The 144,179-nt window shown below is 36.6% G+C and overlaps 1 protein-coding gene across 4 annotated transcripts; it reads right to left on the minus strand.

The window, feature by feature from the left end:
- Nucleotides 1-19,209: 19,209 nt before the first annotated feature.
- On the minus strand, nucleotides 19,210-87,824 carry LOC129136829 (MAM and LDL-receptor class A domain-containing protein 1-like). Of its 4 annotated transcripts, none has more exons than XM_063792153.1 (10): nucleotides 87,567-87,816; nucleotides 86,491-86,637; nucleotides 82,767-82,933; nucleotides 77,178-77,270; nucleotides 74,345-74,552; nucleotides 68,257-68,403; nucleotides 59,448-59,545; nucleotides 50,202-50,375; nucleotides 40,907-41,027; nucleotides 19,210-19,287 (listed from the first exon to the last, which is right to left on the minus strand). In XM_063792153.1, exons 6-10 carry the CDS (start codon nucleotides 68,321-68,323, stop codon nucleotides 19,223-19,225), a joined length of 525 nt encoding a protein of 174 aa, XP_063648223.1. In that variant the 5' UTR covers nucleotides 68,324-68,403; nucleotides 74,345-74,552; nucleotides 77,178-77,270; nucleotides 82,767-82,933; nucleotides 86,491-86,637; nucleotides 87,567-87,816; the 3' UTR covers nucleotides 19,210-19,222. The 4 variants fall into 4 exon arrangements, 2 of the variants coding, with proteins under 2 accessions (XP_063648223.1, XP_063648222.1); XM_063792152.1 differs by lacking the exon at nucleotides 19,210-19,287 and adding an exon at nucleotides 29,946-30,206; XR_010150493.1 differs by lacking the exons at nucleotides 19,210-19,287; nucleotides 40,907-41,027; nucleotides 50,202-50,375; nucleotides 59,448-59,545 and adding an exon at nucleotides 66,718-67,017 and having other exon boundaries at nucleotides 87,567-87,824.
- Between the last annotated feature and the right edge of the window lie 56,355 nt (nucleotides 87,825-144,179).

Here is a 144,179-nt window from a genome sequence, read left to right on the forward strand (position 1 = left end):
ATGAGTGTGGGTCTGGTTGCATGAATAATGATAAAATTACTTTTTTAGACGATGTTTCCCACATATCATTCAGAGACCCATGAAGTTTGGTATCCCTCTTGTAGATGTCCTTGAGATGCTGCTGGACCTGGGAAAGAGGAAACTGGGATACGAGTCTATGCCAAAAGGTGCTTCTAGTTATAGGACAGAGAGGAAAGGGGCAGAGGGAGAAAAACCCGAAGTCTGAGAATCTGGATTGCAGAAGACTACCGAGGTCGTGGGAGAAGGGAGAGAAAACAAGGATGAAAAGCGAAAGGGGAAGAGGCATGAAATGTTGTCAAATGTCAAAAGGCATTTGGAGAGAAGTTGGGAATTGCATTAAGAAAACCACTGCAAATCTCGTTTCAGACCATTTAGAGATATGCCCCCTGGGAACTGCGAGCTCAGGCTGTTTAGCATCAAACAAATGGATCCACTCCATCCCTACCCTAATTAAATAAATCATTCAGTAATTCCACTGGGTTAAAGAACCAAAATATTAAAAACCTTCAGGGCCTACTCTTGCCAAATATGTCAGGGATCGTGTGTGTGTGTGTGTGTGTGTGTGTGTGTGTGTGTGTGTGTGTGTGTGTGTGTGTGTGTGTGTTCTGAGACACCACTACTGTTAAATAGGCAGAGCTAAGACTTAGGGGACTGGCAGATTATTGTAAAAAGGGCACGGGGCAGAGGGACTATGTTGTGATCCTGGGAAAGAAGTTTGTGTGGGGACTGTTGGCAGTGAAAGCGTTGGGAACAATATGGAAAACTGGGAGCTGCCTTGGAATCTACAGGGCCGGGTAAGAGAATGTCCGAAAGAAAAATGAGCAGGTGCGGGATGTGTGCAGAGTCGGAGAAGAGTCCAGGGCGCCCGGAGTGGCTCCAGGAACGACGGACACCCCTCAAGGCTTTTGGGGGCGGTGGGTACTAATAGAACCCAGTGTCTGGGGAGCGCCGGGGAGGCTGCGAGCAAGGCGGGAGTGGGGCGCTGGAGGGTGAGGACGCGGGAGTGAGGAAGCAAAGCCGGGGCCGGGCAGGGGCCTCCCAGCTGGGCCCGGAGGCAGCAGGGGGACAAGGGCTAGGAGAGGTCATGGCGGCGGCGCAGCGGGAAGCGAGGGGCATCCGGACACTCACCCCGTTGGCCGCGGCCATCTGCACCACGATCTCGATGGCCGTCCTGCTAAAGTACCTGCCGTCGCTGCCCACCACCGTGGTGCAGCCCCGACGGTCGCGCAGGTCGATGGACGACAGCACGCTCTGGATGAAGTTGGGCAGGTAGTTGCGCTGGCCCTCGAAGAGGCCGGTAGGTCGCCACAGACCCCCGCCGCCGGCCGGCCGCCGGTCCTCATAGGGCGCGGTGGGCACTGTCAGCACCAGGATGGGGCTCCCCTCCGTGGCGCCTCCTGGCCGGTCCTGCTGCGGCTCCCGGGGCCGGAGGGAATCTGCAGCCTGCCGGGGGCCTCCGCCAGTCTGGCCGCGCGCCGGGACTCCGCCTCGCGCCCGGGCCCCCTCTCCGGCAGGTCGGCGCCCTGCGCCCGCCCGCCCCTCCTCTCCGTGCGGCCGCTCGCTGACTCCCTCGGCGGAGATTGCTTCTGCCTTCCTGTAAAGTTTTCTCCCGCCCACCTTCTCCGCTGCCAGACCGCCCGAGGTGCCCTCAGTTTCTCCCCAAGTTGGACTCACTTTCGGGGTGTCCCAAAAGCCTGATTCCAGGGCCTGCTAGCCCGACCCCGGTGACGCCTGCACCCGCGCCTGGCCCCAGCCTTCAGGCGCGATCGCCGCCCTCCGGGGCACACCCTCCGCCAGAAAACAGCCGGCGGGCAGCGAGACTTTGGGCAGAGTCCGGGTTCCTCTCCGGCGCCAGGCCCGTCTCCCTGTCTCCCTGGGAGTGCGCAGCCTACACGCACCAGTTTCTCTTTAGAACAAGCACGGGGAGGGATTTGGGAGGGGGCTGAAACCTTTTGCCATCAGCGAACAGCCTCAGCCAAAAATAACCCTGGAAAGGCGAGCTAAGAATGGTTATCTCCTGCCAGCGCTGAAATCGGAGGCTGGGCGCTGCGTGTGGGGTGTGTGTGTGTGTGTGTGTGTGTGTGTGTGTGTGTGTGTGTGTACCCTCCCACCCCGACCATTTGTTGAAGGGAATCACCACTGTCAGACTTCAATCCAACAGGACCCACTCGAGCCATCCACACTTTCCCCAGCCTCCTCCAAAACAGCACACTTTCCGGTATGGACAATTCTTTTTTTTTTTTTTCACTTGTTTGTTTGTTGTGGTGGTTGCAACAGCAGCAACACAGACGACACATATTTCCCTATTCTTCTCGCCCTTCTCACCCTCCCTACCCAGCTCCTGCCTTAGAAACAGGCTTGGCCTACACTGTATCTGTCCACACTGCCTGAACTCTTCCCTGAATTAATCGTTTTCAATAGGAGGGGGCTAAATCCCTTATTAATGCCCTACCAGGAGTGAATGAATAAAGCCAAGTTAAAGGGGAACTGGGTACCACATACTGTGCTAGGTTCCTTTGCATGTATCCTTTCATTCTGCTGGAGCTAAAGATGTTCTGCTTCCTCTCCATAAAACGCACCCAAACTCCAAAACCAGGAAATTCTCCATAGAAAATAGGAGTGAAGAGAGAAAAGACTAACAGGATAAACCCCAAAGCAGGAAGAAAGTTTTGTCTCCCATTTCGCTCAAGGAATTTTTGGACCCACCAAGGCTACTGTCCTGAAAGATCCTGCTGCTTCTCCTTCCCCAAATATTGTCCACTTCCTGAGAGTAAGGCTGACTTGCCACAGGCTTATAAAGTGTTTGGTCACAGTAAGACAACTGTGAGTAATAACACACATTGTATACTGTTTTGCAATTGATAAAAGGCTTTGCATCTGTTTTTTCTTTGGAGGCTGAAGAAAAGAAGAATGGTATTCACGCAGTTCCCATTTTACAGATGAAAACAAGAGGACTTTTTCTGTGAAGTCAGGAAAGTGGTTACAATGGTACTTTCCACCTGTCCGAATTATGTATTGCCCCTCCCCTTTCTATTAATAACATTGAAGTGTGATGGGACAACCACTGAAGCCGTCAGTTGAAACCTGCTGGGACTTTTTAGCCATTCTCTTCAACATAAAGAATGGGTGTTTTTGGAGGGGGTGAGAGGAATGGGGAAATGTTGTCAAAGAGTACAATGTTTTAGTTGAGACAGGAAGAATACATTTTGTTGAGATCTACAGCACAGCATGGTGACTGTAGTTAACAATGAAGTATTGTGTATTTCAAAATTGCTAAGACAATAAATTTCAAATGTTCTCACCACAAAAAAGATAGGTTTTGAGGTGATGAATCTATTAATTCTCTGGATTTAATTATTCCACAATGTACACATATATCATAACATCACATTATACCTCCGTAAATACATACAATTTTAATTTGTCAATTAACATTTTTTAAAAGAATAGTGTGGCCAGTTGGGGAGGTAGTTTTTTTTTTTTTTTTCCACGAGTCTCTACTCAGTCTCCAAGATCCCATTCCCCATAAAGTTCCTGTCACCCAGGTGGAGTGCAGTGGCACAATCATGGCTCACTTCACCCTCTCCCTCTTGGGCTCAAGCGATCCTCCCGCCTACAGGTACATGCCACCACGCCCAGCTAATTTTTGTAGTTTTTGTAGACATGGGGTTTCACCATCTTGCCTAGGCTGGTCTCGAACTCCTCAGCTCAATCAATCTGCCCACTTTAGCCTCCCACAGTGCTGGGATTACAGGTGGGAGCCACCAAGCCCAACCCATAAAGTTCCTAACTTTTTATCTCCCTGGGAGTGCACAGCCTACACACACCAGTTTCTCTTTAGAACATACTTAAGAGTCTTGGCTTAGCATCCAACAGACAGAACTTTAACACTTCTACGGATCTGTGCACCTGTCTATGGTGTGGGGTTTTTAAGATCTCTTTCTAATGACACTTTATTTTGCAAAGCAGGACAGTTTCATTCCCAGAAGAGCAGGTATGGTAAATCCTTTGTTCCAGTAACGAAGACAATGATCCAAACCCTAAGCCTCAGAGAAGCCCAGAAACCCTCCTGGCCTCCATCTCTCTGCTCCTAGCACCTGCCTCTCTCTTGACATCAACATCATTCTCCCCTCTCACAGCCCAGCTCCTTCCACAGACCCAGGGATTAGGCACCAGCACCTCAGACTAGATTTTAGAGAATTACCATTCAAGAGGCAATCCTCTTCCCTTGGTTCCAATTTCAAGGTTCTCAAAGACTGGAACAGGGCTAGTTTGAGGCAATGTGCCCCATCGCATAGCCAGAAAGAACCTTACAGTGAAAAGGAAAACAATTCTTCCAAAGTAAGGGGGTGCTGATCCCCAGAGGGAGGACAGATGGGCAACCAAACAGTAACCGGGCCACCACATGCTTCACACTCACTGATCAAGGATTTCTAAAACCACTTTTCTTTCCTCTGAATTTATATAGGACTTTGTATCACTCATAAAGGAATGTCTTATAGGCTGATAACACCTTTCTATTCATGCTTATACTTAACATTTAGGCTAGGATAATTTCCTAACCTCAGTGTCCTCACTATAAGATGGGAATTATTAGAATCCCTACCTCATAAATTGTTGGGAGGATTAAAATACTTAGTAAAGTGCCTGACTAATAGAAAGGCATTCAATAAATGTTAGCTATTCATGGTGTCATCATCATTATATTTACCATTATTACTAATCTCCTGTATTGCAAGAATTACAGTTTATATTTTTGTAGACCATCACTGTAGCTAAAGGGTCTTTGGGCCATAGGTGATATTCCATAAAGGTTGGTTAAATTGATCTGTGGTTTTTGACTATGGAAATTCAGAACTCCCTCAAAATGTACAAAACAGATTTACCTGCTAAATAAATCTCTTCAAAGCTGACTCCAGGTTTAATTGAATTAATTCCAATGAATTTGTCACAATGATGGAGAAAGGAAACTTAGAGGGCCCCACAGTTGTTTGCTGGTAAAATGAGAAGTTTGGATTAGATCAATGTTTCCCAAACTATTTTCCTTAGAATGTTAGTGCCCCTCGAATCCTGCACAAAGCAAGAATTTCATGACCAAGTAGCTCTTAAAACTCCTGTACACTCTACTCCCATTCTTCACAATGCACACTTTCATATTAAAAGTTCTGAGATGTCCTCAACAGAAGACATCACTTAACTTTTTTTTTTTTTTTAAGACAGATTCTCACTCTGTCACACAGGCTGGAGTACAGTGGCCACCACTCCTGGCCTAAACATTTTTTAACCTGGTGCTTCCCAATCTAAACTCACAGGGACCAGTTTTCTTAATGAAAGAGAATCAGACTAGCTTGTAACCATAGCTGGTGACACTCCCCTGCCCCATTCCTTGTATGCCCTCAGTGGACTAGGTCAGGAATAAATAAATTTTCCTGATTCTCAAGGGCTGGTCACTCCTTTGCACTGAGCTCAAAGCTTCTCTGTAGCATGGGTCACAATGAATGGTAGCCCTGATAGCCTAGAGTAGCCTTTCAGCCTTCTCTGAGCCTCTAAAGACTGAGGATCCTTGGCATGAAATGGAGCAACTGATATACCCTTGCTTCCCCTGGGGACTCTCTTGCCCTCAAAAAGGCATCAGCCATCATCTCCATCTAGAGAATATACTAGCTGACTCAGCTTGACCAGCCTGTCCCAAAATGAGAATCTGGGTAAAATAAGCATTGAAACACTTCATTCCTTGTAGATTCACAAAACATATTAGCATATTAAAGACTATGAAGTTCTGCAGGAAAAAAAAAACCTATTTAACTTTAATCCAACATTGCCAAGTTTTATTTGACCATGGAAGATTTTTCCAAAACACTTACAAACAGATCAAGGACATTAATCTTTCATGAAACACTAGATCCCCAGGGTCCTCTCCAGCTACATCATTCTGTGATTTTCTTTTTTATTTATGATGCATTAAAAGATTAATCTCCATCAGACTTCCATTTAGAAATTCACCAGAATGTGCAAAGGCAGCAGGTAAAATTGCTGAAGGGTATTATAAAAATACCCTCCAGTGATTTTTGAAACTTAAACTGAAATATTTATATAACTATATATTTCAGTTTGTATATTATATATATATATATGTATATACACACATATATATGTGTGTATATATATTGGTGTATTTATATCTCTATCTATGTATATATGGCATTATATCCATTTTACAGATGCAGAAACTGAGCTTTAGAGGGGGTGAGCAATTGGTCCAAAGCCACACAGCACACAGGTAGTCATTGATAAAGGTAAAAACAAGAGTTGAAGCCTGAGGTGTAAGGACACAGAGACAAGTACACAAATGTTTACAAGTTACACATATGACACGTGCCTTTAACATGAATTTCTTGAACATTCATTTAGAGGCCTTACAATGAAGACATCAGAGTGGCAGCAAGTTCTGTTGGAATCAGGGGAGCGTGTTCTTCTATAATCCCCTGGCTAACAGGAAAGCACACTGATTTGGCCCATGGTAGTTATACACTCCCATTGAGTCAGGGGCCACTTCTATGCACACAGGAGGTGCTAAAAATATGCTGTTGACTCATTGCCTCTAAGAGCAGAAGAAATGCCAAAAGTATAGGACAAGAGGCAGAAAAGCACACGGAAAAGTGTCGTAGGGCAGTCCTCTGAGGAAGTGTTAGATCCCTTTGAAATCTGTCCAAACACTTTCTTGTGCTGGGGAAAGTCAATTACATATTTCAAGCAACCCCACATGTCATACGAGTATCTTGTACGTGTTTGTGTACTCGTGTCTGTGAACTTACATCTCAGACTTCAACTTCTCGCTCCCCACCCTTATCAATGACTGCCTGCATGGCCTTGGGCAAGTTGCTTTCCCTCTTCAAAGCTCAGTTTCTGCATCTATTAAATGGACATAATGCTACCTACCTCATGGGGTTAGTGATCACATTTAAGGAGCTAATATGTGGAAATTGCTTACACAGTACCTATCACATAATAAGGGTTTAATAAGTGTTTGATGTAATTGTTTTGATTATTACTACTATTACTAAAATAATAACTACTACAATAAAAATGATTCTTATTCTCTATATTAGTATTATCTTTGAAAATGGGCATGGATTATGTCTATGTAACACTTTTGGCACAATATCTAGCATTATATCACACACAAATTAGAGAATTCATGTTATTAAGGATGAAAAAATATTTTTACTGACCCTTAAATTCTTCGTCAGTAACTGCAAAAGAAGCCATTATCCCAACACATGAAATAAAAAAAAAATTCAGTTCCTCTGGAGTTTGTTTTTGGAGGTAGCCACAGGATACCTAAATTTTTTTTCTTTTCAGAGAGACCGAGGGGCTCACTAGGTTGACCAGGCTGGTCTTGAACTCCTGGTCTCAAGCCATCCTCCCACCTCAGCCTCCCAAAGTGCTGGGATTACATGCATGAGCCACCACATCCAGCCTACCTAAAATATTGAATGCTGTTAATAAATCTCCTGAGGCCAGCATAAGAAGGTGATGGGCAAAACTAATGCAGGTATGTTTTTCTGGCTTTTTCATGTATTGGGCCAAACTTTGAAAAGCACTTACTATTAATGGCTAACTTGCAAAATTTGTGATTTATTAAAAGCAGATTTTAATTGTTTTACCTAAAAATAATAGGCCTCTGATCTGCCAAAGATGAAGATTTAATTTCTAGGTGTTCCCCACAATACCTAGAAACATCAGTGTAATCGATTATTAAACACTTTAGAACTATTCTCATCAAAGTTCTTTAATATATAATACGGCAAAAGAAAAGTTTCTTTTCTAAAGGCTTCTCTATACTTTTTTTAATAGTTGAATTTCATTTCTGAAGGCTCCTAAAAAGAAGAGAATTTAGATCTTTATTAAAGAGGAAATATATTTTCCATGTTTAATTTAAATTACATTCCATCAGTCATTTGCAATCTTAGCCTACACGGAATTGTTTTTTTTTTTTTGGTAGTTTTTATGTTTGGGCTTTAGGAGGGGATTCCCAATAATCTCTATATAAATATTTCTAATCTCTATATAAATATTTTAACATTTCAATGTAAATTAGGTTATTAAAGCTATTTTATCCATAAAAATAATGAATTTGCATGGCTGAGGGTGAAATAATGTGTTACCAGGACCCCTCAGTTTTGGGGGTTGTGAGTAGATCCCATCTTCATGTTCCTCCAGCCCAGCCCAAGCCTGGCTCAGGTCCTCCTCCCCCATTTGTCAGGAACCACCATCCCCAGGGATTCTATGTGCCCTGCCTGACCAGTGTTCTCCATCAGAGTTTACCAATCTTTTGTTCATTCCCTCAGAGCACAGCTAAGCAAGAGTACACTAATTTGAAAATTAACTCAAGCAAATAGAGGAACAATATCCCCAACACATTGCATTTTAACATAGGGTTTCCTGGACACACTGTTTCAACCCAAGAGTTGGGCTAATAGTAGGAGTTCCATCTGCTAAAATACGGCTGTCAGCTTCAGAGGGAAATTCATGAACGTCTTTGTAGTTTGTTTTTACGTTTCACTTGGCACTGTTTCTAAAATTTCCTCTGAAGCCAAAAAATAAGTTATTTCCCAGCACACTGGCCACTTTTCATTTATCATAGGATTGATTTTTGTAACTTGCAGTAGGAGCTGAAATCGACCAGGGGGTTCTTATCCAACAGACAGCAGCAAAACTCTTTGTGTATCTGTGTTCCTTTCAACAAGCGTGACTTCCTCAATGGCATCATTCGTGAGCGTAACACAGAGCTCAGCAATAACGTTTCTTCACTAACCCTACCAGGTATCCAACATAGGATGTTACTTCCTTTCACTGTTTTCTGACTCCTGGCAGATATTAATCATTGGGATTTGGGAACAAGGAAATAGAATTTCTGAGAATGCTTGGGAATTCCCAAATTCATATGATTTTCATAACACTTCACTTACAAGTTTTTGAAAAATAATAAGTGACTATAATAACAAGCAAATAGTCGTTTTTTTTTTTTCTGTAACAGGATTATATGAAAAGTTTTAGTAGTCTTCTCTTTTAAAAAGATATGATAACAAATGATGATTTATTATTATGAGCCAACATATTGTAACAAGATTATAAAATCCAATAGCATTAATAGAGAAAACATTAAAAAGAAATGAATATTATCACAAAATAAATGCTGAAGAAAAGTCCTTTAAAGATTGAAAGGTAACACCACAAATACTTAATGCTTTAATCACTGTTTACATGACATTGTTAAACAAGGCATCAATCATCCCCTCCAATACCATTTAAATAACATAACATTCTGATCTCCTGGCAAGATGAATAGCACTAGAAAGAAGCAACTGTCAAAGTTGCCGATTTAAGGGCATATTTTGTTTCTAAAACTTGGCATTTCTTAGAAAACCTCTCATAGGATTTGTAAAACATATACTATGCCTAGGAACACATTAATATTTATTTGCAGAAATGGTTCACTGTTAGCAGTGGACAAGGCCATGAACACACACTTGTAACACAGCAACAGATACAAGAAAGTCTGACTGAGGCTCCTTTACTGCTCCTGTCCTGTTCACCTTAACTTTCATCTCCACATGTCAGTGCTTCCTCATCTTGCTTGACTTGAAGTCAGTGCATTTCTTCAAGCCAGTAAGTTCTCTATACTGACTATTAAGCTGTAATTTTCACAGGAAAATTAGAATGTTCCTTCCCATTTTCCTAATTTCTCAACTGATTTTTCTCAGAATTCAGAATCCATAAATATTGAAATGCCAGGAGAGAATTTCCAAATGGAAATGCTGTTCCCTTCGTCCATTTTCAGAAGAAACCGTAGGATAGTGTTATCCTTCTCTTCTCCAATTTTTTTTTTCCTGCAAACTTATGGTTATCACCTCTTTAAGTGAGTAGCTCACAATTTTGCCTCCCGTGCAAATGGTCCCAAAACAGTGAAGTGGGTCCTCTTTAGCTGTGTCTTTAGTACATAATCCTGCATTTCTGACCATATGCAGGGAGTGCGACCCAGGGAAGGATCCCTGACTCAATGGGATTTCTCTTGCTGTCTCTAGAATTTGAACACCGGAACCCAGACGTACGGAGGCTGGGAGCCATCGTGGTGTGCTATATTGATGACAGCAGCAGTGGGTGGTGTGGGGGCAGTTAATTGACAGCTACCTGTTGCTGACATCCCAGGAACTGCCTGAACCTCCTCTTTCCCAGTCATAAGATATCTAAGATTCTGCAGTATTCTTCATTAAATCCTAGCATGGTTTAAGCTAGCCAGAATTAGGTTCTGTTGCTTTCAATCAACAGAACCTTAGCTAATACATTGTTATTTCCTGGTCTTTGTTCCTTTAATTTTCCAGGAAAAGAAGGGAAAATGGCTTACTGGTTTTAAAAAGAGACAAGGGACAACATACCATTTATGCAAAATTTAGAAGCACTCAAAGGAAACTCTGGAAAGTTCCTGAGACATATATAGGTAGGATCAGCATAAAACTTGAACAGTGTATCTAGATCATGGTTGCCATGGTTGCCTTGACACAATGAACATCTGTATCAAGATCATATTTTCTTGGTGGGACAGAGAGAAGCACAAGGCGGGACTCACATTTACAGTAATCCTTGTTTTCCAGGGACCATACAACCCAGTTTGTCCAGAGCTGTTCATCTTAAGTTTGTTATCCCACCATAATTATAAATAGAACCTCCTTTTTCTCTCAAGAATATCCCACTTTGGATGATAATTTCTGTGACTACCCATTAAGAATATTTAATAACTATAGAAAACTGCTTCTCTATATTTTTTGTATGTTTGAAACATTTTATAACAGAAAGATCTTTAAAGTTATCACCTACACAGAACATAGCTGCCAAATGCTCCTACTCTGCTGTTGTAACCATGAATCCCTCTGGGGCCCCTTCCTCCTACGGCGCTTGTGAGGATGAAATGAAATAAGCTCTATGAAGTGCCCAACAGTGACCAACACTGAATAAAATAGAGCCACCATAGGTGGCCTTCCCTTATGTTCACCAAACTCCTGATAAGTTATTCGGTGATGTTTTAATCTTAATATTTTATGTAGATTATACATTCATCCGATTCAAAATGCAAAAGGTACAAAAGCGTATACCGTTAAAAGTTTCCCAACCCACTACCAATTATCTCCCTTGAGGCAACTGTTTCCAGATTTTTGAATATCCTTAAAGAATATCATATGTATGGAAAAGAAAGATTATATATTTATATGCATCTGTGTAGGCATTTTCCTATGAGAGGCTCACAAAGTCTCCTTGAAGAGATATCATTATTACAAATACCCCTCAATTTACAATGGGGTTATATTCCAATAAACTTATGAAAATATTGTAAGCTGAAAATGCATTTAATACACTTAACCTACTAAACATCATAGCTTAGCTCGGCCTACCTTAAACACTCACATTAACCTACAGTTAGGCAAAATCATCTAACAGAAAGCCCATTTTATAATAAACTGGGCTTTGAATATCTCATGTAATATAATGAATACTGTACTGAAAGTGGAAAACAGAATGGTTGTATGAGTACTCAAAGTACAGCTTCTGCTGAATGTGTATTGCTTTCAAACTATCTTAAAGTTGAAAAATCATAAGTCAAAATATTCTAAGTCAGGGATTGTTTGTACTTCTACTTTACATGATGAAATTGAGCCTTGAAAAGATTAAGTGACTCGCCCAAGGTCACACTGGCAGTTAAATAGTGAAACTTGGATCCAAATTGTTCAGTCACTACATGTATTGTCTTGAAATTTGAAAAAGAGGAAGAGGAATTAAACTACTAAATTGAAGGACTATTTTAGGCATAGAAGAAGCAGATGCCTTCATGTCCAAGTGATTGTGAAAAGCCCACTTGCCCCAAAATATGTCTCCTGGTCATATGAAATTCCACCATTTCAGATTTTTACCTGGGGATTTAGAGTAATCTGCTGTTTTCCTAGAGCTCCCCTAAAATAGAAATAGAAAATTTTGGAAGGCTAAATATATGCTAACATTGGAAAACTCATTTTCTCCCCTTCGTAAGGCAAGGTACTGAAGGAGGGGGCCCTACGGGCTGTGCAGGGACATCCTGGAGGCATGGGGAGAAGAAACTGAAAGGCAAGTTTGTATGGAACAAAGAATACCGATCTCAGGATTCTCCCTTGAACCTGCCCTAACTTTGTTCAAATAGACTTAGCCACTGACCTGCTGTCAAAAGACCACAGCCAATCTGACTTGTTTTCAATATAATGATGAATATTGATTTGGTCCCTTCATCCAACATTCTCAGCTGGATCTTTTTTGACCAAGGATATACATTACTAGGTGAGTACAGGCAGTTAATTCTTCCACACGGGACTTCGGAGTTTCTGAGTTAACCAGAATCACCCACCTTAACATCTGCCAGTTTATACCCCAAGTCCTGACCAGTGCCCCCTACCTGCTATGCCTCGTGTTTTCAATAGAGCATAAAATCAGAAATGAAAGATGAAACATCATAGCCAATATCACAGAAATACAAAGGATCCTAAGAAACTGCTAGGTATAATTACACACTAACTAATTGGATCATCTAGAAGAAATAGATAAATTCCCAGACACATAAAACCTACCAAGATTGACTCATGAAGAAATTTAAAAATCTGAACAGACTAATAGCAAGCAAGGAGGTTGAATCAGTAAGAAAATGTCTCCTATCAATGAAAAACCCAAAACCAGATGGCTTCCCAGGTTAATTCTACCAAATATTTTAAGAAGAACTAATACCAGTCCTTCTCAAACTCTTCCAAAAAGCTGAAGTGGAGAGAATACTTCCAAACTCATCTTACAGGGCCAGCATTACCCTGATTCCAAAGCCAGACAAGAACACTACAAGAAAGGAAAATGACAGGCCAATATCCTTGATCTACATAGATGCAAAAATCCTCAACAAAATCCTAGCAAACCAAATTCAATAGCACATTGAAAGAATCATTCACCATGATCATGTCATGGTTCAACATAAGCAAATCAATACATATAATATACCATATTAGAAAAATAAAGGATAGAAACTATATGGCCATCACAATAGATATAGAAAAAGCTTTTGACAAAATTCGAAACCCTTTCATGGTGAAAAAAAAAAACACCCAACAGATCACGTATTGAGGGACTGTATCCCAACAAAATAAAGGCCATATATGACAAACCCATAGCTAACACCATGATCAATGGTGAAAAGTTGAAACTTTTCCTCTACCATCAGGAACAAGACAAGGATGCCCACAGACACCACTTCTCAGGGTAATTAGGCAAAAAAGAAATAAAAGGCATCCTAATAGGAAAGGAAGAAGTGAAACTGTCTCTACTGACGGCATGATCTTGTTATATATAGAAAACCCTACAAACTTCACTAAAAAAAGGTTAGAACTCAACACAAAGAAGGGAACAATAGACACTGGGGGACTCCAAAGGTGGGAGGGAAGGATGGTGGGAGCAAGGGTTGAAAAACTACCTATCGATTACTATGCTCACTGCTTGGGTGGTGGGATCATTAGAAGCCCAAACCTCAGCACCATGCAATATACCTGTTTAAGAAACCTGTACATCTACCCTCCTGACTCTAAAATGAAACATACAATATTTAGAAAACAAAAACAAATAAATACAATTTGAAAACTGTTAGAACTGAACGGATAGGTGAAATCAGTAACGTTGTAGGATACAAAATCAACATATAGAGCCTTGAACACAGCAACATCCAGCTGTCTGACACGAAAGTCTCAGGGACAAGAAAACCTCTATATGAACTCAGAAACAATGAGCTAAGTTGTGTTTATGTCTGACAGGATGTTAAGAACTTCATTCATGTTACATCAGAGCCAACAGAAAGAACCAACAGGAAACCTGTACCCAACAAACAGAAATGACAAGATGAAGGGAAAGCAGAGGTAAGGGCTTACCTTAGAAAGGGCAAGTGATTAGCTCAATATGCAATACAATGTTTGCTCCTGAGCCAAAAATTTGTACAATAATTTGGATATTACTTGCACAACCAGAAAAATCAGCCACTCGTTAGGAAAATGTGTTTCTGTATAAGTCTTAGGACTCAGCTATCTATAATAACATGAAAAGACAATATTTTCATCCAAAATGAGTATTTTTGTTTGTCTTGGCTTGTTATTCTAACGTCAACAGCCTCTAAATAAACTGTTGAAGTACATGATATAACCACCTCTTTCTCCATCTTTCCCATTGCTCCCATAGGGTTTCAGTTGTGCAATTTCACCATTAGCAAAGCTTTTTGCTGAAATCTGGCTTTTCAAAGGGAGAGTATCCAGAAACAGAAGATGCTGATCTGGGAGGCTCTTCCTAATAGAACTGCTGCTTCAGTTTAACTTGAAAAAGCCCACACCCAGTTCCTAATGACAAACATCTGAACACCGGGTCTTCCCATGAGCAAGACCATGCTATGCCTCCTGCTCGCTCTGTTCTATAAGCAACCCACAGATTGCTCCCTGTGAAGAGGAGCCTGCCAGGGGAGCAGCATTCCACCAGACCCTGATTTAGCAAGACATTTCCGTATCATTCCCCCAACCAGCTGGAAGTCCTCCACTGCTCTTGTGTAAAAATCTAACTCATCTCGCTGAATTTCCTGATTTAAAAGTCTAATTCATTTCACCAAAAGTGTGACAGAAGGAAACCAAGTACACCATCTCTCTCTTACCAAACCAAAGCTATTGCATGTGCATTCTGGGGGAAAAACATGGTCCAAATATGTTATGGAGGGGGTGCCAGCCCAGTGTCATCCTCTTACTATTGCCATAGGATCTTGGCTGATGGCATCAGAGGAAAAACAAGTTTATCGATTACTTTCAACCATTAAGCTCACTCCTCCATGAAAAATACGTCACAAGTCCAATGTCTCTTATTAAAATAAGCACTGCAAAATATAAAGGAGTCACAGTTTTAAAATGGGACACACGTTCTCTAAGCGGTGAACCACGTTAGAGGTGCACTGTTTACATTGTATAAAGTCCCCTGGAGCCAGGGTTAGGAAGCGCATCTGTTCTTTGGTGTTCTGGGATGAAGGAGAAAGGAAAATGTGCTGCCAGAAGTGAGTGGGAAGGAGCCCATGAGATAAAGGAAGTAAATCCATTTGCTGATTGCAATAATAATGGTAATACACGAAGCTATACATACATACATACATACATACATACATACATGCAAACTTTCACATTTTTTTAAAAAAAGAACTTAAGGCTTCCACTCATGTAATCAGCCCTTATGAACTCTCCTGATTAGCTGCAAGGAAAATCTTCCTTTCTCCTCTTTCTTGCACCATCCTGGGCTCCCTTTTGACTTTTTTTTTTTTTTAACTTATAAACGATCAGCTCATATTCTGAAGTTTGTAGTCCCCTCCCGCCCCCTCTCTCTCTATACGGCTCATTTACATTGGCAGCTGTCGTGCTGCTGGGCATCCTCAAACCCACCAGTTTCCCTTTAATGTTTGAGCAGACAAACATGATCATGCACTAGGCATCACTGTGCCACTCAAAATGCTTTTTTGTTTTTTTTATTGCATCTGAGAGAAATCTCAAGGTTGCAAACCTGGAGTCAGAATTTTCTCCATGTGTCTCAGTGGGAAGAGTATCGTGTGAAGAAACAAGTTGATTCTACTAATCAAAAGGAATTTTTTTTGATATCAGGTCATCCTCCGAATGAATTTATATTACCGAGTGGAGGGTCACATGAAGAAAATGGTCAAACAGCACCACCTAGAGCAAGAGCTGAGAAGTGCAGCGGAGCCGGGCTGTGTCAGGAAAGAAAAGCAAGCTGGGGCCTGGCTTAGCGCTCTCCCCTCTGCTCCTGTCTGCACGGAAAGATTAGGATGACAGTGGCAGGAAGCCTGTGCACCTAGTATGCATCACTTGAAGGGAACACACAGATTCCAGTAAACAGTTGGAAGGAAATGTTAATACCAGGCTCTGCTAAACAATATGAAATGACTCCTAGATGAGACAAGGGACTTTCATCAAAGTTTCCTGATACCTGAAAAGACAGCCCAGGGGATCCTGCACTACATGTGGTGTATGTAAATTAAGCGGGTTTTTTTCCCCTTTGTAATCAAGGCTCATACACAAACAAAATCACATTTTAGAAACGGCCTATTTCAACTTGTAACTAGCTTGCTTTCAGGGGCTCCAGGTCAAAAAGAAATAGAGCACAAAGACGCTTTCTCCTTAGGGATCATACACAAATTCACTCTGTCCGTTTCTTTCCCACATGGAGCAACAAAGCCATCAGTCCTCTCCATCCACCCATCGGGTCCTTCCTGATTAAAGTGAGATAAATCACAGCCCTCTCTCTCCAGTTGGCAGGCGACAAGAGGGGGATGCTTGCCTCAAGAAATCCTCCCCATCCCTCTACATTCATGCAAGCCCGAGCGGAGAGATGCAAGAAATTACGGATGCATTTTAATTCCCCAGACCCTGCAATTAAAAATGGAAATTTTTTGGCCACGCCTGTTGGCTCACGCCTGTAATCCCAGCACTTTCAGAGGCCGAGGTCGGCGTATCACCTGGGGTCAGGAGTTCGAGACCAGCCTGGCCAACATGGTGAAACCCTGTCTCTACTAAAAATACAAAAATTAGCTAGGAATGGTGGTGGGCGCCTGCAGTCCCAGCTACTCGGGAGGATGAGGCAGGAGAATCACTTGAACCCGGGAGGCAAAGGTTGCAGTGAGCCAAGATCGCACCACTGCACTCCACTCTGGGTGACAAAGCAAGACTTCATCTCAAAAAATGTTTTTAAAAAATGGAAGTGTTGTTCTTTCATTTGTAAATGTGTTTTGGTAAAAGAGGGGCAGTTTAAGCAACCCTTTCTATTGTCTACATTGTTAAAATTCATCCGACGTGGACTCTTGACTCCGTTTTGCCTGGGCAGACCCAATTCAAGCATTTACAACAGCTAAAACCTCCTCAAATCAAAAAGAGGAATCAGCATTATTGCTAAGTTCAAATAAGGTCTTGTTTTATTTCATGTTTATTTTTGTATGCAGCCATTCCTCCAGGTGCTGTCATCAGGTAAGATTGTCAGTCCTGATTAGGTAAAGGTATTATTACAAAATGCAATTCTTAAAAATTCAGTGTCTAACTACACTTTTAATAAGCCTTTCCCCCTCCCCTATGTATTCTCCCTTAGACACCCCTTCTCAAATTTAAAATCACAGAAACTAAAATATGATGCCTAAAGAGAGCCTAGCGACTGCCCAGTCCTCAAATTTGATGAGTGGGAGTACTGAAGCCCAGAGGAGGTCAAGTAATTTGTTCCCAATGTCTTAGATAAGAAGAAAATGACCAGCTGGGAAATCCCACTCATGTCAAGGCAGAGGCACAGGGCCACAGACTGTGGTTGAATTGTGCCACACTCCTACATCCTTCTTTAGGAATCACAGAACATTCCTGTGTTGAGTCGGAGTCACTGACTTCCTTTTCAGGCTGATTGAGTTCTGTCCTTACGGGCTGCGACAAGAAGTTTTGGTATTATGCTACACCAAGACCATTTATCTAGTTCAAGAAATAAGCACAGTCCTTAGAGCCCAGCAACTTTCCCCATGTCCAGTAAATGTAGCTTCTCCATTAGAAGCTGTCAGAATGGAGCCTTCTGGCTCATCTTGATTTTGATTTGTGCAAGAATGAATGGTTGTGCTAAGACAGCTTTCCTAGCTGATAGAGAGCGAAACTTTTTTCTCATAATCTATAAAAAAATTAAATTAGAACTTTTTTCTCATAATCTGTGAAAAAATATTAAATCTGGCTCGTCTTGATTTTGATTTGTGCAAGAATGAATGGTTGTGCTAAGACAGCTTTCCTAGCTGATAGTGAGCAAAACTTTTTTCTCATAATCTATAAAAAAATATTAAATTAGAAGCATAGAGTTTATTTCATGACTTTTATCTTCCTGCAATTTTCTTGTGGGCATAAATGATTTGTTTTTATCCTGCCTGCCCCCCAATCCCTTCTCCAAGAGACTAAAAGAGTATCTAGTGCAAAGTACAGACTCAAATATTTTTTAATAAACAGTGATCCCAGCCACCCAGTGCATGTTGCCAAATGCCAACCCCATAAATGATCAAACACATCATCTCATTCAGCCAATCAAAATCAAGTGCTACCTATTTTTTTAAGTTTTCATAGCCCTTGGGCATCTGCTTTCTCAGCATTTCCCAAACTTGAGTCATTCTCATCCTGCCTTCCTAATTTTGCTCTGTCAATTATCTCTACTATTATTTATTTCATATATTTTTAAATAGCCCCACTTTTGAAACTTAAATACATGCCTTTTAAAAGGAAGCTTTCTTACTACTATACATCAAAAGCCATTATTACTTGTTCTAAGTACTCATAACAACATGTTCACAACTATTAAAATTTACTAATGTGCATCCACATACTCTCTAAATTCATGGAGCATCTGCACACACTTTAAGAAACAATTCTGCATTACTCACTCAATTTTCTTGACATCCTTCTGAGGCAGGACAAACCTTGGGCCCAAAGAATTGAGGTAGGAGTCCAAGCAAGTTGCCAGCCACATAAAGGCAAACCTTGGCTCGGAAGTCAGGACTACCAGCCCCTAGGTTATGGTTCATGCTCTTTCCTCTGCTCTCCAGAACCTCCTATCTCCAAGTGTAGTTAGCAGCCCAGATGCAGCAGCATCCTCTAGAGACTTGTTAAAAATGCAGAAGCTCAGGCTCCACCCCAGGCCTATGCAGACTGAATCTGCATTTTAACAAGGTCCAGGTAATTCACGTGCACATTAAGTTTGAAAAGGCCTGGTCTAGATCAGCGGTTCTCTAACTTAGCAGCACATTAGAACCATCTGTAGAGACTTTAAAAATACCAGTGCCTGGGCTTCACCTCCCAGAGAATCTGACTTAAGTGTCTGGGGTTTGCCCTGAGTCTAGGTATTTTTAAAAACTCCTCAGCTTATACAAAGCTGGCAGGGCCGGGCACAGTGGCTCATGCCTATAATCCCAGCACTTCGTGAGGCCAAAGTGGGCAGATTGCTTGAGTCCAGGAGTTTGAGACTAGCCTGGGCTAAAACCCCATCCCTACAAAAAAAAAAAATACAAAAAGTAGTTGGGCATGGTGGTGGCACATACCTGTAGTCCCGGCTACTCAGGAGGCTGAGCCCTCGCTTGAACCCAGGAGGTCACGGTCTGGTCAACAGAGCAAGACCCTGTATCAAAACAAACAAACAAACAAACAAAAAATGCTAGCAGCTTACCAGCTAGGGAGGCCTGTTTGGCCAAGTTTTCCAAATGGTGCTACATTAGTTGTTCCAGAACTTTAGCTGCATCAAAACCACCTGGATGGCTTGTTCAGCTACAGAGGGTCTGGCCATGCCCCTAGAGTTTCCAGCTGAGGGTCTGGAATGAGGCCCGATGATTTGCATTTCTAACAATCTCCAGGTGATGCTGATGCTGTGGGTCCAGGGACCACATTTTGAGAATCTATGCTAAATGAATTGGAGAAGACCGAAGCTCAAACTTATTCCAAGAACTTTTCAAGGCCCACCTGAAAGTTGTAGTGGAAGTAAGCATCTAAGGGTGCAAAAAAGTTTCACTGTAGACTAAGGCCTTTTACCTGAGCTCTCAAATGTTCACATTTCTCTTATCAACCTAAATAACAAACAGAGAGAGGCTCTCCACAAGAAAAAGATATTCGTTTGGAAACAGAGCCTTGCAATAGAAATAGGCAAGCCAGAGTAAACTATATGCATATTCACGGAGGTAAAGGAAGACAAAAGAAAAAATGAGGAAGATTATATGATCATTTGGAAATGATTATCCTTGGCTACAAAGATCAATAACAAAGGTGATGCCAGGCCCCGGTTGGACAGGCAGTTGTTGGGCAAATATCCTTCAGAAGCATTGTTGTGTGCAAAGTTGCAATGGGCTTTGTGCAAGATTGTGTTTTTTGCAGTCTTCTGTGATAAGTTTTTGTTATCAGGCATACAAGCCCAAGAATCCTTTTTTGCATGGCCTTCCCTGGCTCTATTTGTCAGGGTTTTGGTTAGGGGAGGGGTATTTTTAACACTCTCAATGTAAAAAATGCCATAAGGTAGGTACCCCAATTGCTTGTTTCGTCTTCATAAAATAACTTTTCCACCCGAACAAAGTCTACACATAAATTGTAAAAATACCCTGGCATGCAGTCCCTGGAAAAGTCTGGAGTCATTCTCGGGGTTCCCACCCAGGTGGGCAAGTGTAGCCACCACAGATAAACACAAAGTAGGGGTGCCTGCTGGGGTTCGGCGGCAGGCAGTGGCCCTGGTTCTGATATTTGGCTGAAAACACAGCTCCTCTTTGTCACCTTCAGGACATTTCAGCTATTTCCTAGGTAATAATCTCACTTCACCCTGCACAAAGCAGGCACATGATCATGTCACTCTGACCTGGTTTGAGTCCAAGGAGACTTTTGTTTTTAAAATAATTTAGGTTAGTAGTTAAAATATGAACTTTGGGCCAGGAGTGGTGGCCCATGCCTATAATCCCAGCACTTCGGGAGGCTGAGGCGGGCGGATGACTTGAAATCAGGAGTTGGAGACTGGCCTGGCCAACATGCTGAAACCTCATCTCTACTAAAAAAAAAAAAAAATACAAAAATTAGCTGGGTGTGGTGGCGGGTACCTATAATCCCAGCTACTTGGGAGACTGAGGCTGGAGAATTGCTTGAGCCTGGGAAGTGGAGGTTGCAGTGAGCAGAGATCTTACCACTACACTCCAAAACAAACAACAAACAAAAAAATTCTAGAGTCACACTGAAAATCTTAACAACCTGCTTCTACTACTCATTTTTTTTTATTTTTATTTTGACCTGATTTTAGACTGATAGTAAAATGCACAAATAACACAAAGTGCCCCCTATGTCCCTCACCCTACTTCCCCTAATACTAACATTTTCAGAGCCATCCTTATTTTCTCTATAAAAGAGGAGAATTCTCCTTTTAGAGATTTGGAAAGATTATTAAAAGATAAATTACAAAATACAGTACCTGACACGTATAAAATATTAAATAAATATTAGCCATGCTTAATTATTTTGTTTTAAGTCTATATGAGTCAAGTTTTAGTAGAAATATGGGCTAGGAAAAAAAAAAACAGAAAGCGGGACTCTGTGATCCGACTTGGGCTTATAGAACAGACTGTACTAGTTTGTTCTCATGCTGCTAATAAAGTCATACCCAAGACCGGGTAATTTATAAAGGAAAGAGGTTTAATGAACTCACAATTCCACATGGCTGGGGAGGCCTCACAGTCACGGCAGAAGGCAAAAAAGAAGCAAAGGCACATCTTAAATGGTAGCAGAGAAGAAAGCTTGTGTAGGGAAACTCCCATTTTAAAACCATCAGATCTCGTGAGACTTATTCGCTACCACGAGAACAGTAGGGGGAAACCGCCCCTATGATTCAATTACCTCCACCTGACTCCATCCTTGACATGTGGGGATAATTACAATCAAGGTGAGATTCGGGCGGAGACACAGCCGAATCATATCAATGACTAATGAGAGTTATGTCCAGAACCTAATGAAAACCTGTCTGAGGCCACATTCCCTGTAAAGCAGATTTGAGATAGAGATTTGTGTAGAGAACATTTAACTGGGTAAAATCCTAGGAACTAACAACTGTGGCGAAAAAGCTGAATTGGATAAAGGGAGTTGAGATGTGAGGCAGTCACAACAAATATCTCAGCTAATCTCAAGGGGGAGCTGAGAAGCTGGGGTGACCCTTCAGAGTTGCCCTAAATTGAGGCAGGAGTATGGAGTTTTAATACCTTTCACTGGCCATTCTTCAGATACTAGTTGTCCCCAAGGATGGACATCAGCTTGACAAGTTATTAATTAGATCTCCTGAGAATAAATTCTAGAGAGAATCAGCTGAGAGGCATGATTTGCCCACACTCCCAATAGCTGGGCAAACTTCAATTTTGAGGGAGGATTTGGGTCACACACAAAAGTCTCCACAACCAATTATTCATGGGAAATTCTATGTAGGCAGAGCTATTTCATGGCCAGTTAATCAAAACTACATAATCTATTTGGTTAAGCAAAAGAAATTAAAAAGATAAAATAAAATCTATTTATTAACACTCAAAAGTTTTTAATGCATTTGCCTTGCATTTCGTATGTTTTGCCTTGCATTTCATATGTTTTGCCTTGCATTTGTTTATTTGCTTTTAAGAACCTTTAGAGAACAATAATTACTAATATAATATGGAGTAGCACAGCACCCACAATTGCGTTTGAAATGTGAAATTGTATTAGTCAGCTCATGTTAATAACAGTACCCACTACTATGCTTACATTTATGAGAAGATTGTTAGTGCTATGGTGATATGAGGTGGGTTGTTATTAGACAAATAGTATAATTTTTTTTAGATAATCACATTAACGGTATACTATAGTAATATAGATGAACAAAATGTATGATTCGTAAAAGACCCTACTATTTTTTCTCTGGGGGTAGGCCGAAATCAGTGATGTATTTTTAAAATAACGTGATTTTTTTCTGTCATGTTAAATGTTTATTTATATTGTCTTTGCATTATATATATGTGTGTGTATATATATATATATTTTTTCCCCAGACTAGGCTAATGATCTCAAATGTTTCATACTTCTTGACAAAAGCTCAATTACCTAAAGAGCCAAAATATGAATATTTTAAGCTAAAACTCAAGTTGCTTGCTTAAAATTCACAGGGATCTCTTATTACCCAAGATAACCTGCTCTCCAGGATATAAGGAATTATTTATATTTACGCTACCCATTTTTACAACCCAAATCAAGTGCAATTGCATTAATATTCCCATGTCTTGTAGCACAATTTAATAATTCCATTTTTCTTTTCTTTGTTTTTTTTGAGATGGGGTCTCGCTGTGTTGCCCAGGCTGGATGCAGTGGCATGATCACGGCTCACTGCAGCCTCAACCTCCCAGGCTCAAGAGATCCTTTCATGTCAGCCTCTGAGTAGCTGGGACTACAGGCATGTGCCACCATGCCCAGCTAATTTTTGTATTTTTTGTAGAGATGAGGTTTTGCCATGTTGCCCAGACTGGTCTGGAACTCCTGGGCTTAAGCGATCCTCCTGCCTCAGCCTCTCAAAGTGCTGAGATTACAGGTGTGAGCCACTGAGCCTGGCTTGATAGTTCCATCTTATTTCATGACTATGTATGCCTGATGTTGTAAGTTATTTTATCACTACTTCCCATTCCCTCTTAACAATTATATTGTTGATCGTTTGTTGAAATAATGTTGGCCTCCTTTCAGAACTCATTGTGGGGCATACAGTATTTCCAGGAACTGAAGAAATATTTGAAAAATCTGTCTAATAAATTTCAAAACTGAAAAGAATATAGAGCCATATTTCAAGGATCCCTGTGAGCACAAAAGAACAAATACAAAGAAAACCCACATAGGCACACCCTAGCCAAACTGCCAAAAATCTGTGCCAGAGAGAAAAATGTTAAAAGCAGCTGGAAAAAAAAGCATAAATCACCTTCAAAGAATAATTATTAGACCTCTTTAATAGATGCAATGGAAACCAGAAGGAAAAGGAATGTTATCTTTAGAGTGTTGAAAGAAAGTAACTGCCAGTGCATTTGTTTTCTATTGATACCCAGGGCATTTGTTTTATTTTAGTTTCTATTAGTTTTCTATTGCTATGTAACAAATAACCACAAACCTAGAGACTTGCAACACTCATTTATTATCTCTTAGTTTCTGTAGGTCGGAGGTCTAGGATGGCATGGCATGGCTGTCTGCTTAGGGTCTCAAAAGGTAGTAATAAAAGTACAAGGTACGATGGCTCTATCTGGAGGCTGGGGGGGGGGAATCTATTTCCTGGCTTATTCTCATTTAGATGGTTGGCAGAATTCAGTTTATTGTGGCTACAAGACTGAGATCCTTGTTTTATTGCTGCCTGTCTGCTGAGGATTTCTTTCATCTCCTTAAGCCCACCTGTCATATCTTTTCATGTGGCTCCTTACATCTTTAAACCAGCAGTGGTATATCAAGCCCTCTTCTTATTTGCTTTTTCCCCTACTTTTTCTTTATTGTGATAAAATACACATAACATAAAATGTATTATTATCTAAACCATTTTAAGTGCACAACTTAAGAGTATTAAGTGCTTTCATATTGTTGCACAACCATCACCAACATCCATGTCCAAAACTCTTTTCGTCTCACAAAACTGACATCTGTACCTATTACACAAGAATTATCCACTCCTTTCTTCCCTCAGGCCCAGGAATCTACCATTCTACTTTCTGTCTCTAAGATTTAGGCTATTCACTATACCTCAGATAAGTCTAATCATATCATTACTTCTTTTTGTGACTGGCTTATTTCACTGAGCAGTATGTCCTCAAGTTTATTTTTTTATTTTATTTATTTTCATTTATTTACTTATCTCTTTGGACAGAGTTTTGCTCTATTGCCCAGGCTGGAGTGCAGTGGCACGAGCGATTTCAGGTCACTACAACCTCCTCTTCCCAGGTTCAAGCAATTCTCCTGCCTCAGCCTCCTGAGTAGCTGGGATTACAGATGCACACCACCACTCCCAGCTAATTTTTGTATTTTTAGTAGAGATGGGATTTCACCATGTTGGCCATGTTGGTCTCAAATTCCTGACCTCAGGTGATCCACCTACCTCAGCCTCCCAAAGTGCTAGGATTACAGGTGTGAGTAACCGCACCTGGCCATGTCCTCAAGTTTTATTCACTTTGTAGTGCATGTCAGAATTTCTTTCCTTGTTATGACTAAATAACATTCCATTGTATGCATTCACCACATTTTTCTGATCCACTCATCAGTCAATGAATAATTGGGTTACTTTCAGGTTTTAGCTATTGTGAATAATGTTTCTATGAACACGAGTGTGCAAATATCTCTTTGAGATCTTGCTTTTAATTATTTTGAGTATATACCCAAAACTGGAATTGCCGAATCATATGGTAATTATATTTTTAATTTTTTTGAAGAATTGCTTTCCTCTTCACAGTAGCTATGCCATTTTACATTCCTTAACAGTGCACAAGAGTTCTGATTTCCACATCCTCACCAACACTTGTTCACTTCTGGATTGGTTTTTTGTTTGGTTTTGTTTTGGGTTTTTATTATTTTTGGGTAGTAATCTAATGGATGCCAGGTGGTATCTCATTGTTTTGATTTGCATTTCCCTAATGTTGGTGATGTTGGACATCTTTTCACATGCTTATTGGAGAAATGTCCATTAAAATATTTTGTCTTCTTTGGAGAAATGTCCATTAAAATATTTTGTCTATTTTTGAATTGAGCTGTTGGTCTATTATTGAGTTTTAGAAGTTCTCTCCTATATTGTGGATATCAATCCCTTATCAGATATATAGTTTGCAAGAAGTTTCTCCCCTTCTTGGGGTTGCCTTTTTACTCTGTTGATAGTGTTTTAGGATGCAAAAAATTTTAAAGCTCTCATAAAGTCCGATTTGTCTATTTTTTATTTTGTTGCCTGTGTCTTTGGTGTCATCCATTAAATCATTGACAGACACAGCATCATAAGGTTTCTGTCCTATATTTTCTTCTGAGAGTTTTATAGTTTTAGGTCTTATATTTAGTTTATGGATTGATTTTGAGTTAGTTTTTGAAGATGAAGTTAGGTAAGGGTCCAACTTCATACTTTTGAAAGTTGATATCTAGTTTTCCCAGCAGCATGTATTGAAAATACTGGATTTTACCAATTGAATGGTGTTGGCACCTTTGCCAAAAAAAAAAAAAAAAAATCACTTTTTCATATATGTGAGGATTTATTTCTGGACTCTGTAATCTATTCCACTGATCTATACATTGGTCTTTTTGGCAGTACCATACTGTTTTGTTTACTGTAGTTTTGTAATAAGTTTTAAAATCAGGGTGTGTGTGTCCTCCAACTTTGTTCCTCTTTTTCAGAATTATTTTGTCTATTTGGGGTTCTTTGAGATTCAATATGAACTTACTTTCTATTTCAGCTAAAAAATGTGACTGGTATTTTAACAGGGATTATATTGAATCTGTAGATCACTTTGAGTGATACTGACATCTTAAGAATATTACATCTTCTGATCTATGAACATGGAATATCTTTTCATTACCTATATTTTTAAAAATTTATTTCAGAAATGTTTTTTATTTTTTATTGTACAAGTCTTTCACCATCTTAATTCCTAAAGACTTTTATTCTTTTTTATGTTATTGCAAGAGAATTGGTTTTTTAATTTCCTTTTTGGATGGTTCATAGCTAATGTAAAGAAATGCAACCAATTTTTGTATTTTAACTTTACATTTTGTTGAATTCATTTTTTAGTTCTAACAGGGTTTTTTGTAGAACTTACAGGGATATTTACATATAAAAATTCTTTGTTTCCAATTTGTATGACTTTTATTTCATTTTCTTTATTCCTATTATTTTCTTTTTTGTTATGTTTTAAACTAATTGCTTTTGCTAGTACTACGAATAGAAGTGGCAAACATGGATATGGATGGACATCCTTTCCTTATTCCTGATCTTAGAAGAAAAGCTTTTAGTCTTTCACCAATGAGTATAATGTAGCTGTGAGTTTTTCATACATGGCTTTTATTATGTTGAGGTGGTTTCCTTATATTCCTGGTTTGTTGAGTATTTTTATCCTGAATTAAATATTGAATTGTATCAAATGTTTTTTTCTGCATCAATTGAGGTGACCACGTGTTTTTTTCTTTCCTTTGTTCTGTTAATGTGGTGCATTACATAGACAGATATTCCTAGGTTGAACCATTCCTGCATTCCAGGAAAAAAAATCCCACTTGGTCATGTGGTATAATCTTTTTAATATGCTTCTGAAATAAGTTTGCTAATATTTTGTTGAGGATTTTGCATAAATGATCATAAAGGATATAGGTTCATAGTTTTTTTTGCAGTCTCTTTGTCTGGCTTGAGTCTCAGGGTAATGCTGGCCTCATTGAATAAGTTAGAAAATATTCCTTGTCTTCAATTTTTTGGAAAAATTTGAGAGGATTGTTGTTAGCTCTTTTTTACATACTTGGCAAACTTCACCACTGACACTAATGGGACAGTTCCGGGGCTTTACTTTGTTGGCAGATCTTTCATTACTCATCAAATCTCTTTGCTAGTTGTAGGTCCATTCAGATTTTCTATTTCTTTGTGCTTTAATCTTGGTAGGTTTTACATTTCTAGGAATCTGTTTATTATACTTAAGTTATCCAATTTTGTGGCATGTACTTGTATATGGTACTCTAATCTTATAATCTTTTTTATTTATGTAGAATTGAAAGTAATGTCCCCACTTTTATTTCTGATTATAGTAATTTGAATCTTCTCTCTCTCTCTTTGTCTATCCCTCTCTCTGTCTCTCTCCCTTTCTCTCTCTCCCTAGGTCCATTTCGTTAAAAGTTTGTCAATTTTACCAATCTTTTTGAAGAATCAATGTTTGATTTCTTTGATTTGCTTTATTATCTTTATATTATTTATTCATTTCTATCAAAGCTTTTCACTTCTACCTGCCTTCAGAATAGATCCAGAATCTGCCCACTTCTGACCATCTCTACTGCTCTCTCCCTACCTAGCTCAAGTCACCATCATTTCCTTATTCAGTCCTTGGAATACTCCCCAACTGCTCTTTCTGCTTCCATTTCTGACACTGGCCAACAGTTGGCAGTTTGCTGGTGATGTCGTCTAGACTTTGGTGTTGCTAGTACCTGAACTTACAATAACAGCTGAGCTGTAGTGATCTTCCGTTGAACATAAAGATTTGCACATATCAACAACATTAAACAAGGTCACTCCGTAGACTGAGAAATAAAACCACACAAAAAGAAGGCCACTCTATTCATTTCTGAACACAGACAAAAAAAGATCACAGCGTAAACTCGAAACTCCTCAAATATTCATTCCCCTTTCCTGACTGACATGAGTATTGTATTTTAACTAATTATAACTTTAGTTCAATTTCTCTCACCTCCTAAATAAAATTTGTTCAGATATACAATTACAGAATTATCCTATTTCTTGAAAACATCCAATCAAAAGAAAATTCTTGCTTCCTTGAGCCCTTCTCTAAATGACCCAACACAAGTCCAAATCCTAGAACAAGTTCCTCTTGTTAAGCCAAGTCCCAGTTTCTCCTAGTAGGCTATTTTCCTTGCTTAGCAACTATCAATAAACCCAATCTTGTTACAGGTGGTCATTGACGATGGGCATCAATAACCCCCTTCTATCTCTTCTCAATGTAGCAAACACAGTGATTGTGGCAAGTCAGATCTTGCAAGTCTTCTGTTCAAAATGATCCCAGTCTCATTTAAAAGCTAGTGTCCTTACAATCACCCATAAGGCCTCGGCTGAAATGGTCCTCAACCTTGGCTGCACATAATTTAAAAACTGTGAATGCCAGGATTCTACCCTAGAGATTGTGATTTAATTAGCCCTGCCTCAAGACTTTTTATTTCGACTTTTATTTTAGATATAGTGAATACATGTGCAAATTTGTTACATGGCAATGTTGCACGATGCTGAGGTTTGGAGTACAGATCCCATAACCCAGGTAGTGAGCACAGTACCCAATAGGTAGTTTTGAAACCCACCTCTCCACCCTCCAGTAGTCCATTGTCTATTGTGTCCATATTTATGTCCATGTGAACTCAATGTTTTAGTTCCCACTTACGAGTGAGAACATGTGGTATTTGGTTTCCGTTTCTGTTAATTTGCTTAGGATTCCGGCCTCCAACTCAATCCATGTTGCTGCAAAGAACTCTGAGTGTCTCTCACACACAGCCAATGCTGGGAACCATTGCTCTAGGTGGGCTGCTCTTCCTCAGCCTTATTATCCTATAATTGTTCTCTATAATCAACCTCGTCCAGCCACATTGGTCCCCTTGCTATTGTTCAAATTCACCAGATGTATTCCTGTCCCAATCCCTTAGTTCCTTCTTTCTGCTTAGAACACTCTTTCTTTTCTTTTGAGATATCTCAAAGCTTGTTTCCTCACCTTCTCAAGTCTTTGTTACAATGCCACCTTGTAACTGAGAGGTACTATGACCACTCTCTTGGAAATTGCAAAGTTCCCTTGCCTTCCCCCATTGCCCTTTCCTTGCCTCATTTTTTTTTCTACAGCATACATCCCTTCTAAAAATAGTACATAATTTATTCACTCATTATAAGGGTCAGTCTCTCCCAAGCTAGGAAGCAGGGCCCTAATATTAATCCTCTTTATGCCTTATTTTACAGAGCTATAAATTAGTTTGTGCATGCAAATTTACTTCAAACACTGTCAGCTATAAAGTAAGTGCTTAAAAGTAAGCATGTGAGTATTTATACTACATAAATTAACTAAATTATTATGTGGTCTTTTAGGTGTCTTTCAACGTATAACCCAAAGAGATAATTATATCACATCAGAAGCAGTGTACATTTCACTCCCTACAGTGGTGTGTTTCTGCAAGGCAGGGAGACTTCGATTGCTTGGATGCTTGGAACACTTAGTGTTAGGTGGGGAAGGCTCTTTACACCCCCTTTTTACCTATCACACACATTGCTAACCTGAAAATGGAAACAAAATGAACAAGAGTAGTGGCATGTGAGAAAAGAGAAGAACTGAATAGTTTCAGCAGATAAGCAACAAAAAGAAAAGGAAAGGCAGTAATACTTCTAACACAATTTTAAGAGTGAAGAAGAACAATGATCTTGTCAAAAAAAATAATATCCCAGCCGAGCTCAAAGTATGACATGGAAAAAAAAAATCCACTCTCTCCACAGTCACCATTAATAATCTAATGTATTGAAACTTAATCTTAAATAATTACAGAAAAAGGCTTTCTTGATAAATGCCTTACTTTTATTCTCAATAGAATTTTCAATGGCGGAAGAAGAATCACTTATTTTCACTACTATCCTGAATTCTCCTAATTTAACAACATGATTATCTGCAGCAAAGATTGATCAAAATAGCATGGGTTATTTATCAGATTTTACCTGACTATAGAAATAGTTTTCACTTTTCTTTATCGGAGATCAGTGACTTCCATAAATGAGGGTGAATGGACGTTTTCTCCACTTCTTGATTTCATGCCACAGAAATGATGAGCCTTCACCAGAAACAACATCCCATTAGGGTCTTTCACAATGACATCTGTCTAGAGGGGTTTGTCTGAATAGAAAATAGTTGTCTAGATTTTAAACTTGAGGACAATGAGAAGAGAATGGAAATCCAGTTTACTAAGGAAAAATAACTAGATAGCCTTTTTGTCCCTACAGAGACTTATTTGCCAATATGCATTTAATAAAAGGGGAAGATACTCAGTAATTAGCAAGTGTAGGTATATTTTCAGACTTTTTTTCCTTGTATTCAGGGCTATGGAAAAAGAATATATGATAGAACATAGAAAACAGCAGCTCATTTTTCTAGACCTTACAAAATTAAAAGTAATTTGTAATTATACAGAGAGACACATCATAGAAATCCTTTAATATTATAATTAAGATGAAGTATCTCCAATCTAGCCAAAAAGGCCTACTCAGAAACATTTTTCAGAAAATACACTGAAAAAAGTAGTCCTAATTCAAAGACTGACACGCGCACACACATACACACACATCTCAAAACATATAGAGCAGAGAGTTGCTATAGGAAATTCAAGCCTTCTCTTAATGCATTTATGTAATAAAAGAAAACATAAGTCTCAGTGCAGAGTAATGCAATTATTCTTGGTCAATACTGAGTACATAAGATACATGGCTTGCAAAGTATCAACACACATAAAATGACTTTGTCTCTATTATGCATCTCTGCTGTGGAAATGCCAGTGTCTAATGCACATATTTCTGTATTTAGCAGATATACTAGTTTGAGGAAAATATATAATCAGCATCTAAGATTGAATAAATAAATAAATAATAAATCACTCCTTTTCCTTGTACTATTCAACCTTGGCTAAGGTTTCATTGAATTCAACTACTCAGTAGAGACTTACATGTTTTTTTTTTTCTCATGAGTAGACAGAAAAGTAGAATATAGGAAATTGTTTAGAATTTTTTCATAAAATTAGTACATGCACTTTGCACTAAATAGGTTTTAGACAGAAATAAATTATAGTGCTCACTAAATGTTGTTTGGAAATATTAAAATGTCTTTACAACTTACAGAGCTGCTTAAGTAAATTTTGGCTTTCTTGCCTGCATTACATAGCACAGCCAGAACAAAATAGTTTATATATGTCCTGTTAATACAATGTAGGTGTGAGAAAATGTACCATTTATACTATTTGACACATAATATCTTCATTTTCCAGTATACACATTATCTCTTGGAACGAAAGAAAGCACTACATAAAGTAGCATTATTTATTTTAGTCTTGAGGAAACAAAGTATTTGTTCACAAAAATAGGAACTTATAAATAGTATTTGCATAATCATGAAAAGTGAAAGTAAATTTCAAAATGGACTTCAAACACAGGGACACTGCCACAGTTTTACTTTGTTGATATGATTGTTTATTAGCATAATGTTTTGGGGAAACATTTGGCAAAATGTGTTGAATGTCATTAAATGACAATTTAGGCCAGGCATGGCAGCTCATGCCTGTAATCTCAGCACTTCGGGAGGCCAAGGCGAGTGGATCACCTGAGGTCAGGAGTTCGAGACCAGCCTGGCCAACATGGCAAAACCCCATCTCCACTAAAAATACAAAAATTAGCTGGGCACGGTGGTGCTCACCTGTAGTCTAGCCACTAGGGAGGCTGAGGCAGGAGAATCACTTGAATCCGGGAAGCAGAGGTTGCAGTGAGCCAAGATCGCACCACTGCACCCCAGCCTGGGCAACAGAGCAAGACCCTGTTTCAAAAACAAAACAAAACAACAACTGCAAAAAACTCAAACCCCAAATTTCCCTTTTTATGATCTATCCTAAAGAAACAATTCAGAGTAACAATTTTGATCTAAAAAAACATAAAGATAAGCTTTCAAAAATGATGAGGTAGCATTTTGATTGGCCTCAACATCAAATAACCCGTCCAGGAGAAATGGACTTTTCAGAACACTGGAACTATGGGAAGACACCTAGGTACTGGCTCTGCTCTCTGGAGCTCACTCCTCATCTGCCTTCTTTTAGGGTTTGTCCTGATGCCAAGTTTGACTTGAGAGCTAAGATGTGCAGATCATGTTAAACATTCCCTTAAATGAAAACATACAGAGTATTTGTCTAGTTCCTCATAAATGGCAACATGATCCCAGGTCTAAAATCCACTCTGGCATTGAACTTTTCTGATACACTGTAATTTCGCTACGTCCAGGCAAAAATTACATCCAACAGTGATTCACCCTGCAGCCTGTCCCTTAGAGTTTCTGAAGGTCCAGAGAAGTTTTGTTGAGATATGTTGTATTTGTCATGCTATGTAGGTTTTTCAGCCCTTCAGTTATCATAAATAAAAATCAGAGATAATTTAACATCATAGTCAGTGTGTGGTGTTTTAACTGGCAGAGAGAGAGAGACTCCTTGAAAACCTGTACACCTGGGTTACATTTTAAGTAACTGCACTTTTATATCATAATATAAATAAGTATGGAAACATTCGATTAAATTATCCAAGGCTATCAAAATTCTGCAAAACTTCCTAACCTCTATGTATCCCAAACAGTTCTTGAACAAATCCAATAACTTTTTCTCTCATTTACCAAAATTGGTTGCAATTTATGTTTGCTATTTTTTTCTACAAAATCTGAAAATATTTCAAGGCACTGAAGACCTAAATTTTTAGCAAACTTAATAACCCGTTTGAAGTAGGTCATAATCAGTCTCATGTAAAAAAGAAAGTAAATTGTGTTAAAGATGGTTGTGAAAGTGAGAAAAATTAAAATAAATAGCATTAAAATATTAAATGTTTGAAATTCAAGAATAGCAATGGTCCTTTTTAGGAGGATTTAAGTTCATAAATAGAAATCCTGAGGGTGGCATTGCCTTTTCCTCCTTATAAGAAACCCCTGTTTTTTCAAGCAGTTAAGGTCTCTGTAAGAGAAGTGATATGCTCATTTTTTCAACATTAGAATCGCAGCCTAAATTTTGCATGCTTCCTTCAAACCTTTTTGCTGCAAAGAAGACAAGAAAAAAAAAAGACTCCTACTTCTCTGTATTCTTCACTGTGTCTTTACCTCACCTCCACTCATTGCCAGAATCTTTAATGAAAGGATTCACAAAAATGGGATGAAGAATTAGCATTTCTATGAATAAACAGATTCACAGTATAAAAATTAGTTTTTTTCAAAAAAGCAGGCAAAAAAAAAAAAACCCTCAAAATAAGACTTTAGAGAACTGGAGGTCGTTTGCTAATTTTCTAATTCAATTCCCTATGAGGGTGGGTCCCTTATCCAAATAGTGATCTTTTATTTTCCTTTTATGTCTAAAAAATTATCTTTTAGGTCCCCGAAAAGCACTATAAGAATTAAAAGCAATTTAATACATTTCAGATTATAAAAGGTACTGTGATTAAAGAAATAATTACTAAGGAGAAAGTATTAAGTATTATTTTTTAAAGACATTCATTCCTTAAACTTCTCGACAGCATTTACTAAGTGACCATTTGACATATTAGAGACTAAGGGCATCGTTTCTCCTCCAAAAGTGAAGTTTTGATCATTGGCTTCAAACTTCCCATTGCTTAAACTGCTCATGTAGGGAACTTTTCACATTTTCTAAAAACATCATTCTCAATGTAATGATGACCTTAAAAGGATAGAAAGGCTATACGATTTGCAGTTAAGAACGTAGGTTTTGGGCCAGGTGCGGTGGCTCACACCTGTAATCCCAGTACTTTGGGAGGCTGAGGTGGACGGATTACGAGGTCAGGAGATAGAGACCATCCTGGCTAACACGGTGAAACCCCGTCTCTACTAAAAAAATACAAAAAAAAAAAAAATTAGCCAGGCGTGATGGCGGGCGCCTGCTGTCCCAGCTACTCGGGAGGCTGAGGCAGGAGAATGGCGTGAACCCGGGAGGCAGAGCTGGCAGTGAGCCCAGATCGCACCACTGCACTCCAGCCAGGGCAACAGACTCCGTCTCAAAAAAAAAAAAAATGTAGGTTTTGGAGGCAGACTGTGTTTAAAATGGAATTCTAACTGATAAGAAACTAAATGACAAGAAAGTTCGTAAAATGAGGAAAATAGTACCTCTTATATTTATTTTGCTGATTAAAAGACTATATAGGTAAGGTTCTTAAACCATGTACATTTGGTAACAGTCTTAATGTATATCAGAGACAGGCCTAGAACTGTTAATCCCTGGCAGAACTTGCAATAGACACTCTTCTTACACAGCAAGAAAACTAGAAAATATCTTAAGAAATTCCTGAAGTATAATAATAATAAAATAAAATAAAATTGCTGCTGAGGACTTACCTACTTTCTATTGAATATATTCTCCAACTTCCTAGAGTTAAAATAGCTACTTGTTTACATCTCTATTCCAGTTATCATTACAACACTATTAAATCGATACATTTCTTACCTAATAGACTAAGCTTCTTTTCTTAATTTTTAAAACAAATTTTATTATGTATATTAAAGATATACAACATAAGGTTATGTGATACATACAGATAGTAAAATGGTTATTACAGTGAGGCAAATTATCCATTATCTCACATAATTGCCCTTTTTTTTCTTTTTTTGTGGCAAGAGTAGCTAAAACTTACTCATTTATCAAATCTCAAATCTCAAATCTGTTATTAACTGTAGTCCTCAAGTGTTATTAACTGTAGTCCTCACCTTGTACATTACATCTCTAGACACATTTCTCCTCCATACCTGTTACATCATATCCTCCGAGCTACATATCTCCATTTCCTTCCCTTGGCCCCTGCCTCTGGTAACCACTGTTTCATTCTCTATATCTGTATATAATTTTTAGATGCCACACATAATTGAGATCATGCAATATTTTCCTTCTTGTGTTTTGCTTATTTCACATAGCATAATTTCCTCCAGATTCACCTAGGATGTGAAAAATGGCAGAATCTCTTTTTTTAAGGCTGAATAATATTCCACTGTTTTTTAGATACCACAGTTTATCTATCTGTACATCAACAGACACTTAGGTTGTTTTCATATCTTGGCTATCAAGAATAATCCTGCAGTGAACATGGGAGTGCAGACAGCTTTATGAAGTGTTAATTTCATTTTTTCTGGGTATATACCCAAAAGAGAGATTGCTAAATCATAGGGTACTTTTATTGCTAATTTTTTTTAGAAACCTCCATACCATATTCCGTAATGGCTGCACAATTCACATTTGCACCAACAGTATGAGTACTCTTTTCTCCACGCTCTTACTAAAATGTGTTACGCTTTTTTTTTTTTATTATAGCTATCCTAATTGATATAAGGAGGTATCTAAAAGAGTTTTGGATTTGTATTTCCCTGATGATTAATGCCAATGAAATGTGGAATATCTGTTCATATACCAGTTGATTATTTTTATGTCTTCTGTGGAGAAATGTCTATTCAGGGCCTTTGCCCATTTTTTATCTATTTATCTATTTCTGAGTTGTATAAAATCTTCATAAATTTTGAATATTAACCCCTTATCAGATATATGGTTTGCAAATATTTTTCCCGATATGCAGGTTGCTATTTTATTTTGATGAGTGTTTCCTTTACTGTGCAGAAGCTTTTTAGTTTGAGGTAATCCCATTATTTATTTCTGCTTTTGTAGCCAGAGCATTTGGTGTGATATTAAAAAACCATTGCCAACTCTAATGTCAAGGAGTTTTTCCCCATGTTCTCTTCTAGGAGTTTAATGATTTCAGGTCTTAAATTTAGGACTTTCTTACATTTTGAATTTATTTAAGTGTACGGTGTAAGACAAAGGTCCAATTTCATTCTTTCGCATGAGAACGACCAGATTTTCTGGCACCATTTATTGACGAGACTATTTTTTCCCTACTGTGTCCTCTTGGTGCCTTTGTCAAAACTTATTTGGTCTTTTATGCTTAGATTTATTTCTGAGCTCTCTGTAATAGATTATGTTTCTCGAGGGAAATGATCACACTTTCTTCTTACCAAATCTCTTGGTATAGAAAAGATGCTCATAAGGTTTTTTGTGGGTCGCAGCATGGCTGCTTGCCAATGTATTAGCAATCAGCAATGGCCCTGATTTTTCTCGTCATTCTCATGTACGTTTTGAATGCAGAGGAAAGAGTCTCTCCAACTCTTTGTGGCACCACACTTCTGAAAAATGTCTGTGTTCCTCCACTGTCTTGACTCAAAACCACCTTGGTTTTCACCTCGGGTATGAGTAATCAATAAAATGGGATGCTTCTCTTGCCTTTCCTCTTGCCTTTTTTTATTGTGTTCAATAGCACAGTTATTAAAATACTTTTGGAAAAGCTTATCCACCAACAGACAACCTTCTTTTTTTTTCTTCTTCTGTATTACTTTTTCAGGGGTGCTAGGATAGTTTTAGAATCATTTAAGTAGAATGCAGAAAGAATGGAGGCATTGCCCTGGAAAAGGACAAACTGAAAGGAGACTCTTAAAGGTGGAAAAATATATAGATTAGGCAGGATCTATAGTTTTATGACCATAGAACTATTTATTGATACACTATCATTTGAAATAACATTTGTAAGCAGTATAAAGTCTTCTACTGCTAGTTGTACTGAAATAGCAACTGCTTACGATAATAAGAATACTATGATGTTAAAAATAATTTAACAAATAAATGTTTATAATACATATATTGTGGTAAGAAAATATAAGATCTACCCTCTTTTTTAGGGGGGCGTGGCAGACAGGGTCTCTCTCTGTCACCCAGGCTGTAATGCAGTGGTGTGATCTCAGCTCACTGCAACCTGCACCTCCTGAGTAGCTGGGATTACAGGTGTGTGCCACCATGCCCTGATAATTTTTATATTTTTAGTAGAGATGGGGTTTTGTGATGTTGGCCAGGCTGGTCTTGAACTCCTGGCCTCAAGTGATCCACCTGCCTCAGCCTCCCAAAGTGCTGGGATTACAGGCTTGAGCCACTGCATCCAGCCAGATCTACCCCCACAACACATTTTTAAGTGTACAATACATTGTCATTGACTTTAGATACCATGTTATACAGCAGATGTCTAGAGCTTATTCATCTTGTTTGACTGAAAATGTATGCCTGTTGATTAGTAATTTTCCACTTCCTCTCCTCCCAGAACCTGGTTACCACAATTTTACTCTGATTCTACAAATATGACTACATGGATACCTCATATAAGTGGTGTCATGTGTTACTTATTTTTCTACGACTGGCTAGATACATCCTTGCTCTTGTGTTTTGAGCGCTATCCTGCATATATTTCAAATGTTATTCTCCAACAGGGCAAAACTGAAAGTTAGCAGGACGTTTTCATTCATCGCCTCTAGTTTAAAGAGAATCTGGTTTGTTCTCACCGGCAAGTCATTTCCATCATGCAGAGGTCTCTGTTCTGACTGTCTTCATCATACAATGCTCACTTGAGTAGTGTGCACTTTACGTTCAGAGAGTAAATATGTACATATAAATATCTGCTGAAGGAGTCAGTAATGAACTCACAGCAATTAGTTTCATGTGCTCCCTTTGGGCACACAGTTGGAAAATCGCGTATCTTCCTGGATGAAATACAACCTGCATCCTCACCAGGCACAAATCTGGCTTCAAAATTGAGATTAAGAGCGTAAAACAGGCTCTCTCCCTTTAACAAATAAACAGAATGTAAAATTATTTCATCAACAGTAGCTTTTAAATATTCTGAAGGAGAAGAAGCTTGATTAAAGGCCAAATCAAAGTAGCACTTGTGATTTTCATCACGCGGACTGTGAGCAGAAAACTACAGCTCTAAGATTGCTTTGAAGTGGTGCAGCCGTTTGCATGCCTATTAAAGATTTCAAAACTTCAAGTCCTGTACAGGGTCCGGGTAGTCTGGGTAAACCTTTGGCCATTCTGCTCCATACATATAACAATTTACTGTCAATGGAGCATGGCACGTTTTTAAATATTCCTTTCAGTTTCTCTCCATAAACTTCTGCCCATTACTAATACTGAACTCCACAAATGAGATCCTATAATTGTCTACTGGACATATTTGCAAAAACAATAAGAAACGCCTTTTTTTCCCTTTGTGTACATCCATTGATCTTTCAGGAATCATTCATGTAATTGTCCTAATTAGATATATTACCTATCCAACTGATCTGGTGTTCAGATGGATGCACATATCCATGAATCCTGAGTGAATTTAAGAAAAGAATTCTCCGTAAGCAAGATCAAGTGTCTCAAAAACTTTTGCTAAGGTTAACTTTAGTAATGATTTAAAACCTTTAACCACACTTTTGCCTCGGTAAGAGCTCAGGAAAGGCTGCCCCAAAGTACTTTGAACTGAAGGAGATTGGGAGGTACCCCAGGAGCAAGGTCACTCTGATCTTCCCTGACCTTTCTTTGTGAGCGCTGGTCATAAAGAAATTATCTGGCTTATCTTGCCTGAAATTAGGTCACAAGATCCTCATTCTAGAGGGGTCCTTTCCTGTTCCCAGGGGTGAAGAAATTCTACACAAAGGAGTCAAGGAGACTCTGAACACAGAGGCTTTGCTAAGTTTCCCTGCTCAGTCTGTTACCATTGGATCATACCCTTTTGTCCGATCACATTTCAAAATGGCTGTTTGTTCTTCACCAAAACTAAGCAGAAAAATACACAGTTTTCTATATAGGAAAAGGGGCTGAAAAACAAATAAAAACGAAAAAATAAAATAAAGCACATGCTTTTCTCTGGGTCTTTGCATCTTCATTTCTGAAGGCTCCTGTGTCAAGTAAAACTTTGATAAACAAATTTGTTATGCTTTTCTCTCATTAAACTGTCTTTCATTCTCGGAGTGTCAGCTGTGACCCTTATGATGGGTGAGGAAAGGTTTTTGTCACACCTTTCTGCCCCTATACCTCCAAATACTACATTACAAGAGAATGCTCTTCAATGTCAACTTTAATGCTTTTCAGCTATTATGATTCTGGTGATGTGGTATTTAATTAGGAGAAAGAAAATCTTTAATTAAACAACAAAACTAAGGTAATCCTGTTTAACCCTTAAAAACTCGTGAATCTTTTTTTTTTTTTTTTTTTTTTTTTTGAGAGGAATCTTGCTCTGTCACCCAGGCTTGAGTGCAGTGGCGCGATCTCGGCTCACTGCAAGCTCCGCCTCCTGGGTTCACGCCATTCTCCTGCCTCAGCCTCCCGAGTAGCTGGGACTACAGGTGCCCGCCACCATGCCCTGGCTAATTTTTTTGTATTTTTAGTAGAGACAGGGTTTCACCATGTTGGCCAGGCAGGTCTTGAACTCCTGACCTCAAGTGATCCTTCCGGCTTAGCCTCCCAAAGTGCTAGGATTGCAGGTGTGAGCCACCGCGCCTGGCCAAACTCATGAATCTTTAAATGAATCATTAAATCTGCTGCTCTGCACTCCTCGGTGTCTATCAGAATCATACACACATGTGCACAGACAAGCATGCGCACACGCATGCACACGCACACACACATGCACACATGCACGCACACACACGGACACACAGGCATGCACACACACATATGCAGACACACAGGCAGACACGCGCACAGATGCACACAAACACACACTTGCATGAACACATGCGCAGAGCTTAGAATGGTCTATTATGCATGCAGGATACACATTCTGAACAAAGTAAATACTCGTTAACCCAATATAAGTTAGCACCCAGAAATATACACTCTCTCGAATGAAAAATATCTTTAATAAAGGACCTTTAATTAAAAGTTCTTTAATCGTCTCAATCCAGAATCATGTGACCCAAATTTTTCTTGATTAGTCCATTCAGCTCCTGTAAGAATACAACTGTTGCACTCACTAAATATGTTGTTTAAGTAAATATAACTTAGGAATATACAGTATGTCTGATTTTCATATGCAAATCTTTTCCATAGATACAGATTAAGAAAAATAAAGTGTGACACTTTTCAGAAAACATTTTTAATATTGTCAGATTCATTGAGATCTGAGGGTAGGAGTGGTCAGAGAGAAACATCAATTAGTACTAGAAAGAGAAAGTAACTGAAGGTATAGTGTAAATTCTTTCAATGTGTACATGATCCCAGAATCTAAATAATGATTAGGTTTTAAAATACATAGTTGACTATATGAGATCCATTTTTATGGCAACATTTCTGGCCTGTAATTGATATTCTCTCCAAAAAATTTAGTCAAAGAATTAGACAAACTCCATCTGTGATTTGAAAATATTAAATTTTGAATAGAAACACAGAATTTTAAGGTCCAGTTTTAAATTTTGGTTGGCCTTACATCATTTTCCCAAACACAACCTTTTTGCTTTTTTTGAACTCCTGGGTGATCCTGAAATAAGAATATTATTACATGCTCATTTGAAGTTCTGAATAAAATTAATGGAGAAGTGAATATTTATAAAAGTGTATTTAAAATATGCAAAATAATTATAATTTTTTCATAATATTTATAATTAAAATATTTGGATGCAATAATTTCAGCTGCAAGCATAGAATATTTTCCATATTACTGGAAGAGAGGCCTAAGGACTAGACCAGTTGTTTACCTTTTAATATATATATATATATATATATATATATATATATATATATATATATATTTTAGGTTTCAAGAACAGGTGATATAATCCACACCCTGTATTAGGTATTCTTGACTCTAATACATTTTATATTTTGATACTGAGAAGAGCTTAATTCAATGTTTAAAACAGCAACAACGACAAGGGAAAACTTACACTTGCTTTGTGTGCTGCTCCTTGGTAGTGATTTATAGGAAATTTCACATTCCTGGGACACACTGATGTCATCTAGAGCAACGGTAGCACTTGATGACAAAACAGTAGCTTCCAAAATTAACTATAATTACAGAAAGATAAAACTGTTAAAAACACATCACAAAAGTAATGTCTTACAATCATATTTCTTTGTGTAGAGGAACCCTATTTACATCTGTCCCATTCTCCAATCTAATTTTAGAAAACTGTTCTGACCAGAACATCCTAATTTAAATTTATAAAACCATAACTGCTTTGACAGCGTCTTTCGTACCTTAATGCCAAAGGTAACCTTGTTTCAATTAAAGTGGTAACATTCATCACGAGTGAAGGGCTCTCTTCTCATTGGAGCCATTAAGAGTCATATGCATTTATAATGAGCTCTTTGGGGCAATCAACTGTGTGACTTACAACTCAATTTAATTGAGATATGAATTGATTTGTAATCAGTGTGCTGAAGGCAATGATTTATTTCCATATTAAAATATTTAAATATTATATACATTCATACAAACATAATATATATTATATACATACACAGAAACATACTCACTGTAGTAAAGCACACATCAATAACCACATACAGTGGTTGATAATATTCATATGCTGAAGCACTCAGAGACATCTATTTAATTTTAGTTTATTCTAAGGCTGAATAATGACTGATATAATTTGTTTTCTTTCTTGTTAATTACTCATATTATGTTGTTATTCCAAGAAGAAAAAAAGAGAGAGAGAGAGAGAAAGGAGGAAAAGGAAGAAGTAATTTATGCCAGGAATCTTATGAACCTGCATAGTGGACCACCAGTCCAGGACACAGACAGAAGGTACATTTCTATCCTATCAAGGAGGGTCTCCAATCTCAAGGATCATTAAATTTACTTGTGCCAGGGCTCAGAACATGCTATCTCAAAATACAACACCTTGGAGTCAGAACATGCTGTCCCAAAATATAGCACCTTGGAGTCCCTCTCTGCCTTCCCCTCTCTTTCCTTTGTGAGAGCCAGCCATAAAGGAATTATCCGGCTTACTTCTCCTCAAAATAGGTCATAAGAACCTCATTTAACTGGTGTCCTACCCTATCTATACCTGGATGAAAGAAACACTACACAGAGAGGCCCATAAAGATCTTTGCTGAGTTCTCTCCAAGTTTTTACAATGAGATCATATTCTTTCTGTCCATTTGTATTTCTTCATGATTGTCCATTCATTGTTGAACTTAAGCATAAACATAGAGAGTTTTCCCTGGTCTTCAGGCCTTTGTTTTTGAAGGCCCCTATGTCACATAAAATGCTAATAAATTTGTTATTTTTTTTCTTTTTAACCTCTCTTTTGTTATAGGGGTTCCAGCCATATCCCTTGTGATGAGTGAGGAAACGGTATTACTTTTCCTCTCCTACACTTCGTATGATACATTCACTACCCTACATCATAAATGCTGTATAAGAAATAAGTATAAGATACTAGGAGACTCAAAGAAGACACTTCATTATTTCTGCCAATAATGAGAGTTTGGGAAAAGATTTGGTGGAGAAGTAATAGTAAGCCTCCATGATACCAAATTTTGTTGGGCAAAACATTTTACCTCGAGAAACTGAGGCAGCAATCGCAGCAAAAACACAGAGATGAGAAAGTGTATGGTGTGTTTAGAAAATGTTGATGGGTGTTAACGGAGTATAAGATTTTAAGAGAACAACAAATTAATCAGATAATAGATGGAGAGGAAAATTCCATGAGTTGGTACAGCTCAATTGGAGAGAAACTAGATAGCATTTGTTAAAAAGAAAAATTGCATAGACTATAAAAATTGAGTTAATTTCTTGGCATTTATCCTAGTGAGACACTCAAAGGTATACACATGAAGGCTTGTGCAGGAATGTTTATTTCAGTGCTGGTTTTGATGACAAATGACAGGAAAGAACTTACATGTGAATGAATCAATCAACAGTGAGAAATACTATACCAGTTAAAAATAATATCTGTCGCCATGTGTCATTATGGAAAGAAATTCAACATGTGTTTTGGAGTAAAAAAATTAAGTTACAGAAAAATGTTATAGTATAATATTACTTAGGCTGAAAACATACAATGGTTTAGATTTCCAAGTATATGTGGTACATTTATACATATTAAGTAAATAGAAAATGGACTGGACGTAAAAATAAACTGGTATCTAAAGATACTCAAGATAAAATCTATAGTGGGTGATGAGGGTGGCCAGCAGGGACTGTTGCTTTATTTGCAATTTTTGATATTTTAATGTGATGTACATAATACTTTTTTAAGATTCTGATTAGAGATGATTTCTGTAGAATCTTAAACTAAGAAATTTAGCCTTCATTCCAGAGGCAGAAAATAACATAGGTTTTGAAGAAGGATCTTGGTAAAATATACACAAGTATTGTACTTTAGAAATATATTGTGTTTAATACCATTAAGTGACTGTGATTTTTTTGGACAGCTTAACTTTTGAAAGAGTTTTTCTATATTCATTATTATAATACATCTTGCATTGATGTCAATTAAAATAGATGTTTAATTCTTCAGACTCATTAGACAAGCATTTGTTGACCATCATATTTGAAGGTCTGTGCTACTCAGAGAAAACTGGAGAAAAAAAAAAACGACAGTTTGAGGCACTTCTCTATGCTCCTAAAGAGGTACACGCTCACATTATTTGAATGGAATGGGTGGGCCCTGGGATGAGGTGAAGTAAAATCCTGAGGTAGTCTTTAAAATGTGGTTACATTATTTTACCTGAAGGGACCCACCAGGTTCCTTTAGATATTCATATTAAAATGGAAGGATAAATCCAACTTCAAAAGCCAAACAAAAGTAATATTAGGTCATCTATATTTTGCTTGCTTACTTCTACATAGTTAAATTCATAATTATACCATTAGAAATTGTAATTCTACCATTAATTAAAATCATACGAATTTTAAAATACAAGCAATTACTTCCTTCAAAAAATGTCTGTTACACCTGTAAATAATGACCATCTCATGGTTTCAAAATCACCTTGGCTGTTCCTATTTTTTATTGCTGGTTTTAACCAAACTGATATATACATATACATATACATATATATATGTATATATGTGTATATATGTATATGTATGTATGTGTATATATGTGTATATATGTATATACATAACCAAACTGATATATACACATACATGTATATATGATATATATACATATATGTGTAAATATATATGATATATATATCACATATATGTATATATCATATATTATGATATATATCATATATATCCGTATATACGTGTATATATGTATATATGTGTATATATGTGTATATATGTATATATGTAACCAAACTGATATATATATACATATATGTATATATGATATATATATCACACATATGTGTATATATATCATATATTATATGATATATACGTATATACACGTATACATACGTATATACGTGTATATATGTATATATACACACATACACACATATATGTGTGTATATATATACACACATAGACATATATGTGTGTGTATTTATATACACACATAGACACATATATATGTGTGTGTGTGTATATATGTGTGTGTGTGTGTATATATATACATATATATATGTATATATATACATATATATATAAATATAAAATGTTGTGACCAATTCCCTTTCGGAACTACAGTCAGCATCAATTAGTAATCAGTAAGTGAGAAAGAGGTCACTCAGAAGAGCTGTTTCAACCACAGATGGAGGAAGAGTGAAAACCTCATTTGATAAGATTCTCAAGGTAATTGAATAATTTACATTTTAAATTGAATTAGATGACTCACTCTTCTAAAACTATTTTTTGGGATCTTGTTGATTTTTGTTTTATTCAATTATATTATTCCTTCTATGAACAAAATAATTTCTTGCTTTTAGGAACCACAAAAATTCATAAATGTTCATAATCAAGTGATTACTTTTTACAAGTGCAAAACTCAGGTGCTTTTCCAGACAAATACGCAATTAACATAGAAATATTGTTTTCAAAAAAAATAACAGGAGCAAAAAATGAATATGAATCCAAGAGAAAATAGAGATATAGTAAGAAGGAGTAGAGAGTAGTAGGAATATATTAATTTTTGAAGAATGATGATGGTATCAATAATAGGAGCAGCAGCCACCTTTTATTTAGCACTTACTATATGCCAGTCACATTCACTTGTTTTAATCCTGTGAAGATGATGCTATTTTCATCTTATTTTAAGGTGAAAGAAACAGAAGATTAGAGAATAGAAGTAATTGGTTGAATGTCACATGTCAAGTAAGAAAAATATGTAAGCTGAGCCATTAATGATTATACTATCCTGCATCTCTCTAATGAAATAAAGAGATAACTGGGCTTTAGTGGATGCTGCAGAATAGGGCTGTCTGGAGAAACAAGATTTCATGCAGCTCTAGATTAAGCAGGCCAAGGACACAGCAACTTTACGGAGACTCGATCACCTTTTACTTTTGTGTTATGAATCTTACCCTTCACTGAATCGTCAAATAATGTCAGGAAATTGTTATTGATTTATATCATTGACTCCGATAAAGAGCGAACATGGTATCCATCATTGTGTGAAATTTCACAAAAGGTTCATTTCAAAATGAAATCTAAAATATGATACAATTACATTTTAATAGGAAGCTCGAAGAAAGTAGAGCAACTTGAAATCAATGGACTACTCAGAAAAAGTGCCACCTTGAGATACTAAAACAGCACAACAGTTGGGGGGAAAAGAAATATTAAAAGAATCTATTTGTGTGAAAAGCTGAACATAGCAAGTGAGCAGGTCAAGTTAAAACAGATTTGAAAAATACTATTAACTCTTTGACCTAAATTTTTCCAATAAACTCTCACAAGAAATAGAGGGAATATTGAAATGTCATTAATTTGCTGTTCTTACAGAGAAAACAGTAAACCTAATTCTTTGCCAGCAGGAAGAGCAAATGCCCTACCTAACTAGGGGTGCTTATTTGCTATGAAACCCAAAGCAATCTGTATTCTGTTATACTGTCTACAATTGACATCAAAAGAACCACACTGAATCAGAATTTCATGGCTAAAAGGGAACACAGAGGTCACGTGATTTGATGTCTTTCTTCTTTCCAATATTTGGACTGGATTACACTGTACTGTATAAATATGTTCAGAGCTTAGTCACGTAGAACTGAAAGCTAGACAATGACTAAGGTCACCCTTAAATGATTCAGGCTACTAATCTTAAATCCTAACCTATATCCAAGAAGACAAACTTTAAATATTTGAATATTTAAAAAGCTAGATTAACTATTTGTAGGTAGAATATCTTTTTCATTTGTTGTCGATAAAAGAACAAAGTAGAACTGTACCTAGCTAGAATCCTCATGTATATTTTCATATCTTTAAAAATACACTCAGAGAAATCAGGTTAAAGCCAGCATAATATCAGCATCTTTTTTTTTTCTGCAGAGGATAAGAAATGGGATGGAGAGAGATACAAGGAAGACAAAAGTTGCATCTTCATAAGCAAACAAACTTTAACATTATAAGCAAACAAAATGTTAACATTAGTTAATCCTGAGCTGTATTTAGGTATTTGTTTCTCTCTGTTTTAACTACTAGTTAGAAATATTTAATAGTAAATATATGCAATACTCATGGATTTAATATTACCATGTATGTATCTGTGCAAGTGTATCTATTTTTATATATTGTGTATGTATAAAATCCAGACTGATTCACAGCAGAACATCAATGCAAGTCCACAGTTCCTTATCTAAAGTCTTTGGGGCCAGATGAGTTTTGAAATGTGAATAGCTCAGAGCTGAGAATGGTAACATAACACCGAGAGTGTTTATTACATGACACCCTCTGGGAGATTGGGGGCAGCACTGTTTAATCAAACCTATCATGAAATCAGCTGTCTAAAGGCCTCACAGTGGTTCAGGGCAGCTTGGGTTTTGCCTCTAAACTCATTTTTAAAAAGCTTATTGCTTTCCAAACTTAATTTTCTAAATTGCTGATTGGATATTATAGGGCTGTCATGGGCTTCTTGAGAGTGAAATGTGAGGGGATGTTTTTTTCTTATTTTTCTTTTACTCATCTCTAGTTTCCAAAATAAATGTGTGCTATAGCCAACTCATAGGCAGATTAAGTGGGGAGGCACAGAGGAAAAGTCTTAGCTTCTCTGGGGTGAATTCAATGTGACCGAGGCCTCGAAAGAACTCAGCATTGAGGCTGATTGGAGAGAAAAAGCAACACAAGGTGCTGAGCCACCAGCAGGGGGATGAAGGGAGAGGGAGGAGCAGGGCTGAGTTAGAAACCCTCACACATCCATTGCAGCCAAATCACAGAATCTAACCAAACCACTGCCCATCTACAAACTAGTTAATATGCCCCCAGATAATAAGGGATAGTCTCCATTTGCACTGCAAAGCAAAACCATTACTATATCCAAAAAGGAGAACATTAAAGAGAAAACAAAAATTGCATTCACTGAAACTCTTCAGTAATGCTGATGGGTCCATGAGAGCTTCCAGCTGTAGACAGAAATGGCATGTGTTTCAACTCATATTTCTAAATTACTTACTGCTAGAAAGGACATTCTATTTTCTTCTCAATATGTCAATTAATGACAAACTCTGAACGATCTTCTTGGTGAGTTTCATTCTAACTCAAAGCAAACCGAATGAAAACAATTTTCTATAGAATGTAGAATATAAATGCAGGAGGCAAAAGATCAAATTGTTCTGATTTCATTGCCCTGCTACTTGCAATGGAGATTGACACCAAAATGATTCCATGACCAGCCTTTGTGTCAAATGCTTCCCAATTAAGAGCTGCTAGTATTCATGATGTCTTTGTCCATTAAATATGAGAATAGAATAAATTGATCTTTGAGAAGGGACGTTGGGGACCTTCACTGAGTAAAGAAGCCTTTAATGATCAAGCCTAGAGTTCTGATCAAGCGGGAATTCCCTTTATAAAACAGAGAACACTAAGATTTATTGAGTGTCTACTATTTCCAGACAATATCCAAGGAATAACTACAGCAATAAAAACAGCTGAATTCTGTGTTTGTGCCAGATTTGCTTCCATGTGCTTTACAAGTATACACCATATAATCCTCACAATAACTGTATAAAGTAGAGAACAGTAATTGATTACAGTTGATGCTTATGCCCTAGTCTTCCTGCTTTCATGGGGAGGTGGTTCACTGTAGTAACATTGCTGTTACTTACCCCTCACTCCGTGGGAGGAGGAAGATTTACCCGACTGTGAAGTTAGAAGAGTAACCTGGGGGAGCTCGATTCATCCTCTTCTCCCATTCAACACCCACTATTGGGAGCCAGCCTGTCCTCAGGAGGCATGCACACTGATATTATCTCTGGCTAAAGGTAAGAGACTTCGCCTAGAGTATGAGCTCTATATTTCTCCAGCACAGTCAATTGTCCTCTGGGTAATTCTATTTATTCTAAGATCAAGCATTATTTTAAATAAGTGACTCTACATTCTAAAGCCATCTGCTCCAAAATATGTATTCTCTACCTGTTTAACCTCTATATTTATCTCAATTTGTTCAGAAATGAGGATGAGATGACCTTAAATCCCCAACTATTATCCTCACACCCTACTAATGAAAGAGGCATAGAGGGCTTCGGTAACTTCCCTATAATCATACACTTTTTTGTTTTTGTTTTTTAAAGATGGAGTCTCACTCTGTTGCCCAGGCTGCAGTGCAGTGGCGCCATGTCGGCTCACTGCAACTTCCACCTCCCAGGTTCAAGTGCTTCTCCTGCTTCAGCCTCCAGAGTAGCTGGGACTACAAGCACGTGCCACCATGCCCGGCTAATTTTTTGTATTTTTTGTAGAGGTGGGGTTTCACCGTGTTACTCAGGATTGTCTCGATCTCCTGATCTCGTGATCCACCCGCCTCAGCCTCCCAAAGCGATGGGATTACAGGCATGAGCCACCACCCCCAACCCTTTAACTTGAACCCAAGTTTCCAGAGCCCATGTTCATGGCTGCCATTTTAGCTATATTATCTTTAATATTCAGACTCCCCTGGAATATTGTTTTTATCATCACTGGTTTTCACACATTAGGAAATTTGATGCACAAAGACAATATTTACACAGTCACTTAGCAACCAATGAGCAGAGCAGAGACTAAAACTCAGACCACTGACTCCAAAACAGTGTGCTTTCCACCATATTCCACTCCATCCAATCTAGTTTCCAAAATAGCTCTTTTCAAATGTCATCCAGAAGACTTATATACAGGAAGGTAGAAAGTAGAACACCCATTTGACAAGATACAATTGCCTTCTTTTATTATTATATTTTATTAATACATAGTAGTTGTACATATTTATGGGGTAAATGTGATATTTTGATACATGCATATAATGTGTCACTATCAAATAAAGGTAATTGGGATACCATCTCCTCACACACTTCTCATTTCTTTGTGTTGGGAACGCTCCAAATCTTATCCCCTAAATATTTTGAAATACACAATAACTTGTTATAATTGCCCTACTGTGCTATCAAACACTACAGCTTATTTCTTCTATCTAACTAACTACATTTTTTAACCATTAACAAATCTCCCTTCCTAACCTCCTCCTCCCCACCTTTCTCAGCCTCTAGTAACCACCATTCTCCTCTCTACCTCCATGAGATCAACTTTTTAGTTCCCACACATGAGTGAGAACCTGCCATATTTGTCCTTCTGTGCCTGGCTTATTTCACTTTGTATAATGTCCTCCAGTTCCCAAAGGTGGATAACATTCTCAATGTTACCAGGCAGCAGAAAGTGAGGCAATAGGATTAAAATATTACAGCCCACGTCAGACTTTTTTTCACTAGATCATATAATCCAATGTCTTCACTTAGAAATGATTTTAAGTTACTCTTCTCTCTGCCATCTTATTCATTTCTTATCTCCATTTTTGCTACTATTCTACACATGTCTTGAGTGCATAGTCAAAACAACCTCTCTACTCATCACAGATCATGTGTTTGATCTCTGAATGTGTTTGCTTCATTAATATTGAATAAATTCATGAGCTGCGTGTGTTATTTTGTTATCTGAAAGGATTAGCATTAAATAAGTGTCTTCTGTTGCATTGTATTAATTTCATATGTGCTCACCTGAAAAGGTATGAGCTATGTGTGTTATATTGTTATCTGAAAGGATTAGCATTAAATAAGTGTCTTCTGTTGAGTTGTATTAATTTCGTATGTGCTTACCTGAAAAGGTAGAGTAGATTCTCCCGCTTCTGCAATGAGATCAATTTTTGCGTGGCTCCACTGAGATTCGGAGAATCTGATTATTTTGCCTTGCTTTTGCAAGTTTCCATCTAGAGACGTTCTTGTAAAAACTGAGAGATTTGAATGTTGAGACAAATGATACCAAAACTGCACCTGTTGAAAACATGTTTTCAATGATATAAATATTCCATTGACCTGTCTCTGGTAGTTTTTCCTATAATTTGAAATATTCCTGACCTCAGGTGATCTGCCTGCCTCGGCCTCCCAAAGTGCTGGGATTACAGGCATGAAACACCATCTCTACTAATAATACAAAAAAATTAGCCGGGTGTGGTATTGCATGCGTGTAATCCCAGCTATTCGGAAGGCTGAGGTAGAAGAATCGCTTGAACCCAGAAGGCGGGGAGGTTGCAGTGAGCTGAGATCACGCCATTGCACTCCAGCCTGGGCAACAAGAGCGAGACGCCATCTCAAAAAACAAAACAAAACAAAACAACAACAACAACAAACAACAACAACAACAAAACAACAACAACAAAATATATATATATATATATATTCCAAACAACTTCTGTGTTGAATATAATCTTCTCAATTCTCCTTTCCCGCAGATGTGTAACCCAGTCATGGGCAGTACCACTGTTTCCATGGAAGTTTCCAGAATCCTTCTCTCTGGCTTCTTACAAATATGAGAGGTACACGTTGAGACTCAACGTTACAAAATCAAGTATTACTATACAAACTTGATGTTTCAAACAAGAAAAACTTTCCTTAAAAATTATTTTCTTAGGTTAATTTTACAAACTGTAATTAATACTTTATATCAATTTAGTCTCTGTGGTAGCATTAACAAATAATGGGGAAGCTCACAGGATACTCTTCATCAATAATTGAGCCAAGTAAGACAACATTCTTTGAGGGTAGGGAGGCTTAATCATTTCACTTCCTATTCACCATCAATAATGACACCATCTAAAGGTTTGATGGCTTAACTACATAGTGAAGAGAATAGAGAGGATTATGCCAGGTGCTGATAGCAGTAGCCCTAACATGAAATTGCGTACTGTTATTGATTCAACCAAAATTTACTGACCACTTTCTAAGTACCTGGAGCTGTGTGAGGCAAAAATTAATTCCCTCAATGTTGTCTGGATGATTCATTCTGTAAAATATGCCCACAAAACCTCCATTAAAACAAGTTCAGGTACGCTGCAGTCAAATTTTTTTGCTTCTTCTCATTATCATATAACAGGTCCTAAGGCTGTATGTTTTAAAGAAAAACCCAACATTTAAAGATGAGGTCCCACAAAAGTGGAATACTTCTCTTTAGATTCAGTGACATTTTTTCAGGTCCATTATATTTTAAATTCTTTTTTAAAAATGTTTTCCCATTCATCATTGTGCTTTTATACTGATACATGGACAGATACTAGTGTATGTATAGGCAAGCCATGTATTTCACTGTTGGGACCCAATTCCAGTGATGAATGTTGACCAAAAAAATGTTTTAAATGCTTTTTTAAAAAAATTGTTCATTTTAAAACACCAAGCATCTATTTGGTACACATTTTTATCAATGTCTACTTAATTGTGACCACCTGATTTAAAAATTCTGATTGTTTATTTCATTTCAGATTTTATTACTGTGCTTACCTTAATTCACACCTTGACAGGTGAGTTAGAAACAAAAATAATGGAAAGGTTTAATTAAATTCCATGGAAAGAGAGGATTCATGTTTCTCAACTGCGATTACATTTTAGATCCCTGCTGTAAGTTTCACTGTGTCCCAAGCTTGTAAATATTCAAAACAGAACTTTAAACCTAGTTGTACAAGAGATGTGCATGTCCCATCAGAATTTTGAGCTGTCAAACTGTCACTCAGTACATCACCAGTGTGAAGTTATTTTAATAGTGTATTAAGTATAAATGCCAACGGGATCCATAGTCAATGGGATAAGAGCTCAGAACTTATATTTAATTTACTTTTTTTTATAGAATTTGCATTATGCAGACTTAAATTCTTAAGTTATTAAATACCAAGGAATGTTCCATTATATTTTGAATTTTTGAGGGTGAAATCACTGAACAAAATTTATTGATACAGCCCACAAATTTTTTTAATTCATTGTTTTCCCTTTTTACTTTTATTTTAGGTTCGGGGTACATGTGAAGATTTGTTACATAGGCAAACACGTGTCACGGGGACTTGTACAGATTATTTCGTCACCCAGGTACTAAGCATTGTACCCAATAGTTATCTTTTCTGCTCCTCTCCCTCCTCCACCCTCCCCCCTAAAGTAGACCCCCGTGTCTGTTGTTTCCTTCTTTGTGTTCATTGTTTTTATTATTTAGCTCCCAACTTGTAAGTGAGAACATTCGGTATTTGGTTTCCTTTTCCTGTGTTAGTTTGCTAAGGATAATGGCCTCCAGCTCCATCCATGTTCCCACAAAAGACATGATCTTGTTCTTTTTTTATGGCTGCATATTCCGCAGTACATATGTACCACTCTTTCTTTATCCAATCTGTCATTGATGGGCATCTAGGTTGATTCCATATCCTTGCTATTGTAAATAGCGCTGCAATGACCATTCACATACATGTGAATGTATCTTTATGATAGAATGATGTCTTTTTTTTTTTTTTTTTTTTTTTTTTTTTTTTTTTTTTTAGACAGGGTTTCACTCCAGTTGTTCAGGCTGGAGTGCAGTGGCATGATCACGGCTCACTGCAGCCTCAAACTCCTGAGCTCAGGTAATTCTCCCACCTCAGCCTTCTCAGTAATTGGGACTACAGGCTTGCACCACCACACCCAACTAATTTTTTAAAAAATTTTTAGTACAGATGAGGGTTTCACCATGTTACCCAGACTGGTCTTAAACTCCTGGACTCAAGCACTCCACCCACCTCAGCTGCCCAAAGTACTGGGATTACAGGCGTGAGCCACTGCACCTGACCTACAGTAGAAAAATTTCTAGTACTGTAGGTATATGTACCCAGTAATGGGATTGCTGGGTGGAATAGTAGCTCTGCTTTTAGCTCTTTGCGGAGTTGCCATACTGCTTTCTGCAATGGTTGAACTAATCTACACTCCTATCAACAGTGTATAAGCATACTTTTTTCTCCACAACCTTGCCGGCATGTTATTTTTTGACATTTTAATAATGGCCATTCTGACTGGTGTGAGATGATATCTCATTGTGGTTTTGATTTGAATTTCTCTAATGATCAATTTTAAGTTATTGATACAAGCTGTGACTTCACATAAGTAGTACTCAAGTATGGAAACTCTGTGCCTCTCAACCTGGTACATGCCAGTAGCAGAACACTAAACTTTAAACTCCAAATCATGAAACGTGTCATAAATTCCTCACAGAACTTATTATAGTAATTTGTATTTTCTAAGTATTCAGTTAATTGCATTAAAAAAAGAAGAAAGAAATGAGAAGACTGTCAGTAAATGCTTATAAACATTCAGAAATATATATAGAGAAAGTAACAGAGAGAGAGAGAGAGAGGAAAGAGAGAAAGAAAGATAATCTATTCTATGTCAAAAAAAATGTATAAGGCATTACAGGTCCTTAGGGACCTTTGAGTCTTTTGGAGGAAGAGTGGCAAAAGAAAATGAACATTTAATTATAATGAGCATAACTACAAAATTGTGAAAATAGTGTGGCTGTTAAATTTAAATTAATTAAAATTAAACAAAGTGAAAAATTCATTTTCTCAGTTATGGTTTTGTTTTTGTTGTTGTTGTTGTTGTTCTTGAGACAGAGTTTCACTCTGTTGCCCAGGCTGGAGTGCAGTGGTGTGATCACGGCTCACTGCAGCCTCCACTTCCTGGGTTCAAGTGATTCTCCTGCCTCAGCCTCCAGAGTAGCTGGGACTACAGGCACGTGCCACCACACCCAGCTAATTTTTGTATTTTTAGTAGCGATGGGGTTTTACCATGTTGGCCAGGATGATCTCGATCTCCTGACCTTGTGATCCGCCTGCCTCAGCCTCCCAAAGTGCTGGGATTACAGGCCAGAGCCACTGCGCCCGGCCTCTCAGTTGTTTAAAATGCTCAATAGCTCTATGTAGCTAGTAGCTACTATACTTAACATAGGGAACATTGTCCATCATCCCAGAATGTTGCATGAAACAGGTCTGCAAAGCATGTAAGTGAAAATTACACCAAACATTCAAATTTTATTTACTACTTGATCATTTTTAAAGGAAATTTTCTTGATGCATGCCTGCTCCATTCAAAACAAGTTAAGTAAAATGTTAATAAAAAGGGCTTGCTTTTATTTTTATTGGGTCTCCACTAAGGCAGATTTTATATATAGTATGACTATTCAAGACTTTGAATCACTGCATTCAAGAGAATTTCATGTGGTTAAAAAAGTTTCCAACAAACAGTTCTTTCTGAATATTGAAGACAAAAATGGAAGCTCCAATTATTTCATTTTTAATTGTATCCTTATGATTTTAAATTATTTCTATTTTTAAAAAATATATATGTATACATTAAATTATATATTTTACTACCAAAGGAAAGAACATCTGGTGATTTACACCAGTTACTGCATATGGATGAGTACCTAAGCTGGAGAGGGGGTGATAGTCTTAGTTCCATTGGCTCTCGTGTCTGTACAGTGCCTCTGGGACCTTGGGCTCTCTGATACTTCAGTCTGGGACACCCAAGATCATGATTCAGAGGTTCAAAATGAATTCTTCCTTATTATTCTGTTTTCTTTCTTTCTTTTTTTTTTTAATTTTGATCATCTCCTGTTGAAACCCTCCTCTTCAAATTTTCTGCCAATTTTCTCAACTTCCCTATGGACTTTGTTCTAATTCCTTCTCAATCTCAGAGCTCCTTGGTCAGATCTTCATGGCCATTCTCGATTTTACTCCAAACCCTCAGCCACCTCTGCCTTCTCTGCTTCACATCAGACCCTTTATGCCTTCCTCAGTCTGCTTATTGCCACACTTGCTGCACCTTTATCAGATCTAGAATACGAAGATACAGAAGGACAAGAATAGCCAAAAAAGCAAAATAAATAAATGGGAGAAAAGAAAAAAAAACAAGCTAAGATATCTATAGCTCCTCAAAATTCAGCTGGGAATAAGTATATATTGAAAGAGGGGATCATTCACCACATACATAAACACACAGACACACACACACATCCCTCACCATTACCATAGTGATTTTTATGGCTCCTAGTCAGTTATGCTTTTTCCTGGGCATTCTTTTCCTGAACAAGCTTATGTTGAGGTTTAGAATCTTCAATAAAACAGAATCTGTTTTTCCCGTTTAAATGATTAATCTTTATGTGCTTTGATATACAGATTGGAGAGAGCACCTGCTCGCCCTTTCCTCTGTAGACTGTTGCTTCCTCTAGAATCCATCAGCTATTCTAACATTGATCTTTGGATTAAACACAATGACCAGGGAATAGAGCACAACTGCACCATTGCAGGACATGATCCAAAATTACTTTTTTTCTAAATTCTTCTTTGACTCCAGTTCATTGTCCTACTTTGGGGACATTGTAAGACATGGCCTTTTAAAACTCTTTGAGAGAGATTTGTAGAGTGTTATTATTATACTGGACTCACCCTCTTGTAGTTTGCAGCATTTCACACTGAATTGCTGTCAGTATCCCCCACTAAACAACATTTTGTTAGAGCAAGCATGTGTTTAGGTTGTTGTCATTATATTCCCTGCATTGAGGACTGTGATCAACACACAGTAGATAAGCAATATATATGTGTTGAATCGTAGGTATAATGTTTACTTTGTAATATAGCAAGCACTCGGGAGAAGTCTCAGAAGAACTATTTTCAGTTTTGTTTATTTCTCTTTACTTCCTTGAATCTGAACCACATGTGGCCCTCTCTGCATTGGCAGACTCAAATGTGTAGGCTGGCCCTCATAAACTTTACTTTGGGATCCAACCTATCTCTGGTTTCAACTACCTTTGTCCTGACTTTCTCATTCATATTTGTAAAACAATCTATGAATTATTTTTAATTAAGGAATATTAATGTACTTGCAAAACAAGTTGGAGAATTAAAAACAAAAGAAAGATCAATAGATGAACATACAAACTAACTTTGAAAGCAAAAGCTTCATATTATCCATCTTTCTGTATTTAATTGTGAAGTCCTAAAAGTAAGAGATTATGTTACTTACACAGTAACTCAAATATGAAAACTCAGAAAATATTAGTACCCACATTAATCCCCTTCATACTTTACATTTCCTAGTTAATTGTAAACAGTAACAGCATTTCAACAGCAGTAAGATAGAATAGCTTTGGGCTCCCTCGTGTTCTGTTTGTCCTATCTTGTATTTCAAAGAAAAATGCCAATTTTCCACTAGTGGCTGAAAGGACTTTTGAAGCATAAATTAAAGTCCGCATCTTGAACAATGATTAGCTGCAAGAACAATTGTCCATGCTGATGGCATGTGTTGGCCACATATAAAGTACAAGGTAATCCATGCAAAATGGCCCTAAAATCGTGCTGTTAGAAATGGCAACTCACGAGAAAGCTCAAGTTGCTTTAAATTCCTTTCAAAAAAATAAAAGATTCTTAACTGTATTAGTCTGCTAGGATTATGTAGGAAAAACAAAAAACCATATAATTTCAGAAAATGAAGGCTTTAATCATATCAAAGTACCCCACACTGGTTATCTCACTGCTTGACTCTACTACCTTATAATGAAGAACATTGGTTCCATGAAAGCACTATTATTAATACGTTCCAATTCAGAGGATTGGCTAGATTTTCCAGTTACCCAAGAAGGTAAGAATTTGTTTTGTTTGCTTATTCTGTAACTTTTATGTAAGAAAATATCGACCGGGTGCGGTGGCTCACGCCTGTAATCCCAGCACTTTGGGAGGCCAAGGCAGGTGAATCACGAGGTCAGGAGATCGAGACCATCCTGGCTAACATGGTGAAACCCCGACTCTACTAAAAACACAAAAAATTAGCCAGGAGTGGTGGTGGGCACCTGTAGTCCCAGCTACTCAGGAGGCTGAGGCAGGAGCGTGCAGTGAGCCCAGATTGCGCCACTGCACTCCAGCCTGGGCGACAGAGTGAGACTCTGTCTCAGGAAAAAAAAAAAAAGAAGAAAGAAAGAAAAAGAAAATATCACATATTGCCACAAACTTATTTAAAAAATTCATATTATAGTCTTAGAAAAATCCTGAGAACCATAGCTATGTGTATCTCAGACTATCAATAACATTCTCCTACCGTCTACTCCTACTTCCTAAACTGGAAAGCATTACAAAGTAACTCAAATATCCTTCCTGCTAACTCAAAGACTCCTAAAATTCAAGCACATAGAGAAAGGCGTGAAAAACAAATATCTATTCTGGCAGTCTGCAGTGGCGCCTTGAAGCAGTCTCAGTTTTTCAAAAACCAAGGCAAACCATTAAGTCAGTATCCATAGCCTTTAGAGATCGAAGCCTTGGTTTTGAGATAAACTACCAAGCACCCAAAATGTCCATGACAGCATTTTCACTGAGACCCCACCTAAATAACACCCCAACCCCAACTAAGTTACCAACTTAAGCAAAAATTAAGTGTCCTCAAGTGGAAACAATGATAAACTGAAACTCAATCCCAGTGACCACAAATCAATGGCTATCGGGAAGCATACAATGATGGGAAAGGTAGATTACATTTTAATATCATATACATGCATATGATTTCTCAGTGACTCTAGGTGAGTCATAGGAATTTCTAATACACTCTTAGTATCTTCAAATTTCTGTAAAGCAGGCAGAATTAACACATCATATTCCTTTACATTCAATTTTTTCTATATATCTAACATTTGTGATCTCATCACTTTAATGTATGACCTTGAATTAAATCTAAGTTAGCTTGTACTTTCAAAGAAGAAGTGCTTCTGGAGTTTCCCCTCAAAAAAAAAAAACACTCTATATTTATCTTTCTCTTTTTCTGTCTATCTTATAGGGTTTAATTAAAATAAAGAGATGGGAATGGGTAAAAGGCATTTGGATAAAATGGAAATGGAGACCAGGCATTTGCTTTAATTCTTATTCTCACAAAGAAATGGGAAGAAAAAAAAAACAAAAGAAAGGAAAAGAAAGTATCTTTAGGACTTTAAAAGAAAGTATCTATAGACACCACTATTAAGAACTCAGGGCACTCCCACTTAGACTTATACCAAACTGAAAGTATAATTAGGTTTATACCTCGGAATAATATGTCATTTATCACCAGGAATGCCCAAGTAAACTGCTCTAACACTACACTTACAGGCAATGAATTTACTGTGTGGCACTATTGATCTCTTCATTATTTTCTGATAAGTAAAGACGAAAAAATTAGCTGAAATCCTAAGGGCCGAGAGGCATGTTGGAGCTCTCAAAAGGACTGAAAATAAGACAAGCTGAATACAGACCTCTGATTTAGGTGTTACTTTTATGGAAAGCAAAGGAATTATGTTTACTGAATTAACATTATATTTGGTACATATATACCAATGTTTGGTACAAACATTGTTTACCTACTATGTACCAAATATTTTGCCAGGTGCTTTATTTAATCACATTTTAATCCTTGACATTATTCCATATAATCGTGTATGCTTCCAATGTAAACGCTGACATTTAATCCATACAATCATGTATGTTTCTGGTGTAGACACTGAGTCTCAAAAGGAATATACAATTTGTCTGAGCCACAGTTAGAAAGTGGCAAAAGAGACTTGAACCAAATCTAACTAGACCTCTCTAATATGCTGCTGAAATAAAATGGATATTTCACTCCTTAGTTTGTGTTTGCCTGGCACCAGAGGACTCATTTAAAAAACTCAAATTTCAGTAAATATAATCATTTCCATTTGTCTTTCTTTCAACAAACACTTATTTAACTGATTTTACTTTTCTCAATGTACATTGTTGGCCAAAAATTTTGGCAACACGTATCCACAGCTTTAGATTATTGAAATGACTGTGTGAAAAGAATATAAAATAACAGAAAGCTTTAATAGCCCTCAAAAGAATGGTGCCAGTTATGTGTTACAAATGGTCTTCTAGAAGGACATAGCATTTTGTGTTGAAATAGCGCATGTAAATCTCTTAATTCATTATTAAAGTGCTAGTAAAACATGGCGGGCATTTACTAGCAGAGTAACCCAAGCTCAGCGATTTACAACCACAGAATGGCCAGTGGAAATTCAGAACAGTTGATTACCTGACATGGGGTAGAGGCAGTGAGCAATTTTGTAAGAACAGGACTTCCAAGCTTGGCCACCCCGGGGGAGCGCTGTGCCTCCAAATAAATAAACGATCCTGCAAAAACAAAGGGAAAGTCATACGGATGCAAGTTCTCTTACACACTTAGCTGTTCTTTGCTCCACAATCTTATCCTTGCACATGCTAAACTATCAATTAGATAAAGAAAAGTACATTTTTTACATATTTACTATTATGGTTTGTAGATAACAAATAGCATTTATACCGGTATAACATTAAATACCTAAAATAACATTTAATCAATTAAAACAAGCTGTTGATCCAAATCACCTAAACAAACATTTCTGTTGGCTTCATTTATGTCATAGAGTTTGACATCAAATTAAATGAAGCTTCTAAGCTGACAATTAGATATTCAACACGCCCTTATGAAATACCCACAAGAGCTTTATTTTTTAGTTTCTTCACAAAGTACCGAAGGATATGAGCTTATGGAATGAATTTTAGTTTCTCCCGGGTCTTACGTGTTTGACATTGTTGTCTGTGCTAGAGGGGATCAAAGCTTAATTAAAGATCTAATCTGAACATTAACAAAATCACCACTTTTAGATTTTAACTACGACGGATGTGCTCATGGCAAATGTGCAGGGGATAACATCTCTCAGCAGCTTAAAAGATCACAGGTTCAGAGCTGCTGTCTGGGGTAGTTTCATTGAATATTGAAGACTTACAAGGAAGGCTATACCCAACAATGTCAAGGTCTGATACTGCCCTTTGATAATCACAGTGATAGGCAATTTGGAAAACCAACTATTTTCATTGGAAAATACCGTATTCAGAGAGTAGTTTTCCTAGATACAAGTCAATGCCGACTGCACACAAAGGAAAGGATTTAGAATTAGAATGTATTATTTTATAGACTCCATCACATGTTTAACCAAACAACCAAGGATGTGAGTCAGCAGTGTCATCTTTGAGTGGGAAAAATAGAACCCAGTTTATATTGTTTTTAAATCTCAAAACCTACTTGGAAAGATAAAGTTTACTGTCCCCAAATTCCAAATTACAGGTAATGGAAACAGTGCATGCGAGCAAGTTCATTAAATTCTCTATGCTTCACCTAAAAAGGAAAAGAATGGGAAAAGTTGATTTTGAAAAATTCTTCCACCTAAAAATGCTCAGGTTTAGGTAAAATTCAAATGAATATTTTTAAAAAGATGATCAAAATTCTAAAAACAAATGAACCGATATTCAAAGACCTTACTCCTCCAGTCATTCAACAGAATATACACAATTTCAAACAAGCTGGTTAATGAAGGTGAGAACATGTACACATTAAGACGCCAAAATCTAAATGAAGCAAAAGGCCTGAATAAATCGTTTAGACAACAAAAGTAACTGAAAAAGTAATGAAAAGAAAATCTAGAGAGAAATGTATGGTCCCACATCTGAGTTAAATTTAATTTTCTTTTCTTTTTTTTTTCCTGAGACAGGGTCTGGCTCTGTCACCTAGGCTAGAGTGCAGCAGCATGATTGTGGCTCACTGCTGCCTGGAACTCCTGGGTTCAAACAATCCTCCAGCTTCAGCCTCCAACTGGGTGTACAGGAGCACACTACCACATACATTTTAAATTTTTTTGTAGGGGCAGAGTCTCAAACTCCCGGCCTCAAGCAATCCTCCTGCCTTGGGCCTTCAAAGTGCTGGGATTTCAGGCATGAGCCACTGCATCTGGCTCCCTATTTAATTTTTAAAAAACAAATATTTGCAACATTATTCGAGAAACCTCAGATCTTAGAAAAATATGGAGAGCTCCCTGATTCATATTAGGTTGCCAGAATATCTTTAATTTTTAATAAAATGGATGAAAATAGGACAAAATTTAAAACTCTAGAGAGCAATCTCACTTGTGAGCATAGGAACAAATATTCTAATTAAAATGATGTCGAATAAATTTGAAATTGTTATCCAAAAATAGTGTGTCTTGATTAATCTGAGCCTTCCAAGAATGTAGGTTTGGTTTAATTTAGGAGCTCGGTCTCCATATTCAGTTACAACAACAAATGAAAGTGTCAAGTCATCGAATCCTATCTAAATGTTGAAAAGACTATGAAAAACCAGTGAACAATTTCAAGTCACAAATCTTAATAAAATAAAAGGAAATAATTAAATAAAGACTAGTGAACAACATCAAAATAAATAGCATTCTAAATGGCAAATGATAAAACAATATTAATTAAAATGGGAAATGACATATTTCTATCACAACTATAAATTAGAGATAATATTAGGCAATATTTATAATCTTAGACTAATATTATCTTAAAGGTCTGGTGAGTGTAGAAGTCAAGGAAATAAAATATCTAGTAGACATTATAGAAAAAGAGAAGTAAATTTCCCATGTTTTACCAATAATATAATTGTAAAAATAGAAAGCCAAAGTATTCCATTTTTTATAATTATAGTATCATTTAGAAAATTTGGTAAGCTAAATGGAAACAGATATATTACACAATTACTTATCTTATCTTAGCAGTAAGTTTCCAGATACATAAACAGCAAGAAATGTCCAACTCCTGATAGCAAAATTAATTTTTTTAATGTAGGAAGAAATTTAACAGAAAAGGGACACGATTTATATGAAGAACATTATAAACTTTGTGAAAGACTGCAAACTCTCTGGTTAGATGAAAAGAGATAACATGTTTCTAGATGGAAAGATAATAGAATTAAAATATGAAGTTACTGACCATTGATTTGGAAGCTAAATGCTATCCTATGATAATTTTAACCAAATATTTATAAAGTTGTCAATATTGCGTCAAAATTAATATGTGCAGGTAAGGGGTATAGAGAGTCTAAACTCTGACCACGGGCCCAGGGACTTCTAGGAACACATCCCTTGATTTATCTTCCTATCAGCCTGCTCTAAACAATGAGCCAAGTTAGAGAAATGTGGAATTTACCAGTTTTATTCCTGGTCATGGCAAGGAGTTTACTTCTGGTAATCAGAATTGTTTATTGTAAAACTCTTACACACCCACATACCCCAGAGTGGCTATGTGACCAGCACAATATAAAAATTAAAGGACAGAGTGAATAGTCTCCCTGGGTTAAAGTGTTCACATCTGGCTCGACCTCACCTTCTGCAAAACAGGTACCTTGTTAATGCACTGGCCTAGAAGTAACACCTTACATGTCTTAAGAACGTTAGAGGCCAGTCTCTATAACTTTCACAAATGCAAAAGTTATAAACAAGCATTACCATATTGAATAAAGAAATGAATAATAAATAAAATTACTCCAGTTAGGTTTGGTTCAGGAGTGCAAGAGGGGTTTAATATTTAAAAAATCAATTTACCTTATAGACAAAAAAGATAATCTGACAATCATATCATAATAGATGCTGAAAAATACTGAAAACTTTCAACATACATTCAATTTCTTAATTTTTTTAAAAAGCACGCTCTTGAATAGAAGGGAACATTTTTATCTGATAAAGAATACAATTTTTCAGTAAGCATGGCACTTAAGGTTTAACTATTGACAGCTTTTCCTCTGAGAGAGAAATAAGACAAGTCTAGCAGCTACCACCAGTTCTATTCAACACATTCTAGAAATTCTGTCCAGTACATAAAACAACAAAAGGAAGATAGAACTGTTAATATTTAGAAAAAAGGAAATAAAATTGCCATTATTTGCAGACAAAATAATTGTGATCCTAGAAAATAAAATATATATGTATAAGTTCCTAGCTATGATAAATAAAATTAGCAAGGCCACTGGATACAAGGTCAATATTTTCTATAAAAATGCATTTCTATATGTCAGCAATAATCAAAATCAGAAGTTCTTTAAAAGTAACACAAAAACCTAGGAAAATACTAGCAAAAGATTTTCAAAATCTCTACCCCGAAAGCTGTAAAATATTACTTAGTAAAATTAAAGAACCCAAATAAATTGAGACATTGGAAACATTTGAAAAAAATATTTTTCAGTGAAATGCAAATAAATATTACATATGAGAAATCATTGTACACCCATTAATTGGAAATTTTTATAGAGAATTATAATGCCTCTTGCTGGTAGGAAAATAGGAAAAAGTAGTCCCATTTTGTCACTAAAAATTGAAGTACTAAAGTTTTAGGGTAAATGAATCTATAAATGTTTATTGAAAATATAAATACATATCTTGCTTAAAAAATATAGAAGTCTCACTCCTAGTTATTATCTATTGCATAAAATCGAAAGTATCCTACAGGAGGAAATGTGTACAAGAATAAATTTGAAACATCGTCATGATATTGATGTCACTGGATAGGGGAATAGCTAGATACATTATGGTATATCCAAATCAAATAAATTTAGCTAAATAAACAAACATGAATCCAGTATCACAGACTGGATTTTATCTTCTGTCTTAAACGAGCAAAAGAAAAATATTAGAAAAAAAGCATATTTAGCATGGACTGTCAAATATAGGACAATGGGAATGTAAGATAGTGATAGATCACAGGATAGTGATCTCTGAGAGAGGGGAAACAAATGAGTTAAGTCCTGTAATTCCCACAGCTTACTGCCTAGACAGAGTTTCCAGGTGCCTGTGCAGAGGGGAAACACAGGAGTGTGGTAGTCTCCTCAAGTTGAAACAGATAGAGTCGGTGCTTTGGGGAGACCCACATGGGTAGAATTCATAAGACAGAGTGCCAGCTGCCCCTTTCAGGTACTGGAGCTTTGAAAAGACAGCAAGCTCCCGAGATCTGCAGACAGTCCCCCCTAAATTGCCATGTAAGGACCGATCGTGTGCATGGATTGGAGAAAACTACCTGAGTCTGGGGGTGAAAACACCTGAAATGAATAGCTGGAACATTTCCCGAAGGTCACAGAAAGTCAGGAATGGTAGAGTTCTCTCACCAACCAGAGTGCAAAAAAAAACAAAAACAAAAACAAAAACAGACATAGGCATTGGATAGAGAACTCAAACCAAATAAACACTTATGTCCAGACAAAAACACGTATGCAAATTTAATGGTGTTTTTACTCATATTTGACAATATTTGGAAACAATCTAAGTGTCCTTCAGCTGGTTAGTGGATAAATGAAGTGTGGCTCATCCACACAATGGACCCAACAATTCAGCAGTGAAAAAGGAAGGAATTGTGGCTGAAGCCAGCGACATGGATGAGTCTCAAGTCCTATATGCTAATTGAAAGAAGGCAGAATCAAAATGCTACATATGATATGATTCCATTTTCAAGACATTCTGGAACAGGCATACACTAGGGCTAGAAATCAGATCATTGGTGTCAGTGGTGGGAGGTGGGAGAATTATTGAGTACATAATGGCACAGAACAATGTGTTGGGCAGGAATAGTATTGTTTTATATCTTCATTTTTGTGATGGTTACACAATTGTGTATGTATGTCAGAACTCAGTGAACTGTACACTAAAATGGTTGAATTTTACATTTAACCAATACTTTATCATAAAAAATGAAAAAAAAATAGATAGTATTTGATGACTTGGGGCAACTGCCATAAGCTATCTTTAGTAAGAAGATAGGGACAATAGTTACAAGATAATATATTTCTTAAAAAACAATCACAGAAACACATATAATTTTGAATATGTATGTATCTACTATATATATATATCTGTGTGTGACTATATGAACATAGATAAAAGTGGAACATAATTAACATGAGTTGCCTATTTCAATGGAAATTTAACAGAGTAGGAATAGGAAGGTAGAAACGAAGCAAAAAAGGCAGGAAGGAAATTCGAGGCTTAATTACACACATACACACAAAAACTACATAATATCAACATATCCAGCCTGGTGAACACGGTGAAACCTCTGGCTCTACTAAAAATACAAAAACAAAAAACCAGCTGGGTGTGGTGGTGTGCACCTGTAGTCCCAGCTACTTGGGAGGAAAAGGCAGGAGAATTGCTTGAACCTGGGAGGTGGAGTTTGCAGTGAGCATGGATCACACCACTGCACTCCAGCCTGAGCAACTAAGTGAGACTCTGTCTCAGCTAGTTAGATAGATAGATAGATGATAGATAGATAGATAGATAGATAGATAGATAGATAGATAGACAGATAGACAGATTTAAAAGCTGCAATCTATATGTTTAAGGCTGTAAGAACAAAATGAACTAGAACTCCACTTTCTTAGATATCGGAACTATTAGGCTGCCTCTGACTCTACCAGAAATTTCCATTTCACTTTCCTTTCCCTTCCCGGTCCTTTTTCATTTTTTTTAAATTCTCCTCCTCACTTGCAATTTAAAACCACTACTGATTCTCTTTAAGGTTTGATCATGGCAATCATGGGTAAAGAGATGTTGACTCCGTGATCCAGATATATATATTTTATTGGCCCTTTCTAAAATGAGAAAGACTGCGTTTTTGTCCCTCACACTCTGGGTGAGACCAGCTGCCCCTAGTTTTATCAGTCATATTGTTATCTTTCACTATTCTTCAACTCACCGGAAAAGAATGGGTCTTTCAACATCTAACACAGGGGCTCTATTAGAATCTTTTTAATGCAAATCATAGTTATGTAGTAATTATAAGATGGCAAAAGACTAAAGGTGATTTACAAACATATTTTCTAATTGTCTTATCTGGTGTTTTTCCTAGTCTTCTTATTAGAATGGACAACAAATATCTATTAATGTTTATGGAGTTCTTACTACATGGAAAAACCTTCACAGGTGTTATTTCATTTAATCCTCATGACAACTCCACAGGGAAGCTACTTTTCTTTTCTCTATTTTCTATCTAATAAAACTGAAGCACCCTAATATTTAGACATGGGTGCAGTGTCAACATCGTGTCGGAACCCTGGGCAGCCCGTGCTCTTCCCTAACTGGTTATGGTATGCTCACATCAGACCACCATGACACACTGCCCGCACAGCTTCCCTTTGAGAATCACTGCCTTGGCTTAGGACTTCATCATCTCTCACTGATATTTCTTCAGCACATCCATGTTTTTTTGACTCCAGCCTTTCACCCTCTCCATTCTCCTCGTCTCAGACAGAACAGCCCTTTAGAGCAAATTTGATCGGTCACATGCTTTAACATGACTACCTGGGTCACCATCATCCTGCAGACACATTTCCAATTCCTCAGCACTCTCTAGAGTCCCCTTCCTTCCTCTCCTGTTTCATCAATTCTCTTCTCCCTGTCCAATCACACACGTCTTTCATCCCTAACTACTCCCATCTTTCTGCCCTCTTTGGGGATTCTTTCCTCCAATTAGGACATGATCCCTCCCACCTCTCTTTGGTTCCGTCTTCTCTCAGTAATTCCTTACTTCTGGCTTCCTGACTACTTTTCATTTCCCTTCAGTGCTCAGTTCAGGAGTCATCTCCTTCAACAAGGCATCTCGAATCCATCTGAATCACCTTCCATCCCTCTTAAAGCATCCTTCATAACCGATTGCAATTCCTTGCTTATCTACTTAAGCTACCAGACTGAGACCACCTCAAAGGCAGGGATCGTGGCATCCATCTTTGTGCATCCAGGTATCGTCTATGCTGTGTATTTAATAATTGGCTTGAACAGAGAAAAAGAAGTAAAATATTATATGAGTTTAGAGAAAATGTGTTGTTAATACATAGTTCCAATGATTTATAGTCCCCTTTCTATTTTAAACTTTAAACTTAACTTTGTCTTCTACAAAATGTTAAAGAAATGAGTCATGGCACAAAAGCAAAAATTAAGAACTTACCACACTGTTAAACAATTAACTAGGTTTATGGCTGTAGCCAACAGATGGATGGTTGAATTTTCCCACCCCATCCCCTAGCACCCTCACCCACTACCACCAACCCCAATTTCCAATGGCTGTAATTAAAAATATGATCAATACTTATTTTTGGTATAATTCTTTGGAAGTCTGAAAGAAGAAACAAATAGGATAATGTTCAATAAGGTTGAAAGATGATCTATAGTACAAGTACAGTTGTGCTATTGTAAGGTTTGCCAGGTGTGGTGGCTCCCTCTTGTAATCCCAGCACTTTTGGGAGGCTGAGGTGAGAGGATTGCTTGAGGCCAGGAGTTTGAGATCAACCTGGGCAACATGGCGAGACACTCTTTACTTAAAACATATACATTTAAAAAGTAAAGTTAACACGATGCTAACGTATATGGGGAATGACATCCGATGATAAATGTGAACAAAACAAAAGAGAAAAGAGAACAAACCCTTTCTGTTTTATTGGAGTTTCACAGACACTTATTGGAATACCACAGGTAGTTATGGTTCCTCTATTTTAAGATGATATGTAAACACTGGAATGATGGTTAAAAATATATATGTGGAAGAATAAGACTGTTTATTATAAAGAAGCCCGAAGACTGATTAAATTGCATTCAAGTATTTGTAAATTTATTTCACAGATAGTGCTAAATCTCTGTTCTCAGTTCCCAGAAACAAGATTAGACTATTTTTCTTCCTGTTTTGAAAAAATTGGATTGCTCTAAAAAGAAGGCAAGCCTACTGTACTTGATTCTGGGCAACTTGAGAAAATGATCAGAAAACTTTTCCACCTCTTTATGCCTTTAACCCAACTTATAAAAATTGCAACAACAAACGTGTTGGTGATTAAAACAATGCTCCTTTCAGGGAACTCAATTACCCGCCAATTATTAACTTGGTCAGGAGGTTTTAAAGCAAGACAAACCAGAGTTCCATGTATACAGTCTACAGAATAGAAATGAAAATACACAGTATCATCATTCCACAACATGCAAGAAAGAAAACTATTTTTTTTAAAGGGGAAAATGTCCTACCATGATTTATGTTTGCTGTGTGATCAGCTGCAGGAAAGTGGTGCTCTCCATTATTCAATCCTTTCATCAGCTTCCAGTGTGAATCTTCTGTGAGAAATGGCTCCCAACCGCAGAAACCGGACTCAAAGTCACAGGCGAGATGCTTTGCTGTTACACGTAGAAGAGAAAACAGGTGAGGAGAAATGAAGAGCATGCAGGCAAACACTGCTCTACGCTAGCTAATCATCTTAGGAGGCCTGCAAAATTATTCTGCTTGGCAGTGAATATTCTCTAATGATCGGAATAGCTTTCCTTTATCTAGTCACACACAATATCTCAGGTGCTGTGTGAGGCATGACCCTTCCACATGCTTCCATCTGTAAGTCTGGTACATTTCATTCTGGTTGGCCATCTCCATTTTATTTAATGATACAAGGTGGAACTCCAAAGCTTTTCAGGGAGTAACTAATTTGCTTGCCCAGTATAAACCTGCTGAGATGGTAGTTTAAATGAAAAAAATCCACTGGGAAAGGGGAAGTTTAAATTAATTCTGGACACACAAATAACTTGAGGTCAGCATCTCAGTATGCATTTTATTATTCTATCCTAACACTTTCTCAAAAAAAAAAAATACCTAGCCATTTTGGAATTGCAGGTAAATTAGATATTCGGAACTGAGCTGGTGTTATCTTTTGTCTTTTTTTTTTTTTTTTTTTTTTTTTTTTTTTTTTTTTTTTTTAAGGCAGAGTCTCGCTCTGAGGCCCAGGCTGGAGTGCAGTGGTGCAATCTTGGCTCACTGCAAACTCCACCTCCCGGGTTCACGCCATTCTCCTGCCTCAGCCTCCCGAGTAGCTGGGACTACAGGCGCCCACCACAACGCCCGGCTAATTTTTTATATTTTTAGTAGAGATGGGGTTTCACTGTGTTAGCAAGGATGGTCTCGATCTCCTGACCTCGTGATCCACCTGCCTCAGCCTCCCAAAATGCTGGGATTACAGGCGTGAGCCACCGCACCCGGCCCAACTTTTTTTTTTACATGAAAGACATCTGGAGACAATATCACAGTAAAAATTAATGCATCATACAAGATCCTTGGTTTAAATTTCTTTCATTTGACTATTATACCAATGTCCCCTGTGAAGGTACACAATTCATATTAGCATTTAAAATTGTTTTTAAAGTCCTATAATTAAAAAAAACCCTTTTTCATGGAATTTCCTGAACTATTTTGATTTGAAGATATATCTATCATGCCAACTTTTTTGGAACACAGTGAAGTAGATTCTATATATATATTTTTTTTTCCTATATGAGTTATTGAAATTTTATATATAAATACAAATGTGTATTTTATTGTGGTAAAATATACATGACATAAATGTAACATTTTAACAATTTTTAATGTAAGCTTCTATGGTATTAGGTACATTCCCATTGTTGTACAACCATTACCACCATCCATCTCCAGAACTTTTTCATTCCCAAACTGAATCTCCACCCCCATTAAGCAATACTTTCCATATCCCCTCCCCTCAAACCCTGGCAACCACCATTTTACTATCTGTCTCTATGAGTTTGCCTACTTTAGGTACTTCATATAACTGGGACCAAACAATACGTGTCCTTTTGTCTCTGGCTTATTTCAAGGTTCATCCATGTTGTAGCGTGTGTCTGAAAATTAGATCTATTTCATGTATAAACTGTTCAGGGATCCAATGTGTATTTTTGGACATGTTTGGCATGTTGTATTTTAATTATTTTGATAGAGATTTTTAAAACATATTGCATATATATGTATTAATTTTTTAAGCTTTATTGATGTATAAGTGACAAACAAAATTGTAACTAAGGTACGCAATGTAATGTTTTGATATACATATACATAGAGAAAGGATTACCACAGTAAAGCTAATTAGCATCATTTCATCATATAGTTACCTTTTGTGTGAGTGATCAGAACATTTCAGATCTACTCTCAGCAAATTTCAAGTATACAATACTGTGTTATTAACTATAGTCACCAGGCTGTACACTAGACTCCCAGAACTTATTTATCTTGTAAGTGAAAATTTGTATCTTTTGACCAACACCTCCCCATTTCGGCCAGGCCTCAGCGCTGGACAACTGCCATTCTACTCTCTGTTTCTACAAATTCAACTTTTTTAGGTTCCATGTATAAGTGAGATCGTGCTGTATTTGTCTTTCTCTGTCTGGGTTATTTCATTTTGCATAATCCCCTCCAGGCTCATCATTGTCACAAATAGCAAGTTTTTTCTTCATTATTGCTGAATAATATTTCATTGTGAACACATATACATTTTATACACACACACACACACATACACACACACACACACACACACCCCACTTGTTTGATCCATTCTCAGAGACTTCAGTTGTTTTGGCTGGATATTTTGAATAATGCTGCAATGAACATGAGGGTGCAGATATATTTTAATCTTAACTGCCCTCATTTAATACAGGATTATGTTAATAAACATCAAAAATCTATTGTTTGGTTTTAGAGAAATTTTACTCAGAGTTCATCAGTTAAAGTAATATTTTAAGATCATGACAAAGCTTTCTCTTGCATATTTAACCACTACAGCATATGAGCAGACAAGAAAGAATTTCATTGTGCAGCTGGGAAAAATTCTGGATCATGAAAAGTAAAATATTTTATGAATCCTCCAGAAGTTAATCAGCTCTCTGTGAAATAAGAAAGAAAGCTATGTATGGGAAATGAATGGGGAATATTTCATTTAATGAGAATATATTAGATTCTAACAGGATTATATTATAAATATTGTGTTAATATACATTACAAATACACATTATAAATATTTTATTAATATTGATGCTCTTAAGGACTAGCAAAGTAAAGAGAGTTTTTGCTTCTACCCTGAGAGAACTCTGACTTGTTTGCCTTTAGTTTTAATCAGTTTTTTTAGATGCCATCTGTTTCTTCCCCTAGCTGTCTTCCTTCCTGAAGCCTCTTTGGTACAGTGGTTCTCAAAGTTTCATATGCAGACAAATCACCTGGGACCTTGTTCCATGTAGCTTTTGGTTCCGTAAGGCTGGGCCAGGGCCTGAGGTTCTGCATTTCCACTAAGTTCCCAGGTAATGCTGATGCTCTGGTCCATGGAGTCTGCTGTTGCAGCAAAACCCACAGGCCATTTTTATTAACTGATTTTGAAAAGCCACCGGTCTGGAGGCTATGTTATGCCATATATTAAAATAATACCTAAAAGTAAGAGCAACTTGATAATGAGAGAAGACCTGAGTGAGTCTGCCTTTGGGGAAAAGCACACTGGCTGTGGAATACCAACTGACAATCCTCACGAGTTCATATTTACTCATTCTCCAGAATTTGGTAAGTATTCCTGGTGCTATTCAAACTGCCTGCACAAGCTATACCCTCCTAGAGATTCATTCTAAAGTGCAATAAAAAAATATATATAAAGATATTTTTCTTGTGCTTCATGAACATGGAAGAATCGTTTATGAAAAAAACTTGATATTACAAATTCAAATTTGTAAAACACAAATGTTTTCGTATGTGTAAAATGTTTCAATATGGTTTTAAATTTCAAAGGAAAGCCTCTTTTATTTTGTAAGAATATACATATGCACGTGTCTATATGCCAAAATATATTAAATACTTTAGTGCAGCAAATAGTGTAAATTTATATCAATTCTAATAATCCAAATCTATATAATTTCACAGCATAAATAATTGTATATATATTTACATGAAACACTCATTTTGGTATCAAGATACATGAATACACATATATACTGTATGCAATATGGCTATATTTTTATGACATATTCCCTATATCAAGTCAATCTCAATCATGCAAACATGACAGGTTTTCTTTGGACAAATGAGGTTACACTATTTAAAAACTTAAAAGACTAATAAGTAACACTGTTTTTGTTGAGAAACACAATTACCCATTCCTGCATTCACCCAAAGAAAATAGCAGAATATGGCATCAAGAGCTACTGAACTGGAAAAATGTCATATACATAATCAATGAAACTTCAATAAATGAGAAAATATGTCGAAAATCAAATGCTAAACAATTTTTTAAAGGTGAACATAAAGTATGATTTACTACGGGGAAAATAATGGAGGGGAAAAAGCTAAGCTTCCAAATATACAAGTGCCCAGGTGCAGTGGCTCATGCCTGTAATCCCAGCACTTTGGGAGGCTGAGGCCGGTGGATCACCTGAGATCAGGAGTTCAAGACCAGCCTGGCCAACATGATGAAACCTGTCACTACTAAAAATACAAAAATTATCTGGGTGTGGTGGCACATGCTTGTAATCCCAGCTACTCTGGAGGCCGAGACAGGAGAATCACTTGAACCCGGGAAGTGGAGGTTGTAGTGAGCCGAGATCATGCCATTGCACTCCAGCCTGGGTGACAGAGCAAGACTCTGTCTCAAAAAAAAAAAAAAATTATATACGTGGAAAGAAAGGAAATATATTTTCCTTCAGTTATTGACATTAAGAATTATAGAAACTGTTAGAAAGAAATATTTCCCCAACAGAAATGAAGCAAATTGTCTGTAAAAAATTTAAATAAAACATAGAAAGAAATTTCACATACATTGGAGTAAATAAATTGCTCTTACATCGCTTGTTTTGAACAAAAGAAGAGAGCAGCCCAAAAGCTCCGTTGAGCTCACACTGGTTAGCCGATTACTTGGTTTAAAGCTAGGAGTCTGAAGTATTAACTGGATTGCTGTTGATGAACATGGCAGGAGGGGATTTTAGCCTTACTTTCTCATCTCCTCTCTCCTGTGTCCCTCCGCATTGCTCTTAATAAAATCCAAGCTTCCCAAGAGAAACCAATTATACAGAGCTTTTCTCTTAAAAGGTGGCATTTATGTTATTACAATATTTTCACCTCTGCTCAACAAAACATCTCACTAAAATAAGACACTGCAGTAAAATAAACGTCAAATTTTTAATATCTTTTAAAAACCACCTGTTTGTGATACAGAAATTGGATTCATATCCTTGGAATTCATGTTTTCTAAAGAGACACAGGGATCTCAGTTGCTAAGTTACCTCATATGAGAATCATCCTGTGGGTTGTAAATTAAATTATATTTTTGATGAACTATGACTATGCTTGAATAGCAATGGGATCTCTTGTCATCACTTCTATCAAAGACTCTTCAGAAAAGGCCTGAAAGACAGGTGTTGGGGCACTTTGGCCCTCCCAAACGCCAGTCATGGCTGAAGTGATTTCTTTTTCTTTTTTTTTTTTTTCAGACGGAGTCTCACACTGTCGCCTGGGCTGGAGTGCAATGGCGTGATCTCAGCTCACGGCAACCTCCACCTCCCATGTTCAGGCAGTTCTCCTACCTCAGCCTCCCAAGTAGCTGTGATTACAGGTGCCCACCACCACGCCTGGCTAATTTTTTGTATTTTTAGTAGAGACGGGGGTTTCACTATGTTGGCCAGGCTGGTCTTGAACTCCTGACCTCGTGATCTGCCTGCCTCGGCCTCCCAGAGTGCTGCGATTACAGGTGTGAGCCATTGCACCCGGTTGGTTGAAGTGTTTTCTAGGCAAGTAAGAGGAGAGCGGCCCTTCCTCTAGGGCAGCCATGATGGCTGAAGTGATTTCTACAATCATGGTAGCTGCCCTGGAGGAAGGGCCACCCTCCTCCTACTCATCCCTCCCAGCTACAGCTTCCAAGATGATTGACTAGAGAGGAAAAAAGCATACACAATAAAAGTTAGCAACCCATACTATATGCCTCCAAGGCAAAGGTACAAAAATTTCCTTCTACCACCCATCTTCTATTTAATCAAAGCACACACATTCGCACACCCAGCCAACAATAATCACAACTATTCATTTGTAGAATAAATTGAGAGATGTTGCAGACTTTGCAACAAGCACCAAAACATTAACTTAAAATAGAGATCCCTGAAGGCATAGTACTAATAGTTTCAGAGCGATAATTCATATTTATCACATTTCATACATATGACTTACCTTTGCCTTGATAGAAACAAAGACTGTTTTAAGTCCAACTAACAGTCTTGAATTAGAGCATGTAAACTAGTAAGCCATTCACTCACTTACAGCAAGTTGCTGGGTCTTCATCACTCTCATCGGAGCAGTCCTGCCGAGAGTCACAGACAGATTCTTTGGCGATGCACTGGCCACTAGTGCAAGGGAATTCGTCTGCAGAGCAAAGCTTTCTGGATTGGGTCTGTCCACAGGCATAGACCCAGAGGTGATCAAGGGCAATAAAACTTCTCTGGCTCTAAAGAGTCCCTTCAAAAGTAATCTTTAGGAAGAAAAAGATTAATTTATGAGTTTGCAATCTCCTTAATAAGACAAAAAACTAAAGAAGATTGATAAAGACAAAGTAGTTATTGAGAAAAAGTGTTTAAAGCAACCAAGGCAATATATAACAAAGTTCCTGTTTGATAAGCTCAACCCATGCTCATACGACTGATGTAACAAACCTGCACGTTGTGCACATGTGCCCTAAAACTTAAAGTATTAAAAAAAAAAAAACTGATGGAAACATTTGCTCCACTAAAGGCTCAGAGAAACCTCCCAGGATCAGGCAAAACACAAGCATCCCACTTAACTATCAAAAATGTCCCTGACTGCAAACTTGTTACTTGGTCATCATCTTTACAGCTCTCTTTCTTTCATTTTCAAGGAAAATAAGAAGTATTGTCATTACTTATAGAACAAGAGCTGTAACTGCATCTGACTTATTTTTTAACTAGTGAAATTAGTATTTGAATACATGAAGAAAAATATCAGGCAAACGGAAACAGACACAATATAGGAATAAAAAAATGTAAGGGAATAAACATAAAACTCTATTCAACTTACATAAAAGAGTAATTTCTTTAATGAGAAAAGAAGTGTCAATTAAAGTAAATAAATTTTGTTGTCACCAATTGAATTGCTAGCTTTTCTGGAGATAAGCAATATTAGCAAATGAAACAACCACACATTGCTGGTCAAGTGTAAGATAATGTCAAAGTATTAGCATTCCCTGAGTTTCTACCAAGAGCAATTATTACTTAACACCAAAAGTGCAGAAGTATAAATAGCTGACTGTATCACAGATAAGTAATTATTTGCTGTCCAGAACATTAGCCATGAGCTACAGAGGACTATTTCAATTCAAATTAATGAAAATAAAATAAAATTTAGTTCCCTCAGTCATGGTAGCCAAATTTCAATTGTTCAATAGCCTCATGTGATGAGTGGCTACCATACTGGACATCAGATATAAAGCATTTCCATTAGGCAGAAAGTTCTATTAAACAGCACTAAATGTGGTTAAAATCCCAGCCAGATACTAAGAATTAAAATTGACTTCCTTCAGTTTCATCCAGCTTAAAGTTTCTGAATAGATTTTCTTTTCAAAACACGAGGGATAGGTCAGGTGCAGTGACTCACACCTGTAATCCCAGCACTTTGTGAGGCCAAGGAGGTGGATCACTTGAGGTCAGGAATTCGAGACCAGCCTGGCCAATATGATAAAACCCATCTCTACTAAAAATACAAAAAATTAGCTGGGCATGGTGGCACATGCCTGTAGTCCCAGCTGCTTGGGAGGCTAACGCAAGAGAATTGCTTGAGACTAGGAGGTGGAAGCTGCAGTGAGACAAAATCCCATCACTGCACTCCAGCCTGGGTGGCAGAGCAAGACTCCATTTCAAACAAACAAAATACGAGGGATATATATTGGTTTGTTCATTAATAATTACTTAAGGCCAGATTTTCAGTTTGCAAATATGTCTAATAATTTGGTTTAGAAAATAATATTAAATTTAAATCATATCCAACAATAAGAAAACTTTGTATGCTGCTACATACTTTTCCCATAATGAATATCATACATGTAAAAATTATTAATGTATAGCTGTATATTTTCATAGCAGCAAGAGATCAGAAATGCAGAAATGATATCAATTTGAGGTTCAAAAATTGATGGTTTTAAACTTAGATCTCAAAGGCCTATAATTATTGAACAGCTAATTACATTACATATCCACTTGAGAACCTGGAATAACTCTCAAATTCATTTTCTTTACATTTTACTTTGTTTCATCTTTGAGTTAAAACAAAATTTAATCTTCAGTTTATAAAAAAAGAAACTTGTTTAGTACCTGAGAAGTTATAAAAACAGATATCAGCCTATGAAAATTAAATAGTGTCAAAATGTTAACTCAATAGGCTGTGATAGGATGTATAAATGGAATATCACTATAAAGAAATGAAATTGGCTTCATAACCCACACATATAATCAGTATCATCATTTTATACTCACACTCCAGCATAAATAAACTTACACATTCCGTATATCATGTTGGTGCAAAAATAATTGAGGTTTTGGCCATTAAAAGCAATGGCAAAAGCCACAATGGCAAAAGCTGCAATTACATTTGCACCAACCTAATACAACACAAAATATCAATTTAATTTTTTAAGAGACAGCATTCCTATTTAGCCTATGTATGTTTCATATGTTTCTTGGTGTACATAGAGCTTTCCATGTGTTATAAAGGTATGAATTATTGCATTCAAAACATTTGCCTATACTCTACTAAGTTTCAATACCAGTTTACTATTTACCTACTTCATAATGCAATTTGTTTCCCTGGGGCAAAGCATGGTGCTGGGGAGCAAGAAAGGAAGGCTGTGGAGAATGAGGAAGCTGTGAACAAGAGTGGATACACTCTATTTCCCCCGCCATGGGAAATTTGGTCTCAGAAGGAAAAGGTACAATTTAAAAAGTAAGCAATCACTCTCCCCAAATATACAAGCACGCATCCCTAACTTAAATGCTAATTTAACTTTAGCAGTGCATGATCAATTTATTGCTGCAAAGCTAAAACTTAAACCATGATATAAAAAAAATACTTTTTTTTTCTTTCATACCTTAAGTGTCTTCAGATCTTCTGGTATTAACACATCTGCTTTCACCCATTGGCTGTGAGTTGATATGTTGTATGTCCAAAATATTTCTTCTTCCTTTGATTTGAAGAGAAAGACATCACTCATTACCTATATTCTAATCTTCACATTTACATACATGCTCTTTTAATTACATTGTAGTAGGTATTACCTTACCTGTATGATATAAGGTACTAGGAAATCTGAAGTCTTGGTAGTCAAATTGAAAAAGCTGAATATCATTAAAAAACAAGAAAATGAAGCATGTTTGTGTAGTAAAGCTGCTTTTTGTAGATAAACAGTATTAGGATGGAACAAAAATTTGGATGAAATCTTTTAAAAAAACAGTACTGCATTTCAAAAATAAAATTCTAAATAACAGTTAATAAGATCAGCAATTTAAATGTTGATCTCAATAACATTATTACATTTTGTAATATTGCCATGATACTAGAAAAGAAAAAGATTACAGGCAAACAATATAAAGGTTAAAAATGTTGTCAGATGCATTTTCTGCACAATTTCAATTTATACTAAATATTTTTTCCTGTGGAAACATTTGGTCCAAGTTCCAAACAATACAGTTACATTCTGAAAATTATATTCTTAATTTGGTCATTCTATCAAAGGCCTATTTACATCTTTTAGAGAAATCTATGTTATGTACCTGTACAATGATCATTTTTCAGATTGCAAAATCTATGTAAAATTGTTACTACATGCTATGAGTGTAGTAACAAGCCTTTACTGCATTCAAAACATGTATTGAATGTAAGAAGCTCAATAAAAGTCTATGGTGAAACTCCATCTCTACTAAAAATACAAAAATTAGCCAGGCGTGGTGGTGGGTGCCTGTAATCCCAGCTACTCAGGAGGCTGAGGCAGGAGAATAACTTGAACCTGGGAGGCGCAGGTTGCAGTGAGCCAAGATGCCACCACTACATTCCAGCCTGGGCGACAGAGCATGAATCCGTCTCAAAAAAACTAAATAAAATAAAAAAGTCTATAAGGTACTCAAAATTTTGTCTACGGCATGTATGGCATTGGTCTTTATGATTTATGTTGATGCTTTTATGCTCTGAAATCTTATTTTTATTTACATTTTATTAGACATTCAAATTCACATTTCTTCCCAAAAATAGACCAAATTGTTCATAATGTTTACATATAGAATGCATGAATTTTTAGGTAACAATATGGTAAAAATGTGAAGATTGACATAATTATGTCTCAGTTTGAGCTCTGAGCCTGGCTCTGTCCCACTTTCTAGCATGAGATAGAAAACGGCCCTGAAAGGCAACATCTTGTTTTAATCCAAATGATAAGTGATATCAATATTTGTGTCCTCACTCAGCCTCACATATTTTATGCATGCCCAAGATTTTCTAAAAATGAATCTACTTTCAACTTAGTCCTGCACCCTCAGAGGCCTACTCCAAATTTCCAAGACCTAAATATTTCAGAAGATAGTCTAAATCCATTACAATTTGCTTCATTACTTATTCATATCAACTGTGAAGATTTCCACAAGACAATGAAGCACATGGCGTGGACATATTTTCGGCTGATAGCTTTCATGGCGGATCAGGATGAACTGGAGTTATAAAAAGTTGAGACAAGCAACTAATTTTTCTTCTGCTTATTTCTTACACAACTTCAGTTATTTAGCATCAAAACACTTACACCCTACACAGATGCTTTTAGTGACACCTCTTGGCAAATTGCATTCACCACCTTCCCCCGTTTTCATTTTATGAAAATAATTTAGAGCTATTGTGCTCTTTTTTCACAGTGACTAATTGATTCCCCTCTGCTCCGCCTGAAGATGGGTGCACTTACATTTTTGAAAAGTGAGCAGTGTTCTTTCCAAACTTAAATAGTTTTCCATAAGCCAAGTTCATAGTACACAGTGAATGAGATCTATATTTTTCTATACATTTTCCAGTCTGATGGCACTAGCAATGTTTTGTAAAAAGAATTTATTCTTAGTGAAATCAGGTTTCATGTTATTTCTGTTCTTACTCTTCCACTTTCTAGTTACTTTTCACAGGTGTTAATGTAAAAAAGAAATCTCCAACTCAGCAAAGCTTTTCAAGTGATGTTCTACTTTTATCTTAAAATCAGTAAATAATTTTTTAAAAAATATATCTTTGCTCCGCCGGTCCAGGATCAATAATTCCGATTTACCTTTCAAGAAAAATATTTAACATATTTATTAACACTCTATCTCTTAGAGATGCCAGTCTATGCTTTTCTCTTCCAGTGAAGAAATCAAGGGTACCAAAGTCAATGTTGTTGAGTTTCACTACTTTTGATCGCATCTAGGAATAAGACCATGTAATTTGGTAAAGAATTACAAGTAAATTTGGTTGTAAAGAAAAATTACATGTAAATTTCTTGGTAAATAATTACATGGAAACCCTACACAGAACAAAAGTAGTCTGTTGCTATGAGTATTATTTTATAGATCATGGACGCAGATCTAACCCAAGAATGGTTAGATGGTACAAACTAGAATTGCTACACACTTGAGCTGATTCTAAAGAGTGAACTCTTTATTTAACAACTTGCCTTCACCTGAGTTTTTCACTTCTCAAGTTCTAATGTCCTCTGGAAATAAAGAAAACAACCTTCAGCATTCTTGCTAGATATTTCTTGGCTTATCTCCTCACATTTATAGAGTAATAGATGTTCGCAACATACAACAGCATTCTGTTCATGGAAAGATGTAAATCATCATTTTCATCAAGAGCTACTTTTTTAAATGATAGGTTTGTTTGGAGTCATTTTAAGTGTGTGATAAAACATTGTCTTGGGACTTAAATGTACTTTGATGCAGATTTTGCATCAGTGAGTAACATATGTATAGAGGATAGCAAATAGTGTCAGAAAAGACAGGACACCTCACAGGATACTAACAAATCAAACATCAGTCAACAATCTCTAAGATGTACATTCATTTGGTTCTGGTTAATACACTAGATCATTTCCCTATGATTAACTTCTTTTCTTATAATATGAGAGACAGAATCTTGATAACTGTATTACTGATTAATAGAGTTAATGATGTGTGGTATCTAACGTCATTTTTATATGATGTAACACTTGAAGCCAATTTGTTTTCACTCTTTTCTTGTATGGTTCTAAAGCCACCAGAAGAATGGCATGGCTCATTTTCAGTAATTCCAATCTATATACATTCATAATTACATACATACTAAATACACACATTCATAATTACATAATACATATACACATTCATAATTACATACACAGTACATACTCACATTCATAATTAAATACACAATTCCATTCTACATGCATTGAAACTTTTAAAATACATCACTCATTTTCAGAGCAGATTAAAATAATCCTCAGGATTAGACCATATTATAATACAAATTTCCACTTAAATTTAGGCTAAAAATTCATTCAATTTTCATGAAATAATTAATTATCTGTCATCTGAAAAGCATTACCATAGGCCCACATATATAATTTAACCATTTTAACTATAATTTAAACTCATCGAAATTATTCAAGAATTTCTCTACTATGCCTTTATTGAAGAAGGAGTTGGAAATTATAGAATGTTGTAGATTGCATGGAGGCTTGCTGGGATTGGTTCAAACAGCACAGGTGACAGCAACTGAAATATTGAGGCATGAATGGTGGAACATACATGGATACAGTTAAATTTTTTCTCTCTTCCTTTTTGGTAAAATTGATCCCACGTATATGGACAGTTTGTAATGCTGCAGGAAGGATAGGGAGATGTTGTCCCCTTTTCTTCCTCCCCCCACACCTTACCAAATGGAGTGAAATATATTAAATAGATTGCAGGGCAGTGACTACAAAGTACTATTGCAAAAAACACAAAAACATAACAAGTTCCAGAATGCCAGGAAAATTATATCTCATTCAATTAAAAAAGAATTTATATACATATGTATATTATTTTATATATCTATATGTGTGTATATGGATGTGTGGGGAGATATATATATATATATATATAATCACATCCATATATCTACAGATATGTGATATATATATGACATCCATATTTATCTATCTATATATTTATATCTATATTGATGTGTAGAGATATATATCTATAGATATCTCACATACATATAGATGTAATTATGTGAATCATATAAATCTGGATACATAAAATAATAAATATATTATTTGTTATATATTATATTACATATAATTATACATTATATATTATTTATTATGAATATATTTATTCATCTCCAGTTTCTGGCAGATAGTTCCCAAAAACCTGTTAATTTCCTAATCAGTAGGGATGTTAATAGAATCTTATGGGACTCATCACCAGAAAGATCAAGCTATGATTAGAAGCTTGGAACTTTCAGCCCCACCTCTTTGGGGAAGAAGAGAGGGGCTGGAGATTGAGCTAATAAATGATCATACCTATGTGACAAATCCTCTATACAAATTCCTGAAGTACAGGTTTCAGAGAGCTTCTAGATTGCTGAACGCATTTTGGTTCCTAGAGGGTGCACACCCGGGAATGCATGGAAGACAAGCACCACCCCTCTTCCCACATACTTTGCCCTATTCATCTCTTCCATATGGTTGTTCATCTACATTTTTAATAATAAATGGGTAACATGAGTAAAGTGTTTTCCTGAATTCTGTGAGCCATCCTAGCAAATTATCAAACCTAAGAAGGGGGTCATGGGAACTCCAATTTATAGCTGGTAGGTAAGAGGCACAATAGGAAGCTTGTGATTGACATCTGAAGTAGGGGTAGTCTTGTGGGCCTGAGACCTCAACCTGTGGAATCTGTACTATCTTCACGTAGCAGTGTCAGAATTGAGGCAAATCAAAGGACACTCAGTTGGTGTCCACTAGAGAACTGAATTGCTGTGTTGGAAAAAAAAAACATGCATCTGGTGTCAGAAGTGAGATATTGGGAGTGCTGAGTGCGTAAGAGTAGAAAAAGCAGGGTGTTTTCCTATACTATGGAATCAGCTGTCAGTTTGTTTTTATCTGTTATACTAATTGGAGTACTCACCCAGCTTTACACTTTAGAACTCATTGAGCATATTGGACAAGGAGAGAGAAGAAGAATGGACTCACTCTACCCAGTGTGCCATTGTTCAATATTTAATCAATAATTACCAGTCTTAAAAATTATGTCTACTGCTACCCAAACAAGTAAGTTTTAACCATTATATTTATAGTTCTAATGATATATAGATGTAATGTCCAAAACAGATCACATCAGAGCTTCAATACAGAGCTCACAATACAGAATCTCAGCTATCCCATTTTTATTAGATCTATAGTTTCTTTAATATACTTCCATGAATTTTGAAAACTTTATGAAATAATATTGGGCAAGTTATCACATTAACTTTTGTACATGAGAGTGTCCCCTATGCTAGTTTCTTAATCATTCTTTTTAAAAGTGCACCAAATAAAGTCAAGTTAAAGAATAAAAGCCTATGCGCAACTGAGAAATCGAAACACAAGTTGCCAAGAGTTAGAAACTTCATTGATTCAATGAATTTGAAATAAATGCAACTTTCTTCTTACCTTATTATTATACAGTCTTACTCTCAGGACACTGCTTTCCATTGCATAATAGAATTGAAGATGACAGCTCTTGCACAGGCAATGACACACAGAGCTATTTAGGTAAGCCCTGCTGTCTAAATGGTTAAAAGTGAAAGCATGCTTAGCGCCTACCCATACATAATAACCTGAAAGATAAAAGAAAAAAGAAGCAATTTAGGAAAACATTAGCTTCTTTCTGTCTGACTAAAACTATCACATTTCTGAAGCTTTCAAAACCAGACTTAAAACACAAATATTTTACTTAAAAGGATAGAGTGTTTTCAAATGATTACATCAACCACAAATAACAAGTTTTCATTTTTATATATCATTTCCAATATGTAGAGAAATCTCCTAATTTCTATAATCAAAATTTGATAACACCCTTTTGTAAAAATTCAAGATTCCTGTAAAAGAAACCTACATATACAAATTGCTATACCACCAAATTATTGTCATTTTCTTTTAAATATCACAATTCAATCCTTTTTTAATCAAGAATTTCTCTTCATCCTTCCCAGAATTCTTGCCCCTCTGGATGACTTTTTGATTTACTTTTTGTAGAAAATCCTTTATAGTTTTAGGAAATACAACTTAAAATGTCTTCTTTCTTACCAAGCCACATAGAGGTATGAGATATCTACAGTCCTTTTAAAGGTCACCTATGGATTTTGTTTTACATAAAGATATTGTATATAAATTTTTCCCCATCTGATATTTAAAACCAGTTGGAGCTGTTCTTGAACTTAATAACAATGCCAACACAGATTTATAACGAGATTTCTATAATTTTACAACTTCATTTTCAAAAATAAAGTCTGAAATGCTTCTTCATGCTACTGAAACTGCTGCACGTCTCTGACATTTATTTAAAAAGAAGTCTCTAAGGAAACCCAAATACAACAAGAAAGACAAAAACAAGAACATGAGACCAAATTTTAGCCTCACATATTTACAGCTACAGCAAATACTAAGCATAATATGATCCTTAACTGGATAAACGTAATGTAAAAGCTTACACTATTTACATTAATGTCTTTTGCACAGTAAATCATGTCTGACTTTCAACAAAAAATTACAAGGCACCTGCAAGGCAAAAAGCAGTTCGAAAAGAGTAATTCTAAAAAGTAAAGTCTATTAATCTTTTTAAAAATAGTCTGTACACTATTCACAATAGCAAAGACATGGAATCAACCCAAATGCCCATCAATGATAGACTGGATAAAGGAAATGTGGTACATATACACCATGGAATACTATGCATCCATAAAAAGGAATGAGATCATGTCCTTTGCAGGAGCATGGATGGGGCTGGAAGCCATTATCCTGAGCAAACTAATGCTGGAACAGAAAGCCAAGCACCACATGTTCTCACTTATATGTGGGAGCTGAACAACTTGAACACAGACGCAGGGAAGGGGAACAACACACACTGGGGCCTGTTGAGGGGTGAGGGGAGGGAGATCATTGGGATAAATAGCTAATGCACGCTGGTCTTAATACCTAGGTAATGGGTTGACAGGTGCAGCCAACCACCACAGCACATGTTTACTTATGTAACAAACCTGCACATCCTGCACACGTAGCCTGGAACTTAAATAAAATAAATAACCATAATAATAATATTACTGCTACCCCCAAAAAATAAAAAAATAAAAAATAATAATCTGCACAGTAAAATATATAAATATAATGCTAAAGACAGCAAAAACGAATTACATTTATAAATTGTACAAAAAAGAAATTAAATTTCATGCAATTCTAATACATTCTATTAAAAACATATTAAGATACACTAGGAAGTAAATAAGAAAATATTAGCAAGTATACACTTAAAACAAAAATAAATTAAGACTTTAAATTAAATGCCCAATAGGCAGAATATAACCTAGACTGGCCATAGTGTCAAAGAGAAAATTCATGTACCAGAAGCCCTGAAATGTAACTCAAACTAGAGTAAATTATATAGAAAATAAAAAGGAGGAGTCAGGTTATGGAGTGTGAAAATTAGTTGTGTTTAATAGAAACTCAAGATGAAAAGATTAGAGGGAGTAAGAGAGAATTACTTGAATAGAATAACATAATTTCTGCAAGTGATGATATATGTGCATTCTGAGCATTAAAAATTAAACATATACTCATTCCTGCACTCATCATACTGAAATTTTCAAATAACAAAGATAAAGAAACATTTTTAAAATCTGCATTAAACTAAAAACCATTACATGCACTCAGACTTCTCCGTCACTACAGCACATATCAGGAGCTAAAGAGGGAAAATCACCCTGTACTTAGAAATTAAAAAAAAAATTCTAAAATTGTATGACCAGATAAATTATTATTTCGAAGTGAGAACAATTTTAAAACATTTTAAGTTTACAGGTACTATGGGAGCTCATCACCACAGATCTTTTCTAAATAAAAGAAAAATTGATTAAAGAGTCAACCTTTGCAAGGGGATAAGGGAACCAAGAAGGAAAGCATGAAATCTAAAAAACAATGGTGAGTAAGAAAAATAATGAACTATATAAACTTACTAATTACAAGTATCATAACAAGATATTGACTTTAAAACTCTTTAAAATGTTCAACTGTAACTCAGGACCAAAAAATAATTAAATGATAGTTTGGTCTTTCTCATGTTCAAGAAGGCAGCAATACTAGAGCACTTTAGGTTTTGTTAAAGAAATTTCATATAAAGAATATACCCTAAAAATTAAGAATAGTCATAACAATAAGATATACAAATTAAAGCTTCCAGATCAGTGAAAAAAATAAAAATAAAAATGTAACAATACTCACCCCTCCAAGAAAAGGAAGAAAGAAAAAAAAGCAAAAAGAATAAAAGTAAACAGAAAATACAAATTAATATGTTAGCAAGAGGAAGAAACACATTGACAACAGAGCAGTGTTGAAAGAAAGAGAGAAAGAAAGAAAGAAAGAAGGAAGGAAGCATGGATGGAAGGAAGGAAGGAAGGAAGCATGGATGGAAGGAAGGAAGGAAGGAAGCATGGATGGAAGGAAGGAAAGAAAGAAAGAAAGAAAGAGAAAGAAAGAAAGAAAGAAAGAAAGAAAGAAAGAAAGAAAGAAAAAGAAAGAGAGAAAGAAAGAGCTGGCTGACTTGGCTGGGCATGATGGCTCACACCTGTAATCTCAGCACTTCAGGAGGCTAAGGTGGGTGGATCACTTGAGGTCAGGAGTTTGATACCAGTCTGGCCAACATGGTGAATTCCTGTCTCTACTAAAAATTCAAAAATTAGCCAGGCATGGTAGCACATGCCTGTAGTCCCAGCTACTTGGGAGGCTGAGACAGGAGAATCACTTGAACCCAGGAGGCGGGGGTTGCAGTGAGCCGAGATCTCACCACTGCATTCCAGCCTGGGTGACAGAGTGAGACTCTGTCTCAAAAAAAAAAAAAAAAAAAAAAAAAAAAAAAAAAGCCTTTTAATACTTTTTGTTCACACGATAATAAATCCTGAAGGAAATAATAAAACTTAAAAAATATTGTTAACCTAGTATAATTCTTGTTTTACACTGTTGGAAACATAATTGTTATTTTCACCTTCAGCTCCTATGGCAGAATGTATTTTCAATAAAATATACTCAGTATATTCACCAAGGCCTCCTATGTAATGTCTTATAACTAGTCACCATAAAGCAGAATTCTGAAAGTAATACATAAAAGATATTATTTTTTTTCTACCTTCATCATCACCTCCTTGATCCTGCTGAGGTGTGGATTCGAATGCAGGGATCTCTCTTGCTTTTGTGCGCATCCAGGAAATTTGGCCAGCAGATGCTTCTGACGTCCACTCACACATGTCAAATTCAAACCCACAGGCCTGACACACTAAACGGGAGAAAAAGATCTTGGTGGACTATTAGTCTGCTAGAGTGGCTGCTTAACCAAGTTATGTGTTGTAATCAACCAAAAGGCTTATATACACACATACACATCAGCACACACTAATTTATATCTGGAAGTTGGGATTCAATAAGCCTTAGAGTGTACCAGCAACTCCATTTTGCAAAAATTTCTCAGTTGATCCACATGTACAATATCCTCTCAAATGTGACCCATTGCCATAAAAAAGGAGATTCCTAGTTTTTGTTGTATGTGTCACCACTTCAGTCACAATATGTTTTAATTTTTTTAAGAGACAGGGTCTTGTTCTGCCACCCAGGCCAAATGCAGTGTTGCAATCATAGCCCACTGTAGCCTCAAACTCCTGGGCTCAAGCAATCTTCCAGCCTCAGCCTCCCAAGTAGCTAGGACCACAGGTGCATGCCACCATGCTCAGGTAATTCTTTTTTTTTTTTTTTTTTTGGTAGAGATGACATCTTGCTATATTGCCCAGGCTAATTTTGAGCTCTTGGCCTCAAGCAATCCTCTCATCCCAGCCTCCCAAAGTGCTGGGATTACAGGCATGAGCCACCATACCCAGTCAACAATTTTTAAAATGGCTTTATATTTTACCTTACCTACTTTATGGGATTAGATTAGTTAGTTTAAATTATTTACTATTCATAATCACACTGAAATTTTATAGAAGAAACATTGCATATCATTCCACAATGGCTTCAGTTTGTTTCACAAAATGACATCGCCTTAAATTGATGTATTTAGTATAAACCACCACAGCCTCCCAATAACACTCCAGCTAAAACTAGGACATTAATGTCAACAAAGGTTGGCGTGTGCACTTTCCTGTGAGTGGTCTCTGAGTCTCACATATTGCATATATACCAGAAAAGTGAATATCTCAATTTAACACTTACATCTCAACTCTTCATCTGTAGCATCAAATCTGCAGAGATCTGTATCTGGATGACATAGCTCCCGCTCAGCATTCAATGCTTCTTGACACAGTAAAATTCCATCTGTTAAATTTAAAGATTGGCAAGAAGTGAAATGCAGGTGCAACTGGAAAGACTCAAGTATTTTGCTTTAATGTTAATATTCATTCTACAAAGCACTCTGTAACCAATTTCTCTTTATGGTATCATCACCCTTTAGGTAACCCTATCTCTCTCTCTCTCTCTCTCTCTCTCTCACACACACACACACACACACACACCACTCAAATAGAGACAGAGAAAAACAAAACAAAACAACTATGCCAATGTTTCAGAATTTTAATCATTTCTCCATAATGACAGGCAAGCCCCAAAGCCAATCCTTCATAGGAGTAAAAAAATTGCCCTAATGTTGGAACTCAGAGTCTACTATTTGAAGGACAGTTGTACATGTGTCCAATACAATATATGGTGCCCCTTAAACGTGGAAGGTGGATCTTCCCTGGAACTGCTTTCTCTGGAGCCTTCCCAAATTGTGCCTGTTGGCCGGCCATGGTGGCTCACACCTGTAATCCCAGGCATGGGCTGGCCTTTGGGAGGCCAAGGAGGGTGGATCACCTGAGGTCAGGAGTTCAAGATGAGCCTGGCCAACATGGTGAAACCCCGTCTCTATTAAAAATACAAAAATTATCTGGGCGTGGTGGCATGCATCCATAATCCCAGCTACTAGGGAGGCTGAGGCAGGAGAATTGCTTGAACCCAGGAGGTGGAGGTTGCAGTGAGCAAAGGTCACGCCACTTCACTCCACCCTGGGTGACAGAGCAAGACTCCATCTCAAAAAAAAAAAATTGTGCCTGTGTTTTTGTTTTCTTTTCCCCAAGCCCCCCAATATAAGACTTGAAGGTAGACTAGGAGTCCTTTCTGCCCATACCACTTGCAGACAATTCTCCCTCTGACCTTCCTAAATACCCAAGCTTTGACTCTCATGTCAAATGTCACCCCTCACTGTTCCAGCTTGTTACAATCACCTACAAACACTGTAGGTGAGCCCTGAGGATGCCCTGCCCCTCAACCCCTGAAGATTCTAGCTCTGAGCTCACTGTCATTCTGTCATGTAAATATTCACTTTTATTTGCTTCTCAGTTTCTTGATCTCTTCTTATTGATGACTTTGAAGGAGAACTTCGATGAAAAACAACCTTTGCCACCACTCTTCAAAAGAAGTATTACCATTACTAATGATGATAACGTTTCCTTGTCTTCATTTCAAGTGGTCCACTCACCAACCATCATCCCTATCTGTCCAGCTCACTTCTTTTCATATCTCTACTCTAACAGTATTTCAGCTGTGCCAGCTTCTACAAGCCCAGGATCCTAAATTATTTTCAGTTATTTCCCTCACCTATCTTGTCTTCATTTCCTTTATTAGAGATGTCAGACAAGCAATCACTCCCTGGCCATGCTCATACTTCTCCATACTCTCATGGCAAAAACTCTAGAAAATAAATCCCTTCACTTACTCTAGCCTGTATCTGTGCAGCTGAATGAGTGAAGAAATCATGCAGATTTCACTTTGTCCACAATCATGCAGACTGAAATGACTTCGTATTCATGACTACTCACTCCATTGGCATCAGGGTGACCCTCATTCTTTCCTTTTCCGCATTCCTAGACAACTATTCAAAGCTTTCTATTCCCTCTTTTAACTTCCAGCTGTTCCTTCCCTATTGTCATTCTCAGCTCACCACCTTGCTTCACATTTCATTGGGAAAATGAGAGAAATCAGAAGAAAACTTTACTAGTCGCATCATCAATCTCACTGGCCAGCTGTCCACACGCTTTGCCCCTTGTAGGAGCGGGTCAACTCTCCATGCCCTTCTCTGGATGACGTCTTCCATTTAGACAGAAATTTCATCTCTGCTCGGCTATTTAAGGAATCATGCTGCCAATTTCCTCTCCTCTCATTTACAACGATGTGTTCTCTTTCTCTACAAGATCATTTCCTTCAGGACCTAAATGGCCAAAACTTCATCCATCTTAGAAAAACATTCTCCTGATCCGACAACCTTCTCCAACTAACTTCTCAAAGTTCTGCCTATTTTCACACTGACTCAAACACCAGTTCTTTCCCCTCCTATTCTCTCTTGAATCTATGTCAATAACAGTTTTTTTAATTGAGATACACTTCACAAAACATATCATTAACCATTTCCATTTTATCTATTTTAAAGTGTACAAGTAGGCTGGGCACAGTGGCTCACAACTGTAATCCCAGCACTTGGGAGGCCGAGGCAGGTGGATCACTTGAGTTCAGGAGTTCGAGACCAGCCTGGCCAACATGGTGAAACCCCATCTCTACTAAAAATACAAAAATTAGCAAGGCATGGTGGCACACGCGTGTAATCCCAGCTAGGAAATCTGAGGCAGGAGAATTGCTTGAACCCAGGAGGCGGAGGTTGCAGTGAGCCGAGATCGCACCACTGCACTTTAGCCTGGGCAACAGAGTGAGAGTCCAACTCAAAAAAAAAAAAAAAAAAAAAAAAAAGCCGGGCACAGTGGCTCATGCCTGTAATCCCAGCATTTTGGGAGGCTGAGGCAGATGGATCACCTGAGGTCAGGAGTTCAAGATCAGCCTGGCCAACATGGCGAAACTCCGTCTCTACTAAAAATACAAAAATTAGCCAGGTGTGGTGTTGCATGCCTGTAGTCCCAGCTACTCAGGAGGCTGAGACAGGAGAATCAATTGAACCCAGGAGGCAGGGTTGCAGTGAACTGAGATCGTGCCACTGCACTCCACCTTGGGCAACAAGAGCGAAACTCTGCTTCAACAACTACAACAAAAAAGTGTACAAGTCAGTGGCTTTTATCAAATTTGAAATGTTGTGCAATCATCAAACTACCTAATTCCAAGACATTTTCATCACTTGTACCCATCAGTCACTTCACCATTCTCTCTTCTCCCCCCTACCCTGGCAGCCACTACATCTGCTTTCTATCTCTATGGATTTGCCGACTCTGCTATTTCACATAAATGGAATCAGGCAGGCTGTAGCCTTTGTGCTTGGTTCCTTTCACTCAGCAAAATGTTTTTGAGGTTCATCCATGTTGTAGCATGGATCAGTATTTTATTCCTTATTTGTTTGTTTGTTTTTTCATCACCTTTACCGCTCCCCTGAAACTGCGTATATCAAGATTGACCTCTATATCGCTAAATCTCATATTTAATTTTTTTCATCAACATATTTGACATATCAGTAATATTGGACAGAGCTGATCCCTCCCTTTTTCTTGAAATATTTTCTTCACCAGGCTTTTGCATAAAACTCTTTTCTGGTTTTCTGATTGTGTTACCACCTATTTTTTTTCTCAGTCTCTCTTGTGGTTTTCCCTCATCTGCTCAACATGAGACTGCCTGGAAGCTCAGTCCCTCCATCTCTTCTCCTCTCTACACACCCACAACCTTGTTAATATCACCTAGTAACATGCTATTAAACCCTTTCCTAAATGCTGGGGACTCATAAAATTATACCTCAGGCCCAAAATTTTTGTGGACTCCAACTCTACACTCCAGCAGTATCCTGATACTGACTTAAGCCTCTTCCCTCGGGTCACAGAAATAGGTGTAAATCTTGAAACCACCTTTGCAAAAGTATGACTGAGACAGTGAAAGAGATCTAATTTAATCGACTCCATCTTGCTTCTAACTTCCAAGCTGTCCTTGCTCATTCCTGGGTGGAGACTGGACTAACTTTGGGAGGAACTTAGTTTATAGTTTAAACAAGGACGGAAACAGCCCTTTCCCAGAGCAGACCTCTTTCTTGTCTGGGGACTAGATTGCCTTTGTAGGACTAACATTAGCCACAAGAATAGAAATTATAGTTTAGAAGTCATGCAGCTGGAGGCTACAAGATTCTGACCCTCCCTAAACTGCTTCTAAGATCAGTGCTTGACATATTTCACAGAACCTGCACTTGATGGATCAACTGGCACCATCCAGGTCAATAAATTGGCTCATCTGATCTTGTGGCCTCAACCCAGGAACCGACTGAGCACAAGAAGACAGCTCCGACTTCCTATGATTTCATCTCTGACCAGTCAGCACTCCTGGCTCACTGGCTTCCCCCCACCCACCAAGTTATCCTTAAAAACTCTGATCCCTGAATGCTCAGCGAGACTGATTTGCGGGATAATATAACTCCAGTCTCCCACATAGCCGGCTCTGCATGAATTACTCTTTCTCTATTGCAATTCCCATCTTGATGAATTGGCTCTGCCCAGGCAGCTGGCAAGGTGAACCCCTTGGGCGGTTACTATCTCAATAAACTTCTGATTTTTCTCAACGTAAACTTTCTCTTCCCACAGCCTTTCTTATCCCAGTTAATGAAACTCCATCCTTCTAGTTAAGGCGAGAAATTTGGGGTCTTCCAAGACTCATCTCTTTCTCTCTCTCTCACCAAATATGCAATCCATCAGCAAATTTCTGCATTATCAATAAACCACATCCAGAATCCAACTACATCTTACGACCTCCACTACTACTACCAACTCTGGCTCAGGAAACATCATCTCTTTCCTGATCATCTTAGTAACTTCTTAATTTGTCTTTCTGTCCTTGTCCCTGCTCCACTATAATCTTGAGGGTCAGATCATGTCTCCTCTGCTTAAAGCCTTTCAATGGGTTTTCATCCTACATGAAGTAAACATCAATGCCTTACTATGACCTTCCTCATATAAACCAAAGCCTCTTTCCTCAAGGCCTCTGCATTTATAGCTGGATATATAAATAAAAAAATTAAATCCTAAGCCCCCAACCATCTGAATGGACTCCTCCTCTCATCTACAGACATTCCGAAGTTAACCTGTAAAACTAGTTCAGGCCATGATGGGAAAGTGAAGCCAGACATGCCTCATTATACCCTCCTCCCTTTTGCAATTACTGGTAGAACAAACTAAGTATGATAAGAAACATCTACAGTCTATTTTCTCTGAAGCTTGCTATCTGGAGGCTTCATCTACATGGTAAAACCTTGGTCTCTACGAGCTCTTATTGTAACCTAGACATTACTTTCTATTGATTCCAGGTCTTCAGATAATAACTCAACCAATGGTCAACCAGAAAATCTATGAATCTACCTATTACCTGGAAGCCCCCTCTTCCAGTTGTTCTGCATTTCTAAACTCAACCAATGTACATCTTGCATTCATTGATTGATATTTTATGTCTCCTCAAATTGTGTAAAACCAACTTGTAGCCCAACTACCTTGGGCACCTGTTCTCAGGATCTCCTGAGGACTGTGTCATGAGCCATTTATCACTCATGTTTGGCTCAGAATAAATCTCTTTTAATATTTTACAAAGCTTGACTCTTTTTGTCAACATATGTAATATTCACATGGCTTATTTCCTCTATTGTTTGGCTATTTTTCTCAGGTTATATGTTTTAATGTGACCATACTGACTATTTAAACATCACCATCTCATCCTCATTTCTAGAACTTCTTATCACAGTTTTTTGTTTTACTGTTCTCCATAGCAAATATCACCACTTGACATAAACTATATTTTTTATTTATTTGCTTAGTATCATTTTTCTCCCTGACTAAATTGTAAGCTTGGTGAACGCAATGATTACTATTTGCCTTTTCACTGCTATCACACGACTATCTAAAAAACTTATTGGCATAATAGGTGCTCAATGTATACTTGTTTGATAAATGAATAAATGGCCTAAGAACAACCTGATGAAAAATTTTAAAACATTGTAGACTCAATATACATCATGTTCACTTTTATTTGTGATAAAACTGAAGCAATTGGTTATGGAAATGATTTATGAATGCATCCACAATCTGGTTTCTCATAATGGGAGTTTACAAATGATGAATATGCAAATCCTCTTGAATGTAAGATGCATTGAAAACAAAGCTGCATATGCAATTAAGGGAATGTTGGCAATAAATGAAGCTAAGATTGCACAATAACGATTACCATGAAACAATTAAAACTGTAATTTTTGTAGATTCCTATAATAGATACAAATCTTCTGTCCCTAGAGCTACATAACTAAATATTGGCCATAGTTCAGTTAAATGTTGCATATTATCTCTAATTCATCACTATTTACACAAGACAAAAAAAAACCCAGAAGCACTATAAACAAAAATAGCAAAACAGTTGAGTACAAATTGCATGGAATTAAAAACGTAGCTTTTGTCAAAAGTGTTACATTTCTTTCACCAGTGTCTACCACTTTAACTACCTTTGGCCTGAAAACTGGAATTTACAACCATAAAACCAGTGGTATATGAGTAAGTATTTTGGCCTGGTATGCATAAATTGTCAATTAATAAATCTGGACAGCTATTTTTATTTTAGTGCATTCAATCCCAGAGCTCAAAGCTATTTAAAGATGTCAGTTATTTATACTCATATTAATTCTCCCTTCTTCCCTCTCTCCTCTCACTCTTTCTTTCTTTCTTTCTTTTTTTTTTTTTGAGACAGAGTCTCACTCTGTTTCCCAGGCTGGAGTGCAGTGGCACAATCTCGGCTCACTGCAACCTCTGCCTCTAAGGTTCAAGCGATTCTCCTGCCTCAGCCTCCCCGGTAGCTGGGACTACAGGGGCCCACGACCACGCCTGGCTAATTTTTGTATTTTTAGTAGAGATAGGGTTTTGTCATGCTGGCCAGGTTGAGGCTGGTCTCGAACTCCTGACCTCAGGTGATCTGCCCACCTCAGCCTCCCAAAGTGCTGAGATTACAGGTGTGAGCCACTGTGCCCAACTCTCTTTCTCTTATTCTTACATTGTACCACAATCTGGCAGTACAATATTAGTTTAGGGGTTTTCAAATCCTCCATCAATGATACATGATTAGTGGAATAAGGCTTTGCCAACCATTTCAAGGTGTCTGTACCACTGAAGTCACATGTCTAGGGCCTGCCATCCTTCCAATCTTATCTTGCACAAACGGATTAAATGAAATTGTCCAGACACTCTCAGAGGGTAGAAAATGAAGTCCAAGTCTCAAGGCCATTGTGGTAAAAGTTATAATTGACATCCAGTTTTTACTCCAGAGGTTTTAGACAATGTGTCAGTTATCCTTATTTGTAGTGGATTTCAAGGAAGGAACAGTTACTGTCTCTTAAAAGAGAACTGGAAGCTACTAAAATAAAAAAAGGTCCTTAGTTATTTAACTGGATAATATATATGCATCATTCAGATTCTAATAAAGGGATGATTGGTATATTTGAGGGCTTTACAAATGAGACTTAGGCAAAGTCCTGAAAAACCAATCTAAAAATATTCACAGAATATTCAAAATATTCTGATTGTGAGCCACAGCATGAAATCGTTATACAAAATTATAATCAGCTGTTTCTTTAAGAATCAGTGTTATTCAAGAATCAGTGATTAAACATGTTCTTATTTAATCACAATAGCAAGGCTTGATTTTTTTTTTTCATACTAGCTACTTTGGTAAAATCTAAAGTGATCCTCTTTTCAATAAATGTACAATAAAATTTCATATCTTGGAAGGGGCAGAGGTTAGACCGGTATTGTTTGAAAATCTGGAAATAGGCTAAACAATTTCTTTCATATTAAAAATTAGTTTTATTGTCCAATTTGCAAAGTGTTCAGAAACTGTGAACATACCTAATACTAAGCAGTTTTATAAATAAAATAGCTTATATGTATTTTTTTCTTTTTTCTTTTGTTTGAGATGGGATCTCACCATGTCACCCAGGCTGGAGTGCAGTGCCGTGATCTCAGCTCACTGCAACCTCTGCCTCCTGAGTTCAAGCGATTCTCCCATCTCAGCCTCCCCAGTAGCTGGGATTACAGGTATGTGCCACCACACCTGGCTAATTTTTATATTTTTAGTAGATACAGGGTTTCACCATGTTGCCCGGGTTGGTCTCGAACTCCTGACTTCATGATATATTTTTAGAGTAAAGAGAAATATATATGGTAAAATAATAGTTTCATTTTCATAAATAACGGTATAATAAATAAGCCATATATTATAAACTTCCTCATCTCAGAATTTTTCAACTTTAAAAGTTGGTCATTTCATTTTCAAATTTATTTATAAATTTACATATGGTAAAGTTCCTATTTTCCAGTATTCAGCTCTATGGGTTGTTTTTTACTTTAAAAAAAAAAGCTTTTATTTTAACTTCGGGGTACATATGTGGGTTTGTTATATAGGTAAATTCGTGTCATGGGAGTCTGTTATACAGATTATTTGGTCACCCAGAGTATAGACCTCCTCTTGGGTGTCTCTAGACACCTCCTCTCCAAGAAGAGGGAGCACGTGGGAAAGTCCCAGCGTCAGTCAGGAGGCAGAGGAAGAGGAGTGAAATGTGGGTAAGAAATTTTCTTCTGGTTTCTAGGAGAAGAAGCAGGGGAGGCAGGGTAAGCAAGCCTAGGACTGGCTAGTTTTAATGATGTCAGCAGGCCCTAGAACATAGAAGCTGTTTCTAGTTGTCTGGAACTTGGTTATTATGGGCTAAATCATGCCTCCCAAAATTCCTATGTTGAAGTGTTAACCCAAAGTACTACTGAAAGTGACTGTATTGGAAATACAGCATTTATAGAGCTAACTAAGGTAAAATGAGGTAACCAGGGTGCCCCTAATCCAATATGGCTGGTGTACTTAAACTAGAGTTTAGGTCATAATCAGGTATAGAATGACCATGTGAAGACACAGGGAGAAAACAGCCATCTATAAGCCAAGAAGAAAGGACACAAAACTCAATCAATCCTGCTGACATTTTGAACTTGGATGTCTGGCCTCAATAATCAAGAAAAAATAAATTTCTATTGTTTGAGTAACACAGTCTGAGGTACTTTGTTATGGCAGCCATAATAGACTAATATACTAGCCCTGGGGTGTGTAGGGCAGGTGCATAGTGGCCCACGTATGTGAAAAGAAGTCTTTTTAGGAAATCTAAATATCATTTTTTTTCCAGGACAGAGTCTTTTTTTGTCACCCAGGCTGGAGTGCAGTGGTGCCATCTCAGCTCACTGCAACCTCCACCTCCCAGGTTCAACCCTCTGGAGTAGCTGGGATTACAGTGGCACGCCATCATTCCCAGCTAATTTTTGTATTTTTAGTAGAGATGGGGTTTCACCATGTTGGCCAGGCTGGTCTTGAACTCCTGACCTCAAGTGATCTGTCCACCTCAGCCTCCTAAACAATCATTTCTATAAACCAAAAAGACTTACCACAAGACGGCTATGTTACAACTTAAGTCCACTCATTGTCTTTAAGTCCACTCATTTCTAAAAACAATATTTCTGTTATAATATGGCAAAAGTACCTGTATGTCTATTAAAATATGGGAAATGCTTGGCCCAGATTAATTCTTCTTCAATAAAGCCTCATTATATAGTTTGAGGACTTAGCTTCATTTCTCATACTAAAACAAAAACCTAGAAATAATATAATATACTTAGCACAAATGTAAGTACTGTTAAAAACATCTTCCCTTGATATTTTATTTAAATCTGCTTTTTTTATGGAATAGAGCATATGTATCTCACAAGGAAGAAGAAATAATCCAAAATCTCAAATATTTGGCATTTGAATAACTGCACATGTTCTTTGTTCAATCATTTGGTCAATCTATATTTATTAAGTGCTTGTTCTGTTCTAGGGTCCACAAATGAATTAGACAGGGTAGGAACTATGCGTCAAGGCACTTAGAATTTAGTCATGGAGATAAATCAATACACATGTGTCTGTGTGTGTGTGTCTGTGTGTGTGAGTGTGTGTGTGTGTAGGGGGTGGTAGTGGCAATGTGGAGGGATAGTCTATAAGGGAAAATTAGCTGCACAAGAAACCTCAACTCACAAGAAACTTTTGCTCAGAAACCTGAGCATAAATGGTGGAAGGACATATCAAAAAAAAAGAAAAGAAAGAAAGAAAGAAAGAAAGAAAGAAAAGGAAGGAACAAAGAAGGCAGAAGGGAGAAGAAGGAAGAAAAAGGAAAGGAGAGGAAGAAGGCAAGGGAGGTCGAGGAAGGAGGGAGGAGAAATGTAGGAGGAGGACAGAGGGGAGAGGAATGGGGAGAAAAGAGGGAAGAGAAGGTGGGGAGGATAGGGAGAGGATGAAGGAGAGGAAAAATGAGAAGAAGAAGAAAAAGAAAAGTCATGGAATGAGGCTTTCGGGCAGAGGAAAAGAGGTTTGCATAATACCCAAGAATTAGAGGACACTGTGTTGCTGAACTCACAAGTAATTTGTTTTGACCAGAGTATGGGATTCCTGGGGGAATTGTGAAGGAGGACATTGGACTACTGAAAAAGAGCAGAATCGTGAGGAGCTAATATGATGATAAAATATTTGAATTCTGTCCTGGAGGCAGTAAGACTAATTGATGGATCTATGAGAAGTGGAGACCTGGCCATAGGAGTCTGTTAAAAAGTATAATCTGTTGGAAGTAGATTGTTGAGTAGAATACATTAAAATTGGAAGAAAAAAAATATCCCATTGGGGGAAAAAATGTGGGCTGGAACAAAGTCAGGGTTGGATAAATAGTAGTAATAAATGAGAGGAGAAAATTTAAGAAATAAGGTAGGACATTCCCTCCATAATATTTTTTAGCCAAATTGATATAAAGGTGAAAAAAAGAGAAGAATATGTAAAAATTACTCTGAACTTTTTGAGTGAGAAAAAACAACTGCCAATGACTAAAACAGGGAATGAACGAGAGGAAACAGATTTTCAAAGAAAGTTGGAGTTTACTTCTAAATATTGTTGACTTCCAGTTTCTGTAGCAAATATATTTGCTTATTCCACTCATAAGTCTGTTCTCCTTACTTACCTCTATTCCAAAGGCTAAAAGCTAAATATTCAGTTTTGTTAGCCTGCCTAGCAAATAAAGTTACCCAGATGAAATAGTCAAGCCAATGATAAGGCCAAAAACATTGCCCCTTCTTATTTCTACCTTCTTCCTGCCCAAAATCAACGTGGAAATATCTACAGCGCTATCTGTATAAACGTGGAAATATGTACACCGCTGTCTGTATAAACGTGGAAATATCTACACCGCTATCTGTATAAACGTGGAAACATCTACAACGCTGTCTGTATAAACGTGGAAATATCTACACCGCTGTCTGTATAAACGAGGAAACATCTACACCGCTATCTGCATAAACGTGGAAATATCTACACCGTTGTCTGTATAAACGTGGAAATATCGATACCGCTATCTGTATAAACGTGGAAATATCTACACCGCTGTCTCTATAAACGTGGAAATATCTACATCGCTATCTCTATAAACGTGGAAATATCTACACCGCTATCTCTACAAACGTGGAAATATCTACACCACTGTCTCTATAAACTTGGAAATATCTACACCGCTATCAGTATAAACGTGGAAATATCTACACCGCAGCCTCTATAAACGTGGAAATATCTACACCGCTATCTCTATTAATGTGGAAATATCTACACTGCTGTCTCTATAAAAGTGGAAATATCTACACCGCTATCTGTATAAACGTGGAAATATCTACACCGCTGTCTCTATAAACGTGGAAATATCTACACCGCTATCTGTATAAACTTGGAAATATCTACAACGCTGTCTCTATAAACGTGGAAATATCCACACCTCTATCTGTATAAACATGGAAATATCTACACCGATGTCTCTATAAATGAGGAAATATCTACGCTGCTATCTGTATAAACGTGGAAATATCTACACTGCTATCTGTATAAACATGGAAATAGCTACACTGCTATCTGTAAAAACGTAGAAATATCTACACCGCTATCTGTATAAACATGGAAATATCTACACCGCTATCTCTATACACGTGGCAATATCAACACCACTATCTGTATAAACATGGAAATATCTACACCGCTATCTGTATAAAAGTGGAAATATCTACACCGCTATCTCTATTAGCGTGGAAATATCTACACCGATATCTGTATAAACGTGGAAATAACTACACCGCTATCTCTGTAAACGTGGAAATATCTACACCGCTGATTCTATAAACATGTAAATATCTACACCGCTATCTGTATAAACATGGAAATATCTACAACGCTGCCTCTATAAACACGGAAATATCTTCACCGCTTTCTGCATAACCGTGGAAATAACTACACCGCTATCTCTATAAACATGGAAATATCTACACCGCTATCTGTATAAACATGGAAATATCGTCATCGCTGTCTGTGTAAACATGAAAATGTCTACACCACTATCTGTATAAAGATGGAAATATCTACACCGCTGTCTCCATAAACATGGAAATATCTACACTGCTATCTGTATAAACATGGAAATATCTACACCTCTGTCTCTAAAAACATGGAAATATCTACACCACTATCTCTATAAACATGCAAATATCTACACCGCTGTCTCTCTAAACATGGAGATGTCTACACCGCTATCGCTATAAACATGCAAATATCTACCCTGCTGTCTCTAAAAACATGGAAATATCTACACCGCTATCTCTATGAAGGTGGAAATATCTACACAGGTGTTTCTGTAAACATGGAATTATCTACACCGCTATCTCTGTAAATGTGGAAATTTCTACACCACTATCTTTATAAATGTGGAAATATCTACACCGCTATCAGTATAAACGTGGAAATATCAACACCGCTATCTGTATAAACGTAGAAATACCTACACCGCTGTCTCTATAAAAGTGGAAATATCTACACTGGTATCTATAAAAACGTGGAAATATCTACACCGCCATCTGTATAAACGTGGAAATATCTACACCGCTATCTCTGTAAACGTGGAAATATCTACACCACTTTCTGTATAAACGTGGAAATATCTACACCGCTATCTCTATAAACGTGGAAATATCTACACTGATGTCTCTTTAAACATGTAGATATCTCCATCGCTATCTCTATAAAAGTGGAAAAATCAACACTGCTGTCTCGATGAACATGGAAATATCTACACCGCTATCTCTATAAACGTGGAAATATCTTCACCGCTGTCTCTACAAACGTGGAAATACCTACACCGCTATCTGTATGAACGTGGAAATATCTACACCGCTATGTCTACAAATGTGGAAATATATAGACTGCTATCTGTATAAACGTGGAAATATCTACACCGCTATCTCTGTAAACGTGGAAATATCTACACCACTTTCTATATAAACGTGGAAATATCTACACCGTAATCTCTATAAACGTGGAAATACCTCCACCGCTTTCTCCATAAACATGGAGATATCTACATCACTATCTCTATAAACGTGGAAATATCTACATTGCTGTCTCTATAAACATGGAAATATCTACACCGCTATCTCTATAAACGTGGATATATCTACACCGCTGTCTCTACAAACGTGGAAATATCTACACCGCTATCTTTATAAACGTGGAAATATCTAAACCCCTATGTGTATAAACGTGGAAATATCTACATCGCTATCTCTGTAAACGTGGAAATATCTACACCGCTATCTGTATAAACATGGAAATATCTACACTGCTGTCTCTATAAACATGGAAATATCTACACCGCTGTCTGTATAAACGTGGAAATCTCTACACCGCTATCTCTATGAACATTAAAATATTTACACCGCTTTGTGTATAAACATGGAAATATTTATACCACTAACTCTATAAACATGGAAATATGTACACCGCTATCTCTATAAACATGGAAATATCTACACCGCTATATCTATAAACATGGAAATACCTACACCGGTATCTGTATAACCATGAAAATATTTACACCATTATCTGAATAAATATGGAAATATTTACACTGCTATCTCTATAAACATGGAAATATATACACCGCTGTCTCTATAAACATGGAAATATCTACATCGCTATCTCTATAAACATGGAAATATCGACACCGCTATCTCTGTAAACATGGAAATATCTACACCGCTGTCTGTATCAACAGGAAAATATCTGCACCGCTATCTCTATAAACATAGAAATATCTACACCGCTGTCTGTATAAACATGGAAATATCTACAACGCTATCTGTATAAACATGCAAATAGCTACACCGCGGTCTCTATAAACATGGAAATATCTCCACCGCTGTCTCTATAAACATGCAAATATGTACACTGCTGTCCGTATAAACATGGAAATATCTAAAACACTATCTCTATAAACATGAAAATCTTTACACCGCTATCTGTATAAACATGGAAATATTTACACCGCTATCTTTATAAACATGGAAATATTTACACCTGTATCTCTAAAAACATAGAAATATATACACCGATATCTCTATAAACATGGAAATATCTACACCGCTATCTCTAAAAACATGGAAATATCCACACCGCTGTCTGTGTAAACATGAATATATCTGCACCGCTATCTCTATAAACATAGAAATATCTACACCGCTGTCTGTATAAACATGGAAATATCTACACTGCTGTCTCTATAAACATGGAAATATCTACACCGCTATCTCTATAAACGTGGAAATATCTACACCACAATCTAAACGTGGAAATATCTACCCCGCTATCCGTATAAACGTGGAAATACCAACACCGCTATCTCTATAAGCGTGAAAATATCTACACCGCAAACTGCATGAACGTGGAAATATCTACACCGCTATCTCTGTAAACGTAGAAGTATCTACACCGCTATCGGTATAAACGCGGAAATGTCTACACCGTTGTCTCTGTAAACGTGTAAACATTTCCACTGCTCTCTGTATAAACATGGAAATATTTACACAGCCATCTTTATAAACATGGAAATATCTACACTGCTCTCTCAATAAACATGGAAATATCTACACCACTATCTCTATAAACATGGAAATATCTACACCACAATCTGTATAAACATGGAAATATCTACACAGCTATCTGAATAAACATAGAAATATCTACACCGCTATCTCTACAACCGTGAAAATATCTACACCGCAAACTGTATGAACGTGGAAATATATACACCGCTATCTCTGTAAACGTAGAAATATCTACACCGCTATCAGTATAAACTTGGAAATGTCTACACCGCTATCTCTGTAAACGTGTAAACATTTACACTTCTCTCTTTATAAACATGGAAATATTTACACAGCCATCTTTATAAACATGGAAATATCTACACTGCTATCTCTATAAACATGGAAATATCCACACCACAATCTGTATAAACATGGAAATATCTACACAGCTATCTGAATAAACATGGAAATATCTACACCGCTGACTGTATAAACATGGAAATATCTACACAGGTATCTGTTTAAACATGTAAATATCTACACCGCTATCTCTATAAACATGGAAATAACTACACTGGTATCTCTTTAAACATGGAAATATCTACACCGCAATCTCTATAAACATGGAAATATCTACAACGCTGCCTCTATAAACATGGAAATATCTTCACTGCTATCTGCATAACCATGGAAATATCTACACCGGTATCTCTATAAACATGGAAATGTCTACACCGCTATCTGTATGAACATGGAAATATCTTCACCGCTTTCTGTATTAACATGGAAATATCTTCACCGCTATCTGTAAAAACATGGAAATATCTACACCGCTATCTGTATAAACATGGAAGTATCTTCACTGCTATCTGTATAAACATGGAAATAACTTCACCGCTATCTGTATAAACATGAAAATATCTACACCGCTATCTCTATAAACACGGAAATTTCTACAGCGCAATCTGTAGGAACATGGAAATATCTACACCGCTATCTCTATAAACATGGAAATATCTACACCGCCATTTGTATAAACATGGAAATAGCTACAGTTCTATCAGTATAAACGTGGAAATATCTACACCGCTATCTCTAAAATCGTGTAAACATTTACACGGCTATCTTTATAAACATGGAAATATTTACACCGCTATCTCTTTAAACATGGAAATATTTACACTGATATCTGCATAAACATGGAAATACTTATACCGCTATCTCTATAAACATGGAAATATTTACACCGCTATCTCTATAAACATGGAAATATCTACATCGGTATCTCTATAAACATGGTGATATCTATACCGCTATCTCTATAAACATAGAAATATCTTCACCGCTGTCTGTATAAACATGGAAACATCTACACCGCTATCTGTATAAACATGGAAATATCTACAATGCAGTCTCCTTAAACATGTAAATATCTACACCATTATCAGTATAAACATGGAAATATCTACACCTCTGTCTCTATAAACATGGAAATATATACACTGCTATCTCTATAAACATGCAAATATCTACACCGCTGTCTCCATAAACTTGGAGATATCTACACCGCTATCCCTATAAACATGAAAATATCTACCCTGCTGTCTCTATAAACATGGAAATACCTACACTGCTATCTCTATAAACGTGGAAATGTCTACACCGGTGTCTCTGTAAACATGGAATTCTCTACACTGCTATCTCTGTAAACGTGGAAATATCTACACCGCTATCTCTATAAACTTGGAAATATCTACACCGCTATCAGTATAAACGTGGAAATATCAACACCGCTATCTGTATAAACGTGGAAATACCTACACTGCTATCTCTATAAAAGTGGAAATATCTACACCGGTATCTATAAAAATGTGGAAATATCTACACTGCTATCTGTATAAACGTGGAAATATCTACACTGATATCTCTGTAAACGTGGAAATATCTTCACCCGTTTCTGTATAAACATGGAAATATCTAAACCGCTATCTCTATAAACGTGGAAATATCTACACCGATGTCTCTTTAAACATGTAAATATCTACATCGCTATCTCCATAAACGTGGAAATATCAACACTGCTGTCTCTATGAACATGGAAATATCTACACCGCAATGTCTATAAACGTGGAAATATGTTCACTGCAGTCTCTACAAACGTGGAAATATCTACACCGCTATGTGTATAAACGTGGAAATATCTACACCGCTATGTGTATAAACGTGGAAATATCTACACCCCTATGTGTATAAACGTGGAAAATCTACATCGCTATCTCTATAAACGTGGAAATATCTACACTGCTATCTGTATAAATGTGGAAATATCTACACCGCTATCTCTATAAACGTGAAAATATTTACACCGCTATCTGTATAAACATGGAAATATTTACAACGCTATCTCTGTAAACATGGCAATATTTACACCTATATCCCTATAAACATGGAAATATCTACACCGCTATCTCTTTAAGAATGGAAATATCTATGCCGTTATCTCTACAAACATGGAAATATCTACACCACTGTCTGTATAAAGATGGAAATATCTACACCACTATCTGTATAAACATGGAAATATGTACACTGCTGTCTCTATAAACATGAAAATATCTACACCGCTATGTGTATAAACATGGAAATATCTACACCGCTATCTCTATAAACATGGAAATATCTACACCGCTGTCTGTATAAACATGAAAATATGTACACTGCTATCTCTATAAACATAGAAAAATGTACACTGCTGTCTGTATAAACATGGAAATATCTACACTGCTATATCTATAAACATGCAAATATCTACACCGCTGTCTCTATAAACATGGAAATATCTACACCCCAATCTGTATAAACATGGAAATATCTACACAGCTTTCTGTATAAACATGGAAATATCTACACTGCTGACTGTATAAACATGGAAATATCTACACCGCTATCCGTTTAAACATGGAAATATCTACACCGTATCTCTATAAACATGGAAATAACCACACCGGTATCTCTATAAACATGGAAATATGTACACAGCTGTCTGTGTAAAGATGGCAATCTCTACACTGCTATCTGTATAAAGATGGAAATAACTACACCGCCAACGGTATAAACATGGAAATACCTACACCGCCATCTGAATAAACATGGAAACATCTACACCGCAATCTGTATAAACATGGAAATACCTACACAGTCATCTGTATAAACATGAAAATGTCTACAGCACCATCTGCATAAACATGGAAATATCTACACAGCCATCTTTATAGACAGGGAAATATCTACACCACTGTCAGTATAAACATGGAAAAAGCCACACCGCTATCTGTATAAACATGGAAATATCTACACTGCCATCTGTAAAAACATGGAAATATCTACACAGTCATCTTTATCAACATGGAAATATCTACACCTCCATCTGTATAAACATGGAAATATATTCTCTGCCATCTGTATACACATGGAAATATCTACACAGCCATCTGCATAAGCATGGAAGTATCTACACCACCATCTGTATAAACATTGAAATATCTACACAGCCATCTGTAGAAAGATGGAAATATCTACACCGCTACCTGTATAAACATGGAAATATCTGCACCGCTATCTGTATAAACAAGGAAATATCTACACGGATATCTGTATAAACACGGAAATATCTACACGGCTATCTCTATAAACCTGGAAATAACTACACCGCCATCTGTATAAACATGGAAATACCTACACAGTCATCTGTATAAAAATGAAAATGTCTACACCACCATCTGTATAAATATGGAAATATCTACACCGACATCTGTATAAAGATGGAAATATCTACACAGCCATCTTTATAGACATGGAAATATCTACACCGCTATCTGTATAAACATGTAAATAGAGACACCGCTATCTGTATAAACATGGAAATATCTAAACCACCATCTGTAAACACATGGAAATATCTACACAGTCATCTTTATAAACATGGGAATATCTACACCTCCATCTGCATAAACATGGAAATATCTACACTGACATCTGTATACACATGGAAATATCTACACCGCTATCTGTATAAACATGGAAATATCTACACGGCTATCTGTGCAAAGATGGAAATATATACACAGCTATCTGTGTAAACATGGAAATATCTACATCGCAATCTGTGCAAAGATGGAAATATCTACACCGCTATCTGTGTAAAGATGGTAATATCTACACCGCTATCTCTATTAACATGGAAATATCTACACCGCTATCTGTATAAACATGGAAATATCTACACCGCCATCTGAAAAAAGATGGAAATATCTACACCGCTATCTGTATAAACATGGAAATATCTACACCACTATCTCTATAAACAAGGAAATATCTACACCACCATCTCTATAAACATGGAATTATCTACTCCGCTATCTCTATAAACATAGAAATATCTACACCGTCATCTCTATAAACATGGAAATATCTACACCGCCATCTGCATAAGCATGGAAATATCTACACCGCCATCTGTATAAACATGGAAATATCTCCACCGCTATCTGTATAAGCATGGAAAAATCTACACCGCTATCTGTATAAACATGGAAATATCTACACTGCTATGTGTATCAACATGGAAATATCTACAAAACTATCTGTATAAACATGGAAATATCAACATTGCTATCTGCATAAACATGAGAATATATACACCGCTATGTGTAAAAACTAGGAAATATCCACACCAATATCTGTAAAAACATGGAATTATCTACACCGCCATCTGTAAAAACATGGAAATATCTACACAGTCATCTGTATAAACATGGAAATATCTACATCTCCATCTGTATAAACATGGAAATATATACACAGACATCTCTATACACATGGAAATATCTACACAGCCATCTGTAAAAACATGGAAATATCTACACTGCTATCTCTGTGAACTTGGAAATACCTACACCGCTATCTGTATACACATGGAAATATCTACACAATCATCAGTATAAACATGGAAATATCTACACTGCTATCTGTATAAACTTGGAAATATCTACACCGCTTTCTGTATAAACATGGAAATACCTACACTGCCATCTCTATAAACATGGAAATATCTCCACCGCTATCTGTATAAACATGGAAATATCTCCACCGCTCTGTGTATAAACATGGAAATATCTGCACGGCTATGTGTATAAATATGGAAATATCTACACCGCTATGTGTATAAACATGGAAATATCTACACCTCCATCTGTATAAACGTGGAAATATCTACACAGTCATCTGTATAAACATGGAAATATCTACACAGCTTTCTGTATAAATATGGAAATATCTACACCGTTATCTCTATAAACATGTAAATATCTACACCACCATCTGCATAAACACCTAAATATCTAAACAGCGATCTGTATAAAAATGGAAATATCTGCACCGTCATCTGTATAAATATGGAAAATCCACACCGCCATCTGTATAATCATGGAAATATCCACACCACTCTCTGTATAAACATGGAAATACCTTCACGGACATCTGTAAAAACATGGAAATATCTACACAGTCATTTGTATAAAGATGGAAATATCTACACATCCATCACTATAAACATGGAAATATCTACACTGCCATCTGTATACACATGGAAATATCTACACAATCATCAGTATAAACATGGAAATATCTACACCCATATCTCTATAAACATGGAGATACCTACAACGCTATCTGCATAAACATGGAAATACCTAAACCTCTATCTGTATAAACATGGAAATATTTACACGGGAATATGTATAAACTTGGAAATCTCTACACCTACATCTGTATAAACTTGGAAACATATACGCAGCCATCTTTATACACTTGGAAATATCTACACAGCCATCTGTATAAACATGGAAATATCTACACTGCTATCTCTATAAATATGGAAATACCTTCACCGCTATCTGTATAAACATGGAAATATCTACACCGCTATCTGTATAAACACGGAAATATCTACACCGATATCTGTATAAACTTGGAAATATCTACACCGCTTTCTGTATAAACATGGAAGTATCTACACTGCCATCGGTATAAACATGGAAATATCTCCACCGCTATCTGTATAAACATGGAAATATCTCCACCGCTATCTGTATAAACATGGAAATATCTACACGGCTATGTGTACAGACATGGAAATATCTACACTGCTATCTGTATAAACATGGAAATATATACAACGCTATCTGTATAAACATGGAAATATCTACACAGCTATCTGTATAAACATGGAAATATCTACACCGCTATCTGTATAAACATGCAAATATCTACAACGCTATCTGTGTAAACATGGAAATATCTACACCGCTATCTGTGTAAACATGGAAATATCTACACCGCTATCTGTGTAAACATGGAAATATCTACACCGCTATCTGTGTAAAGATGGAAATATCTACAAAGCAATCTGTGCAAAGATGGAAATATCTAAACCGCTATCTGTGTAACGATGAAAATATCTACAACGCAATATCTGCAAGGAGGGAAATATCTACAAAGCAATGTGTGTAAACATGGTAATAACTATTCTGCTATCTGTATAAACATGGAAATATCTACACCGTCATCTGTATAAACATGGAAATATCTACACTTCCATCTGTATAAACATGGAAATATCTACACCACCATATGCATAAACATGGAAATAACTACACCGCAGTCTGTATAAATATGGAAATATCTACACCGCTATCTCTATGAACTTGGAAATATCTACACCGCTATCTGTATAAACATGGAAACGCCTAAACCGCTATCTATATAAACATGGAAATTTCTGCACCGCCATCTGTATAAACATGGAAACATCTACATCACCATCTGTATAAACATAGAAATATCTACACTGCCATCTGTAGAAAGATGGAAATATCTACACCACAATCTGTATAAATATGTAAATTACTACAACTCTAAATGTATAAACATGGAAATTTCTACACCGCTATCTGTATAAACATGGAAATATCTACACCACGATCTGTATAAACATGGAAATATTTACACTGCTATCTGTATAAACACGGAAATACCTACGCCGCTATCTGTATAAACATCAAAATATCTACATCTCTATCTGTATAAATATGGAAATATCTACACTGCTATCTCTATAAACCTGGAAATGTCTACACCGCTATCTGTGTAAACATGGAAATATCTACATGGCTATCTCTATAAACATGCAAATATCTACACCGCCATCCGTATAAACATGGAAATAACTATAGAGTCATCTATATAAACCTGGAAATATCTACACCACTATCTGTATAAGCATGGAAATATCTACACTGCCATCTCTATAAACATGGAAATATCTACACAGCCATCTCTATAAACATGGAAATATCTACACTGCAATCTGTTTAAACATGGAAACAGGGATGATATCTTAATAAACATGGAAATATCAACAACGCCATCTGTAAAAACAAGGAAATATCTACACAGTCATCTGTATAAACATGGATATATCTACACCCCCATCTGTATAAACATAGAAATATCTACACTGCCATCAGTATAAACATAGAAATATCTGCACAGCCATCTGTATAAACTTGGAAATATCTACACTGCTATCTCTATAAACATGGAAATACCTACACTGCTCTCTGTATAAAGATTGAAATATGTACATTATTATCTGTATAAATATGGAAATATCTACACTGCTTTATGTACAAATATGGAAATAATTACACAGCCATCTCTATAATAATGGAAATAATAACACCGCTATCTCTATAAACATGGAAATATCTCCACCTCCATCTGTATAAAAGTGGAAATATCCACACAGTCATCTGTATAAACATGGAAATATCTCCACAACTTTCTGTATAACATGGAAATATCTACACTGCTATCTGTATAAACATGGAAACGTCTTCACCGCTATCTGAATAAATATGGAAATGTCTAAACCGATATCTCTATAAACATGTAAATATCTACACCGCCATCTGCATAAACATGGAAATATCTGCACCATCATCTCTATAAACATGGAAATATCTACACAGTCATCTGTATAAACATGGAAATATCTACACCTCCATCACTATAAACATGGAAATATCTACACTGCCATCTGTATACACATGGAAATATCTACACAACCATCAGTATAAACATGGAAATATCTACACCTCTATCTCTATAAACATGGAAATACCTACAACACTATCTGCATAAACATCGCAATATCTACACTGCTATCTGTAAAAACATGGAAATATTTACACGGCTGTATGTATAAACTTGGAAATATCTACACCGCTATCTGTATAAACATGAAAATATCTTCACCGCCATCTGTTTAAACATGGAAATACCTCCACCGCTATCAGTATAATCATGGAAATATCTCCAACGCTATCTGTATAAACTTGGAAATAACTACATCGCTATCAGTATAAACATGGAAATATCTATACCGTTATCTGTATAAACATGGAAATATCTACATCGCTATCTGTAAAAACAAGGAAATATCTCCACGGCTATCTGTATAAACATGGAAATATCTACACTGCTACCTGTATAAACATGGAAATATGTACACCGATATCTGTATAAACATGGAAATATCTACAACGCTATCTGTGTAAACATGGAAATATCTACACAGCTATCTGTGTAAAGATGGAAATATCTACACAGATATCTGTGTAAACATGGAAATATCTACACCGATATCTGTGTAAACATGGAAATATCTACACCGCTATCTATATAAACATGGAAATATCTACACTGCTTTCTGTATTAACATGGAAATATCTACACCGTGAGCTGTATAAACATGGAAATATCTACACCGCTATCTGTATAAACATGTACATACCAACACCGCTATCTGTATAAACATGGAAATATGTATGCCGCTATCTGTATAAACATGGAAATATCTACACCACTATCTATATAAACATGGAAATACCTACACTGCCATCTCTATAAACATGGAATTATCTGCACCACTATCTCCATAAACATAGAAATATCTACTCCGCCATCTCTATAAACATGGAAATGTCTACACCGCTATCTGTATAAACATTGAAATGTCTACATGGCTATCTCTATAAAGATGGAAATATCTACACCGCCGTCTCTGTAAACATGGAAACAACTACACAGTCATCAGTATAAACATGGAAATATGTACATCACTGTCTGTATAAACATGGAAATATCTACACTGCCATCTGTATAAACATGGAAATATCTACACCGCTAACTGTACAAACATGGAAATAGCCACACTGCTATCTGTATAAACTTGGAAATATCTACACCGCCATCTGTAATCTCCTGGAAATGTCTACACAGTCATCTCTATAAACATGGAAATTCCTACACCACAATCTCTATAAACATGGAAATACCTACACCGCTATCGGTATAAACATGGAAATATCTACAACGCTATCTATATAAACATGGAAATATCTACACAGCTATCTGTATGAACTTGGAAATATCTACACCACAATCTCTATAAACATGGAAATATCTCCACCGCTATCTGTATAAACATGGAAATATCTACACCGCTATCTGTAAAAACATGCAAATATCTACAACGCTATCTATGTAAACATCGAAATATCTACACCGTTATCTGTGTAAACATGGATTATCTACACCGCTATCTGTATAAACGTGGAAATATCTTCACCGCTATCTGTATGAACGTGGAAATATCTACAACGCTATCTCTATAAACGTGGAAATATCTACACCGCTATCTGTAGAAACGTGGGAATATCTACACCGCTATCTCTATAAACGTGAAAACATTTACACGGCTATCTGTATAAACATGGAAATATTTACACCGCTATGTCTATAAACATGGAAATATCTACACCGGTATCTCTACAAACATGAAAATATTTACACCGCTACCTGTATAAACATGGAAATATCTGCCCCGCCATCTCTATAATCATGGAAATATCTACACCACTGTCTGTATAAACATGAAAATACACCGCTATCTCTATAAACATAGAAATATCTACACCGCTGTCTGTATGAACATGGAAATAACTACACCGCTAAATGTATAAGCATGGAAATAACTACACCGGTGTTTCTATAAACATGGAAATATATACACCATTATGTGTATAAACATGGAAATATCTACACCGCTGTCTCTAAAAACATGGAAATATCTACACTGCTATCTCTATAAACGTGGAAATATCTACAGGGATGTCTCTATAAATGTGGAAATATCTACACCGTTATTTCTATAAATGTGGAAATATCTACACCGATGTCTCTGTAAACATGGAAATAACTACCTCGGTATCTCTGTAAATGTGGAAATATCTACTCTGCTATCTCTATAAAGGAGAAATATCTACACCGCTATCAGTATAAACCTGGAAACATCTACACTGCTCTCTGTATTAACCTGGAAATATCTACATTGCTAACTCTATAAACGTGGAAATATCTATACCGGTATCTAAATGTGGAAATGTCTACACCGCTATCCGTATAAACATGGAAATATCTAAACCGCAATCTCTATAAGTGTGAAAATATCTACACCGCTAACTGTATAAACGTGGAAATACCTACACTGCTATCTCAGTAAACGTGGAAATATCAACACCACTATCTGCATAAACGTGGAAATGTCTACACCGCTATCTCTGTAAACGTGTAAACATTTGCACTGCTATCTGTATAAACATGGAAATATTTACACAGCCATCTTTATAAACATGGAAATATCTACACCTGTCTCTCCATTTGCATGGAAATATCTATACCGCTATCTCTATAAACACGGAAATATCTTCACCGCTGTCTCAATAAACATTGAAATAACTACACCGGTATCTCTATAAACATGGAAATATCTACACCACTGTCTGTATAAACATGAAAATATCTACACCGCTATCTCTATAAACATGGACATATCTTCACAGCTGTCTGTATAAACATGGAAACGTCTACACGGCTATCTGCGTAAACTTGGAAATATCTACACCACTGTCTCCATAAACATGGAAATATCTACAACACTATCTGTATAAACATGGAAATATCTACATCACTATCTCTATAAACATGCAAATATCTACACTGCTGTCTCTATAAACATGCAGATATCTACACTGCTATCTCTATAAACATGCAAATATCTGCACCGCTGTCTCTATAAACATGGAAATATCTACACCACTATCTCTATAAACGTGGAAATATCTACACTGGTGTCTCTGTAACATGGAATAATCTACACCGCTATATCTGTAAAGGTGGAAATATCTACACGGTTATCTCTATAAACGTGGAAATATCTACACCGCTATCAGTAGAAACGTGGAAATATCAACACCGCTACGTGTATAAACGTGGAAATACCTACACAGCTATCTCTATAAAAGTGGAAATATCTACACCGGTATCTATAAAAACGTGGAAATATCTATACCGCTATCTGTATAAACGTGGAAATATCTACACCGCTATCTCTGTAAACGTGGAAATATCTGCACCACTTACTATATAAACGTGGAAATATCTACACCGCTATCTCTGTAAACGTGGAAATATCTACACCACTTTCTGTATAAACGTGGAAATATCTACACCGTTATCTCTATAAACGTGGAAATATCTTCACCGCTGTCCCTCTAAACATGGAGATATCTACATCGCTATCTCTATAAACGTGGAAATATCTACACTGCAGTCTCTATAAACATGGAAATATCTACACTGCTATCTCTATAAACGTGGATATATCTACACCGCTGTCTCTACAAATGTGGAAATACCTACACCGTTATGTGTATAAACGGGGAAATATCTACACCGATATCTGTATAAACGTGGAAATATCTACACCGCTAAGTCTACAAACGTGGAAATACCTGCAGCGCTATCTGTATAAATGTGGAAATATCTACACCGCTATGTGTATAAACGTGGAAATATCTACACCGCTATGTGTATAAACGTGGAAATATCTACATCGCTATCTCTACAAACGTGGAAATATCTACACGGCAATCTATATAAATGTGAAAATATCTACACCGCTATCTCTATAAGCATGGAAATATATACACCGCTATCTCTATAAACATGGAAATACCTACACCGCTGTCTGTATAAAGATGGAAATATCTGCACCGCTATCTGTATAAACATGGAAATATCTACACTGCTGTCTCTATAAACATGGAAATATCTACACCGCTATCTGTATAAACATGGAAATATCTACACCGCTATCTGTATGAACATGAAAATATTTACACCGCTATCTGTATAAACATGAAAATATTTATACCGCTAACTCTATAAACATGGAAATACGTACACCGCTATCTCTATAAACATGGAAATATCTACACTGCTATATCTATAAACATGGAAATATCTACAACGCTATCTCTGTAAAGATGAAAATATTTACACCGCTATCTCTATAAACATGGAAAAATGTACACCGCTATCTCTTCAAACATGGAAATATATACACCGCTATCTCTATAAACATGGAAATATCTACATCGCTATCTCAATAAACATGGAAATATCTACACCGCTATCTCTGTAAACTTGGAAATATCTGCACCGCTGTCTGTATAAACATGAAAATATTTATACTGCTATTGGTATAAACGTGGAAATATTTACACCGCTATCTCTATAAACATGGAGATATTTACACCTATAACTCTGTAAACATAGAAATATCTACAGCGCTATCTCTATAAACATTTAAATATCTACACCGCTGTCTCTAAAAACATGGAAATAACTACACCGCTGTCTGTATAAACATGAAAATATCTACACCGCTATTTCTATAAACATAAAAATAACTACACCACTGTCTGTATAAACATGGAAATCTCTACACCGCTTTCTGTATAAACATGATAATATCTACACCACTGTCTCTATAAACATGGAAATAACTACACCGCTATCTCTATAAACATGTGAATATCTACACCACTGTCTCTATGACCATGGTAATATCTACACCGCTATCTCTATAAACGTGGAAATATCTATACCGCAATCTAAACCTGGAAATATCAACACCGCTATCCGTATAAACGTGGAAATATCTACACCGCTATCAGTATAAGCGTGAAAATCTCTACCCCGCTAACTGTACAAACGTGAAAATTTCTACACCGCTATCTCTTTAATGGTTGAAATATCTACACCGCTATCTGTATAAACGTGGAAATGTCTACACCGCTATCTCTGTAAACGTGTAAACCATTACACTGCTCTCTGTATGAACATGGAAATATTTATACAGCCATCTTTGTAAACATGGGAATATCTACACTGCTCTCTCTATAAACATGGAAATATCTACACCGCTATCTCTATAAACATAGAAATATCTTTAGCGCTGTTTGTATAAACATGGAAACGTCTACACCGCTATCTGTATAAACATGGAAATATCTACAACGCAGTATCCATAAACATGGAAATATCTACACCGCTATCTGTATAAACATGGAAATATCTACAACTCTGTCTCTATAAACGTGGAAATATCTACACCGCTATCTCTATAAACATGGAAATATCTACTCCACTCTCTGTATAAACCTGGAAATATCTTCAACTCTGTCTCTATAAACGTGGAAATATCTACACCGCTATCTCTATAAACATGGAAATATCTACTCCACTCTCTGTATAAACCTGAAAATATCTACACCGCTATATCTATAAACTTAGAAATATCTACACCGCTGTCTGTATAAACATGGAAATATCTACAACGCTATCTGTATAAACATCGAAATATCTACACTGTTGTCTCCACAAACATCGAAATATCTACACCGCTGTCTGTATAAACATGGAAATATCTGCACCAGTGTCTCTATAAACATGGAAATATCTACACCGCTATCTCTATAAACATGCAAATATCTACACCACTGTCTCTATAAGCATGGAAATATCTACACCGCTATCTCTATAAACATGCAAATTTCTAAACCACTGTCTCTGTAAACATGGAAATATGTACACCACTATCTGTATAAACATGGAAATATCTACACCGCAGTCTCTATAAACGTGGAAATATCTACACCGCTATCTCTCTAAACATGGAAATATCAACACCGCTGTCTCTATAAACGTGGAAATATGTAGACTGCTTTCTGTATAAACGTGGAAATATCTACACCGCTATCGGTATAAATATGGAAATATCTACACCGCTATGTCTACAAACGCGGAAATATCTACACCGCTATCTGTATAAACGTGGAAATATCTACACTGCAATGTGAATAAACGTGGAAATATCTAAGTTTATAAACTTGGAAATATCTACACCGCTATCTCTATAAACGTGGAAATATCTACACCGCTATCAGTATAAACGTGGAAATATCTACACTGCTATCTCTATAAACGTGGAAATATCTGCACCGCTACCTGTATAAACGCCGAAATATCTACACCGCTATCTCTATAAACGTGTCAACATTTACACGGCTATCTGCATAAACATGGAAATATTTACACCACTATCTCTATAAACATGGAAATATCTACACCGTTATCTCTATAAACATGAAAACATTTACACCGCTATCTGTATAAACATGGAAATATTTACACCGCTATCTGTATAAATGGGGAAATATCTACACCGCTATCTCCATAAACATGGAAATATCTACACCGCTATCTCTATAAACATGGAAATATCTACACCACTGTTTGTATAAACATGAAAATATCTACACCGCTATCTCTATAAACATAGTAATATCTACACCGCTGTCTCTATATACATGGAAATATCTACAAAGCTAACTCTATAAACATGGAAATACCTACAACACTATCTCTATAAACATGCAAATAACTACACCGCCATCCTCAGGATCATGGAAATATCTACACCGCTATCTGTATAAACTTGGAAATATCTACACCACCATCTCTATAAACATGGAAATACCTACACCGCTATCTCTATGAACATGGAAATAACTACACCACTTTCTCTATAAACATGGAAATATCTACACTGTTATGTCTGTAAACGTGGAAATATATACAAGAATTTCTGAATAAACGTGGAAATATCTAAAACGCTATCTCTGCAAACGTGGAAATATCTACACCGCTGTTCCTATAAACGTGGAAATATCTACACCGCTATCTGAATAAGCGTGGAAATATCTACACCGCTATCTCTATAAATGTGTAAACATTTACACCGCTCTCTGCATAAACATGGAAATATTTACAACGCTATCTCTATAAACATGGAAATATCTACACCGTTATCTCTATAAACATGAAAATATTTACACCGCTATCTGTATAAACATGGAAATATTTACACCGCTATCTGTATAAACAGGGAAATATCTACACCGCCATCTCTATAAACATGGAAATATCTACACTGCTATCTCTATAAACTTGGAAATATCTACACCGCAGTCTGTATTAACATGAAAATATCTACACCGCTATCTCTATAAACATAGAAATATCTACACCGCTCTCTCTATAAACATGGAAATATCTAGAAAGCTATCTCCATAAACATGGAAATATCTACACCACTATGTAAAGATGGAAATATCTACACCACCTGTATGAACATGGAATTATCTACACCGCTATCTCTATGAACATGGAAATAACTACTCCGCTGTCTCTATAAACATGGAAATATCTACACCGTTATGTCTGTAAACGTGGAAATATCTACAAGAATTTCTGTATAAATGTGGAAATATCTAAAACGCTCTCTCTGCAAACGTGGAAATATCTACCCATCTGTCCCTATAAACATGAAAATATCTACACCGCTATCTGTATAAGCTTGGAAATATCTACACCGCTATGTCTGCAAACGTTTAAATATCTACACCGCTATCTGTATAAACGTGGAAATATCTACACCGCTAAGTGTATAAATGTGGAAATATCTACACCGCTATCTCCATAAACGTGGAAATATCTACACCGCTATCTCTATGAACACGGAAATATCTACACCGCTATCTGTATAATCATGGAAATATCTACACCGCTATCTGTATAAACATGGAAATATCTACACCGCTATCGGTATAATAATGGAAATACCTACACCGCAATCTCTATAAACAAGGAAATATCTACAACGCTATATCTGTAAACGTGGAAATATCTACACTGCTGTCTCCGTAAACATGGATATATCCACACCGCTATCTCTATAAACATGAAAATATCTACACCGCCGTCTGTAGGAACATGGAAATATCTACACCGCTTTCTCTATAAACATGGAAATATCTACACCGCCATGTGTATCAACATGGAAATATCTACACCGCTATCTGTATAAACCTGGAAATATCTACACCACAATCTCTATTAACGTGGAAATATCAACACCGCTACCCATATGAACATGGAAATATCTAAACCGCTATCAGTATAATCATGGAAATATCTACAACGCTATCTGTATAAACATGGAAATATCTACACCGCTTTCTCTATAAACAGGGAAATATCTTCACTGCTGCCTCTATAAACATGGTAATATCTTCACCGCAATCTGTATAAACATGGAAAGATCTACATCGCTGTCTCTATAAACATGGAAATATCTACACCGTTATCTTTATAAACATAGAAATATCTACACCGCTGTCTCTATAAACATGGAAATATCTACACCGCTATCACTATAAACATGGAAATAACTACACCGCTGTCTCTATAAACATGGAAATATCTACACCCCTATCTCCGTAAACATGGAAATATCTACACCGCTGTCTCTATAAACATGGAAATACCTACACAGCTATCTCTATAGACGTTGGAATATCGACACTGCTGTCTCTATAGACATGGAAATATGTACATCGCTATTTCTATAGACGTGGGAATATCGACACCGCTGTCTCTATAGACATGGAAATAACTACACTGCTATCTCTATAAACGTGGAAATATCTACACAGCTGTCTCTAAAAACGTGGAAATATCTACACTGCTTTCAGTAAAAATGTGGAAATATCTCCATGGCTATCCATATAAACATGAAAATATCTATACCGCTGCCTCTATAAACATGGAAATAACTGCACCGCTATCTCTGTAAACGTGGAAATATCTACACCGCTGTCTCTATAAACATGGAAATACCTATACCGCTATCTCTATAAACGTGGAAATATCTACACCGCTGTCTCTATCAACATGGAAATATCTACACGGCTATCTGTATAAACATGGAAATATATACACCGTTATCTCTATAAACGTGGAATTATCTACACCGCTATCTGTATAAACGTGGAAATATGTACACCGCTGTCTCTATAAACATGGAAATATTTACACCGCTCTCTGTATAAACATGGAAATATCTACACCACTATCTGTATAAACATGGAAATATCTACACTGCCATCTGTATAAAGATGGAAATAGTTGAACCACGAGATGTATAAACATGGAAATATCTACACCGCTGTCTGCATAAACATGGAAATACCTCCACCGCCATCTGTAAAAACATGGAAATATCTACACAATCGTCTGTATAAACATGGAAATATCTACAACTCCATCAGTGTAAGCATGGAAATATCTACAATGCCATCTGTATACACATGGATATATCTACACTGCCATCAGTATAAACATGGAAATATCTACACCACCATCTCTATATACTGGAAAAACCTACACCGCTATCTGTATAAACATGGAAATATTTCCACCGCTATATGTATAATCATGGAAATATCTACATGGCTATCTGTATAAACTTGGAAATATCTACACCGCTATCTGAATAAACATGAAAATACCTACACAACCATCCCTATAGACATGGAAATATCTCCACTGCTATCTGTAAAAACATGGAAATATCTCCACCGCTATCTGTATAAACAAGGAAATATCTACACCGCTATCTGTATAAACATGAAATTATCTACACCGCTATCTGAATAAACATGGAAATATCTACACTGCTATCTGTAGAAACATGGAAATATCTACATCGTTCTCTGTCTAAACATGGAAATATCTACACCGCTATCTGTATAAACATGGAAATATCTACACTGCCATCTGTATAAAGATGGAAATATATACACCGTGAGCTGTATAAACATGGAAATACCTACACCGCTATCTCTATAAGCATGGAAATATCTTAACCACCAGTTATATAAACATGGAAATATCTACACTGTCATCTGTATAAACATGGAAATATCTACACCACCATCTCTATAAACATGGAAATATCTACACTGCCATCTGTATACACATGGAAATATCTACAAAGACATCATTGTAAACCTGGAAACATCTGCACCGCTATCTCTACACACATGGAAATACCTACACCGCTATCTCTATAAACATGGAAATATCTACACCGCTATCTCTATAAACATGGAAATATCTACATCGCCATCTCTATAAACATGGAAATATCTACACCACCATATCTATAAACATGAAAATATCTACACCGCCATCTCCATAAGCATGGAACTATCTACACCTCCATCTGTGTAAACATGGAAATATCTACACCGCCATCTGTATAAAGATGGAAATACCTACACCGCGAGCTGTATAAACATGGAAATACCTTCACCGCTATCTGTTTAAAGATGGAAATATCTACACCGCGAGCTGTATAAACATGGAAATACCTTCACCGCTATCTGTATAAACCTGGAAATACCAACACCGCTATTGGCATAAAGATGGAAATATCTACACCGCTATCTGTATAAACATGTAAATATCTACACTACTATCTCTATAAACATGGAAATACCTACACCGCCATCTCTATAAACATGGAATTATCTTCACCGCTATCTCTATAAACATAGAAATATCTACACCGCCATCTCTATAAACATGGAAATAACTACACTCCCATCTGCGTAAACATGGAAATATCTTCACCGCCCACTGTGTAAACATGAAAATATCCACACTGCCATCGGTATAAACATAGAAATATCTACAATGCCATCTGTAGAAAGATCGAAATATCTACACCTCAATGTGTATAAACATGGAAATATCTACACCTCTGACTGTGTAAACATGGAAATATCTACACCGCTATCTGTATAAACATAGAAATATCAACACCACGATATGTATAAACATGGAAATATCTACACCACCATCTGTATAAACATGGAAATATCTACACTGCCATCAGTATAAAAATGGAAATATCTACACAGCCATCTTTATAAACATGGAAATATCTACACCGCTATCTGTATTAACATGGAAATAGCCACACCGCTATCTGTATAAACATGGAAATATCTCCACCGCCATCTGTAAAAACATGGAAATATCTACAGAGTCATCTTTATAAACATGGAAATATCTACACATCCATCTGTATAAACATGGAAATATCTACACTGCCATCTGTATACACGTGGAAATATCTACACAGCCATCTGTATAAATGTGGAAATATCTACACCACTATCTCTATAAACATGGAAATACCTACACCGCTATCTGTATAAACATGGAAATATCTACACCGATATCTGTATAAACATGGAAATATGTACACCGTTATCTCTATAAACATGGAAATATCTACACCGCTATATGTACAAATGTGGAAATAACTACACAGCTATCTCTATAATCATGGAAACATCTACACTGATATCTCTATAAATATGGAAATATCTACACCGCTATCTCTATAAACATGGAAAATGTACACCACTATCTGTATAAACATGGAAATATCTACACCGCCATCTGTATAAACATGGAAATATATACACAGTCATCTGTATAAGCATGGAAATATCTACACAACCATCTCTATAAACATGGAAATATCTAAACCGCTATCAGTATGAACATGGAAATATCTACATCGCTATCTGTATAAACATGGAAATATCTACACCGCCATCTGTAGAAACATGGAAATATCTCCACCGCTATCTGTATAAACTTGGAAATATCTACACCGCTATCTGTATAAACCTGGAAATATCTACACCGCTATCTGTATAAAAGTGGAAATACCTACAACACTATCTGTGTAAAAATGGAAATATCTACACCGCTATCTCTATAAACATCAAAATACCTACACCGCTATCTGTGTAAAGATCGAAATATCTACACCGCAATCTATTCAAATATGGAAATATCAATGCAACCATCTCTGTAAACATGGAAATATCTACACCGCTATCTGTATAAACATGGAAAGGTCTTCATCGCTATCTGTATAAACATGGAAATATCTACAATGCCAGCTGTATAATTATGGAAATAGCTACACTGCCATTTGTATAAACATGGAAATATCTACATGGCTATCTGTATAAATATGGAAATATCTACTTCGGTATCTCTATAAACAGGGAAATATCTACACCGCTATCTCTATAAACATGGAAATATCTACACCGCTATCTCTATAAACACGGAAATATCTACACCGCCATCTGCATGAACATGGAAATACCTAAACAGTCATCTGTATAAACATGGAAACATGTACACCACCATCTGTATAAACATGGAAGTATCTACACTGCCATCTGTATACACATGGAAATACCTACATAGCCATCTGTGTAAACATGGAAATATCTACACCGCTATCTCTATAAACATGGAAATATCTACACTGTCATCTGTGTAAAGATGGAATTTTCTACCTCGCGAGCTGTATAAACATGGAAATATGTACAACGCTATCTGTATAAACATGGAAATACCAACACCACTATCTGTATAAACATGGAAATATATAAACCGCTATTTCTATAAACATGGAAATACCTACAACGCTATCTGTGTGAACATGAAATATCTACACAGATATCTATGAAAACATGGGAATACCTATATCGCTACCAGTGTAAAGATGGAAATATCTACACCGCAATCTGTGCAAAGATGGAAATATCTACACCGCTATCTCTGTAAACATGGAAATATCTACACCGCAATCTGTATAAACATGGAAATATCGACACCACAATCTGTATGAACATGGAAATATCTACCCCGCCATCTCTATAAACATGGAAATATCTACACCGCCCTCTGTATAAACATGGAAATATCTTCACAGCCATCTGTATAAACATAGAAATATCTACACTGCCTTCTGTAGAAAGATGGAAATGTCTACACTGCGATCTGTATGAATATGGAAATATGTACACCGTTACCTGTATAAACATGGAAATATCTACACCACTATCTGTATAAACATGAAAATATCTACACCACGATCTGTAAAAACATGGAAATATCTACATCGCTATCTGTATAAGCATGGAAATATCTACACTGCTCTCATTATAAACATGGAATTATCTGAACCACTGTCTCTACAAACATGAAAATATTTATACTGCTATCTGAATAAATGTGGAAATATTTACACCCCTATCTCTATAAGCAAGGAAATATTTACACCTATATCTCTATAAACATAGAAATATCTACACCGCTATCTCTATAAACATGGAAATATCTAAACCGCTGTCTCTAAAAACATGGAAATATCTACACCGCTGTCTGAATAAACATGAAAATATCTACACCGCTATCTCTATAAACATTGAAATATCTACACCGCTGTCTGTATAAACATGGAAATATTTACACCGCTATCTGTATAAACATGGAAATATCTATTCCGCTGTCCCTATAAACATGGAGATAACTACACCGCAATCTCTATAAACATGTGACTATCTACACCGCTGTCTCCATAAAGATGGAAATATCTACAATGCTATATGTGTAAAAGTGGAAATATCTACACCGCTGTTTCTATGACCTTGGAAATATCTACACCGCTATCTCTATAAACGTGGAAATATCTATACCGCAATCTAAACGTGGAAATATCTACACTGCTATATGTATAAACATGGAAATATCTTCACCTCTGTCACTATAAACACGGAAATATCTACACCGCTATCTCTATAAACATGAAAATATCTACACCGCTGTCTCTCTAAACATGAAGATATCTACACCGCTATCACTATAAACATGCAAATATCTACGCTGATGTCTCTATAAACATGGAAATATCTGCACCGCTATGTGTATAAACGTGGAAATATCAACACCGCTATCTGTATAAACGTGGAAATACCTACACCGCTATCTCTATAAAATTGGAAATATCTACACTGGTATCTATAAAAACGTGGAAATATCTACACCGCTATCGGTATAAACGTGGAAATATCTACACCGCTATCTCTGTAAACGTGGAAATATCTACGCTACTTTCTGTATAAACGTGGATATATCTACAACGCTACCTCTATAGACGTGGAAATATCTACACCGATGTCTCTTTAAACATGTAGATATCTACATCACTATCACTATAAACGTGGTAATATCAACACTGCTGTCTCTATGAACATGGAAATATCTACACCGCTATCTTTATAAACGTGGAAATATCTCTACCATTGTCTCCATAAACATGGAGATATCTACACCGCTATCTCTATAAATGTGGATATATCTACACCGCTGTCTATACAAAGGTGGAAATACCTACACCGCTTTCTGTGAAAACGTGGAAATATCTACACCGATATCATTATAAACGTCGAAATATCTTCAACGTTATGTCTACAAACGTGGAAATATCTACACCGCTATCTGTATAAACGTGGAAGTATCTACACCGCTATGTGTATAAACGTGGAAACATCTACAGCCCTATGTGTATAAACGTGGAAATATCTACATCGCTATATCTATAAACGTCGAAATATCTACACCACTATCTGAATAAACCTGGAAATATCTACACTGCTGTCTCTATAAACATGGAAATATCTACACCGCTATCTGCATAAACATGGAAATATCTACACCGATATCTCTATGAACATGAAAACATTTACACCGCTATGTATATAAACATGGAAATATTTATACCGATAACTCTATAAAAATGGAAATATGTACACCGCTATCTCTATAAACATGGAAATATCTACACCGCTCTCTCTATAAACCTGGAAATATCTACACCGCAATCTCTGTAAACATGGAAATATCTACTCCGCTGTCTGTATAAACATGAAAATATCTACAACGCTATCTCTATAAACATAGAAATATCTACATCTCTGTCTGAATAAACATGGAAATAACTTCACCGCTATCTCTATAAACATGCAAATATCTTCACCGCTGTCTCTATAAACATTGAAATATCTACACCGCTGTCTCTATAAACATTGAAATATCTACACTGCTATCTCTATAAACATGCAAATATCTACACTGCTGTCTGTATACATATGGAAATATCTACAACACTATCTCTATACACATGAAAATATTTACACCGCTATCTGTATAAACATGGAAATATTTACACCGCTATCTCTATGAACATGGAAATATTTACACCTATATCTCTATAAACATGGAAATATCTACACTGCTATCTCTATAAACATGGAAATATCCACACCGCTGTCAGTATAAACATAAAAATATCTACACCGATATCTCTATAAACATAGAAATATCTACACAGCTGTCTGTATAAACATGGAAATATCTACAACGCTTCCTTTATAAACATGGAAATATCTTCACTGATATCTGCATAACCATGGAATTTCTACACCGCTATCTCTAGAAGCATGGAAATATCTACACCGCTATCCATATAAACATGGAAATATCTTCACTGCTATCTGTATAAACATGGAAATATCTTCACCACTATCTGTAAAAAGATGGAAATATCTACACCGATATCTGTATAAACATGGAAATATCTTCACCACTATCTGTAAAAAGATGGAAATATCTACACCGCTATCTGTATAAACATGGAAATATCTTCACTGCTATCTCTATAAACATGGAAATATCTTCACCGCTCTCTGTATAAACATGAAAATATCTACACCGCTATCACTAAAAACACGGAAATATCTACAGCGCCATCTGTAGGAACATGGAAATATCTATACCGCTATCTCTATACACACGGAAATATCTACACCGCCATTTGTATAAACATGGAAATAGCTACACTTCTATCTGTGTAAACGTGGAAATATCTACACCGCTATCTCTAAAAACGTGTAAACATTTACACGGATATTTTTATAAACATGGAAATATTTACACCGCCATCTCTATAAACATGGAAATATCTAAACCGCTATCTCTAAAACATGAAAATATTTACACCACTATCTGCATAAACATGGAAATATTTATACCGCTATCTCTATAAACATGGAAATATTTACACCGCTATCTCTATAAACATGGAAATATCTACATCGCTATCTCTATAAACATGCAAATATCTACACCGCGGTCTGTATAAACATGAAAATATCTACAACGCTATCTCTATAAACATTGAAATATCTTCACCGCTGTCTGTATAAACATGGAAACGTCTACACCGCTATCTGTAAAAACATGGAAATATCTACACCGCTGTCTCCATAAACATGGAAATATCTACACCGCTATCTGTATAAACATGGAATTATCTACACTTCTGTCTCTATAAACATGAAAATATCTTCACCGCTATCTCTATAAACATGCAAATATCTACACCGCTGTCTCTATAAACATGTAGATATCTACACCGCTATCCCTATAAACATGCAAACATCTACCCTGCTGTCTCTATAAACATGGAAATATCTTCACCGCCATTTATATTAACATGGAAATATCTACAGAGTCATCTGTATAAACATGGAAATATCTACACCACCATCATTATAAAGATGGAAATATCTACACTGCCATCTGTATACACATGGAAATATCTACACAGCCATGGGTATAAACTTGGAAACATCTGCACCGCTATCTCTATACACATGGAAATACCTGCACTGCTATGTCTATAAAAATGGAAATATCTACACTGCCATTTCTGTAAACGTGAAAATATCTACACCGCCATCTCCATAAACATGGAACTATCTACAACGCCATCTCTGTAAACATGTAAATATCTACACCACTATCTCTATAAACGTGGAAATATCTGCACAGCCATCTGTATAAAGATGGAAACATCTACACCGCGTGCTGTATAAACATGGAAATATCTACACCGCTATCTCTATAAACATGGAAATACCAACACCGCTATCTGTATAAATACGGAAATATCAACACCGTAATCTGTATAAACATGGAAATATCTAAACCACTATCTCTATAAACATGGAAATACCTACACCGCCATCTCTATAAACATGGAATTATCTACACTGCTATTTTTATAAACATAGAAATAACTGCACCGCCATTTCTATAAACATGGAAATATCTACACCGCCATCTGTATAAACATGGAAACATCTACACCGCCATCTGTATAAACACAGAAATATCTACACTGCCATCTGTAGAAAGATGGAAATATCTACACCACGATCTGTATAAACATGGAAGTAACTACACCTCTAAATGTATAAACATGGAAATTTCTACACCGCTATCTGTATAAACATGGGAATATCTACACCACGATCTGTATAAACATGGAAATATCTACACCACTATCGGTATAAACATGGAAATATCTACACCGCTATCTGTATAAACATGGAAATTTCTACACGGCTATCTGTATAAATATGGAAATATCTACACCGCTAGCTCTATAAACATGGAAATGTCTACACTGCTATCTGTATAAACGTGGAAATATCTACATGGCTATCTCTATAAACATGAAAATATCTACACCGCCCTCTGTAAACATGGAAATACATACACATTCATCTGTATAAACGTGGAAATAGCTACAGCACTATCTGTATAAACATGGAAATATCTACACTGTCTCTATAAACATAGAAATATATACAAAGCCATCTCTATATACATGGAAATATCTACACCGCTACCTGTATAAACATGGAAATAGCCACCCCGCTATCTGTATAAACATGGAAATATCTACACCACCATCTGTAAAAACATGGAAATATCTACACAGTCATCTGTATAAACTTGGAAATATTTACACCTCCATCTGAATAAACATGGAAATATCTCCACCGCTATCTGTATGAACATGGAAATATCTACACCGCTATCTACATAAACATGGAAATATCTACACTGCTATCTGTATAAACATGGAAATATCTACAAAACTATCTGTATAAACATGGAAATATCTACATCGCTGTCTGTATAAACATGAAAATATATACACCGCTATCTGTAAAAACATGGAAATATCCACACGACTATCTGTAAAAACATGGAATCATATACACCACCATCTTTAAAAACATGGAAATATCTACTCAGACATCTGTATAAACATGGAAATATCTACACCTCCATCTGTATAAACATGGAAATACATTCACTGCTATCCGTATACACATTGAAATATCTACACAGCCATCTGTATAAACATGGAAATATCCACACGGCAATCTCTATAAACTTGGAAATACCTACACCGACATCTGTATAAACATAGAAATATCTCCACCGCTATCTGTATATACATGGAAATATCTCCACTGCTATCTGTATAAACATGGAAATATCTACTCACCTATCTGTATAAACATGGAAATATCTACACCGCTCTCTGTAAACATGGAAATATCTACAAAGCTATCTGCATAAACATGGAAATACCTACACCGCTATCTGTATAAACATGGAAATATCTACACAGCTATCTGTATAAACATGGAAATATCTACACCGCTATATGTATAAACATGCAAATATCTACAACGCTATCTCTGTAAACATGGAAATATCTACCCAACTCTCTGTGCAAACATGGAAATATCTACACCGCTATCTGTATAAACATGGAAATATCTACACCGCTATCTGTATAAATATGGAAATATCTACACCACTACTTTTATAAATATGGAAATATCTACACTGCCATCTGTATAAAGATGGAAATATCTACACCGTGAGCTGAATAAACAAGGAAATATCTACACAAGTATCTGTATAAACATGGAAATGTCTACACGGCCATCTCTATAAACATGGAAATGTCTACACAGCCATCTCTATAAACATGGAAATATCTACATCGCTATTTGTATAAACATGGATATAACCACACCGCTATGTGTATGAACATGGAAATATCCACACCGCCATCTGTAAAAACATGGAAATATCTACACAGTCATCTGTGTAAACATGGAAATATCTACAACCCTCTCTGTATAAACATGGAAATATCTCAACCGCTATCTCTATAAACATTAAGATATCTACACTGCCTTCTGCAGAAAATGGAAATATCTAAATCGCGATCTGCATAACTTGGAAATATCTACACCGCTATCTTTATAAACATGAAAATATCTACACCACTATCTGTATAAACATGGAAATATCTACACCGCAATCTGAATAAACATGCAAATATCTACAACGCTATCTCTATAAACATGGAAATAACTACACCGCCATCTGTATAAACATGGAAATACCTACACTGCCATCTGTAGAAAGATGGAAATATCTACACAGCGATCTGTATAATCATGTAAAAATCTACACCGCGAGCTGTATAAACATGGAAATATCTACTACGTTTTCTGTATAAACATGGAAATACCAACACCTGGATCTGTATAAACATGGAAATATCTACACTGCTAACTCTATAAACATGGAAATACCTACACCGCTATCTCTATAAACCTGGAAGTGCCTACACTTCTATATCTATAAACATGGAAATATATACACTACAATCTCCACAAACATGGAAAAATCTGCACCGCCATCTACATAAACAAGGAAATATCTACACCGCCATCTATATAAACATGGAAATATCTACACCTCCATCTGTATAAACATGGAAATATCTACACTTCCATCTGTAGAAAGATGGAAATATCTACACCATGATCTGTATAAACATGGATATAGGTACAGCGCTCTCTGTATAAAGATGGAAATATCTACACTGCTATCTGTATAAACATGGAAATATCTATACCGCTATCTCTATGAATATGGAAATATTTACACAGCAATCTCTATAAACATGGAAATAACTACACCGCTATCTGTATAAACATGGAAATATCTACACTGCTATCTGTATAAACATGGAAATATCTACACCGCCATCTGTATAAACATGGAAATATCAACACAGTCATCTGTATAAACATGGAAATATCTACACTGCCATCTGAATAAACATGGAAATATCTACACAGCCCTCTGTATAAACATGGAAACATCTGTACAGCCATCTGTATAAACATGGAAATATCTACACCGCTATCTGTATAAACATGGAATTATCTACACCGCTATCTGTATAAACATGGAAATATCTACACCGCTATCTCTATAAACATGGATATATATACACCGCTATGTGTATAAACATGAAAATATCTCCACTGCTATCTGTTTAAACATGGAAATACCTACACCGCTATCTCTATAAACATGGACATACCAACACCGCTACCTGTATAAACATGGAAATATCTAGAATGCTATCTGTGTAAACATGGAAATATCTACACCGATATCTGTGTAAACATGGAAATATCTACACCGCCATCTGTATAAACATGGAAATACCTACACAGTCAAATGTATAAACATGGAAATATCTACACCACCATCTGTATAAACATGGAAATATCTACACCACCATCTGTATAAACATGGAAATATCTACAACGCCATATCTATGAACATGGAAATATCTAAACCGCCATATGTATAAACATGGAAATATCTACACCGCTATCTGTATAAACATGGAAATATCTACACCGCTATCTGTATAAATATGGAAATATCTACACCACTACTTTTACAAAGATGGAAATATCTACACTGCCATCTGTAGAAAGATGGAAATATCTACACAGCGATCTGTATAAACATGTAAAAATCTACACCGCGAGCTGTATAAACATGGAAATATCTACTACGTTTTCTGTATAAACATGGAAATACCAACACCTGGATCTGTATAAACATGGAAATATCTACACCGCTATCTCTATAAAAATGGAAATACCTACACCGCTATCTCTATAAACCTGGAAGTGCCTACACTGCTATATCTATAAACATGGAAATATATAAACTGCAATCTCCACAAACATGGAAAAATCAGCACCGCCATCTACATAAACAAGGAAATATCTACACCGCCATCTATATAAACATGGAAATATCTACACCTCCATCTGTATAAACATGGAAATATCTACACCTCCATCTGTATAAACATGGAAATATCTACACTTCCATCTGTAGAAAGATGGAAATATCTACACCATGATCTGTATAAACATGGACATAGGTACAGTGCTCTCTGTATAAAGATGGAAATATCTACACCGCTATCTGTATAAACATGGAAATATCTATACCGCTATCTGTATGAATATGGAAATATTTACACAGCTATCTCTATAAACATGGAAATATCTACACCGCTATCTGTATAAACATGGAAATATCTACACGGCTATCTGTATAAACATGGAAATATCTACACCGCCATCTGTATAAACATGGAAATATCTACACAGTCATCTGTATAAACATGGAAATATCTACACTGCCATCTAAATATACATGGAAATATCTACACAGCCCTCTGTATAAACATGGAAACAACTGTACAGCCATCTGTATAAACATGGAAATATCTACACCGCTATCTGTATAAACATGGAAATATCTACACCGCTACCTGTATAAACATGGAAATATCTACACCGCTATCTCCATGAACATGGATATATATACACCGCTATGTGTACAAACATGGAAATATCTCCACTGCTATCTGTTTAAACATGGAAATACTACATCGCTATCTGTATAAAAATGGAAATACCTACACCGCTATCTTTATAAACATGGAAATATCTACAACGCTATCTGTGTAAACATGGAAATATCTACACCGCTGTCTGTGTAAACATGGAAATATCTACACTGCCATCTGTATATACATGGAAATACCTACACAGTCAAATGTATAAACATGGAAATATCTACACCGCCATCTTTATAAACATGGAAATATCTACACAGTCAACTGTTTAAACATGGAAATATCTACACTGCCATCTGAATAAACATGGAAATATCTACAGAGCCCTCTGTATAAACATGGAAACATCTGTACAGCCATCTGTATAAACATGGAAATATCTACACCGCTATCTGTATAAACATGGAAATATCTACACCGCTATCTCTATAAACATGGAAATATATACACCGCTATGTATATAAACATGGAAATATCTCCACTGAAATCTGTTTAAACATAGAAATATCTAGATCGCTATCTGTATAAACATAGAAATACCTACACCGCTATCTGTATAAACATGGAAATATCTACAACGCTATGTGTGTAAACATGGAAATATCTACTCTGCTATCACTATAAACGTGGAAATACCTACAACGCTATCTCTATAAACATGGAAATACCAACACCGCTGCCTATATAAACATGGAAATATCTACAATGCTATCTGTGTAAACATGGAAATAACTACACCGCTTTCTGAGTAAATATGGAAATATCTACACCGCAATCTGTATAAACATGGAAATACCTAAACAGCCAAATGTAGAAATATGGAAATATCTACACCACCATCTTTATAAACATGGAAATATCTACACCGCTATCACTATAAACATGGAAATACCTGCACAGCTATCTCTATAAACATGGAAATATCTACACAGCCATCTCTGTAAACCCAGAAATATCGACACCGCCATCTCTATAAACTTGGAAATATCTACACCGCCATCTGCATATACATGGAAATATCTACACTGCCAACTGCATAAACATGGAAATATCTATACTGCCATCTGTATAAAGATGGGAATATCTCCCCTGCCATCTGTATGAAGATGGAAATATCTACACCGCGAGCTGCATAAAGGTGGAAATATCTACACCGCTATCTGTATAAACATGGAAATAACAACACCGCTATCTGTATAAATCTGGAAATATCTACACCACTATCTGCATAAACATGGAAATATCTACACTGCTATCTCTATAAACATGGCAATACCTACACCGCTATCTCTATAAACCTGGAGTTATATACACCGCTATATCTATTAATTTGGAAATATCTTCACCGCCTCCCCTATAAACTTGGATATATCTACACCACCATCTGCATAAACATGGAAATATGTACAGCGCCAACGGCATAAACATGGAAATAACTACACCGCCATCTGTATAAATATGGAAATATCTGCACCGTCATCTGTATAAACACAGAAATATCTACTCCGCCATCTGTATAAACATGGAAATATCTCCACTGCCATCTGTATAAAGATGGAAATATCTGCACAGTGAGCTGTATAAACATGGAAATATTTACACCGCTATCTGTATAAACATGGAAATACCAACACCGCTATCCATATAAACATGGAAATATCTACACCACTATCTGTATAAACATGTTAATATCTACACTGCTATCTCTATAAACATTGAAATACCTACACCGCTATATCTCTAAACGTGGAAAAATCTAAACCGCTATATATATAAACATGGAAATATATACAGTGCCATCTCTACAAACATGGAAAAATCTACACCGCCATCTACATAAACAAGAATATACCTATACCGCCATCTATATAAACATGGAAATACCTACACAGTCGTCTGTATAAACATGGAAATATCTACACCACTATCTGTATAAACATGGAAATATCTACACTGCCATCTGTATAGACATGGAAATATCTACACAGCCATCTCTATAAACATGGAAATATCTACACCGCGATCCGTATGAACATGGAAATATCTACACCTTTACCTGTATAAACATGGAAATATCTACACCGCTCTCTGTATAAATATGGAAATATCTACAGCGCTATCTCTATTTAAAAGGAAATGTGTACACCGCTATCTGAATAAACATGGAAATATCTACATGGCTATCTCTATAAACATGGAAATATCTTCAACGCCATCTGCATAAATATGGAAATATCTACACAGTCGTCTGCATAAACATGGAAATATCTACAACACTATCTGTATAAACATGGAAATATCTACACTGCCAACTGTATTGACATGGAAATATCTACACAGCCATCTCTATAAACATGGAAATATCTACACCGCTATCTGTGCAAAGATGGAAATATCTACACCGCAATCTGTGCAAATATGGAAATATGTACACCGATATCTCTATAAACATGGAAATACCTGCACCGCTATCTATGTAAAAATAGAAATATCCTTACCGCTATCTCTATAAACATGGAAATATCTACACCGCAATCTGTATAAACATGGAAATATCTACGCAATCATTTGTATAAACATGGAAATATCAACACCACCATCTCTATAAACATTGAAATATCTACACTGCCGTCTGTATACACATGGAAATATCTACACAGCCATCAGTATAAACATGGAAACATCTGCACCGCTATCTATATACACATGGAAATATCTACACCGCAATCTCTGTAAACATGAAAATATCTACACCGCCATTTCCATAAACATGGAACTATCTACACCACTATCTGTGTAAACATGGAAATATCTACACCGCTATCTGTATAAACATGGAAATATATACACTGACATCTGTATAAAGATGGAAATATCTACACCGCGAGCTGTATAAACATGGAAATATCTACACCACCATCTGTATGAACATGGAAATATCTACACCGCTCTCTCTATAAACATGGAAATTTCTACACCGCCATGTGTATAAACATGGAAATATCTACACCACCATCTCTATAAACATGGAAATATCTACACTGCCATCTGTATACCCTTGGAAATATCTACACAGCCATCAGTATAAACATGGAAACATCTGCACCACTATCTCTATACACATGGAAATGCTTACACCGCTTTCTCTATAAACATGGAAATATCTACACCGCCATCTCTATAAACATGGAAATATCTACACCGCCATCTCTATAAACATGTAAATATGTAAACCGCCATCTCCATAAACATGAAAATATCTACAACGCCATTTCCATAAACGTGGAACTATCTACAGCGCCATCTGTGTAAACATGGAAATATCTACACCGCTATCTGTATAACCATGGAAATATCAACACGGCTATCTGTATGAACATGGAAATAGGTACACCGCTATCTGTATAACCACGGAAATATGTACATCGCTATCTCTATAAACATGGAAATACCTACACAACCGTCTCAGAAAAAAAGGAAATATCTACATTGTTATGTGTGTACACATGGAAAGATCTCCACCGCTCTCTGTATAAACTTGGAAACATCTACACTGCTATCTGTGTAAACATGGAAATATCTACACCGCCATCTGAATAAACATGGAAATATATACACTGCTATCTGTAAAAAGCTGGAAATATCTACACCGCGATCTGTATAAACATGAAAATATCTCTACCACTCTCTGTATAAACTTGGAAACATCTACACCGCTATCTGTATAAACATGGAAATATCTACACCGCCAACTGTATAAACTTAGAAACATATACACTGCCATCTGTAGAAAGCTGGAAATATCTACACCGCGATCTCTATAAATATGGAAATATGTGCACAGCTATCTGTGCAAACATGGAAATACCTACACCGCAATATTTGTAAAGATGGAAATATCTACACCACAATCTGTGCAAAGAAGGAAATATCTACACCGCTATCTCTATAAACATGGAAATACCTGCACAGCTATCTGTATAAACATGGAAATATATACACCTCTGTCTCTATAAACATGGAAATATCTACACCGCCATCTGTATAAACGTGGATATATCTACACAGTCATATCTATAAAAACGGAAATATCTACAACACCATCTCTATAATTATGAATATATCTACACTGCCATCTGTATAAACTTGGAAATATCTACACAGCCATCAGTATAAACATGGAAACATCAGCACCGCTATCTCTATACACATGGAAATACCTACACCGCTATCTCTATAAACATTGAAATATCTACACCGCAATCTCTATAAAAAAGGAAATATCTAAACGAAATTTCTATAAACATGACAATATCTACACCGCTATCTCCATAAACATGGATCTATCTACAGCGCCATCTGTGTTATTATGGAAATATCTACATGGCCATCTGTATAAACATGGAAATATCTACACCGCCGTCTGTATAAAGATGGAAACATCTACACCGCGAGCTGTATAAACATGGAATTATCCACACCGCTATCTGTGTAAACACGGAAATATCTACACCGCTATCTGTGTAAAGATGGAAATGTCTACACCGCAATGTGTGCAAAGATGGAAATATCTACACCGCTATCTGTGTAAAAATGGAAATATCTACACAGCCATCTGTATAAACATGGTAATATCTACACCACTATTTGTATAAACATGGAAATATCTACACCGCTATCTGTATAAACATGTAAATATCTTCAACGACATCTGTATAAACATGGAAATAACTAAACCGCCATCTGAATAAACATGGAAATATCTACACCGCTGTCTGTAAAAATATGCAAATATCTACACCGCCATCTCTATAAACATGGAAACGTCTACACCGCTCTCTGTATAAACATGGAAATATCTACAATGCTATCTGTGTAAACATGGAAATATCTACAAAGCTATCTGTGTAAACATGGAAATATCTACACCGCTATCAGTGTAAAGATGGAAATATCTACATCACAATCTGTGCAAAGATGGAAATATCTGCACTGCTATCTGTGTAAACATGAAAATATTTACACCGCTGTCTGTATAAACATGGAAATAACTACACCACTACCTGTATAAACAGGGAGATATCTACACAGCCATCTGTATAAACATGGAATTATCTACACCGCCATCTGTATAAACATGGAAATATCTACACAGCCATCTGTATAAACATGGAAATATCTACACCGCTATCTCTATACACATGTAAATATCTACACCGCTATCTGCATAAACATGGAAATATCTACACTGCTATCTCTGTAAACACGGAAATATCCACATCGCCATCTCTATAAACATGGAAATATCTACAAAACCATCTGTATAAACATGGAAATATCTACACCGATATCTCTATACACATGGAAATATCTACAGCGCTATATGTATAAACATGGAAATGTCTACATCGTTATCTGTATAAACATGGAAATATCTCCACTGATATCTGTATAAACATGGAAATATCTACACCGCTATCTGTATAAACATGGAAATATCTACACCGCTATCTGTATAAACATGGAAATATCTACACCGCTATCTGTATAAACATGGAAATATCTACACTGCCATCTGTATAAAGATGGAAATATCTACACCGCGAGCTGTATAAACAAGGAAATATCTACACCACTATCTGTATAAACATGGAAATACCAACACCGCTATCTGTATAATCATGGAAATATCTACACATCTATCTCTATAAACATGGAAATATCTACACCGCCATCTCTATAAACATGGAATTATCTACACCGCTATCTCTATAAACATAGAATTATCTACACCGCCATCTCTATCAACATGGAAATATCTACAACGCCATCGGTATAAACATGGAAATATCTTCACCGCCAACTCTATAAACATGGAAATATCTACACTGCCATCTGTAGAAAGATGGAAATATCTACACCGCGATCTGTATAAACATGGAAATATCTACACCTCTACCTGTATAAACATGGAAAATCTACACCGGTCTCTGTATAAATATGGAAATATCTACACAGCTATCTCTATAAAAAAGGACATGTGAACACTGCTATCTGTATGAACATGGAAATATCTACATGGCTATCTCTATAAACATGGAAATATCTTCACCGCCATCTGTATAAGCATGGAAATACCTACACAGTCGTCTGTATAAACATGGAAATATCTCCACCGCTATCTGTATAAACATGGAAATACCTACAACACTATCTGTGTAAACATGGAAATATCTACACAGCTATCTGTGTAAACATGGAAATATCTACACCGCTAACAGTGAAAAGATGGAAATATCTACATCACAATCTGTGCAAAGATGGAAACATCTGCACTGCTATCTGTGTAAACATGACAATATTTACACCGCTATCTGTATAAACATGGAAAAAACTACACCACTACCTGTATAAACAGGGAGATATCTACACAGCCATCTGTATAAACATGGAATTATCTACACCGCCATCTGCATAAACCTGGAAATATCTACACCGCCATCTGTATAAATATGGAAATATCTACAACGCTATGTCTATAAACATGTAAATATCAACACCGCTATCTGTATAAACATGGAAATATGTACACCGCTATCTCTATAAACATGGAAATATCCACATCGCCATCTGTATAAACATGGAAATATCTACACAGCCATCTGTATAAACATGGAAATATCTACACCGCTATCTCTATACACATAGAAATATCTACACCGCTATCTGTATAAACATGGAAATATCTACACCGCTATCTCTGTAAACATGGAAATATCCACATCGCCATCTGTATAAACATGGAAATATCTACAAAACCATCTGTATAAACATGGAAATATCTACACCGCTATCTCTATACACATGGAAATATCTACAGCGCTATCTGTATAAACATGGAAATGTCTACATCGTTATCTGTATAAACATGGAAATATCTCCACTGATATCTGTATAAACATGGAAATATCTACACCGCTATCTGTATAAACATGGAAATATCTACACCGCTATCTGTATAAACATGGAAATATCTACACTGCTATCTGTATAAACATGGAAATATCTACACGGCCATCTGTATAAAGATGGAAATATCTACACCGCGAGCTGTATAAACAAGGAAATATCTACACCACTATCTGTATAAACATGGAAATACCAACACCGCTATCTGTAAAATCATGGAAATATCTACACATCAATCTCTATAAACATGGAAATATCTACACAGTCATCTGTATAAACATTGAAATATCTACGCTGCCATTTGTATACACATGGAAATATCTATATCGCTATCTGTATAAACATGGAAATATCTACATCGCTGTCTGTATATACATGGAAATATCTCCACCGCTATCTGTATAAAGATGGAAATATTTACACCACTATCTGTATAAATATGGAAATATCTACACCACTGTCTGTATAAACTTGGAAATATCTACACCGCTGTCTGTGTAAAGATGGACATGTCTATGCCGCAATCTGTGCAAAGATGGAAATACCTACACCGCTATGTGAATAAACATGGAAATATCTACAGCACTATCTGTATAAACATGGAAATATCTACACCGACATTTGTATAAATGTGGAAATATCTACATCATCATCTGTATAAAAAAGGAAATATCTCCACCGCTATCTGTATAAACATGGAAATCTCGGCACTGCCATCTGTATTAACATGGAAATACCTCCACCGATATCTGTATAAACATGGAAATATCTCCACCGCCATCTGTATAAACATGGAAATATCTACACCGCTATCTGTAAAAACATGGAAACATCTACACCGCTATCTCCATAAACATGGAAATGTCTACATGGCTATCTCTATAAACATGGAAATATCTACACCGCGATCTGTATAAACATGGAAATACCTACACAGTCATCTGTATAAACATGGAAATATCTACACCACTATCTGTATAAACATGGAAATATCTACAGTTCCATCTGTATAAACATGGAAATATTTACACAGCCATCTCTATAAACATGGAAATATGTACACAGCTATCTGTATATACATGAAAATAGCTACACCGCTATCTGTATAAACATGGAAATATCTACACTGCCATCTGTAAAGTCATGGAAATATCTACACAGTCATCTGTATAAACTTGTAAATATCTACACCTCCATCTTTATAAACATGGAAAGATCTACACTGACATCTGTATACACATGGAAATACCTACACAGCCATCTGTATAAACATGGAAATACCTGCAAAGGTATCTCTATAAACATGGAAATACCTACACCGCTATTGGTATAATCATGGAAATATCTACAACGCTATCTGTATAAACATGGAAAATCTCTACACTGCTATCTGTATGAACTTGGAAATATCTACACCACCATCTGTATAAACATGGAAATATCTCCACCGCTATCCACATAAACATGGAAATATCTCCGCCGCTATCTGTATAAACATGGAAATATTTACACCACTATCTTTATAAATATGGAAATAACTACACCACTATCTCTATAAATATGGAAATACCTACACCGCCATCTCTATAAACATGGAATTATCTACACCGCTATCTCTATCAACATAAAAATATCTACACCGCCATCTCTATAGTCATGGAAATATCTACACCGCCATCTGCATATACATGGAAATATCTACACCGCCTTCTGTATAAACATGGAAATATCTACACCGCCATCTCTATAAACATGGAAATATCTGCACTAACATCTGTAGAAAGTAGCAGATATCTACACCGCGAACTGTATAAACATGGTAATATCTACACCTCTACCTGTATAAAGATGGAAATATCTACACCTCTTTCTGTATAAATGTGGAAATGTCTACACCGCTATCTGTATAAACATGGAAATATCTACATGGTGATCTCTATAAACATGGGAATATCTACACTACCATCTGTATAAACATGGAAATATATACATAGTCGGCTGTATAAACATGGAAATATCTACTCCACTATCTGTGTAAACATGGAAATATCTACCCTGACATCTGTATAAACTTGGAAATATCTACACAGCCATCTCTGTAAACTTGGAAATATCTACACCGCTATCCGTATAAACATGGAAATAGCCACACCGCTATCTGTATAAACATGGAAATAACTTCACCGCCATGTGTAAAATCATTTATATCTATACATATTCATCTGTATAAACATGGAAATATCTACACCTCCATCTGTGTAAACATGGAAGTATCTACACTGCCATCTGTATACAAATGGAAATGTCTACATTGCTATCTGTATAAACATGGAAATATCTACATCTCTATCTGTATAAACATGGAAATATATCCACCGCTACCTATGTAAACATGGAAATATATACACCGCTACCTGTATAAATATGGAAATATCTACACCGCTATCTCTGTAAACATGGAAATGTCTATACCGCTATCCCAATAAACAAGTAAATACCTACACCGCTATCTGTATAAACATGGAAAAATCTACACCGCTATCTGTATAAACATGGAAATATCTACACCTCTATCTGTATAAACATGGAAATATCTACACTGCCATCTGTATAAAGATGTAAATAACTACACCGCAAACTGTATAAACGTGGAAATATCTACACCGCTATCTGTATAAACATGGAAATACCAACACCGCTATCTGCATAAACCTGTAAATATCTAAACCGCCATCTGTATAAACATGGAAATATCTACACCACTATCTGTATAAACATGGAGATACCTACACCGCCATCTCTACAAACATGGAATTATCTACACCGCTATCTCTATAAACATAGAAATATCTACACCGCCATCTCTATCTACATGGAAATATCTACACCGCCATCTGCATTAACATGGAAATATCTACACCGCCATCTCTATAAACATGGAAATATCTACACCGACATCTGTATATACATAGAAATATCTACACTGCCATCTGCAGAAAGTTGGAAATGTCTACACCGCGATCTGCATAAACATGAAAATATCTACACCGCTATCAGTATAAACACGGAAATATCTACACCGCTATCTGTATAAACATGGAAATATCTACACCGCTATCTGTATAAACATGGAAAAATCTACATGGCTATCTCTAAAAACATGGAACTATCTAAACCGCCATCTGTATCAACATGGAAATAACTACACAGTCATCTGTGTAAACATGGAAATATCTACACCACCATGTGTATAAACATAGAAATATCAACACTGCCATCTGCATAAACATGGAAATATCTACAAAGCCATCTCATTAAACATGGAAATATCTACACCGCTATCTGTATAAACATGGAAATAACCACAATGCTATCTGTATAAACATAGAAATATCTACACCGCCATCTGTAAAAACCTGGAAATATCTACACAGTCATCTGTATAAACATGGAAATGTCTACACCTCCATCTGTATAAACAAGGAAATATCTACACTGCCAACTGTATGCACATGGAAATATCTACATCGCTATCTGTGTAAACATGAAAATATCAATATCGCTATCTGTATAAACATGGAATATCTCCAACACTATCTGTATAAACATGGAAATATCTACACAGCTACCTGTATAATCATGGAAATATCTACACCGCTATCTGTATAAACATGGAAATATCTACACTGCTATCTGTATAATCATGGAAATATCTACATTGCTATCCTTTTGAATACGGAAATACCTCCACCTCTATCTGTATAAACATGGCAACATGTACAACGCTATATGTATAAACATGGAAGTATCTACACAGCTATCTGAATAAACATGCGAATATCTACAATGCTATCTGTGTACACATGGAAATATCTACACCGCTATCTGTGTAAACATGGAAAATCTACAACGCCATCTGTGTAAAGATGGAATTATCTACACCGCTACCGGTGTAAATATGGAAATATCTCCACCGCTATCTCTATAAACATGGAAATATCTGCACTGCTATCTGAAAAACATGGAAATATATAAACCGCTATCTCTATAAACATGGAAATATCTACGCCGCCATCTGTATAAACATGGAAATATCTACACAGTCATCTCTACAGACATGGAAATATCTACATCGCTATCTCTATAAACATGGAAATATCTACACTGCCATCTGTATACACATGGAAATATCTACACAGCCATCGGTATAAACATGGAAACATCTGCACGGCTATCTCTATACACATGGAATTACCTACATGGCTATCTCTATAAACATGGAAATATCTATACCACCATCTCTATAAACATGAAAATATCTACACCGCCGTCTGCATAAACATGGACCTATCTACACCGCCATCTGTGTAAACATGGAAATATCTACACCGCTATCTCTATAAACATGGAAATGTCTACACCGCTATATGTATAAACATGGAAATAAATAGATGGCTATCTCTAAAAACATGGGAATATCTAAATCGCCATCTGTATAAACATGGAAGTCTCTACACTGCTATCTCTATAAACATGGAAACATCAAGATCGCTATCTGTATAAACATTGGGAAACCTCCACAGCTATCTGTATAAACATGGAAACTTCTACACCGTTATCTGTATAAACATGGAAATATCTACACCGGTATCTGTAAACATGGAAATATCTACAACGCTATCTGTATAAACACGGAAATATCTACACCGCTATCTGTTTTAACTTGGAAATAACTACACCGCAAACTGTATAAATATCTACACCGCAAACTGTGCAAATATGTAAATATCTACACCGCTATCTCTATAAACATTGGAAAATCTGCACCGCTATCTGTATACACATGGAAACACCTACACCGCTATCTGTATAAACATG

Source organism: Pan troglodytes, chromosome 14 (assembly GCF_028858775.2).
Source record: "Pan troglodytes isolate AG18354 chromosome 14, NHGRI_mPanTro3-v2.0_pri, whole genome shotgun sequence".
NCBI classification, from domain to species: domain Eukaryota; kingdom Metazoa; phylum Chordata; class Mammalia; order Primates; family Hominidae; genus Pan; species Pan troglodytes.

What these genes read in the sequence shown, in the direction of transcription:
- LOC129136829 (XM_063792152.1), bottom strand. Translation starts at nt 68,323, where the DNA reads ATGAAAGGATTGAATAATGGAGAGCACCACTTTCCTGCAGCTGATCAC. An exon ending in CACAGCAAACATAAATCATG is followed by an intron (nt 59,546 to 68,256) that starts GTAGGACATTTT and finishes TTGTTTTTGCAG; the next exon opens with GATCGTTTATTTATTTGGAG. An exon ending in AATCTACTCTACCTTTTCAG is followed by an intron (nt 41,028 to 50,201) that starts GTAAGCACATAC and finishes CTGTAATTATAG; the next exon opens with TTAATTTTGGAAGCTACTGT.